General features: G+C 39.9%; 1 protein-coding gene across 1 annotated transcript; it reads right to left on the minus strand.

Annotated features, from left to right (window-relative positions):
• Positions 1–16,109: 16,109 nt before the first annotated feature.
• CEMIP2 (cell migration inducing hyaluronidase 2) lies at positions 16,110–99,586 on the minus strand. The gene is made up of 24 exons (XM_082615570.1): positions 99,063–99,586; positions 82,487–82,829; positions 78,005–78,145; positions 76,839–77,400; positions 72,057–72,226; positions 67,810–67,998; positions 65,542–65,711; positions 64,260–64,469; positions 63,745–63,950; positions 63,535–63,604; positions 60,058–60,186; positions 57,528–57,616; positions 45,767–45,898; positions 44,281–44,316; positions 42,405–42,560; positions 39,941–40,118; positions 37,506–37,721; positions 33,544–33,752; positions 30,056–30,238; positions 26,608–26,827; positions 23,804–23,902; positions 20,152–20,306; positions 18,721–18,824; positions 16,110–18,365 (listed from the first exon to the last, which is right to left on the minus strand). The coding sequence occupies exons 2-24, from the start codon at positions 82,815–82,817 to the stop codon at positions 18,169–18,171; spliced, it is 4,152 nt and encodes a 1,383-aa protein (XP_082471696.1). The 5' UTR covers positions 82,818–82,829; positions 99,063–99,586; the 3' UTR covers positions 16,110–18,168.
• Positions 99,587–144,179: the final 44,593 nt, after the last annotated feature.

Below are 144,179 nucleotides of genomic sequence, written 5' to 3' on the forward strand. Positions count from 1 at the left end.
GTGGTTGAGAGTCCACCTGCCGATGCAGGGGACACGGGTTTGTACCCCGGTCCAGGAAGATCCCACATGCCGCGGAGCGGCTGGGCCCATGAGCCATGGCCGCTGAGCCTGTGCGTCCGGAGCCTGTGCTCCGCAATGGGAGAGGCCACAACAGTGAGAGGCCCGCGTACCGCAAAAAAAAAAAAAAAAAAGATGTAGTTGAACGAATCAGTCAGCCTTGCTACCATTCAGGTTGCAATTCAATTCTTCGAGGAATTAAAAACAACTGTACTTGCCTCACAAATCAAGTCTTTACAAGAACATAAATTGCCCACCTAACCTTTTTACTAATCCCAAAACCTCCCCTATTCACTTCAAAATTCTTGTAGGTATTGCAAAATTCTGGATTTAGGAAACAAAAGTCCTTCTTGGAGGAACCTGCATTCCTTCCCTGTGCCTTTGAGATGTAAATGTTCTTATCCAGTCTTCTCTAGGAGCTGTGGAACATCTTTTTGATATGCAAATTTAAAGAGGTAATCCTTATCAGAAGGGAAAAAAAAGAAAAAATGGGGAAAGACTTTGAAAACTAGACAAATGAAAAATCTTAACGAAAGCTGAAAGATCTGTTTTCATCTGTCTGTATATTTGTGTGTGTCTGTGTACACATGTTATGGATGTGTTATATTTTTCTACCTCTGGATGGTATTGCCAAAACTAATTTATTGTTTTTGTTCTTTTAATTTTTGTTTTATATTGGAGTATCGTTGATTAACAATGTTGTATTAGTTTCAGGTGTAAAGCAAAGTGATTCAGTTATACATGTATCTATTCTTTTTCCAAGTTCTTTTCCCATCTAGGTTATTACAGAATATTGAGCAGAGTTCCCTGTGCTATACAGTAGGTCCTTGTTGGTTATCTATTTTAAATATAGCAGTGTGTACATGTCAATTCCAAACTCCCAATCTATCCCTCCCCGCAACCCTTCCCCGCTGGTAACCATAAATTCATTCTCTAAGTCTGTGAGTCTGTTTCTGTTAATTTTTAAAGAGCTCTATTTGTTAGGGAACCATCGAATGAAACTACCTGTCTCAGCCAGGTATGATAATAACCACTGGCAAGAGCTGTCTCACAAAAGAAGGTCTCAATAAGGAACACAGGGCTGCCACCGAAAACTAACCAGGAGAAATCATGAGGGACCAAAAGGAGGCAGGAGACACCAGCCCATACTATGTCCTGCCAACCTTCTAGAAACCCTCACACTAGAATCCATCTTGGCTGAGAGATGCGCGTGCCACCAGGAAGGACCCTTGAGTCAAACCAAACAAAGGCAAGATGACTGGCCAGAGACAACCCAGAAACTAACCCCATTACCATAAAACCGGAGACTGCGAGCCATGTGGCAGAACAGTTCTCCTGGGTTCCCTTACCCTACTGCTCTCTGCCAGGGCACCCCTTCCCGATAAAGCCTTTTGCTTTGTCAGTACGTGTGTTTCCTCATACAATTCATTTCCAAGTGTTAGACAAGTGCCTACTCTCGGGCCATGGAAGGGGTCCCCCTTCCTGCAACTTATTTAATTGGCTTAAAGTCAAACAAATGCTATGTAAATTAAGTATGCTCTCAGAACTATAACCACTAACCCAAAAGTTTTTCAAGTGCATGTGATCTAGGATAATCTTCAGTAAATAAAAGCTAGTTTCAGTTTGTTGCTTTAATTAAAACAAGCATGTCTTCAGAATTACCAGCATTAAATTTAATGCAGACATGCAACTTTTATCCTCCCTGGATTTACTAGTCAAATAAGTTATCTGTTACAAAATTTGCCAGCAAGAAAATAACTTTTAAAAAGATGATGGTTAGCTCTTTAACATCTGGTAGAATTTTCTTGACTAATGTAAACATGATTGTTACGAACATGTAAATCAAATAGATGTAAGTGGAGTAAAAGTTTATAAAACTTTTCAACAGTGATGAGATTTTATAAAATATGTCTACTTAAAAATAGTTTCTAAAGTCTTTTGGTAACTTGGAAGCTTAGCGTTTCACCAAGTTAAGTGATGGAAATTCACTGACTCTCTAGGTCATTTTCAAATAAGATAAAAATACTGAAACATCGATTAATCAGTATAGGTTTATCTACTTCTGGCTCCCTATAACAGAAAAAAGACTGGTTATAATTAAGTTTGAAGTTTATTTGAAAATTTGGATTACTTATTTCTGTAAAAATTTTAATTTGCATATTTCAGCAGTGCTAAGGTACACTTCTTTTTTTTCAAATTTAATACATTGAACTTGGATTTTCTTACAATCCAAGGAGTTGCATTCACAATCCCTGCCAGCCAGGCAGCGTCACAACTGAGCTGTCACTGCTGGCATATGCCCCACTGGTCACAGTTGTTTATATGAATGTCATCACCTCTGTTGAGTTATATGCAATCTGGCACTACAGTGCTGAATTTAACTGCTGTCTAAACGCTTTCAAAAATCTTTCACTACAATTCAGCATTTAAACAAAATGTTTGGAGAATGCAGAAAGGCACAGAAACACAGCAGAGGAATATAAATTTGACATCAGTGAAACAAACAGTCTATCGTGTATGCAGAAAGACATGGAAACTGAGCAGAAAATATTCCTTGTAGGAAGAATGACCACGCTTCCATATTTTCTTATAAAGGAATAACTGAGTGCTTTATAGGAACTAAGAAAAAAGATGTTTACTAGTAGATAATGTTGTATTTCATTACTGAGATGTGTGCAAAGGACTATCTATCACAAGTCAGCGAATACCAATGGAAGCAGGAGAAATTGCCAGACACTCAGAAAAGCTGAGAGACATTTCAAAGCAATAATTGGCTTCTGAACCAATTCATATGGAGTTGTTCCTTTCTTTTTTAGTAGTACATAAAATAATGGTGAGTCTTGCAATTGATGAAATCCTAAAGTTGATGAAATATATCTTCATCATGGCTGAGTATCAAGTAAACCTTGATAAGAGTTTGAAGTAATATGTTGTACTGTACTTATGCACAGAATCTCTTCCTCTTCTTCAAGACCTCCAGGCCTACAAACCCTCAGAGCCATAACACACACGTACAATCTTGCAAACCATCTGAAGGGACAGTGTGCAAAGCATATCTATGCCTAGCCAGCTACATGGGGAACTGTGTGTTGCCTTTCATGCCTCAGGCCTAGAGAGCTTCTAGAAAACAGGTTCAAGTCACCAACCAGGTTTACTTACTTAACGGAAGAGATGAACAGGAGAACATATCCACCCCATAGCATAGCCTAAAAGTCAGCCTGGAAGAGTATTAGGTGCTACAAGTGAATTCCCCAACCTCACAAATCAGATTAATCACTCTTACTCCTGTGCAGAGAGTGGCGTAACTGGAATTATTATTCTAATGCTGTTCCTTCTTGAGAAGTGGAGCACAAGTCTGCTATTAATTTTCAAGGACTACTATTAAAAATTACCACCAGTTTAGTGTCTTCAAACAACAGTAATCTGGCAGCGTGGGCTGGACAGAGGCGAGCAAGTGGCGCAGCGCCAGAGCAAGTGGCGCAGCGCCAGAGCAAGTGGAGCGCTCAGGCCCGGAGGGCAGCGAGGAGGAGGAAGCCATGTCCAGCTCTGGCTCAGGTCTCCCGCGCGCCCAGACCCAGGGCCCTTGCATCACACCAAGGCCCGGCCACCAGTGCCCAGCTCAAAGGGTCGCAGGAGGGGACAGGGGAGGGCTGCTGGGTGACCCTGGTGGACAGGGCGACCTGTACAACTGGGAGGTGGCCATTTTCGGGCCCAACACCTACCACGAAGGCAGCTACTTCAAGGCGCGCCTCAAGTTTCCCGACTACTACGTAACTCCCCCAACCACCGCCGGACTTTCGTTTCCTGACCAAGGGAACATCTGCAGCGTCGTCTACAAGACAGTGACATGCGCGTCTCCAGGCTCCACACACCGTGCCGGGTGAGGAGCCCCGGGCGGGCAGCGGCCCTCGAAACATCGGAACCCCACCTAAGCCTCAGGACCACCCCCCTGCGCGTCACCTCCCTCCTCAACAACCCGACACCTCCTCACCTGCCGTCATGATGTGCAGGAAGTGGAAAGAGAGCAAAGGCAAGGAGCCGGAGCACAGAGGCTGAATCATCCCGAAGCAGGTGTGGAGGCAGAGCGCGGCGGCACGAAAGTTCCCGTCACACGAGCGGTGAGCGGCGCGTGAAGACCAAGGCGCAGGCGCAGGCGCTGGCGCAGGCGCAGGAGGAGGTTTTGAGCTCTTAAGCCCGCCCCGCTGCTGCAAGGACTGCGAGGCCGAGGCCAGGCCCAACGCTGCTAACGGGAGGAAGAGGATGACTCCGCAACCAGGAGTCCTGACTCTGAGTCCTCCACCGAATAAACTTACAAGTTTTACCTGAAACAAACAAAACAACAAACAGAAATGTACTTTGAAAGTTCTAGAGCCCAGAAGTCCAAAATCAAGGTGTCAGCAGCATTGGCACCTTCTGGAGGCTCTGAGAGAGAATCCATTCCTTACCTTTTTTCTACTTTTTTCATGGTTGATGGCAATCCTTGGCATTCCTCAACTTGTAATTACATAACTCTAGTCCCTGCCTGCATCTTCACATGGCTTCCCCCTGTAACCCTGTGCCAAACCTCCCTCCCCTTTCTCCTATGAGGATATCAGTCATTGGATTCATAGCCTATCCTAAATCTTAGATAATCGCATCCCAAGATCTTTAATTTAATTACATCTGCAAAGATCCTATTTCAAAATAAGATCACATTCATAGGTACACATTCACAAGTCACAAAGACTTGGACAGATCTTTTGGGGGAATACTAAACAATCCTTATGAAAGCATGAGAACAAGGATTCTCCCCCTACCTCTCTTTTATTCCAGGAACTGTGCCAGGTACCAGAGATCCATAAATGAGTAAAATCAATTCAGTCCCTGTCCTCATTCTTCACCTTCCCTACTGCCAATGGCCTATTAGAATGGTCTCCTAATTTTTCTCCCAGCCTCAAGTCTAACTGATCTGGCAGATCTGAAACAAAATGAAGCAAAACAAAGAAACCCTATAATAGCAGAAACAGGCAAGATTATGCTGCAATAACCACTGTATCTCAGTGTCTTATAACAACAAAGATTTGTATCTTATTCATGTCTGTGACAAATAGCTGAGGGTTTTCTTTATGTCATTCTCACTCAAGGACAAAGATTCATGCTTCCATAAGACCTAAGGCAGGAAAAGACTCAATGGCAAATCAGATAGTGTCTCTTAAAGTTTCTGTGCAGATGTGGCATACATTAGCTTTGGTCAAAGTAAGTTATGTGGCCATGCCTAGATTCAAAGGCAGATGGGGAAGTACAATCCTAATATAGGCTTAGAAGTGGGAAGAACTGAAAATATTTGGTGAATAGCTCAAATAACTACCATAATCATCCTACCGTTTAAATATTTTTAATGGATTTATCTCACCTACCAGCTCAAATTAACACTCTTTAGCGTGGCATTCCAGGCTCTATAGAGGGATCCCAATCTCAATTTTCAGCCTCATTTCTCCCTCCTTCACTGCCACATATATATGCTCCAGCTACACTAAATTTGACTACTCACAATTCCCTGCCATGCCATGCTCTCTCTAGCCTCCAGGCATTTGTTCACACTGTTCCCTTTACCTGGAACAACCCTTGCCTTCATTCATTCTCCAAGTTTTTTCTTAAAGGTGTCTTCTTCTTTGAAGCTGTCTCCTTAGGTAGAATTAATCCCTCCATCTGCGAACACATTTCATTTTTACTTATCTCATTCCTTCACTGATTTATTTACTCAAGAAGTAAATCATGTGCCAAGCACTGTGCTGCAATAAGAGAAAAGTACATAGCTCCAGTCCTGGAACAGTTATCATGTAGTGGGGGAGAAAGAAAAGTAACAGGCAGTTACAACTCAAATTTGTACATGCCACTCTGGGAGAAGTATGAGGTGCTATGGGAACACCTGGCACAGTGGCAGTTTCCCAGAGGATAGGATGGTTAAAATGAGACCAGAGGTATTATAGTTAGCCAAGAAAAGGAGTGGGGAGGAGAAAGATCTGGGTAGAGAGAAAAGCCTGTATGAAGCTCAAGAAGAGAGAACACGTGGTGAGTTTGGAGAACTGAAAATATGTACTTAAAAAATACAGGGGAAATATGTGGCATACACTGTAAAGCAAATTGAAGACCGAACCACAGTTCCTGAATTGGAGAACAAGTGAGTGCCTATTTCCTACTTTTGTGATTCAACATGGGGATTGGTTCCTTAATTTAGCTTCCTTAACTTATCAATTTTTCTAAAAGAGATATTTCTCTTTGTCCCTTAATGCTACCTCCTATCATTATGTTTCCTTCTTTTTTCGCTATGCATTTTTTTGCTTAGTATTTTAGTAGTATTCTATTAATATTATTCAATATTAATATTGTTACATCAACTTTTTTGTATATAACTTAGTATATAATTTTCTTTTCATTTTTAATCATTCCATATCATTTTGTGTAAGGTGTACCTATAAACAGCTTATATTTTATTTTTTTAACCAGATTTTTTAATCCAGTATTAGAAAAGTGAGTTTAATCTGAGGCTATTTACTGTAATTATTGATATATTTGGATATATTCTTCTTCCAAAACCAAATCTAATCATGAGAAAGATATCAGACTCCAATGAGGGACATTCTACAAAATACCTGAACAGCAGCTCAAAACTATCAAAGTCATAAAAAAAAAAATCTGAGAAACTGCTACAACCTGGAGGAGCCTAAGGAGACATGACTAATAAATTTAACGTAGTATCCTAGATGGGATTCTAGAACAGATAAAGGAATTAGTTAAAAACTAAGATAATCTGAATAAAATATGAACTTTATTTAACATATTAGTTCATTAATTATAGCAGATATACCATACTCATAATGTAAGATGTTAATAATAGGGGAAACTAGATGTGGGATATATGGGAACTCTCTTCACAAATTTTCTATAAATCTAAACTATTCTAAAATTAAAAGTTCATTTTAGGGCTTCCCTGGTGGCGCAGTGGTTGAGAGTCCGCCTGCCGATGCAGGGGACGCGGGTTCGTGCCCCGGTCTGGGAAGATCCCACATGCCGCGGAGCAGCTGGGCCCGTGAGCCATGGCCGCTGAGCCTGCGTGTCCGGAGCCTGTGCTCTGCAACGGGAGAGGCCACAACAGTGAGAGGCCCGTGTACCACAAAAAAAAAAAAAAAAAAAAAAGTTCATTTTAAAAGATTTTTAAAAACCAATAAAAAAGGAAAAGATTGGATGAAATAATAAAGTATGAATGATAAAGCAATTTTAGCCTGAATATTCTGATACCAAAATATAAAATAAAAAATCTCCAAGGTTAGCAAGAGTAGAAAGAAAACCTCTTGTTAGAGATAGGAAATTGGATGGTGCAACTTCAACATTGTTTGTATCCATAAATATTGTTATTGTTTCATATGTATCAATTTGTACCTTGTCTACCCAGCATTAGATGTACCTATACTGATACACTAAGACACAATTCATTCATTTTGACTGGAGTATGGTAGTCCAATGTATGAGTATACTATACTGTATTGATGCAGTCCCTCAATGATGAGCATTCACGTTCTTCCCAATTTTTCACCCATATAAGTACAGCAATAAATATTTCTGCACGCCTCCTTGCACATATGAACAAGAGATTCATAGGCATATATATAATTAGGATAGCATACACACAAAGCTATTAGATACTGCCAATTTGCTCTCCAGAGTGTTTGTACCTGTTTATATCCAGCCAACATGTCCAAAAGCTTCATTTTTCTGCATATTCATGAACGCTTTGAATAGTATTTCACTTTTTAATTGTATTCCCCTTAAATAATAATAGTTAGACATCTTTTCATACATGTATTTGCCTCAGATTTCCTGTTCTATGAGTTGGATATGATTAAAAACTGCCCAGTTTTCCCTTGGTTTGCTTTTATTTTTCTTAAATGATTTAGAGAAGTTCTTAGGTTTGTGATACTAATTCTTTGCTGGTTATACTTGTTAGAAATATCCTATCTCTTTACTGCTTATGGTATATTTTGTGGTGTGTCTCTTGACTGCTTATGGTATTTTTTGTCACACAAAATTAGTAAATTGTAATCTAGTAGAATTCTTTGGTTTTTTTAATGATTTGCATTTTTCATGTATTTAAGGTCATTCCAACGTCAAAATTATATTCTTCTATATTTTATCTAAAAGTTTTATTTATTTATTTATTTTTTGGCCATGCCACACGACTTGTGGTATCGAACCCGGGCCCATGACAGTGAAAGCGCTGAGTCTCAACCACTGGACCACCAGGGAATTTCCACTCTCTAAAAGTTTTAACAGTACTATTTTCCACATTTAAATATTCAATCTACATGGACTCTTATTTTTCTTCATGGTATAAGGTAGGGATCTAACTGCATTTTTTTTCTATGTGGAAAATCAACTTTTCTCACATTATTTATTGAATAGTTTATTCTTCACTCATGGATTGTAATGCCATCTTTGTTACAAATTTATTTCTGGGTTCTGTGATACATTCCACTGGTTATGTCACTTATTTAAATGCAGACTTCTGGGTTTTAAGCAAAGATTCTAATTCAACCCATCCAGAATGGAACCCATGAATCCAGTTTTAACAGTAAACCCCGTGGTTCCGATGGAAACAGCCCACAAAATGCATTTTAAGAAGGATAATCCTGTACCTTGGGAAACAATAGAGAATGGCAGAATCCGGGACAGGGATTCCTTCCTCTTTATTTATTTATTTATTAATTAATTAATTTATTTATTTATCCCCACCCTGCTCCTTGGGTATAACTCCTCACTTTTCCTTGGTGTATTTGGAGTTGCACTCCATCCCACTCCCCTACTACAAAACTCCATTATAAAAGCCCCCTTGAATAAAGTCTGCCTTACCATCTTTAACAAGTGTCCTGAATATTTCTTCTTTAACACCACACTCACAAGTGTAATATTCTCTTTGTAGCTAGCCCTCACCAAAATAATGATATTGGTACAATGAATAAACTTTCAGACATATGAGAGCAACACACACACACACACACTAACAAGGAGGACAGGACTTGTTTAAAATAGTATTATCTCACTAAGCAAACTCAGAAATTCAATGACTAGATAGATTCTACTGGCTCTGACTTGCTAACTTAAATATGGAAATAGTTAATGTAAAGAAAGTCAGGGTGGAGTCATTCTTCTCCCTCCTCATCCTTTACTTCCAAAGTTACTAATCTTTAAGTCTTTCATTGGTTACCCTTATGCTTCATATTCATCATTTACCTTCTGTAAACAGATAAAATAAAGGACCAAATAAAATTTAAAGGAACTCTCAGGTTATTTCAATCAAATAGGAAGCAGCCATATAGGTATTAAGTTGATAAATTAGAAGTTGACTGTCTAAAATACCCAACAATTATACTTGTCAATAGATTTTAAATATAATATTTTAGATATCACATTAAAAATTTATAACTGAAATCAACAAATTAACTCATTGCAAGGAATTGGAAATAAGACACAGAAAGTATAGATCATCAGTATAATAAAATCATACTCCCACCAGCAAAAAAAAAAAATAATTTGGGGTTTGTAATTGACCTTTTTCCTCTGGATAAAACTGCACAGGAAGCCCCCCATCCTTATGATTCCTAATCTTGTTTATATATCATCTATCCACTTGGATTCTTACTTAACCTTGCTGGCATATGTTTTCAATATAAAGCTGCAACAAAGGAAAGCTATAATTACCAAATCTCTTCCTTTCAGCTATTGAAATAAGGTGATTTACAGAAATGCAGGACACCATAAACAAAAGGGATTTTCCAGTGCTCACAGAGCACAGCTTCCAGGAAGATGCTGGAACAAATACACGTTTTTTGCGGCCAAGACCCTGGGCCTGGAATCCAAATGGATTATGTTTCAGAGCCAGGTAGAGTTACTCATCTAGTCTCCATGTTCTGAGAACATTGCTTAAGCAGGAGGAAAATCACAGTATTATCCATAACCTTCCTGAAGATGGTCAAAAGGGACTCTATTCAAATACAGGTATTCATATCCTATAGATGGTAGTGACTCCATTACCCAGGGAATGATTATCCAGTTTGTTAATTTTCCAGATTCGTAACTTCCTCCAGGCTTCAATCGAATCAGCTTCATATGTAGGTGAAGTATGTAGGAGGGCAAAATTGCCTTAAAAACTAACCAAATCAGATAAACAAAACTTCCAGCAACATATTACTTTTAGCATTATGGGCACTGTGGGCAGATATTAAAGTGGCCTTGCTGCCTGAGAGGGAATATGTTTCAGACACGAGGACCAATCTAACTTTGAATTAGTTTACAAAGGGCTAGCTAAGGATGATGAGGATTGGACATGGAACACGTGAGCGATGATGGGGAATGAAAGGTACAAAGAGGGCTGGGAACATGGTCTTGCCCAGTGTGACAAGGCTGCAGCAGTGGACCCTGGGCAGTGACGAGGAGGTGGGGGTGTGACTAGAAAGAAATGGGGTGCAGAAACATAGGAAGATTTGTTGCGAAAGGCACTCATTTTCCAAGTCCTCTAACTCAGCTTCAGCTCATCATATAAACCTTCACTCTGAACCATTTCATTGCATGTTAGCATTTTTCCTACTTGGTAAGAAGGAAGAATGAAATGTGGGTAAAGTACTAAGAGAAAACCAGAAATGAGTTGTTTGCATTCCATGTTAGTTTACGCTAAAAGGGATTGGAAGAGGCAAACCATGAACTGCAGTTTTCCCTCACGAGAATGGAGAGCAGGAAACTGCACACACCAGCTGCAGAACAGGGTGCAGCCACATGTTTTCACTTCATAGTTGTCTTTCCACATTTCATAGCTTGAGTCCATACACAGCTGTTTGCTGAGTTACGGTGCTAGTGCAAGGAAGGGCCCAAATGCAAACCTCATTCTGGATGCTCAAACCAATTCACTAAACAAGCACTGCCTGGCCTGAGGGCCACTTTTCTAGATACAAACAACTTAGTACGGGAAATGTGTTAAAACTAGGAAAACTAGGGCAGGGGCTTTCATAGGTCATTCTCAGCGGTTCCCAAGTCTTGCACTATCTCTGAAGTTTGTTTAAAAGATACAGATTCCCCCCAAAAATAAAAATAAATAAATAAATAAATAAATAAATAATAAAAGATACAGATTCCCCACAGCAGAAACTAATACAACATTATAAATTACCTATAGGCCAATAAAAATTAATTAAAAAAATAGATTCCCTAATCCTTAGCCCTCAAAAAAAAAAAAAGACTAAATTAGAATACATGGTATAAGCAGATAAGGTAGGGGGTCCTGGGAGAAAGAGAACCAGGCATGGCTTTCTTGACATAAGAGAAGCAATTTTGGGCCTGTCATTTTGTGATCTGAGCCTGTCCACAAAGCTTGCCCTTGAACAGGTCTCAAAAATAATGAACTTAAGGGAACAAAAGAACTAACTGTTATCAGGCAAGAGAAGTAACAAGAGCAAAGATAACAAATCAGTTGTAAAAACTCCCAGATTTGTTTCAATGGTGAAGACTAGCCTGAAGCACTTTCTTGAGTTGTTTTGCAGGAATTAAACCCCTCTCAGGCACTCAACCTAGGTCAACTGGAACCTACAGGACGATGATGTTGACCTTCTCTGACCTTTGTGACTTCAATCAATTAAAGCTGGGGACTCTGTCAGCCACCCAAGCCTCTTCATGAATATACGTGTACCCTTAGCTTACAACTTCCCTAGTTTTGCTATTGGAGGAGACACTGCTTTGGGAAAGATCCCCGGTGTTCTCCTTACTTGACTCAAGTAATAAAGCTTCCTTCTCCCGATCTTTGGCTTGGTTGTGTCTTTTAGCTCAACACCCAGCAAGAAGCAAACCCAGTCTTCGGGTAACAAATTGTCTGGAAATCTGATTTTCTTTGTAAACAAAGCACCCAGGTTTGTTGGCTACTCTCATTTGATCCCTTTTGTAATTTTACAAAAGTATTAGTAGTCCCATTTTATATATGAGAAAGCTGAGGATCAGGAGTAGGAAACTGCTTGAAGTAACACTGCTAGTAAATAGCCTTAGGTGGCATCAGACAAAACACCCACCATACCTTCAGCAACGAACTGCATTAGACACTTCACTCTGTCTGGAATCTACTAACTACTCACTGAGCCATTTTCCTTAGAAGAAGACTGTTCACATGCACATCTTTGAAGGAAGCAACAAGTTCTGGCATGGTCTTTCCCTTGTGAGAACTCCCTCCTCCTCCCACCCATATTGGAGCTAATGATGTTCCTTTCCTCCTGAGTTTGTAGAGCTGACATTCCCCCACATCAGAAACCTATCTGGAAAAAAAAAAAAAAAAAAGAAAGAAAGAAAAGAAACCTATCTGACCAAAGCCTTCCTCCCTCAGGAACTAGGTGTTCTGATCAGTGTAAGCTGGCAGGAGAAAGTGGAAAAAGATAAACCTCCCATGCCCTCCCAGAGTGTACCACCCTCTTTCCTGGCAAGGACCAATTTCATTATCCCCCTAAAATCCACCCAACCCCCTCCCACCCCCTCCAAGAAGCTCATGTATTAAAAAGCTTTTGTGTACAAAGCAAACTGCTTACATAAAATAATTCATTCTACCTTAAAAAAAATAGACCTGCAATTGCCAATCAGTACTTCGATAAATGTGAAATAACTAGGGTGAATGCAGTTCCATCCAAAAGCAAAGAAACTTATGTTGTTAGTCTGTGCAGCCTGATTGTGGCTTATTGTACATTTTCCTTTATATTCCTTAAAATAATAAAAAGAACTCACAAGGATGGATGGGATTTCATTGTAGGAATAATTGTAGCCAAAGGAATAATTCAAACAGTGAGAATTTCAGACAGTGGAGAGACTTTATCACAGGCTCCAAACTTTTGCCCCAGAAACAGCCAGGTACTGTGTTGCACACCAGATCCACCCTGCATTAGTGACCAAAAGTTGTGGGGAAGACAGTGTAGATGGAGCTGTTCGAGTTAAAAAAAATAACATTCACATTTGTTCAGATGTATTCTCTGTTAAGGAGGGAGAGAGATAACAGGGGCTTACTATGTGCTATGGGGTTCTCAATTGTTACTGCTCATAAGAAACACCTGGGGAGCTTGTTATACAATTATATTCCCAGCTGCAATTCCCAGAGATGCCAATTCTCTGGTCTGAGTTGGGGCTTGGGATTCTGCATCAAGTACCTCAGGTGATTCTGATGGAGGTTTTTCCCTTAATTTTTTATTTTAAAAATTCTCAAGCCTTAGGAAGGTTCCAAGAACAGTACAATGAACACCAGTATACCCTTCACCAAGTTCAAGGGTCAGCAAAGTCTTTCAGTAAAGGAACACTGTTCAGGCATACATCAGAGATATTTCAGGTCTGGTTCCAGACCACTGTCATAAAGCAAATATCACAATGAAGCAAGTCACACAGATTTTTGGTTTCCCAGTACGTGTTATGTTTACACTATACTGTAATCTATTAAGTGTGGAATAGCATTGTCTAAAAAAACAATGTACATTCCTTAATTTAAAAGCTTTATTGCTAAAAAATGCTAATCAACATCTGAGCCTTCGGTGAGTAATCCTTTTGCAGTGGTAACATCAAAGATCATTGATCACAGATCATGATAACAAATATAATAAAAAAGTTAGAAATATTGCAAGAATTACCAAAATGTGAGACACAAAGTGAGTAAATGCTATTAGAAAAATGGCACCAATAGATATGCTCCATGCAGCACTGCCCCAAACCTTCTTTTTGTAAAAAAAACACCGTATCTGGGAAATGCAATAAAGTGAAGCACAATAAAACAAGATACGCCTGTAAATATTTTCAGCTTTGTAGGCCATATAGTCTCTGTGGCAACTACTTAAACCTGCCATTGCCATATGCAAGCCATAGTCAGTATGTAAGCAAATGAGCATGACTGTCCTCCAAGACTTTATTAATGGACACTGAAATTTAAATTTTACATAATTTTCTCATAACATATTACTCTTCTTTTGACTTTTTCCAATGTTTTGCATTTGAAGATGTGAAACCACTCTTAGCTCAAAATTAGTACAAAACCAGTCTGGGGGACAGGTTTGTCCTACAGGTCAGTTTGCCAATTCCTGACTTATCAATTTTGATTATAAAGCCTAAGCTTTTCTGAGGATGAATTTTAAATCTGTTATTGCTTTTCATATCCAGACTAATCACAATGTCCATCTTAGAAAAATTTTTAAATGTATCTGTGAAGTTGCCTTCTGACCCACTATTGGATTTTCAGACATAACATTTTCACATCTTGCTATGGCTGATATTTTTGAATGCCCTGTGGGGCACAGCTCCTCATTTAGAAACCATCATAGTTCAATCAGTCATTCTCTCATTTTATCACATAAAAATAAAGTGGTGTGTGCCCTTCCCTACAACACCAGTGCCTAATTAGCATCCTTTTTTCAGCTTCTCTCTCATACTGAAGATAAATATGAGTAAAAGACCCTCAATCTTCCAAATGATGCCAAGAGTCCAGCAAGATGTGAACAGCATTTTGCTCTTTGTGAACAAGGGACTGAAGATGCCTCTTCTTGATTTTTTTTCCTCCCTGAATTTTTGTTGAAAATGAGCTCCAATCCAGAGTGTGTTCATATTTCTAAAAGACTGGGTTATTACCAAGTTAAGACTAACTATAGTGATACAATCTGTTTGTTACCCAATTACTCCCATTCATGGTCTTTACTTCTAGGGGAATTTCTCAAGTTATTAAACATGATTTCATAAGTATCTGAAAGCCAAACAAGAATTCTGGAGGGTAAACTCCAACTCTGCATCATGAAATCAACAAACATTGTCACAATGGAATCTAAGTACTTACCTATTAGGGCCAAATGAAAAAAACAAACACAAATCAAGCACATTCCTGCTTATTGAAATGCCTTTCAACTGGACTTATCCAAACATTACTTCATCCCTTAAGGAATGAAAAGTTACCTGAAGCACTCAAGACTCTATCCATCACTTCATTGCCCACCCCTCCTCCCAAACCAAATACTCCATTTAATAGCATGAGGATATGTTCTCTTCTGATGGAGCCAGAGAACAGAGAAGTCATAAATACCTCCTCCCCACACCCAGGTCTAAACATCAGTTTAGCGGCTGCTTTGGAGTCATATTCTACAAGACCATGAGCCTGCCTTTCATCTTCTCACAAGCACTCTCTTCCAGCCTCTGAAGATAATATATGGCACACTGATTCAGGTGGAGAGGCAGAAATCTCACAGGAAAGACTTAAAACCCAGGTCTGTCGACATATGAGAAGGCCCTGCGTTTCTCATCAGCTGGCTGATTTGTGCATGGCCACATTTCTGGAGCTCAACCAATTGCCTCCCCTGATGGAAAATGCTTACGAACTTATAAATCATCTTTGAACATATTTTCTCAGTAGAAATAAAACAGACTGCTAGCTCCCAACTTCTGAAATGTGGCTATCAGCTTCGATAGCCAATTTAACAATTTGAGACAATTAAGGACTAAAAACTGTATTTGAAAGTTCGATTAAAAGGAGACCATAGCGAAATGCTTTGTTTAGGGCGGGGAATTCTGTAAGTAATATAGGAACCGCAAATAAAAAGAATAGATAATCTTAATTTTGTTTTCCTCACAAAAAAATTATAGACTGAAGTTAAACAGTGGGCCTATTATATGAATGCAGTGGTTCTTAAACCTGGCTACATGTTATTAGCATCACCCAGAGAGCTTTAAAAAAAATTCCAATGCCCAGGCTGCACCCCACACCAATTAAATATGAATGTAGGAGCTGGGGGGTGGGGCCCAGGACTTCACAGTTTTTAAAGCTCCCCAGGTGACTTCAATGTGCAGCCAACATTGAGAACCTCTCCATTGGCCTTATGAAGATTAGTTTTATAAAATCTACTTAGTGGAGGACAATTTCCCTTCCTTATGTCTGCCCATAGGTTCTTTACAGCTGGGATAGGGAATAAAAAATGACAGATTGACTGATTGCTGGCTAGATAAATAGAGTCACACACACATATAAAAAAATATACATGCACGCATATTTTTATTTATTTAACTTAGGTCCTGATCATTAGCATATAAATCAGAAAAACTGAGTGCCTTAGAACATACATATCCTCTCCAAATCTTTAAAGAGCCAAACTCTAAAAATCACACATAAAAGATATTGGTCATAAAACACACACACACACACACACAAACAAACTTTAATCACCTTGAGGAATGATGATTCAATAATATATTTAATAGGTAAGATTTCATTCATCGATATACAAAAAAAAAAACCACCCCAAAACCTAAACTTTAAGACATGTGCCCTTAGCAAGAGCACTTACAGTTAGAAAGGTTTATCGGTAGCACTTTGAGGTAGCATATTTTATAAAGTAATAGAAGTCACAGAGCTGCTCTGCAGTTTCTCTTGGACATAAAAGGACAGGCCATCAGCTGTTGCTCTTGGTAGAGAAAAGTGAATTTGTCTGTACTCACTGCCAAAGTCAACCTGAACATACTCCCTCCCGTCTTGCCATGGCCATCCCTTCACTATACTTCATGCATTGTGGGTTTAGGAAAAGGTAAAGGCATTACAATGCTTCTTTCCTCTTGGTGTGGTGACATCCCAGGCTGTGGCGCCAATCTTTTGCCACATGCAGTGCTCACTGGCAGGAGATGCATGCACCTAGGGGGAAGAAAAATATGGCAACACAGTGTCTTTTTTTAATTGGCTCTAACAGTTTAGTTAAGAGTAACGGATTCCTCTAAGGCTAAAAAAAGGTTTCTGAATATTCCCTCCATGATTCTGGCCCTTAAAAGGCTCTCCCTTTTTTCTCCCCCTGAGTACAATATTTTGGGGGTATCATTAAGCTTCTGCAATTGTCCTGCCAGGCTGGTGAGCAGTAAAGCTTAAAAAAAAAAAAACCCACACACAAAAACAACAACAACAAAAAACTGGGTGCAGGAGAAACTCCAAGAACAGACTTCCTTTGTGCAAGTTGAAACGACCCAAGTTTATTTTTTTTTTTTGTTTTGTTTTTTTGCGGTACGCGGGCTTCTCACTGTTGTGGCCTCTCCCGTTGCGGAGCACAGGCTCCGGACGCGCGGGCTCAGCAGCCATGGCTCACGGGCCCAGCTGCTCCGCGGCATGTGGGATCCTCCCGGACCGGGGCACGAACCTGTGTCCCCTGCATCGGCAGGCGGACTCTCAACCACTGCGCCACCAGGGAAGCCCAACCCAAGTTTATAGTTCAGGAAAATGGCCTGCTTCTTTTTTTAAAAAATGTAAATATTTAGCTCAGCTCTGCATTTTAAATACAAATATACAGTCAAAACAGGCTAAAGATTAAAGCTGCAAAAATGGTCCCACCAACATCAGACCATGGTGCAGGTCAAATTTTTGCCCAATGGTCACAGATTAAAGGGATGTCTAACTCCTAAAAGCCCTTTGTCCCAATATATTCCATACTTCTTGTTTGAAAGTTGAACCCTTAGAAGGAATCAATATACAAATGAATAAAAATAGCACATGTCCGGGCAAAAAAGGGCATGAGCTGGGCCTGAGTTGCCACTTAAAACTCTACCATTCAGTATCATACCAAATCCTCAAAGGCTGCCTGGAACCAGGGCCCAAGGCATTCCTGAACATGCCAGCCACGCAGGTCAACTGCTGACCCAAAGTCAACAACACAACTGAGCATTAGACTTCAAGTATCCAAGGTGCTACAAGAGCTGGTCCTCTCAAGGACTCAGGCTGACTCTCAGAAGCCCCCTCCCTACCCCAAGACATCCCATTGTACAAAAGGTGAAGCACTGCTTATGGTCACTACAAAACACAGGAGTGGGAGGTGAGGAATAAGAGAACTGATCTCTGAAACATACCAGCCTAACAAATACAAATAAATTCTTTAACATTTTGTACAACTAGAAGGTGCGTGAGCCCATATTCAAGCAATCACTTTAAATTCTTTCTTTTCTCCCCTTTCTGTATCAAACAGGAAAATAGTTCTGTTGGGTTAACAGTGTCATTTTAAAATGCCATAAATTAAATAAGTTAGTTCACATTTTTTCCCCCAGCTAAGTTACAGTTAGTCTCTAATGTGCTTTTGAAGTTTGCTTCAACAGCTCCAAGTCTCTTCGGCGGACCGTGCCAGCTCTGGGACAACCATATCCATCCAGCTGCAAAGGTACGAATTGTTCAAGCAGCCCAAGGCCCTCTTTAGCAGGACTAGTAAACAGCTTAGTCCATGATGGTTTAAAGTTTCCACTGAATCCCAAAAATATGGTACTCCCTTAAAAAAAAAAGACAAAGAAAAAGTTCAATTTGTACCTCTACTAGTTCCATGCAAGATAATGTGGGAGGTGAAGCGGAGGTGAGCAAAACAAAGATGGCTGTGAAACAAAAACAAAAAGAACTGTACTTCCTTACGTCAGAGAATGAACTCTTACCACCCACCTCTTGCCCCAAATAACAAGCCACGTCCCAACACACTTCCTCTAACACTGTCTCCTGATTTAGAAATTATCTTCATGATACCCACCCCAGCCAAACAAGCTCATGAAAACAGTCTGGTAGCTATACTCCACCATAAAAATGCATATGTTGCTGGCCTCCTAAGAACTCCACAGAAGAATACAAATACAAACCTTTGTTATAAAGATTGGCTGGTTTGGCTAATCCCAGAGATACTAATGAATCTGAAATATTCAACTGCTTTATCTCTCCTCTTGTGCTCAACAGGACAATTGACCTGTAAAAGTTAGAAAATCAGAGCAAATTTCAGTAATTCAGCATGTATTTATTGAGTACTGTTCTGAACTAAATACAGTATAGAAATACTAGATAAAAGCAGAACTCAAAAAACAAACAAAAAAACACCCCACATGCCTTTTCATCCTTGCTATTACAAGTGTCCCCTTCAATGTCCCACCTAGAACTTATGTTGCTATTACAAGGGGTCTATAAATGTAGGGAAAGCAAAAGTCATTTAGGTCAGTTGACCTAGTGGATGGCTTGGGACACAGCTCTGTCATGGAACAAACTATTTTAACAGAGGAGGTTAGTTTTGTTAGTTTCAGAATCTCTATATATCTACTTATGTTCTATTATCTATTTACTAAGTAAATGGATAAATGCCAATTCTAAAAAAAAATGAAATAAAATCTGTTCTCCATGGTTTGGTTTAAATTGCTACTTTTATTGTGAGTATATCAACACACACATTCAGATCTTTCTGTGGATTCTCTCTTCTGATCTCTCTATCCTCTGCCACTACTACACCAGCTTAATTACTATGGCTTTACGGCTTATTTTAATACCTTTTGTGTCTGCCCAACACAAAAAAAGAAAGATTTCTCTCCTGTGTACCTTTGTTCAGAGACTAACAAAGAAAAATGAATCAGACTAGGGCTCTTAAAAGAGAGACCACACACTCATTCACTTAAAAATCAATTTACTCCTGGGGAATTCCCTGGCGGTCCAGTGGTTGGGACTCCACGCTTTCACTGCTGAAGGCGAGGGTTCGATCCCTGGTCAGGGAAATAAGATTCCGCAAGCCATGTGGGGCAGCCAAATTAAAAAAAAAAAAAAAAAAATCAATTTACTCCTTTCCAGTCACTTCCAAGTGACCCAGGTGACAACTTCCTATACCACAGTCATAGCACAATGCTGTCTGAGGGTTCATCAGTGGGACAGATGGCTGCAAAGGTAAAATTGTCTATAAAATTATCTATAAAATTGTTTTAAAATGATAATGAGCCTTCTGAGTGCGTTGGGTACCATGTAGACTAACTTAATACTAAAAAGTGGGATAGGAATGATCCAAAATTTGGAGCCTTTCTCCTTCCAAGAGCCTTCCCATCATTTGCAAACTCTTCTAACATCCAAGTCCTCACTTATCAATGACAAGCAACTTGGATCACACAGGCATCAACCTGAGACTAGGAAGGAATGACTATCTTTCAAGAATCCTAAATACCCTAAAAGGGTAAAAGGGCAGGTAGACACACCAAAGCTCAAAGTTAACGGGATGTCATCTTAAGGTACCTTATCCCTCACACAGAGCAAGCTTCACCTACCTTGGAGGGATGCTTGTTTTTAAATACTCTTCCATGAGACTGACATCAGCAAAAGAGAAAACCTTTTTTTCCGTCAACCGGAAGGGAACACTGCAGGCATCCACAATCAGGAGGAGGACGCCCTCACTTCGGAAGGTAAAGTCAGTGCCGTTGATCTGAGAAAACAAAAACATCTGCGGTCATCACCATTTCAGCATTTCCAGGATGACTTGTCTTTCCAGCCCCTTTCCCTCTGTCTTCTAAACCCATGAATCAAATAATAATTCCCAAACTCAAACTGCATATTCCATTACTCTTCCTCTGCCAACATTTGAAATTGACCCTGTGTTCTCATAGATTTTTGCCTTGACTGGTCTTTTCTGACTGGCTAAGTTGCTACAAGCAAGGCATGGCAGCCCACACTCAGCTGAGCAGCGTGACTCTCTCTCTGCAGGCTCAGGGCCTTCATTCTTACACACGTAGTCTCTCATTGGGGTCAGAGCTTTCCAACTCAGTGATCGGGTGGCAGCCTCTATACTGCAGCTCAGATACTGTCACATTGGTTCAGGAAAAATACATGTATCTATATGAAATAGATATCTAGTCAGATAGATAGATAAATAGATAGCATGCTTTAACCCACATAACCCCCCCCATTATAGTTTAGATTTAGAACATCAGAGGAGCCAGATTGCTTCATCTCCTTTGTTCCATATATAGCTCTCCTTTAAAATCAAAATGGAAAAATGGTAATTTTACCAGGATTTAAGCCACAGGGTATTACTATATCTTGTTCACCATTACTGTGAACTGAAATTTCCAGTTGTCCTCTTTAAATTAATGGTTTGAGACCTTTTCAAGAAAATGGAATTCCAGATACATCCAAATCTCATTAATTCCTCAACCAAAAAGGAAGGAAAAAAACTTATTAGACTGAAAAATTATTTAACACTAATTTAAGCCATAGGCACTGTTTCTCTTTAAAATGTGTGAAATTATAAACTATGTTAAAAGCTAACAAAGGAGAGATGCTCTCTTCATTACACCTGTCCTTGCTTGGAGAAGTTATACTTAAATTTTATTTCTAATCACTAATGATCTCATAGGAATCCAAAATGGCTTTCTGCCTGTATTTAAATAGCCCTAGTCTAGAGAATGATTCTAGAAGTGCTTGACATAAAGTGCCATTTTATATTTAGAAAGACTGAAAGTGACTCAGTTATTTTTAAAAATCTGAATACTTAGAACTGAGACACATTTGATAAAAAATATACATAATGATCCTCAATGCACCCAAACTGTCCCCTTGAAAAGTACCCCCCCCCAAACCTGTTACTTAAAGGAAACACAAAATTTTCCGTAAAAACTAAAGCAAGGCCATGTCCAGCAAAGACTCTTCAGGTAATGCATGTGAAAAGTATTGGAGCTAAGTGTGACAAAACACAGTCCTCTGTGATCTCTTTTAGGGTCCCAGGCACCCAGTGTGCAGCAATGGAATCAAACAATGTCTACAGACGCAGAGGAATACCCTACCTGAGATTGTGTGGGCAAAACAATATCTTCTTTAATTATCTAGTGAGCTAGTAGAGCAGAGAGACTCAGCACCAACTTGCTTCCCTTTGCAACTGACACCCACCAGATTCCATGCAAGTAGGCTGGGATGGCTTCTTCATGCAGCTGACTGCATTGAGATGTTGAGCTAACAAACTTCATACCAATAAAATTACATCATGAACATACTACAAAATGAAGAAATGCTAATGTAGGGCAATAGGTATATCTACTTGAGAAATCTTTGAGTTACATAGGGATCTTTCACTCTTTCTCTCTTTCTAATTGTGGTATGAACACTAACATGAGATCCATCGTCAAACTTTTTTTTCTTTTTTTATTGTGGTACGCGGGCCTCTCACTGTTGTGGCCTCTCCCGTTGCGGAGCACAGGCTCCAGACGCGCAGGCTCAGCGGCCATGGCTCACGGGCCCAGCCACTCCACGGCATGTGGGATCATCCCGGACCGGGGCACGAACCTGTGTCCCCTGCATCGGCAGGTGGACTCTCAACCACTGCGCCACCAGGGAAGCCCCAACGTCAAACATTTTAAGTGAACAATATATTATTACTGACTACAGGGACAATGTTGTACAGCAGATTTTGAGAGTTAATGCATTTTACTCAACTGAAACTTTATGCCTTTTGATGAATAACTCCCCATTTCACATCCCCCCTTAGGTAGCAGTATTTTTAATTCAGGGTTGTTAAAAAGTTCTTAATTCAGAGTTAAGTTCTAGAGATGGATGGATAATGGTGATGGTTGCACAACAATATGAATGTATTTCACACCACTGAACTATATACTTAAAAATGGTTAGGATGGTGAATTTTATGTTATGTGTATTTTAACACAATAAAAGAGACTGGGAAAGAAAAAAAAGAGTAAGATTTAATTTTGCTCACATATATGTGGATTTGTGAATGTGCTGTCCACCACTTAAAAAAAAACCGAGCTCCTAAGGAAACCACATGAGACTGAGCCCAGACCCTAGCTGGGTATCAGCTGGACAGCTAGATACCTCCTGCCCAAAGAGCTCTTTTTTTTTTTTTTTTTTGTGGTACGAGGGCCTCTCGCTGTTGTGGCCTCTCCCGTTGCAGAGCACAGGCTCTGGACGCGCAGGCTCAGCGGCCATGGCTCACGGGCCCAGCCGCTCCGCGGCATGTGGGATCTTCCCGGACCGGGACACGAACCCGTGTCCCCTGCATCAGCAGGCGGACTCTCAACCACTGCGCCACCAGGGAAGCCCAAAGAGCTCTTTATATAGATGCACTCAGGTCAACTCGATTTTGGACAGGCCACATGCCTAGAGCTGGTTACCTTGCGGGCTAGCTTGGCTCTTAGCCCAAATTCCAGTATTGATATGAGGCTAAGGCTTTTAACTCCCATTAACCTACTTAAAAAAGACAACTAACACTTTGCATCTTCACTTTCTTCATCTGGAAAAAATGGGAACCAGGCAACTTCAAAGTAAAATGCCGAGGAAATTTTAAAACCTTCACTTCCCATATTTTAAACAAATAACTGGGGAACTTCTTTTAAGCTTCAAAATCCAAGGTTAAAATTTCTGCATATTGATTATCTATGACAATTTTTTTTTTTTTTTTTTTTTTTGTGCGGTACGCGGGCCTCTCACTGTTGTGGCCTCTCCCGTTGTGGAGCACAGGCTCCAGATGCGCAGGCCCAGCGGCCATGGCTCACGGGCCCAGCCGCTCCATAGCATGCAGGACCCTCCCGGACCAGGGCACGAACCCGCGTTCCCTGAATCGGCAGGCGGACTCTCAACCACTGCGCCACCAGGGAAACCCCATGACAATTTTTTTAGACCAAAAACGCCTTGTCTCCTACAGAAAAGAAATCTGAATAATTACCTGAATAATTTTAACATTCGCCTAAAAGTAATCAATAAACATAATTGACTGAGAAACAAATTTTAATAAATTTATTTTATTTATTTAAAACGCAAATGTTTAGGAGGTATTTATACCTCTACTGTATTGCTCACCACTAATAATCAAAATGTGATTATAAACAAGTGAATGTTGCCAGAGATAATTCATGTTACCAGGATAAAATGTAAAACTGAGAAGCGGAGGCAATGTACACACCAGATGGTACTCACAGAAATAACAGACAGGTCTCCACGCTGAGTCTCTGCTTGACTGGGTGACTGGAATTGCACAGGGAGGTAGCTTTTATGAGGATCACTTGTAAACACCACCTAGACAGGGAAGAAGTTCCATATCTATGTCAACTGCGTCTTCCTCCCAAAAGATCCTTCAAAATAAACTCAACTATACCAAAGCCAGTGAGTGGGTTTTTGTTTTTATTTCTGTTTTCTCTGAACTTTCTGTACATATTTCATGACCTGGAATTCTATCTTTTGATACAGGCTTTATACGAGAAGGGTATGTTCCTAACTTTCTGGAGCAATCTCAGTTTCAAATCATTGTAATCTTGTTAATAAAATCAGTTCTACAAAGGACTACATAAATATGTTTTATATCTAAATCTTTGTAAACATTTCATGCAAAAACAGTCACAAATCTTTTCAAAGGTCCTTTTCAGACCAGTTATTCTGAACTGGGACTCAGTCACTCCAGGACTGAGGAAAGAAGTGTAGATGACAAGGACTACCCTGTTTAAAAACGTTCAGGGGCTTGTACATCACCAGGTCTAAATTCCTCCACCAGACCTGCAAAATGTTCCACAAATAGAGGAACACACCTTATACACACAGGATCCTATTTCCCACCATTCTATCACATTCAACATGCAGGGCAGTTCCCTCACTTTCCCACAAGCGCTTTACCTCCTCTTCTGCTACCCTGCCTTTTCAGATGCTGTTCCCTTCCCAAGAACACCCTTCCCTTTTTCTTTCTACTCCAAATCACTGACAGTCTCCAAATCCCACCACCCACCTCCTCCCTAAAGGCTGTCTTTTCATTCAAAAGCACTCTTAACTCTTCACACAATTTAGCACTTAAAAGCATATGCCCTGGGGAATTCCCTGGTGGTCCAGTGGTTAGGTCCAGCGTTTTCACTACCATGGCCCAGGTTCAATCCCTGGTCAGGGAACTAAGATCCCGCAGGTCACGCAGCATGGGCAAAAAAAAAAAAAAAAAAAGTGTATGTCCTTATAAATCGATGCCAACAAGAGCAAATAATCATGGCAAGAGCAGATAATCATGATATTAAGCATTCAGAAGCTGGACATTGCTTTGAAGTCTCAGGTCTGAAGTCAAAAAATTCATGTGAATTTTCCTACTTATTTCTAATACACATGTGTTTTTGACATTCAAAACAAAAATTCCCCTCAAATTTCCAAGTAAAAGTGATGTCCCCAGATGCTTCAAATACTTCTCAACTGCCAAGTCACTAGTCGATACAGTTTTAAGAAATGAATTCTGATCGATGTTTTAAGCCCAAAGAATAAAGAATGCTAAACGTCAATGCATGGAACCATTTAATAAGATAGGCCCAGAATAGTTCTGAAGATGATTAAATTATTTTATAAATTGTAGTATTTCTTATAATAATTATAAATTATTTGAAGTCTTTTCAGTAATGAAGGACTTTCTTAACAAATTCAACTTAAGAATTAGGCTGGAAAACTTACTTCCCCACAAAGACTATCTGAAAATTTCACTTTAACAGTCAAAACATTACATAGGACAGGCAAGGATTCATATAAACATCTTCATGTACCTGGTTTATTTTTTTGTCTGTTTGTTGGTTGGTTGGTTTAGTTGAATTGGAGAATAGAGGTGGCTCAAGGGTATGAGCAACCAAGACTATGACAGTGAATTGTCATCAGAAAAATACTTATCATATATCACGATAGGAAGCATAAATCCCCCTTCCTTTCCCTGTTCTTACTGCCTCCAATGGACAGAAACAAGAAAAATTAGAAATAAAGAACCTGTGCAATGGAAGAATTTTTGTTTTCTCAAATCACTTATAATGATAAGAAATAAAAATAAGGATTTAGAGGTTTTCTCCATATTAATAGCAAGCATTTCTGTGGCAATAAGGACTTTTTAAAAACTTCTCTAGGCCGGTGAAACTAAAATGTGAACATGTATCAGAATCACCTCCAGGGCTTGCTAAAGCACAGACTGCTAAGCCCCACCCCTGAAGTTTCTGATATAGTAGAACTGGGTGGGACCCAAGATTTAGAATTTTTCATAAGTTCCCAGGTGATGCTGATGCTGCTGGCCTGGGGACCACAAGTTGAGAACCATTCTTCTTGACCCATGTTTGTTTATATAAAGGTTAAAGATCAATTAGGGCAATATTAATTCTGTATTTCTTTTTCACCTGGAATTAGTCTGACTTCCTTCGGAAACCCCATGCCTGATTTTAGCTCATACTTTGGATTTACTTTCATTGCCATGTTTTCTCAAGATCTAGAAGGAGACCATCTCATTAAGAATATGTCACAAGAAGCATTTCACTTCTAGCCAAAGTCAGTTTGTACTTTTAATTACAGGTAAACATAATAGCACATGCTTCAAATTAATGGCTTTTCATCCTGAAGGAAACAATTTTCATACGAGTGCCTTTCCTGAAGATAAATTTCACACTTCCAAGAAAACAAATTATTTTTTGATATCACTGACATGCAAACGTAATAGCGATACTGTAATGGAATCACATCTGAGAAAGAAACGATGACAACCAATAAATCCACAATCATCCAGGGCAAACTGATATATCACAGGGGGAAGGTAGTTTTATTATAAATTTGGACTGGTTTGCTTCTTATGAGCATCACATTCTAGAATGGGCCAAAATTCAGGAGAAACCATGCAATATTTATAAACTGGCAGCACAGATGTTTCAAAAAAAAAAAAAAAGTGCTGATTGCACAGAACCTTTTGACTTTTTCTCCTGGACCAGAGACCACTTTTATTCCCTGTTTACCTGATGGGTTCCGCAGCCTTGACAGAGTCCCTTGAGCATGGATGGCATCGGCTTGAGTGCCGATGGCTTTCTGTAATACTGGGGATACGCTTTGGCCATGCAGTTACTGATGTCTTTGGAGTCTGTAGCTGCCTGGATCTTGACTCTTTCGCATCCCTGAGATGAACAGTAACTGTGACCATCCCTGTGGCTTTTGGCTTTTAGATACAAAAACAGCAAGCTGCACAAAACAGAAACCAGTCCAACGGATGTTAGATTAACTTTCAAAAACCTACAAAAATTCCTCAAATAAACTAATGGCCAGAAGGGATATTCCTCCAATAAATTAAAATTTTTTTAAAGAAAAATAAACTACAAAACCAATAAAGTTGTTTCCCTTTCCTTTCTACCCTCCTAGGGTTTTAAGTCAAATGCAATACCACTTTAGAAAATATTTTGATAACCTGATTCAGTCGTTATGGGCAGTATCAAAGTCGATTTCTGGTTTGAATTAGTTCAATTGGTAATTTAGGAGGATGGAATTTGGCTTGGCTCAAAAATTCCTTGGAAAACTTTACACTTGAGTTTAGGATTTGGTAAACTAGTGTGGTTTATTCTATTTTTTTTTCTTTTGGTTTACAAATTGTTTTGGTTTAAGGCACAAAACTGGAATAATTAAAACAGCAACTGTGAGACGTGTTTGGTTAAGGCCAAGATATGGTCTCAAATCAATTCCTGTGATGTTTACTAAGAGCAGATGGGCCTGGGGTCCTTCTGTCTGTACTTTGGCCAAAATCAAGCGAAATGAACAGTCCTACCCATTCCGAATTCTCCTCCTACTGCCAAGATGAATGGAAAAGCAACTTCCAGGCAGTAGTCCAATGTCTGTCAGCAAACCTAGGCCTTCTAAACCAAAGGAAGTCAAGATTCTAAAAAGGACTTGATCAAATGCGATTGATTATTGGAGTTCAAGAGTTCACATTTATTTGTTTGTTTGTTTGTTTATTACAGTAAACATTTATTGAGGACCTTCAACATCCCAGGCCCTATGCTGAATGATTTGCATGAACTGTGTGCTCTTCAACCTCACAACAACCGTATAATATTTTTATAATTTTTTTTTTTTTTTTTTTGCGGTACGCGGGCCTCTCACCGCTGTGGCCTCTCCCGTCGCGGAGCACAGGCTCCGGACGCGCAGGCCCAGCGGCCATGGCTCACGGGCCCAGCCACTCCACGGCACGTGGGATCCTCCCGGACCGGGGCACGAACCCGCGGCCCCTGCATCGGCAGGCGGACTCCCAACCACTGCGCCACCAGGGAAGCCCTATAATATTTTTATATTATTTTTATTATAGCATTTTTATTATTCCCAAATAACAGATAAGGAAACTGGGGCACAGAAATATTCACTAAATTGCCCAAGATCACACAATTAAGTAAGGCAGAATATTATATAAAGTCAGGCAATCAACTGCAATTCTCCAATTGCAGTCATGAAGATCCTTCTATTTATAGACTCAGCTCTGCTTGGCAAAGTAAGAGCCAACAAAATAGAAGATCACCCTGGATCAGTAGAATTTCCTGGTAATACTTGCTTTCCCAGAGGGGGACCCACACTAGCTCAACTTTCAGAATTGAGGAAGGCAATGCAACATCTAAAGTGCCTGGTTTACTGAACCCTTACATGACAGCCCATAGCAGTCCTTTCTTTGGAGACGTTACTCTTCTTAAAGAGTTCACATTTTAATATGAGGTCAATGAACAACACAAAGTTGTGATGAGGTGAAAATCAGCCACTGTTCCAACATCCAGTAATTTTAACATATATATAAGGAATGACAGGGACTTGATTAGGCATGGGACTTTTGATATATAATTTAAATCATCAAAATGAATAGAATTAAAAAAGAATTTGGGGCTTCCCTGGTGGTGCAGTGGTTGAGAGTCCGCTGCCGATGCAGGGGAAACGGGTTCGTGCCCCGGTCTGGGAAGATCCCACATGCCACGGAGCGGCTGGGCCCGTGAGCCATGGCCGCTGAGTCTGCGCGTCTGGAGCCTGTGCTCCGCAATGGGAGAGGCCACAACAGTGAGAGGCCCACATACCGCAAAAAAAAAAAAAAAAAAAAAAAAGAATTTGAACCTCAAAGGCTGAAGGACTCTAGAAATATCCAGATGAAGAAATACTTCCCATCTTTTTACATATCAATCATTAATTCGTGATCACCAGACTGTCCTTACAAATTTGGGCGTTCCATTTATTTTTGTGGAAAATCAACTGAGAATGTGGCAGTTCTATTGTCTATAGAATAAAAGCCCAACTAGGTTGCTGAAGTTGAAATCAGAGATAATGATGATAAAAAAAAGACTTAAGCTGATAACACTGGCTGCTGCACCAGCCCTGAAGGGCAAATGAGTTGCATCTTATTCAAAGGTTAACAAGACACTTGACTGAACCCTAACCTCATTCCCCCACAGTCAGTCTTGCCACCCTTCTTTCCAGTAGGAAATTTTGTCTTTCCCCAAACATGCCGTGCCATGTTCTTCATGCCTCCATGCATTTATCCACACTGTCCTTGGAACACCTTCCTTGTCTCCTCCTAGTCACTCCTCAAGAGTCAGCCCCAGTGTTATCTTCTTGGGTTGTCACTGGCCACCCAAGGCTGAACCTCTGGGTTACCTCAAAAGGCACACTATAGGACTTGTAGCATTTAAACCTTTTGCCCTCTGATTACTTGCTTTACATGCCCACATCCTTCAATGGACAGTGAATTTGCAGAAGAAATGTGCCTTATTTACATTAGTATCTTTATAGTACCTAGACAATGACATAGAGTAGAAATGCCAGCTTAAGCGATGGATATTGAAGGAGCATGCTACTTTCTGGAAGAGTACAGGAGAGAGCCTACCATAACCCAAAGGCTGAGAGACTGTAACTGGATAAAAGCAGACAAAGCCAACAGGACCCCAGGTGAACAGGATTAGAACTAAAAAGTGGAAAGATGCAGGCTAGAGAAAGTTGAAAGCAAATATGCCATGGTTACACAGTGATTTTTTTAAAACTCAAGGTCAACTTGAGAGATAGTCTTAAAGGAAGAGAAAAATGAGCTTTCACTAAAATATGAACTATATCATATGGAAATAATCATCTTTAGAGTCGTTATGGAAAACATTATTTTAATTTTCAATTGGGCCTACTGGTTCTTTATTGACAAGGATAATTTCTCTTTCTATATCGCCTTAATAGGTAAACAGCAAACATCTCACTCGATTGCTACTGACAACTGTAATTATGAGTCATTCTAGTTCTCTTCTAAACCTCTAATGGTGATGAGCAGAGAATTACCCACATCAGCTGCTTTTCTAAGCAGCCGTCACATCACAATCTATTCTTAGTTACACTGAAGAACTAGTAATTTCACCACTAAAGAAAAACAGCAATAATTCTCATTCACTGGTTGCCCCGAATTACCCCGTGCTGGAGTCAAAATAGAATTTCCTCTCAGACTGTTTCCTCTGCAATTCCTCCAGCGAATGCAAGGGCTCATACTCTTCCATTTTGGATAATGAGCCATTATGCCGCTGTAGAAAGCCAAAGGTAACCTGAAAACTTGTGTTTGATGGATAGCAGAGCCCAACTCGAATCCAGTCATTCCTATAAAGGAGAGACAATAAAAACATGAATTCACATTTGAGCCAGTACATTTTGAGTATTACAGCATATGTAAATTTTAGCCATGGTCTTCTCCTCCCTAAATTTCTGCTGTGTATGGAGCCACTAACAATGAAAGCCCTGAATCCTAACACACTAATGAATCATCGACTTTTACATGTTACCCAAATTTCTCTCCTCAATATAGGTACAACAATGATATGGCTTATAAAAAATTCTTGGTTTCAACAGGACTTCAGGGAATGTGAATAGAAGCTGGATAAAATGTACTTAGATACTGCAAGCAGATAATAAAATTGAGACAGTTGGGTATATGTATACTAAAATGGAAGAAACACTAATAGCCTGATAGTGGAAGTGTACACTGGTAAAACCTTCCCAAAGAATCTTTTTATTCATAAATATATTTTTATCTTTTATAATTACATTAGGGTAAATTGTTAGTGGTAAATTTGCTAGAGATAAAGGTGTATGCATTTTTAAAGTCTTTGATGAATATTACCAAATTGCCATAGTGTTGTTTCTTACCTAATGTTCTAAGATATAAAATTAATACTTTTTGAAAACCATTAAGAATATTTTCCCCTTTTTTATCATTTCTTTTTTTGGCATTCTTTAAGTTGTGGCAAAATATAAATGTGGTAACATATAAAATTTACCATTTTAGACCTTTTTTCACTTTACAGTTTAGTGACATTAAGTACATTCACAAGGTTGTACAACCATCACCACTATCCATTTCCAGAACTTTTTAATCATTCAAAACAATTTTAAAACAATATGTAACAATGTCTTAAAATTGTTCACACAGATTTCATCCAGTAATCCCACTAAGAAATTAGAAATACAGGCCAAAAATGTATAAGAAAAGATGTTCTATCCAGTATCATTTGTAATACCAAAGGGGGGAAAGGGTCAGGAGAAAAACAATCTAAATGTTCATAGGGGAATGGAGTAGTTAAATAAATTTTGGCATATTTATATGCTCAGAGAACACTTGAGGGTGGAAAGACACGAGAACCCTATAAATATTTATAATGCCTCAATTTGATTAGAAGAATTATAGGTTATTGTAATTTTTTAAATGTTTTTCTGTATTTCCTTATTTTGTTTAATGAATAAGTACAGCTTTTATAACTTTTAAACTGTTATTTTCAAAAGTGCCACTATGACAAAATCCATGACCTCTCTATAATTATATTAAATTTGGAAAAAAAATTATCCATCTCCTCCTCTTGCCTCTGCCCATGATGTAACTTTTACAAACTTTTAGATAATTAAACAAGGAAAGCTGGACTGAATTTCAAGCCCATATAGAGTTTTGAAACTTCTGGGCTCATCCTTTTTTTCACTTTAAAATCTTTTTACTTTCTTAGTATTTATTCAAAAGTTGTGCCTTGTATGTGCAGAACCCTGCATACCATTTGATTATAATACCTCACCTCAGATTCATAACCTGCCAGATATAACTTTTTGGATTGTGGATCACTATTTCACATATCTCCTCCACCCTCTCTGACAATCGTTTGTTCCTTCATTGACTTCTAGGCAGCTCAGTGATGGGGGTGACAATATCAGATTGGCTTTTAGAACCCGCACCCTGGACACAATGTGGACCAAGGAGTGAAGGTGGAGGGAGGTGGGGAGACCGAGTAGGAGGCTGCTGCAGGGATCCAGGCAAGACAGGATAATGACCTAAACTCAGTCACAAGCAGTGACGGTGGAAAGAAGTGGAGAGATTTGAAAACATTAAGCAGATAGGATCAACAGGGCTTGGCCACTGATAGGATGGAGAAATGAGAGAAAAGAAAGAGGAAAGGATGAGTCCTGAGATTTTTTTGGCTTGGTTGACTCAGTAAGTGAAGGTGCAATTGTCCAGCAAAGGCATAGAGAAGGAGCAGCCAGTGTTACAGGAAAATAGTAATGGTTCAGTTTAGAGCATGTGCCAGAGGCCTATCATCTCAGAATAAGAGCATCTACCATGATGTTCAGCTATCCTTAGAGGGGAATTCCTACATGTTCTATGTCCATCTCTGTTCATTCCATTTGGGTATTTTAAGAGAGTTCTGACGAGTCAACCTTTATGACCAGTCAGGTGAACAAACCAATGTTTCAGGTACATATCTGAGCAGTTTCATGGAGTCCCATGGGTTAACCATCACATGTCTAGACAGTCCCAGCTCTTATTTCTAGTCTCATCTTCTGTCACTTCCCCGACTACGCTCCCATCACACTCAATCCATCAGTCCTTGAGCAGAACTAGCCCTTTCCCAACTCTGCTGCTTTTGTAACAAAACTGATCACTTGCTATCACTTCTCAGTGCAGCCTGGCCCAACTCCCTTAGGCAGAATAGTTGCTCTTATCTTTTGTCCTTTAAAAAATAGTACTGGTGGGCTTCCCTGGTGGCGCAGTGGTTGAGAGTCCGCCTGCCGATGCAGGGGACACGGGTTCGTGCCCCGGTCCAGGAAGATCCCACATGCCGCGGAGCGGCTGGGCCCATGAGCCATGGCGGCTGAGCCTGCGCGTCCAGAGCCTGTGCTCCGCAACGGGAGAGGCCGCAACAGTGAGAGGCCCGCGTACCGCAAAAGAAAAAAAAAAAAAAAAAAAAAAGTACTGGTTTATTTACTTAAATTTTGTTCCACCTGTATACTGTGAGCTCCTGAAGGGCAAGTACTCCTCTCAGTCATCTTTATATCAACTGGCACACAGTAAACACTTAAATAATTTAATGTAAAAATAGAGCCCTTGATTGAAAGTAATATTATTAGAGCAGACAACTGAGAAAACTGAGAAGGGATAGAAAGATGCTTTCACATTCTGGCAGGGATGGCAAATACCTGACATTATCCATGCCACAGTTCTTCCACTTCTTGCCCATTGCTGACATGAATAATCAGTCATACTACTCTCTTCTGTCAAGTCTAAACTTGGCCTCAAAAATCTTTTTACTTTCTAGGTAGTGCTCAGTTGGAACACCAGATAAAATTTATTCCCATCCCAGCTACAGAGAATAAAGTATTCAGCAGACAGTATTAAAACCTACCATTAAATGGCTTTCTGCCCACAATTCCTTGACCATAGAGAAAAAGACATGCTTTTAATAGGACAGAATTCAATTTATACAATCTTTTAATTCCATCAATATAACATATATAGCCTCCCCACAGGAGGAACAAAGTACATAAAGTTGGAGTTCTTTACTTGCTACAAAGGAGATAGGTTATTGTTTTTCTCCACTAAATTATTACTCGCCCAACTATTTGAAGTAACAGTAATAGAAGCATACTTGTTGAAGTTTATGAGGTATAGAAAAGCAGTCTTCGGTGCTGGCCCATTCCAATGGATGGTGTAGCCCTTCTCCAGCATGATCACAGGCTGGTACTGTGGAAAGGTGGCCTTCTGGTTAATTCCCCGGAGCACCATAGGGTAGGCTGGATACTCATCTCGTGTGATGGTCATAGTCAGATTCTGAGTGCTCCATGTCTGCACATAGACCTTCAAAAAGTAATTAAGGATTAAAGGGAAGAGAATGAAAATTTAAATAGCTAAAGAAAACATATCTAGCACAAAGTCAAATATCTCTACTTTCAAGAGAGAGATTCTATGATCCGTGCTAGACTGACTGAGTAGTAGCCAACTTCATCCTAAGCTCCACTTACAATGAAGCCTACTTAAACTGAAATAGTAAAAACAGACCATGTGTTCTGGTAGCCAGGATCTTCATCATCTCTTCCACAACAGGCCAGCTTATTCGTTAGAATATAAAACTTTGTGGTTTACATAGCCTGTCAAAGAAATCCCTCAATCTGAAGTACACACATACAAAAAATTAGTAAATTAATGTGAAAACTGATACCCTCTAGTCAAATCTGAAAGACTTTCCTCTGAAATAAGAGATGGAAATTTAAAATATCTCAGAGCTTTGGCTTTCAATTTTCCATGACCTACATCAGCCCAAGAAGTCATTTTCCACCCATTAAAAAAAAAAAGTTAGAAAGTGTTCTGCAAAAACTGGAAAAACATATTAAACTGAGGCAAATTTGAAAGCCTTGAATTTATTCCAGTGGCATTTGAGTTCCATACTGTGCCAAAACAAAATCTTCCCCAAATGCATCCTCCAAAGAACAAACCTCAGAACAATTTCCTAAAACAAATCAGTATCCTGTAACAGAATTCCCCAGAAGTATTAAAACATTTGCAGAATGTTGCATTTAATCCACGCTACTTCTCTGTTTTCTCTTTCTCTGATTTCTGCAGTTTTATCCATATTGATTCCTCAATTATAAATTCTTTGAGCCAGAAAGTCTTCTTAACTCTCATTCATGTTTGACTATAGTACTCTCTACTGACACCACTTAAAGATTAAAATAGAGATAGGAAATATATATTTTGAGACTACATTTAAATATATATGTTTAATATATTATATTTATTTATTCTTTATTTAAATGTTTATATTTGATCTGTATTTCATTATATAATAGGTTAAAATATAATAGAATACACCCTCCCCCCCCAACACACACATATATATATCCTGCCTTCTTCCAAATCCAAGAAGGATTTGAGGTGGCACATTCTCCTTATGTTCCACCTTTCTTCCCGAGCACCTTTACCCTTGGGTCAGCAAAGAGCAGACATCCCATTAAAATATATTTACAAATAGCTAAAGAATAATTATTCTATCTTGAGATCCAGTTGCTTCTATCTTTTGTTAAAAAAAATACAGTACTTGGGGAGGGTGGGAGGGAGGGAGATGCATGAGGGAAGGGATGTGGGAACAGATGTATATGTATGACTGATTCACTTTGTTATAAAGCAGAAACTAAAAAAAAAAAAAAAAAAAAAATACAGTACTATACATCATCCAAGAAATAACAAATGGCTACATATCTGGGCTCCCAGCCCAAATTCCAAATTCTCAGGAGAAAATTTCTGTCCTACCATTCCCAGAGCCACCTGGGCAGTATTAGACACTTTTTTCTTTCTTCATCTTCAAATAAAAATAGAATTACTACTTTGCTTTTTAAGACAGAAGTTATCAGGTTCACATTCTCAAATACCTTAGAAAATGCAAAGACTATATAGAGACATTTATAATAAAATATAAAGTTTTCATGAGTGAGCACATACCACTTTAAGACAGACAGATAATATGTACCTTTGAATACACATGGCTAGCAATTTAACTAAAACTGTAGCTACTAAAGAATTAAAAGCTTTTTATCTTTGTTTTAACTCTAGAATTTCTATATCTTCTTAGGCATTAATGAGTCAACTTAATTTTAGAGGGCAATTCTGGTTAAGAATAAAACGAATGGAAGAAGAAATCACATTTTCAACCACATTCTTTTCTTCTTTATTTTACTATAATTATTTCTCCATCCTTTCCTTGTCCTTCCCAGAACTTAGGCAAGTATGACTCCTCTCGCTCCCATGGGGATGAGAAATCCCACAACAAAGAAGCTGATATTCTATTAAAATAAACCAGAAAAAGCTCTCTAATCTTTACCCCTCTTAAGCCCTTTGTCTTGTCTATAAATGAGAATCTTTTTAAAGTTTTTTTTAAAATTTAAGAATCATAGCATTCTTTAACAGTCATGATTCAAAGTCTGAAGAGTAATAAAGAATTCTGCTCCAAGAAACTCCCACTATAGAAAGCTTAGATGGTAGAAACCACATACAACTCAGGGGGCTCAAGAAGTTGAAAAGCAGGAGCCACAAACACACCCTTCATGGCCAAAGTAGCCAGAGCTCAGTGAAGGGGCTCCGTCACAGAACTGGTCCTTCCCCAGGAAGAACCCACCCTGCAAATAAGAGCACTCAGCAGCACGTTAACAAGGGAGGCTTCTTTCCTGCCTTTCAGGCTATCAGAGTCCAGTCTGCCTTGGAAGATACTTTGCTCTTCCTCTAATTCTCCTCTCCATGCTCCAATTATCCTTTTCCTCTATTCTTTTTTTTTTTTTTTTTTTTTTGCGGTACGTGGGCCTCTCACTGTTGTGGTCTCTTCTGTTGCGGAGCACAAGCTCCGGACACGCAGGCTCAGCGGCCATGGCTCACGGGCCCAGCCGCTCCGCTGCATGTGGGATCCTCCCGGACCGGGGCACGAACCCGCATCCCCTGCATCGGCAGGCGGACTCTCCACCACTCTTGCCCCACCAGGGAAGTCCCCCCTCTATTCTTTTATCTCTCTTAACATCTATTATTAAATATGACCATGTAATTGTCTAAAATATGAAATAAAATTCTGCTCTCTTCAAAATTCTGGGCAACTGGTACCTCCATTCTGCAATCTTTCATCCATCAAATACCACTATTAAAATCATCTTTGCAACTTAGAGCCCTGCTCTTCAAATAATACTAATTGCAGCAAGCACTTCACTATGTGCTAGGCCACGGGTGAAATGCTTTACCAATACTCGTGCATTCTATCCTCACGACAGCCATGTATGAGAGGATCTAATATTATCCTCATTGAGCAGAGGCACAGAGCAATTAATTAACTTACCCACCTCATATTTAAGGAAATAACAAAGCCAGAATTCAAACCCGTGCAATCTGGTTCCAGCATCTGTGCTCTTAACATACTACCTCCCTAATTATTCCATCCTCTTATACCAGGCATCCAGTTAATAAATGCACACTAGCTTAATGTTTTCAAAGAAGTGTTTCCCAATCTATATCGTCCCCTTCATATTTTCATAGACATTATATCATAATATAATTTGCAGAATTTCCCTGGATTCCTTCCTTGTCCACTCATTCCAATTCCTAGCTGTTTCTGAGAACATCTCACTTTCCATGTGATCTACTGATATTCTGCCTCACAAGTCAGAGTCCCTAATTTAGAGATAAAATAGAGATAATAACCCTGAAAGCAAAGAGTGAAACACCCTCTCAGGGGACACATCTGTAGCACAGCAAAAAAACCTGGCCTAGGAACTCAGGAAATATGGGTTCTCACCCCAACTACATCCCAACCATATTTAACCAAGAGCAAGTTATCTTACTTCTCTTGGGCTCACTTTTTCACTTTTAAATTGGTTTGGAGTGGGGGAACTTTAAATAAAATTCTGTGAGTCTATGATTCCTAAAGAATTTTTTCCTTTTTTTTCCCTAAAAAAAACCCCCAAAAACCCATGCTTTGGAAAGTATCAATCATCCCGAAGAGCTGAAGAGCACTCCTCACAGAAGCAGTGCTGTCGGGAGCTGGTAAGGAATCAGGCATCACAATGTGTTCTGGCCTACCTGGGCATAGTTCCCACTGCACACCACTGCATTCCACTTGGTAACATTTACACAGCTTGGATGGCGGATCAGGTAGTTGTCAATTCTTCCCACGTAAGCATCCTTGTATCCTGTCACAGAGCCATCAATGTCATGGAATATGGAGTTCTTATCACCATCTAGCTCACAATCTTCAAACCAGGGACCAGGCTTTCCAAAGAAGACATTGAGAGACACCTGAAAGCAATGAAAAACAAGGACATCATAAAATGAGGGCTCCTGCCATGTTAGCCAGCATTCCCTGCAAGGACCCAACTTCATATCCATTACAATTACTTTAAGGTTAAAGCAGTTCTGAGTCACAGCATAACTGTCAACCAACATTTTTGATTAATTATGACATGCATGGGGAAAAAAATTTCCCAAAGCCTTGTAGAGTTCAAGCAGCAAGCGTTCAACTTCATCTTTGGTATTTTCCCTTTTTTTAACTTAAAAATTACTACCTGTTCCCCAGATAAAACTAATCCAGGGTAAGAGAAACTAGAATAGTTGTGGGAAGGGGAACTATGCAGTCATATGTATTTGTTAAAACTTATAAACTTTATACTTAAGATCTCTGCGTTTCCCTGTATGCAAACCACACCTCAATTAAATAAAAATCTATTATAAGTTCTATCTCCTGAGCTAATCATTTTATTTCACTCCAAGTGCTTTAGTTAACTTGTTAATGACTCCTCCCACCAAAAAGTAAGTACAGTTCCAAACTAAAACACAATCTAAGTGTTGCCTTGGTATGGTTGCATGACCACTGGACTCACTACAACTTGTTGGAAAGTGTCTGTTATCTTCTCTCTCCTCAACATAGACCAAGTCCAGCTCAGTAATTTTCATGTCGGGTAATGTTAATTCAATGCCCTTATCGAACACATAGTACACAGCTACAAAGCAGGCTGCAGGTTACATGCTTTATAATCTTTAGCTGCTTCTTATTAGTGGTAAGTTACTAATGTTATTCAAGCCATGCAGATACACCTTTACAATGCTTTTATTGGGAAGTTTTAAAATCAGCTGAACATCTAAATGATAAGCAGCTCAATGGAAAATCAATGGAAAATCAGTGATGTGTGGGACAAGTGGCTCTAAATTCTTAGTTCTAGGCTCTTTTCTCTTTTTCCTTATACCTCCTATGGTTAAATCTAAAAGAAGTCTAGGGCATATTGTCCCCCTTTTTAGGAATAACAAATATGACAGAGCATTCCCTCTATGAATGGTTTCAGAGCATTGCCACCTTAGAGAATTCCAGGCTGATGAAACACTAAACCTAAACAGCATGGACTCTCTTAGGCTGTTAGAACTCTAGAACTCTGCAACAAATGAAACATCTAAAAACTGTTTTTTCAGTATGACCATGTCAGTGATCACCAAATTCTGTGCATGGGGTGAGCCATGTGGGCAGTAAGCAAACATCTAACCTCTACACTGGAGAGGTAATCCAAGAACCACCTTATTTATTTACGTGGGACCCTATCCACAGTGTAGCTCTTCTTCTTCCCCTGGAGTTATGTGGCCTAGAAGAGAACCAGTCAACCAAGCTGACAACCCAGTCTGCACGTGTGCCTCTGTTCCATGCCTCAGCTATTCACGAAAACCAGATATAGACTTTGGTAAACTATCTTAAGTTCTCTTTAAACTGGGCAACCACTGAGTTTGCCTGTGGATGTGAATGAGAGAACTATGAGCCACTTTCCAATTGTGGCTGCCTGTGGCAGCAGAAAGCAATACGGTCTGAGACTCAATCTCTACACCACTGTCATCTTAGAAGTGGAAAGATGGGGAGAGGCTGGGAGTATATAATCAGATTGTCCTGTGTATTAATGGTAAAGAGGGTACTGACAAAACTACTAAGAAAACTATTTCTGTGGCCTACGGCATTGTAAACAATTATTTCTAAGTCTTCTTTGCAATCTTCATAAAAACCTTCCAATAGTTCATATAAGAAATAACCTAATTTGTTTCATATCACACCACTATTCCTCTTCTTTCCCAATCTTTTATCCTCTAGTTCCCCAGAAGAATAGACCCCAGAAAAGTAAAATACCAGGTAAAACCCAAATCTCTTCATGGATTATTATACTGAATTTCACCAAATTATATGTCCTCTTGTTCCTATGAAATTCTACAATTCCCATCCCTGTGTCATCACTTTAAGTCATTTTCCCTTTGAAGATATCAACAGAATATCAGAAATACCCCAGGTCACATGGGACGACTTCTGTTCTCACCTTGAACTCAGCAGGACAGAGTACATGGAATTAGGAGTTGCTCTTGCATAGATTTCTCCTCCCAATCATAAAAACTCAGTACGAACCCTTCGTTTGTGTTTTCATCTTTGGAAATGTGCCATCCCTCCTCTTCCCACCATACTCACTGTGTAGGAACCATGAGAACATACTTACATGTGGACCAAACTTCACAAGGGAGATGTTATTCCTGGGGGTTATCTGCCAAGAATTCTTCATGAGGAAGCCAATAGCACTGGTATGCCTATCTGGAGTTGGCACATATTGTTTGAAAGTGCACCTGGTGACATGAATGGGCCCATCATAGATCTGAAAGCCTCTAATTGGGAATGTCCTGTTGAAATACAAGATTTTGTTTAATGCATATGGGCCCATCCCTTTAACAGCACTTCACTTGCGTACTTGTTTTATAAATACTGTTGAATATCCCATATACACTAAGCACAATTCTAGGATACAGTGGTAACCAAGCAAGATCTCCAATCAAATGAAACCTACACTGTAGTGAGAAAGGCAAACAGAAAAACAATGGACAATTTCAGATAATAAGTGCTTGAAGAAAGTAAAGACATAGTAATACAATAGACTGGGTAGAAGAGAGATGCTATTTTGGATAGAATGGAGGCTTGTCTGAAAAGGTGACTTGGCTTCCTTGAATCAACTCAGTTGAGATCTTTTCTTTGATAACGCATATACTTTAGCTTTAGTTCCCAAATCTCTAGCATAAGAACAAAAGACAAATCTGTGCTTAAACAGAGAGAACCTCCTTTCAAGCCACTAAATGACAGTAGTAAGGAGAAATGATATACTTAAAAGTACAAAAGTGTAAGTCTGCAAGGCTTACTATGTCAAAGGGGATGGCTAGATTGAGAAATTCGTTTTATTCATTTTACTCCTTTCTGTTCCAACACAAACTCCTTAACCTACTAATCATATATTATTAACCAAAATTAATGTACAAAACCCATAATATTCTGGATCCCTTAGGTTTTTCCCCTATTACGTTCTTAATGGCATTGCAGAGGACCTCTATAGCAACAAATTAGTTTACAACTTGGTGGTGTTTTACAATAAAAACATAGATGCTAGCAAGCAAATCAAATAGCCTACTTAAAAATCTATGCCTCTTGATGTTTTTCCAAGGATACATTACAAAACAGTCCTCTGCCATAGAAAAGGTTGTAAACATACAGTAAAATAAAAACTGGATCCATTGAGCAACTAGGAATCTTCATTTCGAAAACTCCTCCTTGGCAAAGAAGCAATAGCATTTCGAAATAAAACTAAAGGCCAGTGTAAAATAAAAATAATGGAATTGAATTGGCCACCATTTTTACTGCAGCCCATACCCAACTAAAACAGCCTTTTTTCTTAATTTACATATTAGAAGAGGCAGCTTTAGCCTAATTGTAAAGAGCAGAGCACTGAAGCCAAAGTAACAGGGTTCGAGTCCCATCTTAGCTATTTTTACTAAGTTACTCACTTAAAAAGCAGGATGATGACAGCACCTACCTCACTGGGCTTTGCAAGGATTAACTGAATAATAAAGTACTTTAGAACAGGGCCTGATACATCATAAGCATTTAATAAATGTTTGCCATTAAAAATCCATGAAGTTCCTTTCCTAGTGGCTTCCACGGTCTAACAGGAGTTCTACACATAGCGTAGCATATAGTAAAGATGTTCAATATTTCCCCAAAACAAACACAGGCGAGAGGAGCCAAGCATAGGCTGCCCTTTGCCAGAAGCTAGTTAAGCCCTTCAGCCAACACTCATTACCTGTCCCCCAAAGCCAACTATCTGTTTGCCCCATCCCCCTGACCTGTCCTAGCCCAATATCCAGACACAGGGTATAGCTTTAAGGGAATTGATGTTTGATAAATTCTGACATTAGCTCCAACGTAAGGCCTTTAGAACACTAGTTTTTCTCTACCTGGTTTTCTTACGAGTAAAATGACAACTCCAAACTGTATCTCAGAACTGAGGTACAGATTAATTAGGTAATAGTTCCCTAAAAGTCCTGAAGAATCTTTCTAGTAGTAAGTACTATTTTAATGACTGTGATTAGTTTGGCAGAAAACATGCCAAAAGTCTACCCCCATACCCTTTCAACATCTGAAACATTGTTAATTATACAGCTATGGTTAGGTTTTGAGTCAGCTTTGGCATCTATCACCTCATTTTCTAGGACTCTTTTCAATAGGTAATTTCCTTTTTCCAGTGGCTATTTCTGAAAACTAACATCACATATTGAGGGAAAACTGACTCAATGTCCATAGTTTATGGTTTGGCAATTTTCTCAAGAAAGAAAAAAAAAAAGATTACCAGCTTATATAAGGCCTTATACAGGAAGGATAAACAAGATAGGTTCCTTCATTATAAAATTGATAATGAAATCTATAAAGTGTTTAATAGTTAATGCTCCAGAATTCCAGAGCATACTACACACGATAGTAATAGCAATAATAACAACAAGAATAATAGTTTTAATAATAATAAGATGGGAAAAGTGTCACAGTGGGAACCAATCGATACAGGATTATTACAGAAACTTTTTTAAGGGGGTTAGGTTTTCATTTATCGTTTAAATTTAACACTCCTCTGATAAAGCAATGCTTACCTGTTCCTGGGTAACGTCCGAGGCTTCTGGTCTATTCCTCCAGTGCCTACATACTTGTTCTGACCACCCTGAAATCCGTAATTCCTGCTCTCCCCAATAAAGAGAGATTCAGATACCTCTTGGCTGGAACCTTCATCACTTGGGAAGCTTCCGTCACTGTTAAAATGAGAATAATCATTAACCACACATCACTAGGAAATTTAAATTGAGCCTCAAATGAAGGCAAGCTATAACTTTAAAAACCTAAAAATTTTCAAAGTAGCCAGTAGCTTTTTCTGATACATATTAGTGAGTTATTAAAAGGTGCCTCAAAATTGAACATACCTCTTATAAATTAATATGTGCTTGGCAAATTAGATTTAAACAAATGAGATTTAATTTACATTAACAACTAATTATTTCAGTCCCAAGCAACAATACTGCAAATGAGGAGAATAAACTTGCCTTGGACAATAATTAGAGGACAAGCATGTTTAAGACAGCAATGAGAATAACTGCTATTTGGAGAAAAATATATAACATAAAAAGTTTAGTTCTAAAAGACCACTGTGAAATTAGACCAACTTCTAAGAAAGAAAATATTTAATCTGCTCCCAACTTTTACTCCCTTCCTCTTTTTTTATCTTTATTTTATTTTTTTTGCTTTATAACAAATTTAATCAGTTATACATATACATATGTTCCCATATCCCCTCCCTTTTGCATCTCCCTCCCACCCTCCCTATCCCACCCCTCCAGGCGGTCACAAAGCACCGAGCTGATCTCCCTGTGCTATGCGGCTGCTTCCCACTAGCTATCTACCTTACGTTTGGTAGTGTATATATGTCCATGCCGCTCTTTCACTTTGTCACAGCTTACCCCTCCCCCTCCCCATATCCTCAAGTCCATTCTCTAGTAGGTCTGTGTCTTTATTCCTGTCTTACCCCTATGTTCTTCATGACATTTTTTTTTCTTAAATTCCATATTTATGTGTCAGCATACAGTATTTGTCTTTCTCTTTCTGACTTACTTCACTCTGTATGACAGGCTCTAGGTCCATCCACCTCATTACAAATAGCTCAATTTCATTTCTTTTTATGGCTGAGTAATATTCCATTGTATATATGTGCCACATCTTCTTTACCCATTCATCCGATGATGGACACTTAGGTTGTTTCCATTTCCGGGCTATTGTAAATAGGGCTGCTATGAACATTTTGGTACATGTCTCTTTTTTTTTTTTTTTTTTTTTTTCTTTTTGCTGTACGCGGGCCTCTCACCGCTGTGGCCTCTCCCGTTGCGGAGCACAGGCTCCGGACGCACAGGCCCAGCGGCCATGGCTCACGGGCCCAGCCGCTCCGCGGCATATGGGATCCTCCCAGACCGGGGCACGAACCCGTATCCCCTGCATCGGCAGGCGGACTCTCAACCACTGCGCCACCAGGGAGGCCCTACATGTCTCTTTTTGAATTATGGTTTTCTCAGGGTATATGCCCAGTAGTGGGATTGCTGGGTCGTATGGTAGTTCTATTTGTAGTTTTTTAAGGAACCTCCATACCGTTCTCCATAGTGGCTGTACCAATTCCCTTCCTCTTTATTCCCCTACTTTTTTAAGATCTTTAATCTAAAGCTCAAGTGTTTTCTTTTAAGCAAAAAATATGGTGGGCCTACCCTTCTGTGTAATTCCAGCTAGATTCATCTCCTACTTTGGTATAAATTCAATTAATCAATAAAAATGTATTTTTGGCCCTCAAGTGGCATCAGGAAGTGAGTGCTAATTTTTTTAATGTTAATAAATGATATAACATTCCTGTGTTATCAAAAAATATATATCAAGGTTATTTTACCTTACAGCTTTAAAATAATCAGATAAGTATTTTTAAAAGTAATTACAAACCTGGCAAAGGTCAGTCCTATTCCATTATCTGAAAATCTATAAGAAAAAAGAGAATGAGGGAACATTTTAATTTATCACATCATATAAGAAGAGGTAATTCTCTCAAAATATTTAATTGTCATAAAATCCAGGAAGTTCCAGTAATGTTTACTGTCCAAGACTACACAAAAATTTCACTTTCCAATAATGAAGAGCATAGCCTCTACAGTGAAGGCAACTGGTTCCAATCTCAGCTTTGCCAATTACTAGCTGTGTGACCTTGGACAAGTTATTCAACCTGTTTGCCCCTCAGTTTTCTCACCTAAAGGTTGAAATAATAATATAAGCTTCCTCATAGGATACTTGAAAGCATTAAAATGTTAATTAGGGTCAACTATTTAGAACAGTGTCTGGCACAGAGTAAGCAGCAGGTATTAGCTATAATTATAATTTTTATCATTATACTTGGTCCCCATATCTGTGGGTTCTGCACCCACAGATTCAACCAACTGTGGATCAGAAATATTTTTTAAAAAATTCTGGAAAATTCCAAAAAGCAAAACTTACATTTGTCCAGTGCTGGCAACTATTTACATAGCGTTTACATTGCATTTACAACTATTTAGATAGCATTTACATTGTCTTGGATATAATAGGTTATAGAGATGATTTAAAGTATACAGGAGGATGTGTGTAGGTTATACGCAAATACTATGCCGTTTTACATAAGGAAGTTGAGCATCAGGATTTTGGTACCCGTAGGGAGTCCTGGAACCAATCCCCCAAGGATACCAAGGAATGACTAATTTTTAACAATTAGATCATGGTATTCTCTTCAAAACTTTTCAACATTAATACCCAAGCTATTTCTACAGATTGTATACAATATCCTTTTTTTTTGCATGATAAAAGTCAGAGATGATGGTAAAATGCCAAGCAGCTAATGTCAGTACCAGCCAGAAAAAAACATGTTTCTAGACTCCTGAACACCAAATCTTACCTCAACATACATCAGACTTCTCCTAAAATTATACAAATGGAAAAGAAGTGAGATGCTTACTGCTTCAAGTCATGTTAAGACATAAGTCAACAGACTTATTAAGGGAGAATTCAAAACTTTTGTTTTGAATGGCAGTGGAAGAGCATCAGGAAACTGAGTTTCCAAAAGGAAGGAAAAAAATGCAGGTAGTTTCAAAATCTTTATTTAGCTCTCTGACATAGACCATGTTTGTTACATAAAGTTAAAGTCCCAGTTTCTGTTTAATCTCATCAAAAATATCTCATGTCACCAGACAAGTTCAGTTCCAATAAAAGCAGCAGAATAAGACGATTCCAAACATTTGCAGTCAGTTAATGCTGGCATATTTCCTCAGAGCCTGTTCTATTAGTAATGATACTATGATTCCAGAAACCACCACTGTACTTTCAGTCTACTGGGTTTTTAAAAAACCCTTAAAAAATAAATACATTAGTGTCATCAGATAATAATTTCACAGAGAATACCCACGCTGAATTCTGAACGACAATGTCTCCCCCTCTGACCCAAGCTCCGTTATCATTATTTTTAAAAGCAATGAGCCTGTCAATTAAAGCAGCAACACGTGGCTTTTCAGGGTCTGCATCCTGATGAGGCCGAAACCTTGGGGTTAGGAGAAGGAAAAAAAAAAAAAAAAGGACTTTTAAAAAGAGTAATGAAAAGGCAATGTAAATAAGCTCTTTACGATTATAAGCTTAAGTGTCAAAAAGCAGTATTTAACTTTGAACAAAACAAAACTAAAAAAAACCTCCTTAAGATACAACTTAATTATTTGCATTTCAAATATTGAAAAAAATACAAATTTGCAGAGAACTACTTTCATATTTCATAGTTTATTTTTAATCAATTTATAGTATAAAAGGGACATTACAGAACACTCTAAGCACTGAAACCATTTGAAAAATAAACAGAAAAACCTCAGACCAGGAAATATAGTATGTTTCCACAAATTCGCAAGCTACATGATATTAATATAAACTTACTGAGTAAATTAATCATATATTTCAACATACATATATGTGAACCAGAGTATTATTTGAGTTGTGTGCTGGTGAAATGCTTTAGATAGAGAGAAAACTGGATTCAATATCTTTAAAAAGCCTAAATTTAAAATAGATTATATTTATGGAATATTACTCAGCCATAAAAGGAATGTAATTCTGCCATTTGCAACATGGATGGCCCTAAAGGGTATTCTACTTAGTGAAATAAGTCAGACAGAGAAAGACAAATATTCTATATTATCACTTACAAGTGTAACCTAAAAAATAAAACAAACAAATGAATATAACAAAACAGAAACAGACTCACAGACACAGAGAACAAACTAGTAGTTACCAGTGAGGAGAGAGTAGATGGGGGAGCAACATAAGGGTATGGGATTAAGACATACAAACTACTATGTATGAAATAAATAAGCAACAAGGATATATTATACAGCACAGGGAAATCTAGCTATTCTTTTATAATAATTTAAAAAGGAGTATAATCTATAAAAATATTGAATCACTATGTTGTACACCTGAAACTAATATTGTAAATCTACTATAATATAAAGAAAAAAAGTATCAGCACTTAAAAAAAGATTGTATCTCATTGACTTATTAATCATAAAGACTGAATGTTACTTTTGCTTTCTTGTCCCTGTAAAACATTTAGAAGGACCTTAATGAAAAGGCCAAAAAATATCGGTATCAAAAACTGTTAACCAGGGGCTTCCCTGGTGGCGCAGTGGTTGGAGTCCGCCTGACGATGCAGGGGACACGGGTTCGTGGCCCTGTCTGGGAAGATCCCACATGCCGCGGAGCGGCTCAGCCCATGAGCCATGGCTGCTGAGCCTGCGCGTCCGGAGCCTGTGCTCCGCAACGGGAGAGGCCACAACAGTGAGAGGCCCGCGTACAGCAAAACAAAAAACAAAAAACAAAAAACTATTAACCAGGAAGATTGGTTCAAGGTGGCAGAAGAGAAGGATGTGCGCTCACTCCCTCCTGTGAGAGCAACGGAATCACAACTAACTGCTGAACAATCAATGACAGAAAGACAATGGAACTCACCAAAAAAGATACCCCACGTCCAAAGACAAACGAGAGGCCACAATGAGACAGCAGGAGGGGCTCAATCACAAGAAAATCAAATCCTATAACTGCTGGGTGGTTGACTCAAAAACTGGAGTACACTTATACCACAGAAGTCCACCCACTGGAGTGAAGGTTCTGAGTCCCACGTCATGCTTCCCAAGCTGGGGGTCTGGCAACGGGAGGAGGAATTCCTAGAGAATCAGACTTTGAGGTCTAGCGAGATTTGACTACAGAACTTCGACAGGACTGGGAGAAACAGAGACTCCACTCGTGGCGGGCACACACAAAGTAGTGTGCACATCGGGACCCAGGAGAAGGAGCAGTGACCCCATAGGAGACTGAACCAGACCTACCTGCTAGGGTTGGAGGGTCTCCTGCAGAGGCAGGGGGTGGCTGTGGCTCACCGTGGGGACAAGGACACTGGCAGCAGAAGTTCTGGGAGGTACTCTTTGGCGTGAGCCCTCCCAGAGTCTGCCATTAGCCCCAGTAAAGTCCGGGTAGGGTTCAGTGTTGGGTCACCTCAGGCCAAACAATGAACAGGGAGGGAACCCAGCTCCACCCATCAGCAGACAAGCAGATTAAAGTTTTACTGAGCTCTGCCCACCAGAGCAACACCCAGCTCTACCCACCACCAGTCCCTCACATCAGGAAACTTGCACAAGCCTCTTAGATAGCCTCATCCACCAGAGGGCAGATAGCAGAAGCAAGAAGAGCTATAATTCTGCAGCCTGTGGAAGGAAAACCACATTAACAGAAACAGGGACGAAATGAAAAGGCAGAGGACTGTGTATCAGATGAAGGAAGAAGATAAAACCCCAGAAAACAACTAAATGAAGTGGAGATAGGCAACCTTCCAGAAAAAGAATTCAGGGCTTCCCTGGTGGTGCAGTGGTTGAGAGTCCACCTGCCGATGCAGGGGACATGGGTTCGTGCCCCGGTCCGGGAAGATCCCACATGCCGCGGAGTGGCTGGGCCTGGGAGCCATGGCCGCTGAGCCTGCGCATCCGGAGCCTGTGCTCCGCAACGGGAGAGGCCCCAACAGTGAGAGGCCCGTGTACTGGAACAAAAAAAAAAAAAAAAAAAAAAGGCAAAATAAAAAGAATTCAGAATAATGATAGTGAAGATGATCCAGGACCTTGGAAAAAGAATGGAGGTAAAGATAGAGAAGATGCAACAAATGTTTAACAAAGACCTAGAAGAATTAAAGAACAAACAACTAGAAGAATTAAAGAACAAACAAACAGAGATGAACAATACAATAACTGAAATGAAAAATACACTAGAAGGAATCAATAGCAGAATAACTGAGGCAGAAGAACGCATAAGTGACCTGGAAAACAGAATGGTGGAATTCACTGCCACAGAACAGAATAAACAAAAAAGAATGAAAAGAAATGAAGACAGCCTAAGAGACCTCTGGGACAACATTAAACGCAACAACATTCACATAATACGGGTCCCAACAGGGCAAGACAGTGAGAAAGGACGTGAGAAAATATTTGAAGAGATTATAGTTGAAAACTTCCCTAACATGGGAAATCAAATAGCCACCCAAGTCCAGGAAACGCAGAGAATCCCACGCAGGATAAACCCAAGGAGAAACACATTGAGACACATAGTAATCAAATTCACAAAAATTAAATACAAAGAAAAATAATTGAAAGCAACAAGGGAGAAACAACAAATAACATACAAGGGAACTCCCATAAGGTTAACAGCTCATTTCTCAGCAGAAACTCTACAAGTCAGAAGGGAGTGGCATGATACATTTAAAGTGATGAAAGGGAAGAAACTACAACCAAGATTACTCTACCCGGCGAGGATCTCATTCAGATTCGACGGAGAAATCAAAAGCTTTACAGACAAGCAAAAGCTAAGAGAATTCAGCAATACCAAACCAGCTCTACAACAAATGCTAAAGGAACTTCTCTAAGTGGGAAACACAAGAGAAGAAAAGGACCTACAAAAACAAACCCAAAACAATTAGGAAAATGCTAATAGGAACATACATATCGATAATTACCTTAAACGTGACTGGATTAAATGTTCCAACCAAAAGACATAGGCTCGCTGAATGGATACAAAAACAAGACCCATATATATGCTGTCTACAAGAGACCCACTTCAGACCTAGGGTCACATACAGACTGAAAGTGAGGGGATGGAGGAAGATATTCCATGCAAATGGAAATCAAAAGAAAGCTGGAGTAGCAATACTCATATCAGATAAAATAGATTTTAAAATAAAGAATGTTGGGGCCTCCCTGGTGGCGCAGTGGTTGAGAGTCCGCCTGCCGATGCAGGGGATACGGGTTCGTGCCCCGGTCCGGGAGGATCCCATATGCCACGGAGCAGCTGGGCCCGTGAGCCATGGCCGCTGAGCCTGGGCATCCGGAGCCTGTGCTCCGCAACGGGAGAGGCCACAACAGTGAGAGGCCCGCGTACCACAAAAAAAATAAATACATAAAATAAAATAAAATAAAATAAAATAAAATAAAATAAAGAATGTTACAAGAGACAAGGAAGGACACTACATAATGATCAAGGGATCAATCCAAGAAGAAGATATAACAATTATAAATATATATGCACCCAACATAGGAGCGCCTCAATACATAAGGCAACTGCTAACAGCTATAAAAGAGGAAATCGACAGTAACACAATAATAGTGGGGGACATTAACACCTCACTTACACCAATGGATGGATCATCCAAACAGAAAATTAATAAGGAGACAGAAGCTTTAAATGACACAATAGACCAGATAGATTTAATTGATATTTATAGGACATTCCATCCAAAAACAACAGATCACACTTTCAAGTGCACACGGAATGTTCTCCAGGATAGATCACACCTTGGGTCACAAATCAAGCCTCAGTAAATTTAAGAAAACTGAAATCATATCAAGCACCTTTTCTGACCACAACACTATGAGATTAGAAATCAATTACAGGGAAAAAAATGTAAAAAACACAAACACATGGAGGCTAAACAATACGTTACTAAATAACCAAGAGATCACTGAAGAAATCAAAGAGGAAATTTAAAAATGCCTATAGACAAACTACAATGAAAACACGATGATCCAAAACTTATGGAATGCAGAAAAAGCAGTTCTAAGAGCGATGTTTATAGCAATACAAGCCTACCTCAAGAAACAAGAAAAATCTCAAATAAACAATCTAACCTTACACCTAAAGGAACTAGAGAGAGAAGAACAAACAAAACCCAAAGTTTGTGGAAGGAAAGAAATCATAAAGATCAGAGCAGAAATAAATGAAATAGAAAAAAAGAAAACAATAGCAAGGATCAATAAAACTAGAACGTGGTTCTTTGAGAAGATAAACAAAATTGATAAAGCATTAGCCAGACTCATCAAGAAAAAGAGGGAGAGGGCTCAAGTTAAAAAGTTTAGAAATGAAAAAGGAGAAGTTACAACAGACATCACAGAAATACAAAGCATCCTAAGAGACTACTACAAGCAACTCTATGCCAATAAAATGGATAACCTGGAAGAAATGGACAAATTCTTAGAAAAGTATAACCTTCCAAGAATGAACCAGGAAGAAATAGAAAATATGAACAGACCAATCACAAGTAATGAAATTGAAACTGTGATTAAAAATCTTCCAAAAAAAAAAATCTTCCAACAAACAAAAGTCCAGGACCAGATGGCTTCTTCACAGGTGAATTCTATCAAACATTTAGAGAAGACATAACACCCATTCTTCTCAAACTCTTTCAAGAAATTGCAGAGGAAGGAACACTCCCAAACTCATTCTATGAGGCCACCATCACCCTGATACCAAAACCAGACAAAGATACTACAAGAAAAGAAAATGACAGACCAATATCACTGATGAATATAGATGCAAAAATCGTCAACAAAATACTAGCAAAGAGAATCCAATAACACATTAAAAGGATCATGCACCACGATCAACTGGGGTTTATCCCAGGGATGCGAGGATTCTTCAATATACGCAAATCAATCAATGTGATATACCATATTAACAAATTGAAGAATAAAAACCATATGATCATCTCAATAGATACAGAAAAAGCTTTTGACAAAATTCAGCACCCATTTATAATAAAAATTCTCCAGAAAGTGGGCATAGAGGGAACCTACCTCAACTAATAAAGGCCATATACGACAAACCCACGGCAAACATCATTCTCAATGGTGAAAAACTGAAAGCATCTCCTCTAAGATCAGGAACAAGACAAGGATGTCCACTCTCACCACTATTATTCAAAATAGCATGGTAATCAGAGAAGAAAAAGAAATAAAAGGAATATAATATGGAAAAGAAGAAGTAAAACTGTCACTGTTTGCAGATGACATGATACTATACATAGAGAATCCTAAAGATGCTAGCAGAAAACTACTAGAGCTAATCAATGAATTTGGTAAAGTAGCAGGATACAAAATTAATGCAGAAATCTCTTGCCTTCCTATACACTAATGATGAAAAATCTGAAAGAGAAATTAAGGAAACACTCCCATTTACCATTGCAACAAAAAGAATAAAATACCGAGGAATAAACCTACCTAGGGAGACAAAAGACCTGTATGCAGAAACTATAAGTCACTGATGAAAAAAATTAAAGACGATACAAACAGATGAAGAGATATACCATGTTCTTGGATTGGAAGAATCAATATTGTGAAAATGACTATACTACTCAAAGCAATCTACAGATTCAATGCAATCCCTATCAAATTATCAATGGCATTTTTTTTTTTTTGCGGTACGCGGGCCTCTCACTATTGTGGCCTCTCCCGTTGCGGAGCACAGGCTCAGCAGCCATCATGGGCCCAGCTGCTCCGCGGCATGTGGGATCTTCCCGGACCGGGGCACGAACCTGCGTCCTCTGCATCGGCAGGCGGACTCTCAACCACTGCACCACCAGGGAAGCCCATCAATGGCATTTTTTTTTACAGAGCTAGAACAAAAAATCTTAAAATTTGTATGGAGACACAAAAGACCCCGAACAGCCATAGCAGTTTTGAGGGGAAAAAATGGAGCTGGAGGAATCAGACTCTCTGATTTCAGACTATACTACAAAGCTACAGTAATCAAGACAATATGGTACTGGCACAAAAACAGAAATACAGATCAATGGAACAGGATAGAAAGCCCAAAGATAAACCCACACACCTATGGTCAACTAATCTATGACAAAGGAGTCAAGGATATACAATGGAGAAAAGACAGTCTCTTTCCTGGGAAAATTGGACAGCTACATGTAAAAGAATGAAATTAGAATACTCCCTAACACCATACACAAAAATAAACTCAAAATGGATTAGAGACCTAAATGTAAGACTAGACACTATAAAACTCTTATTAGAGAAAAACATAGGAAGAACACTCTGACGTAAATCACAGCAATATCTTTTTTGATCCACCTCCTAGAGTAATGGAAATAAAAACAAAAATAAACAAATTGGACCTAATGAAACTTAAAAGCTTTTGCAAAGCAAAGGAAACTACATACAAGACGAAAAGACAACCTTTAGAATGGGAGAAAATATTTGCAAATGAATCTCCAAAGGATTAATCTCCAAAATATATAAACAGCTCATACAGCTCAATATTAAAAAAACAAACAACCCAAGCAAGAAATGGGCAGAAGACGTAAATAGACATTTCTCCAAAGAAGACATACAGGGCCTCCCTGGTGGCGCAGTGGTTGAGAGTCCGCCTGCCGATGCAGGGGATACGGGTTCGTGCCCCGGTCTGGGAGGATCCCATGTGCCGCGGAGCGGCTGGGCCCGTGAGCCATGGCCGCTGGGCCTGCGCATCCGGAGCCTGTGCTCCGCAACGGGAGAGGCCACAACAGTGAGAGGCCCGCATACCGCAAAAAAAAAAAAAAAAAAAAAAAAAAGAAGACATACAGATGGCCAAGAAGCACATGAAAGACTGCTCAACATCACTATTAGAGAAATGCAAATGAAAACTACAATGAGGTATCACCTCACACCAGTTAGAATGGGCATCATCAGAAAATCTACAAACAACAAACGCTGGAGACGGTGTGGAGAAAAGGGAACCCTCTTGCACTGTTGGTGGGAATGTAAATTGATACAGCCACTGTGGAGAACAGTATGGAGGTTCCTTAAAAAACTAAAAATAGAATTACCATATGGCCCAGCAATCCCACTACTGGACATACACCCAGAGAAAACCATAATTCAAAAAGACACATGCACCCCAATGTTCATCACAGCACTATTTACAATAGCCAGGTCATGGAAGCAACCTAAAAGCCCATCAACAGACGAATGGATAAAGAAGATGTGGTACATATATACAATGGAATATTACTCAGCCACAAAAAGGAATGAAATTGGGTCATTTGTAGAGAGGTGGATGGATCTAGAGACTGTCATACAGAGTGAAGTGAGTCAGAAAGAGAAAAACAAATATTGTATATTAACGCATACATGTGGAACCTAGAAAAATGGTACAGGTGAACCGGTTTGCAGGGTAGAAACTGAGACACAGATGTAGAGAACAAACGTATGGACACCAAGGGGGAAAAGCAGTGGTGGGGGGTGGGGGTGGTGTGATGAATTGGGAGATTGGAATTGACATGTATACACTGATGTGCATAAAATGGATAACTAATAAGAACCTGCTGTATAAAAAAATAAATAAAATAAAATTCAAATTTTCAAAAAAATTTTTTTTCTTAAAAAAAGAACAACAAAAACCCTGTTTACCGGAATTCCCTGGCGGTTCAGTGGTTAGCACTCCGCACTTCCACTGCAGGGGGCACAGGTTCGATCCCTGGTCGGGGAAGTAAGATCCCACATGTTATGCAGCATGGTCCCCCAACCAAAAAAAAAATTAAAAAAACCTCTGTCAACTGTAACAACTCAAATAATTCCATAAGGCCACCTAATTTTAAAAAAGATCATTTCCATCATAATCTTACAAAGCTGGGCAGGTGGGGAGAGAAAAACTACACAGCTTTACAAAAACCAATTCAGCAGGTTGAGATTTTCAATCATACGTTAAAGAAACATCATTTGTACAAATGTCACTATGAAAGTTACTGGCACATGGTAGGTGCACATCAAATATGTATGATTTGAGAAGCAGCTATGCCCAGAAAACAGCAAGTGCAAAGGCCCTTAGGCATGAGTGAGCTTGGCATATTCAAGGACCAATAAGCAGATTGGCTGGTAAGTAAGAACCAAGAGGGAGAGGATAGACAGGAAGGCATGTGCCAGGCAAGGGTGTGGTTCTTTATTCTAAATGCAAAGGTAAAAGTAGAATGGTGGTTGCCAGGGGCTGGAGGGAGGAGGAAATGGGGAAGTGACAGTCAAAGGGCACAAAAGCTTTAGTTATGTAAGATAAATAAATTCTAGAGATCTACTCTACAGCATAGTGCCTATAGCTAAAAATACTGTATTGTATATTTAAAATTTGCTAAGAGAGTAGATCTTCAGGTAAGTGATCTTTCCACAAAAAATTTAATTTTTTTTAATTAAAAAAATAATGACCATAAAGGAGGTAGAAGGAAACTTTGGCAGGTGATAGATAAGTCTATGCCCTTGATAGTTCATGGGTGTGTACTTATCTCCAAACTTACCGAGTTCTATACATTATACATGCACGACTTTTTACATGTCAATCACACCTCAATAAAGCAGGTGGATAAATAAATAAGTGTGATGGAAAGTCATCAGAAACATGGAGTCAGGGCAGTGATATAACGGGATTTCACTTTTTAACTGGTCACTAGCTGCTACTTGGTGAAAGGATAATGGAGAACGGATGGTAAGGAGACCAATCTAGAAAGCGCTACATCCACCCTTAGATTGTGTACATAAGCCCTTACACTAAATGGCTCTGACCTAAGGGGTAAAAAAGTCTGACTCTGAGCCATCACCCACTCTTCTGGCATTGTAGTTGCTGCTAAACAGCTTTGCAGTCATCACATAATATCAAGCAGATGGAAGAGTTCTGGTAAGGAAACTACACAGTGTTCTAAAAGAAAGCCAAAAAGAAAAAAAAATACAGTAAAGCAACATCTGATTTTCTGCTGTAGCTGTCTCATTTTTTCTGAAATTTCTATCCATATAAATCACTGACCACTTGCTCGGATAACCTATATTTTTCATCCTCTTTCCCACTTGGTATGTAGAAAATGCAGTTAATTTTCTATCACCTTCATGTATAAGCCTTCAACACACTTCCCAACTCTCCCTTAACTGTCCTCTGCTTTAAATGCACTAGTTGGTTCTCATGCTCTTTTACCCTTTTAGATGAAATTTCCCTATCTTAAACTGGGAGCTTTCTGGATTTAAAATATCCCATCTCTGGATTCCTGTAATCTCATATCTTGAAGACACAAGGAAAGGCTCATCTGATTAACTATTAGGTCAACTTCCCCTTTGATGAACAGACTAAATATCTTCTGGATCCCATGAGTCTGATGTTTAATTCATGGCCTGGCTTATTACTCATTTGTGTTTGAGTTTTATCATTTTTACTCATGTCTGAACTGCATGAATGCATGAGGGCATATCTTATACATTAGTTTATGCAAAATTAAATGTATATACTAGCTCCCAAATGTCTTGTTACTCCTCTCCTATCATCAGTTCTTTTCAATAACAACTTCCAAATGGAGTCTAATTCCTTACCAATATGTATGTACTTATAAACTAGTAATAAAAGTAATAGAGAGCAGAGGAAAGAATACCATTATCATAATCTCACACACGGTAAAGAACTTCTTAGGCCACTACGAACAAGTTGTTTTATTGTCAAGTATAATTAAAATATCAATAGATTCTGAAATATATTTTCTCATCCATCCATTTATACACACACATGTAATTTTTTAAGGCAGATAAGAGAGTCAATTGTGCTGTGTATAAAGATTTTTCTGTTAACACTAACTTAGCAAAGTACACATTATTAGTTCTACCAGTAATAACAAACTCTTTTAAAAAAGCAGAAGCAATCTTCTAGCAAAGATTTCTTTATTTTGTCAGTTAATATTCTCTTTTTGGTTCATAATTTGTTGTCATCTGTATGCTCCTTTTTCATCTCAAGTTTATCTCCTCTTTTTCCATGTCATATCTTGCTCAGCTATTAGGTGTCCAGTACCTTCCTTGTGTTTTATTTAAACAATGCCCACAATTTCTCCACTTCTCAAATGTTTTCTGATCATTGCTTTAATATATTTCAGGCTCAAGTTGACCTTTAACAATGATTAATTTTACCAACTTATTTGCCCAGTTTTCTCCTGACCTTTATTACTGTGTCACAAGGATTCTGCTTTACCAACCTCCAGTGTGACTCCTACTTTATTCCCTTGTGAACAATAGCGCCTGTCATCCTTTTCTTAAATAACTGTCAACAGAGCCTATTAAATCTAGCACCCTTTCAGATCCTTTAGTTGGTCATTCAACTCGAAGTATAGAAAAATAACATGTACACAGCTTCTACTGAATATGAGCTTAAGTTGCCATTTTTTCCAGAAAATTTTGTTTCCATTGGAGACATTTTATTTATTTTGGCTCATATACAGCATGTAAAAAAAAAACTTTGTTGAAATGCTGATCCATATCCTAACCACATTTTGTGGTTGTAAAAGAGAGTAACACATAGCCCAGCTATGATATGAATCTGAGACTACGAACAACTGAACCAGAACTAGCTTAATCATCAAGTTTGAGACTTTTCCCTTTGAAATAGATTTAACGCAACATTCCACTTTGACCACTAACAATAAATTATATATGCCTTGGTTTTCAGGGATTATATTAAAACATCTTAGCTTAACTTGTTCTTCAATGAATCATATTCTACTTTTGGCCAAATTTTGAACCCTTTTTCAACATATCTCTCTTCTTTTTCTTTCTCTTTCTGCAACTCTCTCTAACATCAATTTACAACTGTCAAAAAGAGAAAAAGCATCAATTTCTTTGGCATCTCAATAAGATGAAAAGCCCAGCCACAGGACCTAGAACAGCAAAATAAATGTTTTTCCAAAACCCTCCTACAAACCCTGAAAACTTCAGTTTAAATATGTTACTGGAGAAAGAGCACAACAGCTTAACTCAGAAAGTTCTACTTTGGCAAGATATGGCTTGAGTGTGATTTAAAAGGACCAGTTCTACCTTGCACTGTTATCCAAACAGAGGTACTCCCTTGGGTCAGCAGCACTAGCATTGGTTGTTTTGACACCTTTGTCAATAAATAAGCCAGCCTGGAAAATATAATAATGGACTGAAATGAATATGAATCCCAAGTTATAACTATATATATAACGATTCATGAAATAAGTTTTAGCTTATCACATCTACCAAAAAAGGAGGGAGAAGGGAATAAACAGCAAAGCAAAGGTATTACAAAAAGAGTTACTTTACTGTATTTTTTAAATACTTTTACTCATTTGGTCATTCAGCAAACATTTATTTAGTGCCCACCTTAGGGTAGGCACCAAGCATTATACGTCAACCAGAAAACTATGGTCTTTGCTGTTACTGACACATAAACTAGCAGGAAGACATGCAATTAAATAAACAATTACCATCCAATATGATAAGCATATAACAAAGGAAGTAGATGACGCTCTGGCAGCACATAAGAAAAGCACCAAGGGCTTCCCTGGTGGCGCAGTGGTTGAGAGTCCGCCTGCCGATGCAGCGGACACGGGTTCATGCCTGGGTCTGGGGAGATCCCACATGCCGCGGAGCAGCTAGGCCAGTGAGCCATGGCTGCTGAGCCTGCGCTTCCGGAGCCTGTGCTCCGCAACGGGAGAGACCACAACAGTGAGAGGCCCGCGTACCGCCCCCCCCCCAAAAAAAAGAAAAGCACCAAGATAAGACCTTTTGTGAAGGTAAGAGAGAGAGAATTCAGGGAATGTCTCCAAAAAGAAGTGACATCCTAAAGCTGAAACTTGAAGGAACTAACCACACAGAACAGGTCAGGGATGAAGGGCAGGGAGTGGGTGGGAAACAGCTGAAGAACCCAGAGGAAAGTACTCAAGGGAATCATTTGTACAAAATGTCTGGGGATGAGAGAAAGCATGGCACATCTGAGGGAAAAATATCTTAGCTGGACTAACAGGAAATGTATGGAGGGAGGAAAGGTAAGGAAGAAGACTAAAGAGAAGCAAATGCCAGATGGTGCAGAGTTGATACGCTAAAGAATCAAGACAGTGGGACGTTTAATAAAGGCAATGCAATCAAGTGCATTTTAAGAAAGAATACTGTGGCTACAAGATGGATAATGAATTAGAAAGGGGCAAACAGAGAGATAAGAGAAAAAAATAGGAGCTGACTACAGTAATCCAGAAGAGAAATAAAGGCGATCTAGACTTGCGACAGTAGTAACAGGTAAAATAGAGTGAGAATTCTTTACTAGGTAGAAGTGATACCGTTTAGTAATTAATAAAATGTCTAAGGATAAGGGAAAGGAAACAAACAATAAAGGTTCATATATCTCTAGTCTGGGCAATTAAGTGGCTAATGGTTTCATTCACTGAAACAGATACAGAAATGGGTCTGGGGACAAAAATAAGGATTTTCCTATTGAACACATTTTATTTATGTGTCCCTGAGACATCCAGGCAGGCTGGATGTCTGATATCACTCTGGATAGTCAGTCCCAAATTTAACAAGTTAGAACCTAATAATCCATTCATTATTTAGATCTAATACTTTTTATTTTAAATTGATACAGTAGATTACTACATGTCCTCATGGTATATGATATTTAAAAAATTAATTAGAATAAGGTGTTTTTTGTAATACCACTTATAATTAGAAAATTTTCAGGATTTCTGCTTTGAAGTGCTGCTTTCAACAATTACTAGCCTTAATCAACTATTCAGTTCATAAAAACCACAATTCTTTCTAAGCTTTTTCCTCTCTCAAGTCTTCGTCAAGTGATTCTAAGCTCTTCAAATTATATCACACTCAGGTTTTTAAAGGATCCTCTGCATATCATAAATGGAAAGTATTAATTCAACTTTGATGGGCACATCAGAGTAAAGAATCTGGGCATTGTATCACACGATGAAAATATCAAGATGCCTTGCGAGCATAAAATGAACCAGATGCATTTATCACCAGGGAGGTGGGGACAAGTGCCAAATATCATGAAAGTTAGAATACCTGAATGGCCTTTCGTCTCCTTGACGAAATCATTCGAAATCAATCATATATATCATTTTAAATTAGGTCAAATATTCTTAAACAATATTTCACTATTTACATAACTAGTATTAAATGTCCAATAGGACACCCTATTAGCACTGAGAGAAGAGAGAAAATACGCTTAAGCTCCAGAAGCAGATAATACACTAATGTGTACATCCTTAGAAACATGTAATGATATTAAAGATTGGAAAGAAGGCAAGGGGAGGGAAGGAAGAGGATGAGGGTTCATAGGTCAAGTCCATTATTATAATTATTCAGATTGCAGGTACATGTGTGCCGTAGCATATATTCCTATGTGTGTATAAACAGAAAACTGGCTATACATCCTGAATGTGGCAAGGTTAGGAGTCTGCTTATTTAATCACAAATTACTTTCTCTGATGACAAGTTCTACCTAATATTAACATTTCTCAGTTGTAATCACAGTAGTCCATCCTTTACCCTGCAAATCGTATGTACTGATTGTTAAAATTTAGGAACCTACCTTAAAACTTGAATGGACCCTGTTGTTATAAAATATTCCCAATGGAGTGAGTTCTGGTTTTGCTAAGAGCTGCAATCCACTGGATTCCCCCGTAGGCTCCTTGTGGAATAAATACCATATTCCAGCATCCTATAATTAAAAGGGCAAGATTATTAAAAAGCCTCCTTTTATAAAGCTACTCTATGAAATGCTCTCACATAACCTAAGCACTTCACAAACAAGTTTCATCTTTTTAACACTAATTATTCATTGGTTCAGGTTCAGAATTGACTCTAAAGAGTTGTGCACTCATCTAGCACCCTCAAAGCAGTATATCAGGCTTTAAGAAAAAAGCATATTTAATTTTGCTTGTAAGATGGGACGAAAGATAGAATTGGTTGAGACCAAAATTTATTTTCGAAGTAACTTTCCCATCATTATCTACTTTAAAAACTCATGCAGCCAGGACATGGAAGCAACCTAAACCTAAATGTCCATCAACAGAGGAATGAATAAAGAAGATGTGGTGTGTGTGTGTGTGTGTGTACACACACACACACACACACACACACACAATGGAATATTACTCAACAATGAAAAAGAACAAAATAATGCCATTTGTAGCAAGATAGCTGGACCTAGAGTTTGTTATACTGAGTGAAGTTAAGTCAGACACAGAAAGACAAATATCATATGATATCACTTATATGTGGAACCTAAAAAAAAGGGTACAAATGAAGTTATTTACAAAACTGAAGTAGAGTCACGGACGTATTTGGTTGGCCAAAAAGTTCATTTGGCCAATCCAATAGAAAAGAAACTTTTGGTTACCAGGGGATAGCGTGGGGTGGAGTGGAAGGGAGGGATAAACTGGGAGACTGGGACTGATACATATACACTACTATATGCAAAATAGATAACAAATAAGAACCTGCTGTATATCACAGGGAACTCTACTCAGTTCTCTGTAATGGCCTATATGGGAAAAGAATCTAAAAAAAAAAGAGTGGTTATATGTACATGTATAACTGATTCACCTGAAATTAACAAAACATTGTAAATCAACTATACTCCAATAAAAAATTTTTTTAAATCAAAGTATTAAATAACATCTGGGGAAAAAAAAAAAAGAGTCATACAGAACTAGAACCAAACAATCCTCCCTTCCCTTCCATGTGACCAGGACAGCACAGCCTTTTAGCAATATGGGTTTTTTTCTGTTTACCTTCAAACCTGATCAATAGATGAGTCATGCCTATTAAACAACTATCCACCAACATGCAGAGATCACTGACTTCTTTCAAACAACTCCAGTGCCCTTCTTGTCCCGAGGCAAATCTTTGCCAAACAGAAAAAACCACCACACACATGAATCAGGATGCTGTCTCAGGCTGGGTCCTGCCTGTTCAACTTCAGTGTTACTTACCATAACCAAAGCAGAACAGTGTGAAAATTTCTGACACTCAAAATGAGATATAAAAATCAAAATGAAATGTTCTTAATCTCTGTGATAATTTTTTATTTTACAATTTAATTAAAAATCAGCCCAATGTGAAGGACAACTTCACATTAAGGAACTTTGATTAAACAGATTGTTAAAACTCAAATATATAGTCCAAAAGTATGGTATCAATTCAAATTTAGCAAATATTTATTTAGTGCCAGGTCTCAAAGAATTCATACTTTAATGGGAAATACAGAGAGAACTAAAATATAATATATGTAATAAGTACTATATTAGTTGTAACGAAGTCCTTTAGGAGCATAGAGAGATGAATTGTGGAAAACATATCACCAAAACGAATGTAATATGTGGCATTTTTCCATGATAAAACTTTACAGATGGGTCTTAGTAAAACAAACTACTCTGAAAAATGTGTTTGCCACCTCTATTCTTTTGGGCACAAAACAGACTTGGAGGGCTGTGACGAAGGCTCCATACCATAGCCCTATAAACTGAGGGCAGAGTAAACCCTCCCAGGATGCAATGGAGTTTCAGGTTGGGGGATAGAAAAAGGGGGAAAAGGAGGTAGCAGCTGTTTCCTGTTAAAACTCTGTGGTGTCAAAACAGGTAAAGGGAGCTTTGTAAAAGGCAGTGGAAAGGTACCAAGAAGAAAGGTTTTGATTTACTTTGGGAAGAAAACCCTTGCCAAAACATGAGCTTTACCGGAACAATTTTTCTAGAGAGAAAAAAAGAACTCACAGAATGAAAAGGACGAAGAACATACGGGAGATGGAAAAGATAGAGACCTGCTTTCTTCTCTTCTCACATGAGGCCTAGTAAGGATGTCTGGCAACCTCACCTTACATTTTTCATGGACTTTTTGCAATTTGCTTTGATCTTCAACCCATGACTTCTGAAAACAGCTGAAAGGAAGCTCTGCTCTGACTGTTGATTTGTAATGTAACAGATCAGAAGATGATCCTGGGGTAAGACTGCACATCAAACCCTTGGTCACCTTTACCCAAAATCTCATCTTCCAATCAGAAACTCTCAACACAAATCCCATATGGGCTCAACAAATATTTGATGAAAAATGAATGAATAGAAGCCTGAAATGATTGAATGTCCAGGTCTCTGCTCTGTCAAATAAGAATTTTATGTTTTATGTTTTTAAGAAAAATCACAGATGTGAGTTCCACCATCACCCAGTGATACCTGTTTTCTGGTTATCTTGAAGAAATACTCCCTTCAACTAATTTTTTATTTCATCCTGGAAAACAATGCTAGGTATTTCTTTCCTTTTTAAAATGTTAATAGCCATGATGTATATATATGAATATTCAGGTTTTGCTGCAAAGCTCATATTTCTGTGCTATAGTTTTCAGCACAGATATACTCATAATAGTATCATGTCTTAAAGATTCATTTTTGTTATAAATTAGCAGCTCTAAAAACACACAATTACAAATGTAAATTTCTCCAAGCTTATCCAGGAGACATTTCTGTCATCCAAAAACAATTCATATATTCTCTTAAGTTATCCCTGTGTATGTGTATGTGAAACAATTTAAGGCACACAATTGAGTCCTTGCTTTACCAAGCAGATGAAATCCCTAAGTGTATACAATCCCTGTATTTAACCAAAGGATGTGCCCCTTTGACCAGAATGACCACTGTCATAATAGTCTACAGAATAATCCACTCTCATAAGGCTTCCTTTGCTCACTAACATATGACTGAAATAGGGAAGCCAGAAAGACCGTACATAATACACTAAAAATACACTCTGGAGATGGCATGATAACCCTAGATATGAGTCCACCTCTTTTCTGGCATTTAGCGCCTGTCTTACTACACTCATAAACACTAACTGGCACAAATGATTTAGAAGAAATAGAAGAACCGACTCAACTATAGCCTGCTCTCAGTGAAATAAGCTGTACCAGAAAGCAAGGTGCTTGAGTTAGATTACCACAAACTACACTGCATATATATAAACCAGAATACTTACAAACTTAAATACAAAAAAACTGAAGCACTTTAATATTATTTACCTGTGAGCCTGCAGCTGCATTATTAATCAGATTATTGTTGGGATGAGCAATCCAGAAAGTTGAAACAGCCCTGAAAGGCATTGTTTAAGGTGATTTAAACATTCATCAGGAAAAATCCCACCTATTAAAAACCTCCCCCAAAACATCTTCCCCAAAAGCCAACAGCCCTTGACCATCACAAGTGAGTTTTTCACTCTGCCAATTACTCACATACAGTCAGTGGCAGGCACGGGGATGTAATTTCCAAACACTTTTTCCCGCATGGTGGTACACATGGAGTTATTCCTATCGGTGGGAAGTAGGGTGCCTGGTTTGGTGAGGAGTCCCAGATTGTGGAACAAAGTGTTTCTCTGTTCAATACCATCTTCCAAAAAGAAACAATGACCTAGTGTGTCAAATCCGATGGTGTCTTTTATCTGCAGAAATACAAGTGTATGATATCATTGGTAACAAGAGTGACTGCGGTTTAAGCGACAAGTGCTATTCATGAGGCATGCTCAGTACAAAAGCAAAAAGAAGTTTTCATCTTAGCTGATGGGGCAAAGTCAAATGTCAGGGTTCACTGATCTCTTAAAAGAACAGAGAAAAACAGCAAAACTCTCAGTAAAGCAGGATAGAGTAAGACGTGGTATAACAGCTTACTTATATAAAATTGAGAAGTCATGAGAATGAAGGAGAGTTAACTGTTTCCATAATATGCATCAACATAATGTGAGGCTACTTACCAGCAAGCCATTTGTCCCATGCACAGTGATGCACCTTGAGAAGCTGTGATGAATAGATAGGCCGTCCACAAATGTTGCATGTCTGTACCCTCCTTTATAATCCACGTCTCCACACAGGTGAAAATGAACAGGATACCGCCCCGCGTGCTGCTGACCCATGTGCTTCAATTCCACATGAGAAAGATGGACTGAAGTAAAATTTTTCTTTATCTGTAAGACAAGATAACCAAAATCAAACTAATACGTAAGCAAAGTACCTTCAGCAAAGTAGCTCAGAATAGCAAAGTAGCAAAAAATATTGTTTTAATAGAAAATATCTGAAGCAGACTAGACTAGACTTTTTCTGGATCATAATTTAGCAAATGCTTCTTTACATAAGTGAATGCTTTAAAGAGAAATAAAAATAGCCTCTCATTAGGAATAAAGGAAATGTAACAAGGAAAATTACAGAAATGGTTTCTGTATATATGTTTGGGTTTGTTCAAATATTTTGGCCATTTCCAGTCTTATCTTCTTCTTTCATTTCTATAATCTCCACCAGAGTTTGATAAATAATTATTTCTAAATCCTCCCTCAACGGTTTAGTTAGCACATACTGTTGTTTACTTGAGTCCTTTTTAAAAACACCTCTGTTGATCCACCACTTGAGTGACCTCAATATTCACAAACACTGGATTTTTTATCACACTACTAAAAACAAAGAAATGACACCAACCAACATTTTAGAAATCAGTGCAATAGAAACGTAGCCAACAATAATAGCCTACTCAATGCACAAAAACTGATTTTAAGACACATGTAGCCAAAATGCAGCCCAGAAGTCCAATACATTAGTACATAGAGCAATGCTTAGCACACAGTAAGTGTTCAGTACTTTTACAGAATAAAAATCTACATACAAAAAATATCTTTACAGAAATATATTTTGAATGTGTACTGCTTACCGTTTCATAATATGTTTTTTTAAAAAAAACAACTGATTCTTTCAGAGATTGCATGCATGATACTGAGATTGTTTCTTTGTCTGTATAATTGGTACTTCCCAATGTAAATTGATTTAATCCTTCATAGGACAATTCTTAAATGGTTTAACTATAGGTCCAGATCAACTAAATAAAGATATAACCTTATCTTTTAATCATCTAAAATCTCATTGTTATTGGATAAAGAAATAAAATATGATTTCAATAGCCATAAAGATCTCATTCCAAAACTTGAAAGTTTTTTCAATATGCACTTAGCAGCCAGGGTTTCAAAGAGTTCATTAAATCCTTTTGCCTACCATGACATGTCCCCCAAAGGTATCATAATCAAAGAATTGGCACTGGTTTTCAGCGTAGCATGAGTCTTCCATTTCTCCTCGGATTACAATATTCTGGGTAAGAATTCCAACCTCAGCTCTCATGTCTACACCATCTATAATCTCACCCATGTGCAGGAACTGAGGCGTTTCTGGTTGATGAGAGCAAAGCAAAAATAACATTAGAGCAATGAAAACATAAAACTTATGTCAAAAAGATAGTCCTCTTTATTCTGTAACTCCAAGACATTATTAAAATTTATTGTTTTCTTCCATTCTTCAATACCTCAGAACCACAGAATCCCAGAAAGTAAAGATTTTAAGGATTATCTAGTCTAATCCCCCACTCAACGCCTTAACCCTCACTACCAACTATCAAACCCACACACAGAGAGTTTACTCCTCCCTGAATAATTCAGTCCTCTCTTGAACAGCAATAATAATCCAGAATCTAACTAAGAATCCATACTGTCTCTCTCTCTCTCTCTGCTTCCTGTCCATGTGCTCTTGTTCTACTCCCTTGAGGACACATGAAGACCCAGATGCATGTTGGATCTAGGAAAACGAATGGTTTTGTACATGTTGATAACAGAGTGTCAAGTTGTTTTTGCTTCTACTTCAAAGCTAAAGTAATCTGCATTTGGACATTAACAGTACAGAAATAACCATCTTTCCTTTCCCACTTCTTTTTTTTTTTTTAATTTTTATTTTTTTTGCTTTATAACAAATTTAATCAGTTATACATATACATATGTTCCCATATCCCCTCCCTCTTGCGTCTCCCTCCCACCCTCCCTATCCCACCCCTCCAGGCGGTCACAAAGCACCGAGCTGATCTCCCTGTGCTATGCGGCTGCTTCCCACTAGCTATCTACCTTACATTTGGTAGTGTATATATGTCCATGCCGCTCTTTCACTTTGTCACAGCTTACCCTTCCCCCTCCCCATGTCCTCAAGTCCATTCTCTAGTAGGTCTGTGTCTTTATTCCTGTCTTACTCCTATGTTCTTCATGACATTTTTTTTCTTAAATTCCATATATATGTGTCAGCATACAGTATTTGTCTTTCTCTTTCTGACTTACTTCACTCTGTATGACAGACTCTCTTTCCCACTTCTTAATGTAATATTATTATGCACTTTTAAATTCCCACCTTTATTGGAAGCTTAGAAACACTTTTTATAATGAGCTTTTATCTGATCTTTACTATATAAACTCAGGAAGGAAAAATACAAATAAATCAAGGAGTTGAGATTATGGAGACTCATTATCATGTAGACTTGTTAACAAGAGTGGGAATTTCCAAATGAAATTAATGCCAGATCGTATCATGGTTTTTTAGCTTTTTGTTTTCTGCTTATGCCCTGTATTGTCAAGAAAAGTACAACACTGAATGAAACAAGAAAAAACTGCTAAGTGGGCCAGTTCCATTTTTTTCTAAAGCAAAAAATTTTCCTTTGACCTTCAAAGCTCTAAATTACCCATTGAGTACTTATTAAATAGTTACTATAAATTATTTTGTTTTGTTTTTATTTTGTTTTGTGTCATAAATGTATAATTTTTATTACAGAAGCAAGGAAATATAATGAGTGAAATGCACAATGAATCCCATAATTGAGGCAATGAAGGAAGAAGCTTTGCCTATTACCAGGCTCAAAATAAGTACCTGGTAAATGTCAGTCATCCTTTATAAACACAGATTACAGTAAGAATCTTACTGTACATTGCTCTTTCTCAAAAAAAATATTATTCAAGATTATGATAGGAAATGTAGTTTTATGAAAACACCTTTTTGGTTCCATTTTAAACATATTAGTGAGATCTACTTTTTGCCAAGAAAGTAGACACTCAAAAACCACAAGTTTCATTTTTTTAATTAAAAAAATTAATTATCTATTAAAAAATGAATCTGGTTTACTATTATTTAATAGTGGAAAATTAATAAGAAAGAAGTTGGAAAGGATCTTGAAAAAAAATCAATCCATCTAGTCTGCATTTTTTTTTTTAACATAGAAACTGGCACAAAAACACCGATTTGCCTATAACACATCATTAACAGCAACATCATTGCTCAATGACTACTTTTATCTAACATCCTCTGGGACTCTAGTGTTCAAAGCACCCCACTACTAAGAACTTCAATATTGATTAAGATGATGATGATGATGACGACTGAAAGAAAAACAAAGAATTCCAGGAGTCATATCTCAAAAAGAGTGCTTCCCAAGAAGCCTTCTGAGCAGTCTGATACCTTTGACTTTGACCTGGAAGCGGTTGCACTTGGGACAGGGGAGAAGAGTGAACTCCTCTGCTTGGTACATGGAATAGTCCGTGCTTGCGACCACAATCTGATCTCCAGGTTTCCAGCTACTAACGTCATCCAGCAGATGAAGTTTCACTCCATCCACAATCTCTACCCGGAAACCTGAAAGAGAAACACCTAAACCAAAAAGCAAGAAAGAAAGTGATTTTTTTTTTTCTAAAATCAACCCCCTCACTGATTCACAAATCAAAAGTTAAAATAAACACAAGCCAGCAATGCTTCAATTTGATCCGTGCACAGGATGAAACAGGACATTAGCACACACATAATCTTAATATTAAGAATAAAAGCTTGCCTTAGGCAACCTCTCATTTCTGTGCCTTTGCTCATCCTTTAGTCTTTATCTACAGTGTCCTTCCACTCTTAATTCATCAACCAAGATACTATTCATCTGATAAAGTTCAGGTGAACCTTTAAGTACTTCCCAAACATCCTTGCTGGAAGTAACCTTTATCTCCAGTATTCTCATTCTGATATTCTCTCTGGTATGATTCATATCATTCCAATGGGAAGACAGCTCACCTCCTTGGAAGCTACATCAGTAAAGGCAGAAAAGTACATGCATCTGTGTATTCACTGCTCTGTCTCATAGTGCAGACTCATAAATGTCTACTGAAGGGATGAGTATTCCCTATATTATCTGCAATGTGACCTGAAGGCCACATGATAGTGCCCCAGTCCAACTCAGCTCCTTCCCTGGGATAATGTCAGGCTTGCAATCCAGGGACTACTAATTACTGATCTCTCCTAATACCTCCTTTTGAAATTCAGAGTTGGTTCCCAACTAGGCAGATGAAAACTGAAAAGTTGATCCAGCATCTCCATTAATTTATACTCTTTAACATGGAACCAAGTGTAGAAGTGTTTCCTGCTTCTAAACTGTCCATGATATAATCTGTCATGGTTTAAAAACTGATTTAATGCAAATGAATATGGAATAAATGGAAGCTATGAAAAATATGGAAATGTGGGAAAACACCACATTTCAAAGATATCTGTTTACTAACTGTACTTCACTATCATCCTTCTAATTAACTGGCAAACTACTCTGGGGCTACTTTAAGACACTGACTCTAAAAGTCGATGATAGGAGTAAAAAAAAGTCATTTACTCAAGTTAGGGAAATAAAAAAGAGGGAAATTTAGGCAAGACACAAAGAGTAACACAAATATCCTTACAGTCTTGAGGATATCCTGATAAACCCTAACCTGAGCAAGTCTTGAATTCTGCTCCTTTAGACTCTGATCCACCATGTTTTCCTGTTTCTACAAAGCAACAAAAAAAAAAAAAAAAAGAAAAAAAAAAAAAGAACCTAATAAATGTAAAGTGTTTTCTTTTTTTATATGTTTCTTGCATATAAATACTAAAGCCTATAATGGAATTTTGTCTAAATAATAATAATAACTCTAACAATAACGATAGCTAACAGTTGTGGGATTTCACATACATAATAACTTTTCATCAAAACAACTTTGAGATATAGGAACTATTATATGCATTAAAAATAAAGAAAGCAAAGGTCAAGGAGTCTGACTGACAGCTGAAAAATGATAGAGCCCACAAATGAATGCTAATTTAATTCCAGAGTCCAATTTCCTAAAGTCTATATCATTCTGCCTTCCCAAGAATCAAAACAGGCAAGTTAAAAGCAAAGGTAAACAAAAACCTCATGGTAGCAATGACAATCACTACCCAAAATTTCATATTTTACCAAACAGAATTATCTAAAAAAAGAGCAACTAAGAAACATTAATTTTTTCATATAAAATTTCGATAATGCTTTTACAAAAAGATTTCTAGGGCTTCCCTGGTGGCACAGTGGTTGAGAGTCCGCCTGCCGATGCAGGGGACGCGGGTTCGTGCCCCAGTCCGGGAAGATCCCACATGCCGTGGAGCGGCTGGGCCCGTGAGCCATGGCCGCTGAGCCTGCACGTCCGGAGCCTGTGCTCCGCAACAGGAGAGGCCACAACAGTAAGAGGCCCGCGTACCGCAAAAAAAAAAAAAAAAAAAAAAAAAAAGATAAATAAATTTTGGCTTAAAAGACCATCAGAATTTGTTTCTGTTTAAAAAAAAAAAAAAAACTAGGTTACATGGAAAAAATCTGTATTGTTCGATTATTCCTCACTTTTTTCTGGCTGTAGAAGAAAATCCTACCTGAGATATCTCCTATTAGCACTACTGAATTGGAAGTATGAAAGGATGTAAGTTTTATCCTCCTTGCTTCCTGGAGAGAATTTCTACCTCTTCCAGAAAATAGGAGCCACTGAGAACATAGAACACAAACAATATCCTACAGTAGATAGCTAGAATGTACCCTCTTCCAGAAGAGAGGAGTCATTGGCAATGTGGAAATGAAAGCAAAATTTCCCACAAAGGAAATGTTGACTCAAGGTTTGTCAGTGTTATCCCCTGCCTGGAGTCTTCCTGGAAGCAGTTCCACTAAACTCTTCATGCAGGTCCAAATTCCTGCTTAGAAATACTCCTCACCTACCTATGCTTTTTTTTTTTTTTTTTTTTTTTTTTTTTTTTTTTGCTGTACGCGGGCCTCTCACTGCTGTGGCCTCTCCCGTTGCGGAGCACAGGCTCCGGACACACAGGCTCCGCGGCCATGGCTCGCGGGCCCAGCCGCTCCACGGCATGTGGGATCTTCCGGGATCGGGGCACGAACCCGTGTCCCCTGCATCGGCAGGCGGACTCTCAACCACTGCGCCACCAGGGAAGCCCCTACCTATGCTTTTTGCCAGAGGCAACCATGACGTGGTCAAAAGAGCAGTAGTCTTGGAGGCAGAAAGCTGAGGCTTGATTCCAGCTTCCTTATCCGTAATAGAAACCATCTGCTCACCTCAGACTCAGAAGGCTGCTTAGATGGAACATGTGAAAGTCCCTGTTACATACCAGGAACTCTGTCTTAAAGCAAAAGATTTTCTCTCTTTAATTACAAGGACACAAAATACACCCAGGTCATGTTTGCATTATTGTTAAAATAGCTAACCTTTATTTAGTGCTTACTATATACACTGTGCTAAAAAACTTCATATTCTTCACATTTGATACTCCAGCAGCTCTATGTGGTAGTTTCCATTATTATCCCCATTTTTCAGATGAGGAAACTGAGGGGTAGGAAGTTAAAGTCACATGCCCGTCATCATATAGTAAGTAAAAGAGCTGGGATATGAACCCAGGCATTCTGTCTCCAGAAATCCATTTCAGTAAATACTTTGCTACAATGCTGCTCAAAACAGAGTTATAAGGTCAGTCTAAACTAAACCTTTCTGGCTAATTACAGATGTAAGAAAGCAATTTTAAATGACTCATTTCACATTAATTTTGGTATAATATTGGGTTGGAAAAGAAAGCTGGTGGGTAAGCACAGACAGAAGGCTGCCTATCTACCTGGAGCCAAAAAAATCGAGCAGCAAAGTCGGTAAGTACAGAAATTCTGCAGTGAACATCCTTAAGAGAAAAAATCAGAGCATCAGTGCTAGACATGATAGTTCTTCTGAAAGATGGATTATAATTTTTAAAATATGCTGAAGAAAAAGTAAAGACCTAAGGTAACTTTACAATACATTATTTAAGGAGAGGAAAGCAGGTTAAAATAAAATGAACACTAGGGGAGGCAACATAGATTGAAGAGTGCTAATTAACTCTGAATGATAGGGTTAAACATTAATTTTAACTGTACTTTTCTGTGTTTTCCAATTTGTCCATAAGATAAATGTAGTAGCTGGTTTATCAAGGAAAAATTGCTAAGAAAATGAGTAATTTGTTTATACAGCATGTGTTCAAAGGCAATATTTGCCGACACGTCTATATAACGAGAAAATCTAAAGTACAAGATCATTTCACTGTCACAGAACATAACTAAAGACAGCTCACCTGATCACATCCAGATTTGTTCAATTGGTACCAAATCCAGGAAGCAAATCCATTAACTACACCATATGACTCAAGAATGAAGAACAAAAGTCCAGTTGGGGGGTGCCTAAACTAGATCATTTTCTAGTCCAGAAAAAACTCTTGAGTCTAAAAGATTATGTACAGTAGGGAAACTACAGGTTTCATCTTTAACCAGTTGAGAAATCTAAACAGACTGTCATTTGAATACACTTAAAAAAAAAATCTGTCACAATACTTACCAATGTCTTACAAGAATATAAACTGTACTCGCCTACCTTCAATCCATTCACTATAAGCTGTCACAGAGAACTTCTGACCATCCACAGTATAAAATTCTCTTTGGGCAAGAGCCTTTCCTCCACTACTATGATTCTCATAGTTTCTCACAGATTCATTGCAAGAAGTACTTCCACCATCAATGACACCAACCAAAGCCCAAGCTTGCCTAGAAGGAAAATAAGCAGGTGCATTTGATTATTTGTCATGGTACTGACCCAAAGCCCTGACACAGATGTTATGACAGGTGCTGTTAATTCATTTTTTCACTTTTGTCAATCCCTCCACCTCATTTTCCATATGTGGTTGCAAGTCCAAACTTGACTGAAATAACTGACATCACAGAAGAAAATGCACCTGAATTTTAAATCCTTGTTTGTCCAGCTCTGTAACAGGTGAAACACTGATGACTATGACTTCAATTAATCACTGACTTCCTTCCTCAATGCATACCCACTTCATTCCTATATCTTTCTGGGCACAAACCCATTTCTTTTTAAATGATTATTACCTGCACTCTTTTCCGCTTTCCTCTCTGCTATGTTCTGAAATCTAGCTGCATAATAGAATTACATGGAGCTTTAGGAATATATCCATGCTTAGACCCAGCCCACACTGATCCAAACAACATCTCTACAGGTGGGGCCTGGCATTAGTCTGTTTTTAAAGTTCCCCAGATGCCACGATTGTGCAGCCACACTGGAGAACCACTGAGTTAGAGCAGTGGTTCTCAAACTTTGTAGGCATCAGAATCATCTGGAGGGCTTGTTAAATCAGATTGCTGGGCCCCACCTTCTGACTGTTTGAGGTGGGGGCCATAGAATTTGCATTTATGACAAGTTCCCAAGTGATGCTGATGCTTCTGGTCTGGGAACCACACTGAGAACCTCTGAGTCACAGGTCAGAGGTTAGAGCCGTAGGTATCAACCTTAACTGCACAAATTGCAGGGGGGCGTGTCCTAGCCTTCAGAGATCCTGAGGTAAATCATGTAGGGTGGGCCCTGGGCGTGGGATTTTTTTTAAGATCTCATGTATGCAAACAAGGCTGAGCACCACTGTATTATTGGTTTCTTAATATTCTTAAATTAAAACTGTAGAATCACTATCCAATAGATTTAAAATTTTACATGCTTTATATCTATTTGTTGAAAGCAGTATGTTTGAAAAACACCATTTTGGGCTTCCCTGGTGGCACAGTGGTTGAGAATCTGCCTGCTAATGCAGGGGACACGGGTTCGAGACCTGGTTCAGGAAGATCCCACTGCCGCGGAGCAACTAGGCCCGTGAGCCATGGCAGCTGAGCCTGCGCGTCTGGAGCCTGTGCTCCGCAACAAGAGAGGCCACGATAGTGAGAGGCCCGCGCACCGCGATGAAGAGTGACCCCCGCTTGCCACAACTAGAGAAAGCCCTTGCACAGAAACGTAGACCCAACACAGCCCTAAATAAATAAATAAATAAATAAATAAAATTTTTTAAAAAAGAAAAACACCATTTTATTTCTGTGATACTGTGATAAACATCCCAGGGACTTTGTTCAAGCTTGTGGCAAAATCAATCAAAAAAAAAAAAAGAAAGAACAAAGATAAAAAGTCAGAAAATTTGGGGCTTCCCTGGTGGCGCAGTGGTTGAGAGTCCGCCTGCCGATGCAGGGGACACGGGTTTGTGCCCCGATCCCGGAAGATCCCACGTGCCGCGGAGCGGCTGGGCCCGCGAGCCATGGCCGCGGAGCCTGTGTGTCCGGAGCCTGTGCTCCGCAACGGGAGAGGCCACAGCAGTGAGAGGCCCGCGTACAGCAAAAAAAAAAAAAAAAAAAAAAAAAAAAAAAAAAAAAGTCAGAAAATTTGCCTTAAGACTCCTGGTTTAAAACATGAAAAGAAAAATGTCAACTTCCTACTGTAGAAAAAAAAAATGCCAAATGTAATCTATGCTAGACAGATGGCTGGATATTCACGGATGAAAGTTAATCAAAGCATGCCTACAACCTTACAAATTCTACACCCACCCCTGCGTGGATTAGCTACTCTTTGGCTGACTGTGCTTTATAGCTCTATTTATATTCCTTGATACAGCAGAAAGAATCAAATGAAGAATGTCTCAATTTATTATCTCCTGTGTGAGAGGGAAGAGGAAGAATATCAGAGGCTTCCTTTATTTACCAGAACTGCCTCAGCAACTATAAAACAATGTTCTATTCTATTGATATTATCTCCAAAACACTCCTACTTCCCTCCTCCACTTGAGGAAAATTTCAGCGTGCCAGAACATTATCTTCAAAGGGGCATGTTTATGTACCCTGGAGATAATGTCAATGCAATGGAATGTTGGCAAAGGATCACAACTCTAATTCCTCCATCAAATCAGCAGCAATATTTCTAAATTCTAAAGGAAATTTAGAAACAGTAGGGAGAGGAACCCAAAAATAGTCAAACAAAATATTCATAGCTAATGAACACACAAAACCTAGAACAATAATGACAAAAAGAAACAAAAGTTGTAATCTCCGGTATTACTGGATAGTGAAACAAAGTAGGTGTCTGACTTTGAACAGACCACACTTCCATTCATAGGTCTATAAATTATAGAAATATGTCCACATGAGCATGAAGAAATGGATAAAAGAACACTCAGAGAAACACATTTTATGAGAGGTCTGAACTGGACAACCACCCAGATGTCCAGCAGTAAATACACTGTGCTATAGTCATACAATAGAAAATAAACAACGATGAAAATAAGCCACCCTGCATGCACCAACATAAACGACACAATAACGAGGTTGAGCAAAGAAGCCAGACACAAAATATAACATATTGTCTGCTTCCATTTATATGAAGTTCAAAGACAGCCAAAACTGGGGCTTCCCTGGTGGCACAGTGGTTGAGAGTCCGCCTGCCAATGCTAGGGGACACGGGTTCGTGCCCCGGTCCAGGAAGATCCCACATGCCGCGGAGTGGCTGGTCCCGTGAGCCATGGCCGCTGAGCCTGTGCATCCGGAGCCTGTGCTCCGCAACGGGAGAGGCCACAGCAGTGAGAGGCCCGTGTACCACAAAAAAAAAAAAAAAAAAGACAGGCAAACCTGAACTTTAGTGTTATCCACAAATCCAGGGGAGTGGTTTACCTTTGGTGAACAGAGGGAGTGGTCAGTGAACAGGATGGGATAGGATGGGGGTTTCCAGGACACTGGCAACATTCTCTTTCGTGATCTGGGTGGTCACTACGCCAATATCACATGGTGATAAGTCATTAAACTCTGTATTATTGTTTTTAGCACTTTTCTGTATATGTATAATATTTAATTAAACAAACCACCACCACCACCCCAAAAAATAAACCACCTCTAAGCCCTCCTTCTCTACAGCCTACACAGTATACTCCTAAACTTCCCTTGGGCTTCTCACCTTTGGGAAGCCTCTACTGATTCCCCAAGGCTCCTTCTATTTGCACTCCCATCATACCCTGTAGCTGCACTAAGTGTCTCATTGTATGATCCCCTTCTACTTAGGTCTCTGTTTATGCACCAGATTAAAAGAGGACTCTGAGACAGTGTCCTTTCACCTAAGCATCTATGGGTACCCAGCGCTTAGAATCCCCTAAATATTCCCTGGGTGAGTAAAAAGCATTTTAGGAACATTACAGATGCTTTTTCTTCACTAATTTTTGTCTTCTTAACTTTCTCTACAATTCCTATAGCTAATATTCCATTCCAACACTGACCAAAGAAAAAATAATAACTAGATCATTTCAACATGGGAGTTTTGAAGTCCTCTTACATTTTTTTTGTTTTGTTTTTTTTTGCTGTAGGCGGGCCTCTCACTGTTGTGGCCTCTCCCGTTGCAGAGCACAGGCTCCGGACGCACAGGTCCAGCGGCCATGGCTCACGGGTCCAGCCGCTCCGCAGCATGTGGGATCCTCCTGAACCGGGTCATGAACCTGCGTCCCCTGCATTGGCAGGCAGACTCTCAACCACTGCGCCACCAGGGAAGCCTGTCCTCTTACTTTTCACTGCAGATATTCCCTGACTTTATTGTGAACAGTAAGCAGAATTAAAACTTATTTTTCTTTTTTTTTTTAAATTAAATGTTGAGCCAGCTGCTTCCCCAGAACCCAGAACTGCATTAGGAAATCATGATTAACTAGACTATGGCACAAAAACACAAGAATAAATTGTAGGAATGAATCCTACTATCTGGATGAACCTCGTAGCCCTCCAACTTGTGCTTCCTCACATGTGCCAGGGCCCCACAGGCCTGTGCCAATCAAACAAGCAGATTCAAATTAAAGGATTCAAAAAAAAAAAAAGAAAGAAAGAAAGAAAGAAAAAGAAAAAGAAAAAGAAAATTGTGCATGTTCCACCCCTCCTCAATCTTTTCAGACAACTTTTACACCTTAGCACGGAATTGGGCCCTAACCTTTCAACTCATAAGGCACCTCAATTAGCCTGAGTTTCATATGATCTTCAGAAGATAATAAAAGAAGGAAGTCAATCTCCTTAAACTGCCTGATTGCTTTCAGTACGTTTCTGTTCTTAATTTTTCACAAGCCCAATGCTGAGGTTCACAAAGTGCTTCCTAAACCAAAGCCAAGAAAAGAACTTTGTAAACAGTCTTCTGTCCTCCAGTTCAAAGCAAGAGGCAACGAGACTTCCGAATGGTAGTGGCCATTCTGGCCCCTGAAGTCAGACTGTGAAGTGTTTTGTTTCTTTCTCCATCCCGCTCTCCTCTCACACAGACACAGACGCTAATACATAGCAGGAAGGAAAGTAAAGAGATATGTATGCCCACCTGTAGCCCAGTCCTTGGATCAGCTTACTTCCCAGCCGGTCCTGGATCATTTGTATGGTTCCTTGTAAGAGGCTTTTGACTGCTGAATCTCCAACAGCTATGGCAACAATCCGTCCTGGATCCTGGTCTCTCAGGAATTTCTGAAGTCGCCTACTTTCATTGTGGTATTCGTGGGTATCAAACCTCTCAATTTCCAAAATTTTGGCTGTGTCTTGGTCAATGACCCTCACATTGAGGCCCCTGGAAAAGTCCTTTTCAAAGGCATGGGAGCCAAAGGTCAAGCCTGAGGAATTCAGAGTTCTCACCAACAGCGTCCACGATGCCTTCTGTGCCCCATGTAATTCCAGTGTCCCGCCGGCTTCCACACCAATAAATTTTTTGCCAAATGTTGGCATACTTTCACCTTCATCCGACTTGCCATACAAGGCAATTGTCGCTTTGGATTTATAGCGGCAATTTTCTGCTCCAATATGAAGCGCCCCACCATCCTTGATCAGGATATAACGAGTCCTCAAAGTAATATTTCTGGATCCATCTTTATCGTCCCCAAATACAAGCAGTCCTGCAGGGAATAACACTAAGTAAGCCAACTTCTGAAACATCTTTCTGAGGTACAGAGAAATAAATTTCATCTTAAGAGGGGGAAAAAAAGCACTTCCGCAGTTAAGCTGGGAAAAAGAATTTACTAGAAGTCTGCTTAGAAAATTGAACCTGTTTTCAAAACATATTAAAGGAAGAAATGGAGAGTTCATATCTCAACACCCTAAAGATGCCCATGTGTATGAATTTCAATCCATTCACTTTAAAGATACATCATTTCTAGAAAAATATCTAAGACTCTACAAATCTGAATCTCATTTTCACATATGTTAACCCATATTAACTCTCGCATCACTGCCCATAGTTGTAACAAAGATTTAGCTATGAGAGATGACCTTCTGGAACTATTTCCTATTCTATAAATCAAGGGTCTTGACTTGAGTGATTTCTAAGGCCCTTCCAGCTCTTGAATTCTACTGTTCTACCTTAGGAACTTTTCCTGTCTCCATGGTTAGAGTGACACCACATCCTAAAAGCTAAGAATAGTTTTCTACTAAAGAACATCAAATGTTGCCCTGTAGTAAAGAGCAACCTTGCTGTTCCCATAGACAGGGACCACTACTTACCTCCATCCTTAATGATTATAGAGTTCACCGTGGCATCTGAGGTCAGGCGTAACATATCTCCCTCCTTGATAACAACTTGTTTTGCAGAATCTTGTCCTGGATCCCAGTTCCTGAGACGGGGGTTTTGATCTGGGCAATTCTCTATAAAACAATACGTCGATATCCCATTAATCAACAATATGCAGAAATACCTTTAGCCAAATCCAAGTACTACCATCATTTATTGCAACCTGCAAGTAATGGGCTGACATATTTTAATTTCCTTCCATAAGGATGGAAGTCCCATCCATCCCACCAAGCAGAGATGTGTCAAATCCTTTACTTCCTCAACGCATAAAAAAGGTTTCACCACAAAACCAAGTCGCTATCCTCTCGTTTGGGTCAGAGTCCACAAGGTGAAAACAGAGTTCGCCTGAACTATCTACTCTGGAAATAAATCAACAGTAAGAGGCAAAACTCTGAATTGTTCTTGGACCCACTCTAGAAAGCCGTTATAGAAAAGAAACTATGTTCACAACATACTGATAAATAAAAAATAGAAATTGCTAACCAATATGTATATTAGGTATTCCCAGGTTCCTTCCTATGCACAGTGAATCATAAAGTAGGTGATAATAGCACTTCTTTCATTCCAAAGGCAGCCGCTGATAAACATCACTATCTTCAGACATGTACACTTTCCCAACAAAGCTGTAAGAGGCAAATGGCCAAAGACATGACTTCTCATTTTCAGAGACGAGGAAACGGCAGATTAGAGAAGCCAAACCCTAGATTACTCAGCAAGTTGAGTGATATGGAAGTTCCCCTTTAAGAAATGAGGTTTACTTTCCTTGTAGCGTTTCTTTACTAGAATTAGAATTTTCCTCTTGAGGGACTTCCCTGGTTGTATAGTGGGTAACACTTCGTGCTCCCAATGCAGGGGGACCGGGTTCGATCCCTGGTAGGGAAACTAGATCCCACACGTGTGCCGCAACTTAAGAAGTCCGCATGCAACTAAGACCTGGCGCAGCCGAAATAAATAAATAAATAAATAAATATTTTTTTAAAAAAGATGTGTATAGTGTACATAATATGTTAGTAACGTGTAAGATATGTTAAAAAAAAAAAAAAGGACTTCCCTGGTGGCGCAGTGGTTAAGAATCCACCTGCCAATGTAGGGGACACAGGTTTGAGCCCTGGTCCAGGAAGATCCCACATGCCACGGAGCAACTAAGCCCGTGTGCCACAACTACTGAGCCTGCGCTCTAGAGCCTGTGAGCCACAACTACTGAGCCCATGCACCACAACTACTGAAGCTCGTGTGCTGCAACTACTGAAGCCCGCACGCCTAGAGACCGTGCTCCACAATAAAAGAAGCCACCGCAACGAGAAGCCTGCGCACCCCAACAAAGAGTGGCCCCGACTCGCCACAGCTAGAGAAAGCCCACATGCAGCAACAAAGACCCAACGCAGCCAAAAATAAATTAATGAATTAATTTTTAAAAATAAAATAAAGAATAAATGGAGTATTTAAAAAAAAGAATTTGCCTCTTGAATAGATGATGATGAAAACATAAAAGTATTTTGCATTGCCACAGCTATTTAATGCATGAGACATTTAGTTTCTGCTATAATTTGGAAGAAAAGAGAGGAAAAAAATCACACCAATTTTGACCAACTAATGACCAGGTAGTTACTGAGGATCAATTTGTCCACTCTGGACTAGAAAGTGTAAGATTTATAAAGTATATAATTTATAAAATTTAGAATGAGCTCACAGCCCTCAGAGCATATAACCTAGCTTGGGAGAAAAAGCCGCCATGTATGAAATAATACTGAAAAATGTGGTAATTACTTTAGATGCAAAAGAGCTCAGAGAAAGGAGGGGTGGGGCTAGAGTAACTGAGGCAGCTTCAATGGAGCAGATGACACTAGACATAGATCCCCAAAGGGTGGATAGTATTTAAATAAGAGGAGCATGAAGGGGAGATAAGAATACTAGTGATGCAAATATCCCTTACTATCCAAGTCCATTTGGTTGCTCATTTAGAATAGCAAGATACAGCCTACATTTAAACTAAGCAAAGATAAGAATGGACAGGATATGCTTGCAAATCATACGAAGGTGGAAGGTATATGTTGGGGGATAATATGAGAAAAAGTAGAGACACTGGGTACATCACAAAGATATAATTTTTTATAGGAAGAAAATTGTGATTCCTCATTTTGAACTTGCACACCACTAATGCAAGCATCTATTTCTAAGCATTCATGTTGGCTCACGCTTTCTCTTTGAGGTGATAATAACCACTACAGTTAAAATTAGTCCCACTAGTTAAGACCCTGGCAATTATTTCATGGAATTAGTTTTTCTCCTAGCAGTTTCATAATCATTGATATTTAATTCTGATAAATCAATGATCATCACTATTATACTAAGAATAAACCTTAAACTTTTATTCCCATCGAAGAAACAAAAAACGTCTTGAATTCATTCTGACTTAATACTGAGGATTTCTTGAGCTTTTCTTCTACCTCCCTCTCTACCCATAAAACATTCAGCTGGAATGCTCCATGATATCATAAGCAAATGTAGGCCCCAGGTAACAAGCGCTGTACCCAGGTACAGAAGGAAATCCAGAAGGAATCTAAGTCTCAAAAGATCTAGAGCCTACTATAATAGTTACATAATTCCTCTTAATTGTTTATAATTATTCCCCAGGAAAGCAAGCTTCATTAGAAATTTTTTATCACCAAAAATTCCAGTCTGTTTTTTCCAGTAAAGTACACTTAATGAGAAAATATATAGTCTGCAGAAAGCATCAAAAAAATAGCTTAGCTAGCCCCACCTTCTCAGCTACCCATTTGTTGAGCAGTGGATGCATTATCAAAGTTACGTAACAGGGGCTTCCCTGGTGGCGCAGTGGTTGAGAGTCTGCCTGCCGATGCAGGGGACACGAGTTCGTGCCCTGGTCCGGGAAGATCCCACATGCCGCGGAGCGGCTGGGCCCGTGAGCCATGGCCGCTGAGCCTGCGCGTCCGGAGCCTGTGCCCGGCAACGAGAGAGGCCACAGCAGTGAGAGGCCCGCATACCAAAAAAAAAAAAAAAAAAAAAAAAGTTACGTAACAGCAATAACCACAGTGAGGCTGATCCTGAAATATTTCAGCATACCAGATCTTTCCACTGATATTCTGCCCTTATACTGCCAAAATGTGAAACTAAATGATGTTGATTCAAGGAACCACATCAGCAATTCAATGTCTTAGCTGGAATATGAAAACATCAATTAAAGCCACAGATTTCAGCTCTGATTTTCCATAATCTAGCAACCCTTTACTGCAGATTACTTGGAAAGAATGAATCAACAGCAGTGAATTTGGTTATTCATCTGGAGAAAAGGGGAAAGAAAGTCAATGCTATGTGCAATGGAAAGCAATGCTGCAAGTTCTTTACGTGCTCTACTGGCTTGGCCAACAAAGATGTTGAATGAACATCTCTCTTACTTTAGGTCTATTTTCTTAGAAGTATTGACATTACCTCCTCCCAAAACCTTAAAGTCTATAAGATCCCTAAATCACCCATTAAAACTAAATAAACTAATATTTCTAAGTCTTATAACTGGTAAAATGCTTCTCAGACATTATACCCATTTAAGGAGGCACTAATTCAACAAAAATCTGTTGCAGACTATAAAAAAAAAATGCAGACCAGTATGGTACCAATCCATTGGCCTGGTCTGCTTTTTCCACAGTGCTGAACCCTTTGATTTTCAGAGAGACGGATAGGTATTATGAGGCCATTCTTCACTGGTATTATATTGAGGCTGACTGACAATAAACTTTTCAAAATCATTCAAAGTACTGCTATATTACCAACTTGAAAAGCAAAGGTCATTTAAGAAATTAAAATCTCCCTAAATGATGTTTAACTATGAAGACAAGTGTATCAGAACTTATACCTACTAATGGATGTTTTTCTTTAAGGATATGCCTTGTTCCTCAAAAATATTGGAAGCTTCTCTTTTGGAACTGTCTCCCCAACTGGTTTCAAATGGCAGAACACAAATCTTATCACTTTCACTTTTTTTTTCAATTAAATATACTTTATCACTGCATTTAGTAATTTTTATTACTAAAAACTTGTGTCGGTCTGAAAATCATACCTATCACAAAAGATGAAATTGCGCTACCACAGGATTTCAAAAAAGACTCTTAAACTTACTATTTTGAAAAGAAATGCTCCAAGAAAGTCTTGAGCCCTGGGACAAAGTGGGAAAATGGAAAGGAAGAGCAATCCTTTAATTTTATCATTTCCAGTGGATTCCTTTAACAATTGCTCTCATTCATAAGAAGATACACCTCATATTATCTAATTATATATTAGTAAGCTAGAGCCAAGTTAAAATAACAAAAGATTTTTCAGAATTTATTCTACTATTTCCTTCCCTTCTTTCTTCTCCTAGAATGGGTTCTGTATGCACACATGCACACATACGCACTTACCATCTGGAGCATATTTTGAGGATATTCCTAAAATGACTGCAAGTGCAACAAAAAATGAAAAACTAGTAATAGCAAAGCAAATGAAAGTATTTTTGTGCCTCTTCTGCTTTCGGCTTTCTCTCTGGGCTTGTTGTTCCTCAGATGAGAAAGCAAAGGTGGCCCGGGCTTCCGGTCTGGTAGAGGTAAATTTGGCTGATGCTTGGCTCTTTGGAGGAGGAGGGGGACGCAGTGGGACAACCTTCCCTGGAACATAGCCAGATGAGCGATGGCTGTTTCCATTCTGAGGTTGCAGGAAAGCAGGGGAGTGGCCCCTGGAATTAGTGGCATGCATGATATACTGTCACTGTGGAAAGAAAAGAAAATTAAGGCTCAGAAATGTGAGAATTGTAATGGCTTTTTTTTAGTATTGTGGTAAAATATACATAACATGAAGCTTACCATTTTAACCATTTTTAAACGTAAAATCAGTGGCATTAAGCACATTCACAATGTTGTACAACCATTACAACCATCCATTTCCACAACATTTGCATCATCACAAACAGAAACTCTATAGCCATTAAGCAATAACATTCTCCCCTTCGCCCCAGTCCCTAGTAACCACTGTAATGACTTTTTGAAAATATCAAGTCAGCTTACATCCTGGTATAATAAACTATGTCAACAATCACCTTCACTAATCGTCTTCTAATGCCATGGCTCTTAAACCCTGCACATTATAATCACCCACTAACGTTGATGCCCAGTGCCACACTCTCAAAATTAAGTCAGGAGCCAAGCATCTGTATCTTTTAAATGCACCCCCAAGTGACACTAATGAGCATCTAGTTTGAGAGCCACTGTTCTGTGGCAACTGTTCTCAATTGTGCATAAGAATCACCAGGGAATCTTGTTAAAAATGTAGATTCCCAGGCTTTCCACCCCAGTGATTCTGGCTCAGTTGGTGGGAAGAGTGCCCTGGAGTTCACATTTTTAAAATGTACCTTGGTGACACTGAAGCAGGTGGTCACACCTTGAGTATCATTACTGTAAATCACTTCAAATTGAAGTTAGAGTCCATGTGTCATATGAGGACCATAAGGTGGCCCTAACAAGTTCCAGTAGGCAAGCATACATGTTTAGGTGTCTAATTTTTCCACAAAATTTATCTCCTTGTAAAGCAACTGAACTATTTTTAACCATGTTATCACTTAACAGACTGTGAATTCATTTAATGAGAAAGTCTATATTATTTCTTTAAATCCTCAAATTTTGTTTAAAAAATAGTAGCATTCAAAGGTTATGGTTAAGATGATTTTTAAAAATAGCTAACATTCATAGAGCACTTACTGCCAGGCCCTGTTCTAAACACCTTACGTGTGTTAACTCATCTAATACATTTAATTTGTCATATTCATCTAACACGACAAATCTATGAGTAGGTGCCATTATCCCCATTTTACATATGAGAAAACTGAGGACTAGAAAAGTTGATTCGCTAGTTTACAGAGAACCAGGACTTCAACCAAAGAATTTTGAATCTAGAGTTCAGGCTCTTAACAGTTAACACTCATATGTCTTCCAAAACAATTGAGAGACAATAATTTCAAAGAATCAATTCTGCAAAGGTATAACTAGAACTGTGTTGAGTCTGAAAGGGCACCTTAATATTCTCAGAACTTCTTCATGCAGAAGTTTACTAGACTCTACATGATTCTTTCTTATCTAAGAGAAGCTGACATACACACAAAACGGCAGTCCTTTTTACTTTCTATATTCTTTATAGTAAGCATTTACCAGTTTTCGAATAAAAGAATGTTTTGAATGAAACCTTACTCTGTAACTTTGCCAAATTAAAGAAAGAGAGGGAGGCTAGGAGGTAGGGAGGGAGAAAAAGAGAAAGAATGGAAGGAGGGAAGGAAGGAAGGAAGGAAGGAAGGGAGGGAGGGAGGGAAGGAGGGAGAGAGGGAGGGAGGGAAAGAAGAGCTGTCATTTAATATTCTTATTGCAGCAACTGTGGATAAATAAGAAACATGATGTTCATTACTTCCCTTCCTTAACTGCAGCATCTCAGAGTCACCTGACTTCATTCAATACTCTTATAATTAATCCCCCTCACCTTCTGCCAAAACAACAAAAAAGGGTACTTCCAAACTACTCTAAATTACAGCAAATCCATTAAGCACAAAATGTGGCCATTAAAGAAGCCACAAATAAGTGTTCCCAGGACCCAAACGACCTGGAAATTAATGGGGACAGAAAGGGAATCTAATCAGGAATTGATGCTGATTTTACATGGGGCAAAGAACATTCTCAGAGTGTGTCTGTCAAAAACACTTGCTTTGTGGGGTTTGATTTCTGAACAAAAGCAATTATTTAGATGAAGCTTAAGCTCTATGACAAAGGGAGAACAACATGATCGAAGGTGCTGTTGAAGAAACTGCTGTATGTGTCAAGCAGCCGACCAAAATAATAGATACATCCTGCTGGAACAAATGAGAGAGTATGACAAAGACCCCTTTATGATCATCTATTAAGGAAGAAAGGACTAAACTAGATACTCTTGAGTGCCAGGCTCACCAGGGTGAGAGGGGAATCAGAATATAATCTCCTCTGAAAGGGAGTGGAAATCTTTTGTTTGAAGCTGAAATCACTTGATACTTCATTGTTTCAGGGTGAGAAAGGTTGTTATTGCTTAACAGCCTGGAGGCCCCTTTTGTGGGAGATAATGTCTCCAGATGTACCCAAAACAACAGAAAAGGCAGTGAGAGCCTAAATGAAGTCACCAGCCCACTGGGAAAAATATTTGTCTTCACATTCACAAAATGGTATCCTAACATGAAAATTCAGATGGTGTCTGCCACAAACTAACATGATCAATAAATCAAAAATAATCATGGTATGTTTTCCGCAGGACCCTTCTGCAAAACTGTATATATTTTTTTCTATATATTATGAGTCCATTAGCTCTATTTTACTGGAAAACATGTAAATACATAAGCAACAAACACAATCATTATTTTCCTAAGTAACACATTATTGAAACTATGTTAGAATAAATTTACAAGAAAATAATAATATGCAGATTTTCCTCGCAATTTATTACAATTTTTTATAAGACACAAATACATTGCTTTAGGATTTCACTTTACATTTAAGAGCTTGCTTTAGTAGTATTATAAATCAATTACTTTAAAATATATTGATTGCTAGCTAGATTTCAATTATTCATGGGGAAAAACTGTCATTTCACTCATTCAATAAGCAATTGCGAGCTCTTACTGTCATTAGAGAATTGTGGTAGGGACTATGGGGGATAAAGATAAAAGATATACAGCATCCCCAAGAAATGCAATTCCTAAATTCAATTTTATTATTTATTTATTTTTAATTATTCCAAGTATTTATTTAACAGTATTTGTGTCAATGAAATAGTATAAAAAGTTAAACAATACTATACATAGAGTCCTAAATTCAATTTTAAATCACTTGCTTGAAGGAAAAGTGAAATTGACCAAGGAAGTATCATGAAATACTGTGATAGGTTCCCAAGCTGTTCAGTCCATAAGGTTGTTATTACTGGTAGCATTAGTTTGAACATTAGTTTATGTTCCCAAGAACAACAGAGAAACCTAATAGAGGAAAGAGGATGAAGAGTTTCCCCTGGCTTTCAAGCTTTATTCAAGGCTAGCATTAGGTGTCATTTTAAAATTTTTACTACAGATGGAAGTTTTTACTTAATATACTGTTAATTTGTTTATATCACCTGTCATTTTTAAAAGGGCTGTACTTCTAGTGGAAAGCACATAGTATATAGAAGGAACACACCAGTATTTTAAGATATATTTTAAGAGTTATTTTAGACTGTGCTAAACCCCTAAACACAGACAAACGATCCAAAATGAGGAATAACCCAAGTCATTCATATCAAATTTGGAAATACATTCTACAAAGCTTTTGGAGCATAATTTTTGGTATTTAGATGTTCCTTAGAAGAATTATCTTGTGAGTATTTATTTTCTGGATGATTAAAAACCTAGTAGCCCAAAAGGCTTGGTAATAATTAATTTGAAAATAAAATCACACAATTAAAAATTTGCACCAGGAATTTAGGCAAAATTTAAAGTAGATAATGAAAGAAATAACTAAAAGTACGAAAAAATCATAACAACTTAAAGATATGCAGATACCGAAAAAAGGGGTAGCATTCAAAACCTAGTACTTTTGTCAAATTCTCAGTTGCCCTCACAAAAAAAAAAATACCTTAAAAATTTGCGGTTATTTTAAATAAAATTCTTCTCTTGGATAAAAAGAGTGTATAAACTCAAACAGTAACTGTGGGAGAGGCTTACAGTTGGTAAGAGTATTCAACTAATTAATTTGATTATAAATTACAATAATCACAGAAAGTAATTTATTTTGAAATTTCAACAACATTAAAGGAGATCACAGTTGGGGTTTTTTGACCTATTAAAAAGGGGCATGATTTTAAGAAAACTGAGATAGTCTCCTATAAAGTTTTCAAATACTGTGCTATTTTATCCATGAAGGCTTCTCAGGATTCCACAATAAGTTCCCTGCCTGTTCTTCCCTGTACTCTGTTTAAAACTCTTATTGAATCACCTTGCTCTCTGCCTTATGTTTTAGTTAATGTAAGTACGTGTCCATCTCCTGCAGTTGACCAAAAGCCTCTTGAGAGCAGGGACAACACCTTACTCTTCTTGGTATTCTCACAGGAACTTACACCCAGTAGGAATTCAGTAAGTGCTTACTGAACTTAGAACATACTGTTTTCCTCTCTCTCTCTCTCTCTCTCTCTCTCTCTCTCTCTCTGTCACACACACACACACACACACACACACACACACACACACACACACACACAGATTGGAATTTCCCATTTACTCCTTTTTCAACATCCTTGAGGCTCTGGGAAATTTGTCTAATTTCTATATTAGCTACCTTAATTTGGGAAAAATTGAGAACATTTACTACTTCAAGCAAAAAAGTCAACACAGGGCCTCCCTGGTGGCGCAGTGGTTGAGAGTCCGCCTGCCGATGCAGGGGATACGGGTTCGTGCCCCGGTCTGGGAGGATCCCATATGCTGCGGAGCGGCTGGGCCCGTGAGCCATGGCCGCTGAGCCTGCGCGTCCGGAGCCTGTGCTCCGCAACGGGAGAGGCCACAACAGTGAGAGGCCCGCGTACGGAAAAAAAAAAAAAAAAAAAAAAAAAAAAAAGTCAACACATTAATTTTTACAAAATGCTAATATGCAATCTAGTGGGTGACTAAAAGGTATTAACAACTACAAAAAGAAATTCTAAAGATAAAGAACAGCAAACCATCTAGACAAGCTCAACTTTTCACAATATTTGTAAGTTTTAACCACACACCATGAAATGCAGTACATACTTAGGAAAAAGGAGATGTTCCATTCCACTTTATATTGTTATGCTGACAGCAAATAAATGCTATGATCAAAGGAAAAGTCTTCTCAATACAGAGATAGCGGCAAATTAATTCAAAACTCCTAAGAACCCTTTAAAAGGGTTGAGTTTTCATTTTCTTTCTACTGCTGAGCTACTAATACAGAAGGCCAATTGCCTACCACAAGTGTTTATCACTTACACAGTGGTTGAGGACACTTGCCCTATAGTGCAAAATCATCCAGCCCCTCCAACCCAACGTAGGGGTGTTCCACAGCCCATTGCTATGCCATGCATATTGGCCCCATCATACTGACCACCTAATGAAAATGCAATACTTTTGACTCATTTAAGCTCTTTTAAATCCTGCCTACACTTGGTTTAAAAACTTATTTTTGAATGGAAAATTCAGGCTTGTAGGAACAGTCAAGAAACTGGCATGATCTCCTCAAGTTTATCTTTCTTTGATCAAGGACATAATTCTTGAAACAGTATCCAACCTAAAGGTCAGTTCTATAAATTAGTCTACTTTCTGAGAGTTTCAGTACAACTGGCCAAAACCTGACTAAGGAAACTTTTCCTTTTATTAAGATCTTAGTAGTTCTTTGTAACACACGGACTGGTATGCTCAGTCACAGCAAAAATAAAAGTAAATTATGCCAGGAAAGAGAGGTGTTCGCGAATTATCATGAAAACAAATGATAATTTTGTTTATAATTACTAGTAATCATGACCTAACAAAATTCTTAACTAGCTCCTAATGGCCTTGAACTTTCAATTAATGGTTCTAACTTCCAATCTCCTATTTTTAAGAGAAGGACAAGAGAGAATAACAACAAGGTGATTTTCAGGTTTGGGTATTTTTTGTTGGGGCGGGGGAGTAGGAGGTAGGATGTTTCATCTAGTTTTGTTTTAGATTCAGATTATGTCTGTAGTTGATAAACAATGAGCTCAACAACTCAATCATACAAAACTATTCAGTAAAAAACAAACTTAGCAAAGTTGACTTTTAGGATCTTCAATTTCACAAACTGTCAAATATTTAAGTGCCATCAATATTCTCATATAAAGATTTTCAAATGCAAAGGATAAAACAAAGAGAGTTTCAGAGAGGGGGAATTCTCTTATACATAGTTCAGCAGAATATACTTTATTACATATTCTATTCCCAGACCAAACAAGATAAAACACATTTTTCTACAACAATGACTGCAAAGGAATTCAGCATAAATGCTAGATCTATTCCTATAGCTATTTGAGAGAAAATAGACAGATGGTGGGGGAAAAAATAAGTTCACTTTCATTCAGAGATATGCTTGGTTTTGTTTAAGCAGACTCCCAAAGAAATGAATACCCTGAGACTTCTAAACAGGACAGTGCCTTCACACTGTCACATTCACACATTCTCCAGTATTACCCAGCACTTGTCATAGCCTTTCTGTCTTTGTCCTTCAACTCTCCACATCGGGATGAGTCACCAGCACCTGCAATTGTCTGGCACATTCCCAAGAAATAAGACACTTCGCATAGTTAGTTACCTGCATTGATTCCTGCTCATTTCACTAAGCTGATCACACCGAGGCCAATGTTCAGAAACAGAAGGGGAATGCACCAACCTTGAACCATAAACAGTTCCCTATGAAGTGAAAGGATAAGGTACTGAGACACTTTAATTCTAATCTCCTACCTTCTTTTCTCCACTTGGTCAATTTAGACACATATGATGAATGATATACTCAAAAGTTAACCTACTATTATATATAAATGCCAATATGCACCTGACTTCCAGTTTGGTACCATATATTGTTCACATTATCTCCCCCCTCAAAAGGAAATAATTCTCTCAATACACACTAACTCTAATTCAACCACAATACCAAGAAATCACAAGGAATATTTCAAACATATAGTCCTAAAAAGACTAAATTTACTAGAAAGAAATTTTTTCCCACTAAGCATTTGACTTGGAATAATTATTATTTAAAGTTAGAAGACATTTTTTTCCCTTAGAAATTCACTTTTCATTTAATCTATACTCTCTTTGCTAGAAAACTATAGTCAGGAAACAGTAAATCCCTGGAAAACAAAAATTAACTACAAATACCAAGAGTTTGCTTTCGTGGAAAACAACGAAACAATATATGCTCATGGGTCTGTATTTAAGGATTTCAGATTAGCAAATTAGCTACAATTTCACTAAAGTGTATATATCCTTGGCAAATTCTATTGGAATCTCCTGTTAAAATATAGTCCCTCAAAACAGAGTCTTTATCTATAATATCTAATGCCCAAAGTAAACCCAGTGAACACTTTCCCACTTTAAAGTTAAGTAAGTGACCTTTAAGAAATAGTTTAATTCATTATTTTACTCCCCTCACTTAGGAGGCAGATGTCTGATTTTTCTGCCACCAAATATACTCATTAATCCTGTCTTTTTTCAGATCCATCCGTGAAAAGCAATGCTTGACCCTAAAGCCAAGATGGCTGATAGAGCGAAAAGGCTGGAGAACATTATCCCGGGAAACAAAAGAGAAACAAAAGGGGCAAAAATACAGATCTACAGACCAAGGCGGGTAGAAAGGGTGACAACTGAACAATATCTCACATTCCTCGTCCAATCAAAAATAAAATTTTTTAAAAAGAGCAAAGTACGTAGGCCTCTGGGTAGAAGTAAAGAACTAAAGGATAAGCAAAACTAGAGCATGATTGTTCTTCAACTTGGAAAATTGGAGAGAGAAGGAGAGGGTCATTTTACCTACCAGTTCTCTGCTCTTCGCTTCTGTTTCCTTTCTTCCGACTATTATTACTCAGATTCCTTTTTCTCCTTAATTCTTTCTACTGAAAGCTGTTCTTTTTTCTCCCCTCCCTCTCAAGGGTCTTTAGACCATCCCCCCTCGCCCTTTTTCCCCACTGGCTGGGAGGACACAGCAGAGAGACTCCCAACCTGCTGACAGTGATGGATGGCTGTGCAGAGGCACACAATGGCAGACGCAGGCATGTCATCAGCCTTGCAGCTGGCCTTCGAAAGAAAGAACCAAAGCCTAAGTCTGACCTGAGGAAGGCTGATTTAATTAAGGTCATAGCAAAGGGCAGAGCTGCCTGTGGGCTGCATTCTCTGCCGAGTGCCAGGGACAAAGCTTTAAGATGCTTCTCCAGAAGAAAAATTCAAGAAAGTCATGTTGGTAGAATGTTGAAAGGTGGGGAAAAAAGAAAAGACAACAGAGATGTGTTTGATAAATAAGTACAGGTGTACCAAAAGTTTATGATCCAGTGATATACAGACATCAAAATGCAATGACAGTAGGAAACATATACCAAGTATGTTTTGACATGCCTTTCAAACTAAGAAATATTCCAGATGAATAATGAGATGCCCAGACTGAAGTGATCCAGGCTACTCAATACAACATCAAAGCAAAGTTTCTATTAATGGCAGGTGCAGGATCAGAATCCAAATGTATATATATTTTTTAACCTACAACACATAGCCTATTTTTCATACAGTATATTTAAGAGACAAGCCTTACCAAACAGGGAATGCGTTCAGGTTTGGGGATTGCTTATGAGACAGGATTTTGCTAGATGATTGGGACCCAGTGGTGCAAAAAATATACATGATCTCTACCTTCAAGAAGCGCATAGCCTAGCGTTTGCGGGGGGTGGGTGTCAGACGATGACACAGGTAAACAAGTAATTACAATATATGTTGAGGCAAAGACACTAGGCTGGTGTGTCTAAAGGGGTGATAGCCTGATTTTATTAAATCCCAAACTTACTTACCCAAATGTATACCATCAGACTACTACTAATACCTTCCTTTGCATGTGTGAACTAAAATCTACCACTGAACTCTGCCACTAAAATGACAACACACTGGGCTTCCCTGGTGGCGCAGTGGTTGAGAGTCCGCCTGCCGATGCAGGGGACGCGGGTTCGTGCCCCAGTCCAGGAAGATCCCACATGCCGTGGAGCGGCTGGGCCCGTGAGCCATGGCCGCTGAGCCTGCACGTCCGGAGCCTGTGCTCCGCAACAGGAGAGGCCACAACAGTAAGAGGCCCGCGTACCGCAAAAAAAAAAAAAAAAAAAAAAAAAAAAATGACAACACACTGTCCAACAATAAGCAATATAGGGAGAAAACAACAAACTCATGATGTCTTTCGTGTGCTCCAGAAGGCTGGCTGGCAGGTGTCACCTGCAGATGAGTTCCTGAGTTCCTGGCCAAAATACAAAAAAATCACAGTCCCTGTCCTCCTAAGGCTTGTGAAACCTAGGCCTACCATAGGGACCATATTACACCCCTTCCACAGTCTCCTTGACATTTGTCAAATTCAGGGGTACCAGACAGTCAAAAGGCAGGACCCCCAGTGAACGAGCAATTACTCAGCACCAGAGCAGAGGCTGGACTTTGCATGGCTGAACAGGGATAGAATACTGCCAGCAGTAGCAGGACAGGTAAACAGGAGCTGAGTAATGAGCTCAAGTGATGAGGACAAGCACAAGCAGGGAGCAAGAAGAAATACTTTAAGGCTAAAGCCAAGTTCAGACAACATGGTAACCAGGCAGCTGGGGAAGGTTATCCATGAACTGACCATATTGTGAAGGGGGGCCATATGGTAAGGACAGGCACTTGGGCAAGCAGCAACTAATATCCATCAAAAGATGTCATTAATCATGCGGATAAGACGATTTATCTCTCATTTGGCCTTTTCACCTATACCTTCATACACAGCCCACTTGCTACCAAACTGCTAGCTTCTCAACATTACCAGCACTTCATTCTGTCTGAGTATATGGCATTGGATGGTTGGGGAATGGCTATCACCAAGCATCTATTGAACAATTAAAGCCATATCTTTTGCATTAATGAAGTATAATATTTTTTAAATCCTCATACAACGTTGACTTTATAGTGGTGGCACTGGTGGTATTAAAAACAATGAATGGGGGCTTCCCTGGTGGCGCAGTGGTTGAGAGTCTGCCTGCCGATGCAGGGGACATGGGTTCGTGCCCCGGTCTGGGAGGAGCCCACATGCCGCGGAGCAGCTGGGCCCGTGAGCCATGGCCGCTGAGCCTGCGCGTCTGGAGCCTGTGCTCCGCAACGGGAGAGGCCACGACAGTGAGAGGCCTGCGTACCGCAAAAAAAAAATTAAAATAAAAAATAAAAACAATGAATGGTATGTGTGGGGGGGTTTTTTGAGCCACAATTTTTAAAAAATGACTCATTTTTCTCATTTCTTCTGTAACCGGAATCAGGCATTTGTCCTTGTGCTAAACTTAATCTTTCCAATCTCTTAAATGTTAATAATGAATTTTCCAACCTCATTGTGTTAAAAAACAAAAAAACAAACAAAAAACCTCACTCATTCTTCAGGGAAGTGAGTTACCATTAGCAGAGACCATTATGATAAGAGAAGGCTTGCAGTCTCCAAGCACAAACCAGTAATTAGGCAAGAGCCCCCAAATCAATAATAATTTCACTCTTCGGAGAGACTTAGAAATCAGGCATGACATCTAGTTTGTGGTGAATATGCATATGTTTTAAGATACTAACATCAAACTCAGAGTCAATGAGGACAATTCTTTTCTCAGTTGCTCAATATGGATTGTCTTAAGCTGCAACCTTTTCAGGCAAAAACAATGTTCCAGTCGCACTTCTATGCAATGTTAAAGTCATTTTTTAAATACATTAAAGCTAAGACCGCCACAAGCTCTCCTAGGCAAACTTTTCATAATATAAAATCTCATCGAACGCTGCCAAAGTTTTACTTATTGTCCAAACTAAGATGAAGCCCTGATAAAGTAAATAAAGTGAAAGGTTTATCACTTGTCACCATGTAATGAAAATAAATATCTTGTTACAAGTCTGGTTAGTCTAATAATAACAATTTCAGAGCAGATTTGCCTACTAGATCAAAGGACTGATTTGCTGGGAGATAGCAATTCTGAGTTTTAAATCATACACAGCTTTGAGTCTGTTTCACTTTTTGCAAAGAGACATTTTAATAAAGACCCTATGCCTCACACATCTTTGTATCATTCACAGCAACTTGCACAGTGCCTTGCACATCTTGGGAATGTAACAAAATATTTGCTGGGCATAGTTTCTAACAACCAGCATTAAAGGCTTCCCAAAGCAAGTACAGGAAAAACAAAAGAACATGCAAACCTATTTCTAGTATGCTTTTATCATATGTTTCACAACACAAATCTGAGTAATGTTTCTTAGAAGAAGAACTTGCTTCTTTTAAAAAATGTGCACTTTGACAATACTTTAAATTAGTAGACTATTTATAGAAAATGCAAGTAAAGTTAACGTTACTTTTACACTTAGTTCCTTATCTGACAAATTTATTACAAGTAGCTTCACCCCACTCTGTGCACCATATCATATCTAGCTTCTCCCAAACAAAACAGAAGGTATAGTGTCTGCCTTAAACTTGGGCACAGTAGATTTCTAAGCCAGAATGCAAATTATTTCACTATTAAAACATTAAAATAACTAAATTGCTAACAAAACCAAAGAGTAACAAATTAGAGTATATTGTAGAAAAAAATATGCTGGCTGGAAATAGGGACAAAGGGGTTCTTGTCCCTGCTCAGCCATTAATTTACTACATGACCTTACCTAATTAGTTAGCCTCTCTGGGTCTCAACTTCCTCATTTTAATATTATTTTTGAGGCCCATTCAAACTGCATGCTAAGATTCAGCACGTGTAACTGTCCTGCGAACTGATTTATAGTCATACCACCCTTCCCCCAAAAAGTCACATTTAATATGGCAGTTTTAAATATCTGAGTATGGATTTCTATCAAAGGCAATTTATTAAAATGTCAGATGAGCTTAAGTCCATTTCAAGCGGAGAATTAAGGCAAGTATATTAAAGCAAGTACTGCTTACAGATTCAAGTTTCACCTAGACAGCAGCTGTTGCTACTGAAAGCACAGCCTTTCTTTAATAGTGTAGTTGAAAATTACACCTCTATACAAATGGAGAAAACTACTAAGGGTGATTTTCATGGTCTCAAAAATGTAGATGTATAGTTTTTCTTGTCCTTTCTTTTTCCTTTTCTATATTCATTTTGTTAGGATCAAGACAAACAGAAGGACTAGCCTAACTTGGGAGGGAGGGAGAAGAGTACGGAAGTTACAGTACAGACCCAGACAAGCCCCTCTCAACTGATGTACTGTACTAGACAGCCCATCCTTCTAATTAGTGTTCACAATCCAAACGCGATGAAAAGATTTCCTATGGCTGAGATGAAGATGCCTGAACAAGTGAGACTCACCATATGACAACAGCTGAAGACTTGCACTCAGGATGGGATTCAGCACACTCAGGCAAGGGCCAATAAAATAGAAATCTGTGACTGAGACCAATTAGACTAAGTTATAAACTGTATCTATTTACAGCTTTTAAAAAGAACATATTTTGAAAGTACCAAACAGCATGAGCTTGTATGGTATACAAGCTTGTATACACAAGCTATATGGTATATAGCTTGTATACACAGCAAATTAAATCAAAGTTAATCCTCAAAGAATTCCATAAAGTTATTCTACAGATGAAGAAACAATATGTGAAGAATTTGGGGATCTGCCCAATAAGTAAATGGTTAACAATTGTCAGAGCTTTGTTTTAAACTCAATTCTGACTTCAAGTCCTCCAATCTTTACATTTCAAAATGGTACCTCTAACACCAGTTTTCAGCCCCTACTATTATGTCTGATTTAGTAAATTTTATTTTTCACTAAATTGCTTCCCCCTCCCATTCCCAATCTGATCCTCCTCTGGGTTCTTAAAGCATTCTATGCATAATTCTCCAAACACTTATTGGGCTTTCTAATTGTTCATTTCCTTTTGTACCTGATAGACTCATTTCTTCAACAGCAAAGATTGTTTTATCTTTCTTTATAGATGGAAGCCACCAGGTTATCTTTGCTCCTTGTTTTTTGTGGGGTTTTTGTTTTTGGCCTCGAGGCATGTGGGACCTTAGTTCCCCGACCAGGGATTGAACTGGAGCCCCCAGCACTGGCAGCGAGGAGTCTTAACCACTGGACACCCAGGGAAGTCCCTATCTTTGCTCCTTGTGACCTCTCGAATTTCAACCAATTCATCCAACTCCCTCTCCCTACCAAAAAGAACACTCCACAAAGAGAGTGGGCAATCAGATTGCTTCCAGAAAGCCTGACACACAATAGGTGATTAATAATTGTTAGCTGAAGGGATGGTGGGTGGGTGGACGATGCAATACTCATAAATGTTTTACAGCAGTTTACAAGGTACACATTTACATACAGCATCTCATGTGAGTCTAAAACTGTTAATTTGACAATGATAATTTAAATTTTCTCTTTCTGACATGTGGTTCATCATTCTCAATTTCAGAAACTTGCCCAGAGGCACATAGCTAGTAAGTAGTAACTTTTCAAATTCAGAAATGGCCCACAAGACTACCTTACTCTCTGCTTTGTTTCCTCTTCATTTCCAAGATAGCTGTTTGAGAACAGGCTTGATTATGTCTATTAGAACATGAATGAGGCGTTGCCCCATTCTGGTTTCCTGTTGTGAAAGTTTCCTGACTTTTGAAAATTTGAGGGATTATAGGCCAAATCAAGAAAAGAGACTTTATGGGACTTCCCTGGTGGTGCAGTGGTTAAGAATCTGCCTACCAATGCAGGGGACACGGGTTCGAGCCCTGGTCCAGGAAGATCCCACATGCCGCAGAGCAACTAAGCCCGTGCGCCACAACTACTGAGCCTGTGCTCTAGAGCAACTAAGCCCGTGCGCCACAACTACTGAGCCTGCGCTCTAGAGCCCACAAGCCACAACTACTGAGCTTGTGTTCTGTAACTACTGAAGCCTGAGCACCTAGAGCCCATGCTCCACAGCAAGAGAAGCCACCACAATGAGAAGCCCGTGCACCATAACGAAGAATAGCCCCCACTCACCTAGACCCCACTCGCCGCAACTAGAGAAAGCCCGCGTGCAGCAACCAAGACCCAATGCAGCCAAAATAAATAAATAAATAAACAAAAAAACCCCCAATAATCCTTAAAAAAAAAAGAGAGACTTTTACTCAATTAGCTGTGACAAAGGAAATCTAAACAAGTACCATGTAAGAATTCACTGATTCAATTTTCCTGTCCACACACACACACACAGTGCCCAGTCCTCACCTTGCTTGCTCATTCAGACTGTTAAAGGGAAACAGGTGATGACTCAGAATTCACTTCTAACCTACTTTTCTGGGCCTGTAAACACATTCAGATAAGACAGCATCAGATGGAATGAACTGAAAACCACAAGACTTCCAGTTACACACACACACAGATCCTGTAGTGAAGGTACACAGAAAATTGAGAGGAGTGGTTTTAATGTAAAGGATAAAGCACCAAAAGGTGCTACCCAATGTTTACTAAGCAGAGGAAGTGAACTATCTTCTGCTTTGCCCAGAAATGCAAACTCAAAAGAACGCTTTGCATAGCTAATCGAAGACACAACCAAAGTATGATGCCCAGACCAATTGTGAAAATAGCAAGTTTCCTCCAAGGGTCAAACAAACATTAACAGCTCCTTTCTAGACAACCAAAGAACCATAAGGCTAAATATTTTAAATGTATTTGTTTTTATTTTATTTTTTAACATCTTTATTGGAGTATAATTGCTTTACAATGCTGTGTTAGTTTCTACTGTATAACAAAGTGAATCAGCTATATGTATACATATATCCCCATATCCCCTCCCTCTTGCGTCTCCCTCCCAACCTCCCTATCCCACCCTTCTAGGTGGTCACAAAGCACCGAGCTGATCTCCCAGTGCGAGGCAACGGCTTCCCACTAGCTATCTATTTTACATTTGGTAGCGTATATATGTCAATTCTACTCTCTCACTTCGTCCCAGCTTACCCTTCCCCCTCCCGGTGTCCTCAAGTGCATTCTCTACGTCTGCGTCTTTATTCCTGTCCTGCCCATAGGTTCATCAGAACCTAAATGTATTTGCTTTTAAAACAGAGACATTTCCAACAGGTAAGCCTGGCTTCTTTGAGGACTCAGTCCTCACTCAGCTCAGGTGAAACCTCCCTCCATCCCCCTTGCTCTAAATTCTTCTCACTTTGTACTGGGAAGAGCTCACGAAGATAGTATCTGCACACCCTCAACACGCGCAATTATGCAACATCGCATCACAGTCACACTGAAACAAGGGGAGTGAACACAAGCCAGTGAGTGGCTCCTGTGCGGAATGAAAGTTCTTAAAATTATTAAGCACTCTATCTTTAACCCTTACTGCTGATGAAAGGAGACATATATCAAAGTCTGTTTTCCTAACTTAATGCGGAGAATTTAAGTGAGCGGCTTCCGCTCCACGGGAAATCTGGGGACACAAATCAACCCTCAGCAGACAGCATCCAGGGACGTCAGAACCTTGGTTTTATTACAAGGGGTGTAGCAACCAGCATTAACCGCAGCACTTAGGGGTCCTCACAGAGCCGGACGCCCTTCCTTTGCCAAGACCTCCCAACTTTGCAGAGGAAAGCTGGAAGTGGGGGCCAGTGCTAAGCCTTTCCCCAGCTTTAAAGAAAGCTGCAGGAGATCTTAAAGAGTCGCCTTACCTTAACTAAAAGAAACTGGGGTAGGAGACGTGGGGGGGGGGCACCAACCCAAGGTAATAAAGAGACAAAGATTACCACAAACGCGTACGCGCGCGCTCACTGAAGCCGAAACTCTGCAATGCACATTCCACCAACCTTTCACTGTAGTCGGCTTCCTGTGGGGTTTATTCCCCCAAGCCAGCCCTCTCCAGAAAGTTTAAGACTGTTCACACAGACTTTCAAAGGTCCATTGTTTGCTTCCCCGTAAAAGCAATGAAAAGAGCGAGGGAGAGAAAGAAATCAAGATGTGGTTCCCAAAGACCCTTTCTTATGGACAGGACTTACTCGGGGGAGTCTTGTTACTCCTAATCCAAAGAGGAGAAAGGCGGCGCGCGGGGGGAGGGCGGGAGGGTGCTGTGGGAGGCGGGAGGATTTTGCCGTTTCAATAGAAATGCCCCAATGCCTGACTGCCGGGAGCCGGGAAGGAGCGGAGGACCATGGTCCGCGTCCTGGCAGTGGCCCCCAGCGGGCAGCAAGGGAGGCAGGGCGGAGGGGGGGGCTGGTGACCCCGTTGCTTCTTACCTTCCCCTCCCCCGCTTAACGTCGGCTAATTCAGGTGCCTACACAGCAGTCCAAAGAGACAGAGCCGAGCTCCTGGCGTCCCAGGGTCTGGATCTTCCCTCCATTGCCAGGGAGCCCCTCCAGCCCCGGTCCGCCGCCGCTGCCGCTTTTACGCAACTGGCAGCCGCAGCCTCTGCCAGGAGGTGAAACACTCTCCTCTCGGGAATGACGCGCACTTCCCTCCGCCTCCGCCTCCTTCTCCTCCAGTCCCGAGCCTCAGGGGCAAGGGCCTCGGCTTGCTCTCTCCGGAGCAGCTACTCCGCCGTCTCCGTTCCTTCCCCTCCGGGAGGAAGAGGAGGAGAATCGTGGCCCGGGCGGCTCGGGCCGAAGCGTCCGCGCGACAATGAAGCGGGGGCGGCCGCGCTGAGCAAAGCGGGGTTCCGGGAGTCCCGCCTGTCCCTGGTCGGCGGGCGCCGCGGCTAGCTTGGGTCGCGCTCAGCCTCCGCCGCCCAGACAAGCAACCCGGCTCTGCGGGGCCGAGGGCTGTTGATTGGGCGCTCGGGCAGGCGAGACGAAGAAGGCGGGGGGAGAGGAGGAGCCTGTGGCCGGAGGAGGCGGTGACCGCGCAGGGCTCCTCCCGCTGCCCCAGCTCAGGGCGAGCTGCGAACGCCGGCGCTCAGCGCCTCTCGCTGCAGCGCCCAGGAACAGCACCTGACCGCCCGGTTGCCGGAGCAGGCCCCCCAAGCAGCGCCCCACGCTGCGGCACCCATCAACTCCAGGTTGAGCCTAACCCAGAGCCCCCATAACCTCCCAGCTGAGCTTGACTCTGCACCTTCATCACTTCCCGGCTGAGTCTGAGACTGCGCCCCCCATCACTCCAAGGCTGACCTGGACATTATACCCTTGTCACCTCCCGGGGGAGCCTGACTTTGCGCCCCAACATCTCACGGCTGAGCTGGACATGCCCCTTCATCGCTCCTGGCTGAGCCAAACTGCGCCCCATCAACCCCGAAGGGACTTCCACAACTCCCGAAATTTTTCTGTGCGTTCGGCCACCGCACCACGGCTGCCCCCACCTGGCCAATGACCGGCGCTGGTTTCTTAGCCTTTTCGGGAGAACAGTCTGCTCTCGACTCAGGACGGCTCCTCCGGCAGCGTAGAGCTGTCCCAGCATCCCGCTCTCACGCCAGAATAAATATACCTACGTCTCCCCACGCCCCCTGCCCGCGCCACTCTGGAGTGGCTGCCACTTGCAGGAGTGGCGCTGCAGGCCACTCCCCCGCCCACCCCAACTCCGACGTACCTCTCTATGGACACCCACACTAGGGCTGGAATAGCCTGGCCGCCACCACAGCTGGAGCTGCTCTCACCGAGGGAAAGCTTGGCTCCCGCTGAGGGCGCGGCCGGGGCTTTATCACTCAGACCTACGAGGTCCCAGGCTAGTGACAGCAGCAGGACTGCCGAATCCAGGCTGTCGCCATCCGCCACTTAATCCGGAATTGGAAGTTTTTCCGCTAGGGAACTCTTTCACGGAATACTGTACAGATAGATTGTTCAGTTTTCAGGGTTGCTCTTTTCTTTTTTCTCCACCCTTTAAAAAAAAAAAAAAACTCAGTCATGTAACCATGACACACCCAGCAGGTGGGAAGGGGAATTCCCTATTTCGAGGGTTTTGGTTCAGGACTTTGCTGGAATCAATGTTTCTAAATCTTGGCTGATAAAATTCCTGTGGAGCACTTTGAAAATTTTAGATTCCCAAACCTCGCACCACCTACGGAATTAGAGGTGCTGGGAATATGCAAGTTTGAGAAACAGTGCTAGAGTGCATCCCGGAATTAAATAAAACCTTGGAAAGATGCCTCTAAAATAGCAACACGGTCTAGTGCTGAGACCTTAAAGACACCACCCAACTCTGGGAGCCACTGTCCCCTCTGGGAGAGGGAGGAATGTTCTTAAATAAGGCAGATGGTTTTGAACCACAAACTGGGGGGAACAAAGGACTATTTTAGTCATCTAAAGGTGAAGTGTCCAGGACCATGCCTTGTAAGGACAGGACAGGAACTGTGGGACCCTGTGTGGTAGGCTAAAAAATAGTCCCCCTAAGATATCAGATCTTCATCACTAGAACGTGGAAATGTCCCCTATGGGCCTATGCAGATTAAATTAAGGATCTTGAGTTGAGGAGATTTTCCTGGGTTTTCAGGGTGGCCCTAGCTGCAATCACATGTACCCTTATAAAAGGAAGGCAGAGAGGAAAAGGCAATGTGTCCAGGAAGGCAGGGATTGGAGTGATGCAGTCAAGGAATGCCAGCAGCCACCAGAAGCTGGAAGAGGCAAGAAAAGATTCTCCCCTAGAGCCTCCAGAGGGACAGCAGCCCTGCTCACACCTTGATTTCAGACTTCTGGCCTCCAGGAGCCTCAGAGAATAAATTTCTCTTGTCTTAAGCCACCAAGTCTGTGGTAATGTGTTAGAGCAGCCACAGGAAACAAATATACCCTGTGACCTGTGCAGTGCCAACTTTATGTTAAAATGCCCATTTTCTGAAGCTTTATTTTGTGCCAGGCACTTTGCTTAGAGCTGGGACATCTCATTTAATCCTCCCAATAATTACTATTCCAATTTTAGAGATGAGGATACTGGGACTCAAAGTTTAAGGAGCCTGCCAAGTTCACACAGCAAGAGCCTACTGGAATAAAGTCAGCCAACAACTCAAACATCAAAAATAACAATGAAAAGTTCACATAAACTATTTTAATGAAAGTTTTGGTTTTAAAGACGTCTTACTTCCATAACCTATATCTATTGCCAAAACCAAAGCAAATGGATGTTGCTAGTAGGGGAGACTGTGCATGTGGGAGAAGGGCAGGGGATATAGGGGAACTCTCTGCACCTTCTGCTTTTTGTTGTGAACCTAACACAGCTCTAAATAAATTCAATTAACAACAACAATAACAATAAAACAGTGGCGGAGGGAGATTGAATCTTTGGGTAAGCTACCTTTGAGAATTTTAAAACTTCTGTTCTTAGATATTTATCTGGAACATGGAAAATCAAAGGTCCTTTAAAAAAAAAAAAGGCACATGGTTTTGAAACTAACAGGAAAGGAAGTTACAAAGGAGACAAAGTGAGAGGTCACAGAATGGAATTGATGTTGTCACCAATTGGGTCCCCAGGGAAGCAGGCTCTGAGACAGAGTGGTGGGATGGTCATTAAGGAATGTCAACCCATGGGGTTGACACCTGCGGAGGGAGGGACAGGAAGCAGGATGGGACAGAAGGAGAAGTGGAGCTTCAGTGTAAACCCAACAACAGGCTCAGCAGACCTCCCCTAGAGGCCCTGCAGCTAGCCTGACTCATCAGAGTTTTGGGCCTACATGGCTGGACCTTTATATCGCTTCCTGAATTAGTCATTGGATGTGGTACATCCTGGGAAGTAGTACGACCTTGGGAAGGTGACTCAGCAACTGAGGCAGTCCCTGAGAGGGCCAGCTGTCGACAGCACTCAGAGCTGAGTAGCATGTCCTCCCTTGAAGGCAGACCTGGCTGGTGAACTCCATGTCACCCACTTACACCGTAGGTGACACCCTCACCCTCACCATTGTGCCATCTTTTCCATATGAGGAGGGAAAGCCCCAGGCTGGGTGGGATGCTCATAGGATACTTTTTGATTCCTGGTGGTGGGAGTGCTCACACTTTTGAGGCAGGATAGCACACTGACTAAGACCTGAGTCCCTTCGGTCAGATTTCCTGGGTTAGAAGCAGGGTGCATAGCTCACTTGCCATATAACTTCAAACAAGATGCCTCTAAGCCTTAGTCGTTTTATTTAAAAATGGGAATAATAATAGTACCTAGCCCACAGAGTCATTATGAGAATTAAATACGGTAATGCTGTAAGGCAGGGGTCCCCAACCCCAGGTCCACGGCTTGGTGGGAACCGGGCCGCACAGCAGGAGGTGGGTGGCAGGCTAGCGAGCGAAGCTTCACCTGCCGCTCTGCGCTGCTCCCGACCCCTCGCCTTACCGCGTGAACCATCCCCCCACACCGCCACCCCCCACTCCACTCTACCCACCTTGCCTGGAAAACTCGCCTTCCATGAAACCGGTCCCTGGTGCCGAAAACGTTGGGGACCACTGCTCTAAGGCCTTAGCTGCACACCTCATAAGTGTTCAGCAAATTGTGTTACGGGTGCTTCAGGTCATTTCTTCTTTAGCCCTCCATAATTCACTAAATTGGAAAATATATCAGGTTACACTCACAACCTGGGGACAGGAAACTGAATACTCTTTGGATCCAGGTTGGAGGTGAAGGCCATGAGATACATACAATGAGCATTACCTAAAGGAAACTAGAATTTTCTTTTTAATGGTGAGAAACAACAGCCAGACTCCAAACATGTCTTATTCTTGCAAACCTCTCTGGTTCTGTATGTGCTTCCCTTTCCCAATCTCTCTGAAATGCCAGTTCTCCCATTCTGTACCTTGGCTGGCCCAACACTTTACCACACTTGCCACTGTCCTTTTCGTCCCCTGAGCTATATCAAATGTCACCCTCTCTGTGAACGTTCTAGGGTCACCATTTGGGGCTTCCCCTCAGCTTCAATGGCTCTGCACACACATCTGCTACAACCATTACCACACAGCACTGTGATTATTAAACAGGTCTTACCCCCAGCTATTCCCATCCTGCCCACTCCCTCACAGCTGATGAATTGGGGACCTGAAGATTCAGAGATTCATTCATTAAAAGTGAACTTCATTCATTTTTAAATCCTCAGGGCCTAGCACTGTTGTTGAGTGACACTGCTTACTGACTGGATGACAAAGGAGTTCACAGAGCCCTTCGAGAGAGGGCAGAGGACAAAATACCATGATTTGGAAAGAGTTTGTGCACCTCCGTGCTCAGCATTTTAGTGCCTCTGCTTGCTTTGCATTTTCCAGCTCCCCCTTTTAAGACAGAACCTTGCTTGACTATCACCCACTCTTTCCCTTCTGTTTTCCCCCAGGCTGTAGAAAGTAATTCCTACGGTATTTCATTCTATGAGGGTCTGAACAGATCACTTTTAAATCATGTTTTTCTATTCATACTTGCTCCCGGTTACATTTGGTAGAGGGTGTGGAAATGAGTCTCCAGGTGATTAATGCTTCACCAGGAAGGTGTTGATATACTGTTTGCCATCCTCACATTAATTAAAAGTCTTAGAGGAACCTTCCCCCCAGTGACCCAGTGCAATAACATTACAGAATGTTAGTGTGAACTTTCTCTGCTGTGGTACAGCTGAGTGTCTACAAAACCATCTTTTCTTTCTTTATGTCCTTCCATCCAGCTAACCTCATTCTCACACTTCATCAGCTTGTTATGAGGACTGTACATATTTCCAGTTCAACTCTCTAGATACTTGCTTTAAAGTATGATGTAAGCAATTCTGATATAGCTAAAATTCTGACACAGTCATTTCAGAGAAAGGAAAAAAAATATTATTTTATTTTAAGCCTCTAAATTCTGTTAATTAAGTAGGAATTCATTGTCTTTTCTTTTTCCTGTTAAATAACTTGACATTTTACTCTGAAAAAAGTGATATCCCATCCTGATTTCTACCTTCAAATTTTGTACAAAACCCTCTTAAGTTATATACCCTTAGTATTTTTCTGTTTTAAGGACCTTTACAGGCATCTTTATTTTTTTTGTGGTACGTGGGCCTCTCACTGTTGTGGCCTCTCCCGTTGCGGAGCACAGGCTCCGGACACGCAGGCTCAGTGGCCATGGCTCACGGGCCTAGCTGCTCCGCGGCATGTGGGAGCTTCCCGGACCGGAGCACGAACCCATGACGCCTGCATCGGCAGGCGGACTCTCAACCTGCGCCACCAGGGAAGCCCGACAGGCATCTTTATTTAAGTTATATTGCTTTGCTGCTGGCACCCAAACCCAAGAACTAGAAGTCGTCTTATTTCACGATTGAGGACACTGTTCCTAATGTTCCTAAGAAGAGAAATGAGTAGCCTGAGGTCACTCAGCTAGAATGAAGTTGCTACTACAAGACTTGCTACTGTCGGTTTTGATTAAGATTTTCTTATATTATGCCTAAGATATATACAATATTGCCACCACTATCTTATATTTGCTGTATGGGGATTGCAAAATATATGTAAACTGAAAAAACACATATGAGAAATGCAGCATCTTTTAATTATATTCACACATAGATGTGTACTGATAGATTTTAAAGAGTGAATTTGCATAAGAATTGAGAAAGCTGGTTAGGTACATAGATTTTAATTTGAAATAATGCCAGTATCCTGATATCATGCGTTATCTCCTGGGTTTTATCCCTTCTTTCCTGTTCCTTCCTTCCAGACAACCAGCAAAGAAGCATAAACCCACTCTATTTTGAAAGATTAAGAATCCTGTGAACTCTTCAAAGGAGCATAATTAGAAAGAAAAAGCAAGATCAGGAGCACCTTATCTGAATAAATTTATAGCTGCCAAATTCCCCAAAGTATATTGCATAAAAGCTCTCTGCATTTTCCATAGTTATTATTAAAGACTAAGTAAACTACAAGAAAAAAAAAATCCCTGTAGTCTCAGGGCCACCTGGATGACAAAAGACCTCTTCAGGAAACTTGAAATCACCAGTGATTTGAAAATCCACAGTTAACAACTTACCAGAAGTTACCATCAGTCCAGCTCAATTCCACAAATCCCTTTTGTAACATTTCTACATTCGTCACTAAAGAAATGAATGAGACTATTTCGAAAGATAATCAAGATTACTTGAGGGCTTCCCTGGTGGCGCAGTGGTTAAGAATCTGCCTGCCAATGCTGGGGACACGAGTTTGAGCCCTGGTCTGGGAAGATCCCACATGCTGAGGAGCAACTAAGCCCGTGCGCCACCACTACTGAGCCTGCGCTCTAGAGCCCACAAGCCACAACTACTGAGCCCACGTGTCACAACTACTGAAGCCCGCGCGCCTAGAGCCCATGCTCCACAACAAGAGAAGCCACCGCAATGAGAAGCCCACGCACCGCAATGAAGAGGGGTCCCCGCTTGATGCAACTAAAGTAAAGCCCGCGTGCAGAAACAAAGACCTAACGCAGCCAAAAATTAATTAATTTTAAAAGATTACTTGAAATAGTATAAAGTAACAAAAGTCATCAAATATACCCCAAGTTTCTAAGAATACAATGGAAAAATGATGAAAATGACAGAAGTAGAAAAATCTGATTTTATGTTCCATTCAGATGTAAGAATTTACCACACTTAAAGGTGTGTCAGTTTAAAGACTGAGGCATTGTCTTCAGAAAACCACTGTTATAATGTACAAGGTGCTTAAAAATGGAGGAAGGAATTTCAACCCACTCCCTGGTCACATCACCACAGGGTCTTTTGTAAAATGAGCTAAACATAGCTTAGAAAACTCAGAGCTCAGTTATTTATTCAACAAATACTTATTATTGGCCTGTGTGCCAAACACTGACAGATTCTGGAAGTGAACAAGGTATCAGACACCAATGCAATTCAGTACATATTCCTCTCACTAACAGAAGGAAACAGACAAGTAAATCAATAAGCAAATGGTAATATAGGTTATGATAAACTCTCTAAAGGAGATAAACAAAATTATGAATAATGAGTGGTATAGAAGTTACATTGAAAGTCCTCAATGAACCACACCTCCCAGTATTCATGTCCTTGGAGGTCCCCTCGCATGATGACTCTGAACTTGGCCATGTGACTTGCTTTGGCCAACGCAACAATGGAAAAGTGATGTCAGAAGGGGCTTCAAAAGTGCTTCACAAGTTGTTGGAGGTGGGGTAGGGGAGGAGGCATTTAAGATAATACAGTCACAGAATACAGTGAACCTTGGAACGACACAGGTTTAAACTGCGTGGATCCAGTTATAGGTGGATTTTTTTTCAATAAATACATACTGCAGTACTACATGATCCAAGATTGGCTGAATCTACGGATGTGGAACCTTGGCATACTGAGGGTCAACTGCAAAGTTATACCAGAATTTTCAACTGTATGTAGGGTGAGCACCCCTAACCTCCAAATTGTTCAAGGGTCAACTGAACACAGGAAGTGATAGTTAAACTGAGATCTAAAGGATGTTAACCCTAAGAACAGAAATTTCAGAAGGAAGATGACTTATAATGGTGAAAAACGAAGGACCAGGACAGGCTTAGCCTTAAGGAGCAGGGAATCTAGGCTTGGAATATGATGGACTCAGGAGAGGCCAATGGCAAACATTTTGCATAATTTCTCCTTGGACTGGCCTTATCCAGATACGAAATAAATCAAAAGTAGTCATTAAGGGGCTTCCCTGGTGGCGCAGTGGTTGGAAGTCCGCCTGCCGATGCAGGGGACACGGGTTCATGCCCCGGTCCGGGAGGATCCCACATGCCGCGGAGCGGCTGGGCCCGTGAGCCATGGCCACTGAGCCTGTGCATCCGGAGCCTGTGCTCCGCAACATGACAGGCCACAACAGTGAGAGGCCCGCGTACCACACACACACAAAAAAAGTAGTCATTAAGGTCCAAGAATTTTCTGGACAGATTCTTCACTTTATATAGAAATGCAGAAAACTGCTTAGCTGAACATAAGCAACAGTTTTAAGAAGGCCTGGCAGCTTTCACTTTTGTGTCCTTGGTATCCCTGAGCTGCCAAGTAAAAATCTGTCTACCCTGCTGGAGAAACCACATAGAGAGTGTTGTACCTTCACCTTCTCTTTACACCGAGAGACCACGTGTAGGGAAAGAGGACCAGAGATGATCTTAGAGAGAGAAGAGCCAGCCACCTCAGTATCCCAGCTGAGGTCAGCCCCACCTGCCACACCAAATACATGCAGCCATATGAGCGACCACTGGCAAGAACAGCAGAGGAACTGCCCAGCTGAGCGCAATCCAGATCTCAGAATCATGAGCAAATCAAATAGTTGTTGTTTTAAGCCATTAAGTTTGTTGTTATGCAGTAATAAGAAAACCCTCAACCAGTGGTTCTTGACTAAGGGGAATTTTGTCCCCCACAGATATTTGGCAAAGTCTGGAAGCAATTTTGGTTGCCACACTGGAGGGAGAAGTACTACAGGCATCCCGTGGGTAGAGGCCAGGCCTGCTGCTGAACATCCTGCAATGCACAGAGTAAGAATTATCTGGCCCAACATGTCAATAATGCCCAAGTTGAGAAACTGTGACCTAAACAAGGGTACATGCACTTATGATTTTGATAGGTAATTGTCAAACAGTATTTCATAGAAGCTATGCCAAGAGCAATGTATGAGAATACCTATTTTCCTATGACCCCACCAGCAATATATATTACCAGATATATGTAGATATAAATATAGACATAGACAGAAATATGTACCCATCTTTACCACAGGAAAAATGTCATAACTTTAACATATATTTACCTAATAATAACCAAGGATTAATACACACATACAAGAGCCATTTGTAGTTCCTTTTCTGCAACTTCTCTGTTCATATCCTTTGCTCATTTTTCTCCTGGGCTGTTTTCCTTATTCTCATTAATTTGTAAAAGCTCTATAAGTATTAAGGAAATTATCCTTTTGTTTGTTATTTTTAGTTGAAACTATGGTTTCCCAGTTTAGCAGACTGATTTAGAAATGGTATATAGCTAAAAACCAAGCTATACCAAAAAAACACACTTAAGAGAAAAAGTACATTTGTAAGTTTCAATTTGAACCAGTGCAAGAAACTAACAAATGATGTGTTGAGGAAAGAAAAGTACCATTTGCTGCCAAGAACCACACAATGGGGTACAGAGGGAACCAGCACACGTGAGTAGGGGGCTGAATGGATGGATTGCTGCAATCAGGGAAGAAGGGAGCCTCCTTTGAGGCTAGACTGTGAACCCGAGGGACTGAATTTCAAACTGTAGGCAATTATTTAAAATACTAGATGATACCACAGGTCAAAAATCAGGCTCCAAGTTCAGTCTCAGCTCCACTTCACCTTCTGGACCATTCGACTCTTGTCCCTCTCTCAGTCCCTCCTGATATAAAAATGGCTACCAACCAGGGAGCCTTAAACAAGGGTCTGGAGTCACACTGTTCCAGATCCTTAGCAATATCACTTACTTGCTGTTTGACTTTGGACAAGTTACTTAAGCTCTCTCTGCCTGTTTCCTTATCTGTAAAATAGGAATAATCTCCTACCCACCCACCACAGAGCTGTTATGACAGTAAATGAGATAACAAATGTGAGGCATTTAGAAGAGTACCTGGTACATATAGGCATACAGTTAAAGTTATTTAATGCTATTAATACACACTAATACACACACATACTTACTCTATTTCAATAAGTAACACAATATCTCAAAATTTCAGTCACCTGCATTTCTCCAGAGAAGACATACAGATTGACAACAAACATGAAAGGATGCTCAACATCACCAATCATTAGAGAAATGCAAATCAAAACTACAATGAGGGGGCTTCCCTGGTGGCGCAGTGGTTGGGAGTCCACCTGCCGATGCAGGGGACACGGGTTTGTTCCCCGGTCCGGGAGGATCCCACATGCCGCGGGGCGGCTGGGCCTGTGAGCCATGGCCGCTGAGCCTGCGCGTCCAGAGCCTGTGCTCCGCAACGGGAGAGGCCACAGCAGTGGGAGGCCCGCATACCACACACACACACACAAAAAACTACAATGAGGTATCACCTCACACCGGTCAGAATGGCCATCATCAAAAAAACCTACAAACGATAAACGCTGGAGACGGTGTGGAGAAAAGGGAACCTTCTTGCACTGTTGGTGGGAATGTAAATTGATACAGCCACTATGGAGAACAGTATGGAGGTTCCTTAAAAAACTAAATATAGAGTTACCATATGATCCAGCAATCCCACTACTGGGCATATATCCTGAGAAAACCATAATTCAAAAAGAGTCATGTGGGCTTCTCTGGTGGCGCAGTGGTTAAGAATCTGCCTGCCAACTCAGGTGACACGGGTTCGAGCCCTGGTCCGGGAAAATCTCACATGCTGAGGCGCAACTAAGCCCGTGCGCCACAACTACTGAGCCTGAGCTCTAGAGCCCGCGAGCCACAACTACTGAGCCCATGTGCCACAACTACTTAAGCCCACGCACCTAGGGCCTATGCTCTGAAACAAGAGAAGCCACCGCAATTAGAAGCCCATGCACTTCAACAAAGAGTAGCCCCCGCTCGCCACAACTAGAGAGAAAGCCCACATGCAGCAACAAAGACCCAATGCAGCCAAAAATAAAGAAATAAATAAAAATTTGAAAAAAAACCAAGAGTCATGTACCACAATGTTCATTGCAGCTCTATTCACAATACCCAGGACATGGAACAACCTAAGTGTCCATCGAAAGATGAATGGATAAAGAAGATGTGGCACATATATACAATGGATTATTACTCAGCCATAAAAAGAAACGAAATTGAGTTATTTGTAATAAGGTGGATGGACCTGGAGGCTGTCATACAGAGTGAAGTAAGTCAGAAAGAGAAAAACAAATACCATATGCCAACATATATATATGGAATCTAAAAAAAAAAATGGTTCTGAAGAACCTAGGGGCAAGACAGAAATAAAGACGCAGATGTAGAGAATGGACTTGAGGACACGGGGAGTGGGAAGGGTAAGCTGGGATGACGTGAGAGAGTGGCATGGACACATATACACTACCAAATGTAAAATAGATAGCTAGTGGGAAGCAGCCACATAGCACAGGGAGATCAGCTCAGTGCTTTGTGACCACCTAGAGGGCTGGGATAGGGAGGGTGGGAGGCAGGCGCAAGAGGGAGGGGATATGGGGATATATGTATATGTACAGCTGATTCACTTTGTTATAAAGCAGAAACTAACACACCATTGTAAAGCAATTATACTCCAATAAAGATGTTAAAAATAAATAAATAAATACTTTTAAAAAATTTCAGTCACCTGTTGTGGATATATTATCTTCATTTCACAAATAAGGAAACTGAGGCTAGGAGAAAGTAAATGAGACCCACTTTTTTCATCACCTTTAGGTCACCTGCCAATATTAAAGAAAGTAGTATCTTTACAAAGAAAGCTTGGAGAAAAAAATCTTAGTTACACAGGCAACTGGAAAACCATCTTCAGGTATATGAAGTATTACTGTGAGGACCAGAAATTAACTTTGTTCTGTTACTCCAGAGGGTAGAAGTGATATATCAATAGGTAGAAAGTCAAGGGATGCAGAATATGGTCCAGTCTTATAAAGAAATTGCTGTTTTTACTTTCCATTGTATCCCTAGTCCCTAGCTCAGTGGTTGGCAACAGCTCTCAGCTCTCAATAAGTATTTGTTGAATAAATAAATGAATTAAATAATAAGAGTTATCCAAAATGAAACAGGCTGCCTCAGGAGCACTCCATCCTGGCCATGTGTAAGAAGAGGCTACAGCTAAGCAGCTGATGGAGAGTTAGAATAAATGCCTATTGGTACCTAATTATTCTAGCTGAGTCTTCAGGAAGAAAAATGACCCTAGTGAAAATGCAGAAAGAGAAGTTCTTCTCAGAACTACTAGGGGACTGACTTCTGACCTTAAAACTTTCTGTACTACAGGAGAAACTAACTTGAAAAGGGATTCTTGTCAAGTATTTCTCTACCTGGTGAGTCACTGTCTTTGTGAACGCAGGTGACTGGGGCAAGACTATGCTACTGATATTTTATACAGGTAAAACCTAGTAAAGAAGAATGTTGTAAGCAGCCTACCTCAGCAAGGAAAAAAAAAAGAGGGAAAGAATGGTTCAAACATATAAAGTATTAATAGAAATTAACAATAATAATCCCTATCATTTGAGAACTTACTATGTGCCAACCACTGTGAAAAACCAAACTCTCAAAGGGAAAAGGGCAGTTACCTTCCAATAATTAAACATATTGGAGCCTAAGAGGCCCAAGTTCAAATTCTGACAGGATCATTTAATCATTGTTTGACTCTGGGCAAATTTCTCAAATCCTCTGTGCTTCAGTTCTGTCACATGTCAATCAATAAAATGAGAATAAATAATACCACAGGGTAACAACACAATATATGCAAAAAATCTACCACAGGACCCAGTATATTTTTGGCACTCCCTTTCTCTTCCTCCTCCCACAATATAAGGAGCTTGTACATGATAGTTGGAATAGACCAATGATTAAATGGCTTGCTTCATGAGCTAGGGAGTTCTCCATCCCTGGAGCTGTTTATGCAGAGGCTGGACAGGTACATGAAAATTGCGACACATATAATGCTTCCTATGAGCCAGGAACTGCTGTGTGTGTTTTACGGATATAGATAGATATAGATAGATATAGATATAGATATAGATATAGATATAGATATAGAAATACGAAGACAGATATATAGATATAGATACATTCTGCTGATCTTCATACAAGAACCCTGGGTAAATACTATTATTATCCACACTTTATAGATGAGGGAACTAAGACAGAGCAGCTAAGTAATTTGTATGAGATTATACAACTAGTAAGTGCCAGGAGTTTGAACCCAGGGAGTCTTGCTCTTAGCCACTTCACTGAGTGTACATAAGCAATAGTATGAAGGACATTTGACTATTAACTGAGTGGGTGCTGGCATCGATGACCTTGACGTTCCTTCCAGCACAGAGATCCCAAGAGCTCCTAATCTTAGTACGGTGTGAACAGCTAAAGGGATTCAACCTGGATAGACAGAAGAGACAAATTTAAAACAGGAAGCAGTATATGCCCACACGTGGTGCGGCCAAAGGCAGCCTCTATCTCCCAAGCTCGGAAGAGCACTTCATTCACTCTGGCTCAAGCCTAAGAAACACTTGGCTTTACAAGGCAGGACAGTGAACCAAGGATGTTTCCTAAAGCCAGACCCTAGGTGCTACCCGTGTGACAGGATGACCAGTCATCCTTGCATCCTTTTGCACTTTCATTCACACAGGAAATAACACTGTCAGCATTGCTGTGGTTCCGGCTTGCGCTTAGGGGCGCTGACGCACGCAGGGCGGAAAGAGAGTAGGTGAGAAGGTGAGAGAGGAGGTGATTTGTGCCCACACGTTTCAGCTGGTCATGGAGCTCTGCCTGCCCCGGGCCTCGGGCCTTTCTTCCGGCCCCGGGCCTCGTCTGCTGGCTGCTTATACAAGGCTCAGGCTGTTTGGAGGGGGGCATATTTGAAACTATGGTTTGAAAAGTTATTTCCATGGACTTAGGTTTGGGGTTTGGATTCTGAAGGGAACAGGAGGATTAACTGGTCGTAAGAGAACTTTTCTCCCTTTGTTCCCCTCTGCCTGTGGCAGCGTTTAGACTTATGTCTCATGCTAACTCTCAAGTTAAAAAGCCATTCTTCTGGAGAAAATGATAGTAATAATGCTGACTTACATGTGCATGCTAGTAGAAAGAATGCTTTCACAAACTCAATCTTGTTTGATCCTCATGACACACCTATGGAACAGACATGACAAGGATTATCATCCCCATTATATAGATGAGAAAAGTGAGGTTCAAGGAGCCTGTAAATACTACTCAAAACAGTATTCAGTTTGTCTCTAAGAAATAAAAACATCACCTATTTTTTTTTAATTAAATATTTCTGGGGACTTCCTGGTGGTCCAGTGGGTAAGACTCCACGCTCCCAGGGCAGGGGGCCCAGGTTTGATCCCTGGTGGGGGAACTAGGTCCCACATGCATGCAGCAACTGAGAGTCCACATGCCACAACTAAGACCCAGCGCAGCCTAAATTAATTAATTAATTAATTAATTAATTAAATATTTTTAAAAATCCAATACTTTGGTATGATTAGCCCATATTGTATACAAAGACTCAGCCTTATTCAAACTCCTTATTTAACACCCCGCCCAAAGATTATATTTGCTGGACACAAGAGGAAAAAAGTAACAACCCAGAGCAAGGAGGGAAACAGTTATAGATTAAAAGAGACTTAAAATACACAATAAGCAAGTATAATGTGTGGTCCTTGCTTGGATTCTGATTTGAACGAATCAGTGAAAGACACATCTGGGAGTAAATGGGAAAATTTGAATATGGACTAGAAATTAGGTGACATTTATTGCTAATTTTCTTAGGTGTGTTAATGGTGTTGTAGTTATAAAGAACATTTTTCTTATTTTTAGAGCTTCCCACTGAAGGATCAGGCATGAAATGTCATGACATCTTTCAAAAGTTAACAAAAAATAATAATGAAGCATATGTGACAGTATATTGACAACTGTCACTCTAGGTTATGGATTTATAGGTGTTTATCTCACTAATTCTATTTTTCTATGGACTTAAATTTTCACAGTAAGTTAAAGAAAAACTGTTGAGGAAAACAATGACTCATTCTTCCTTTTACATGTAAACATCTTTGTTTTTTAATTTTTTTTTTGTATTTTTACCTTTTCCTTGGCTCCCTTTCAGTGTATAAAAAATTTTGTGACACATAAATGGAGGAAGAGGCCTGATCTCACATTTGACTGAAATTTTACTGTCTTTGGTCACATTCCACCCTGCATCACTCCAGATTACAAATGGGAGCCCAATACATAGACTGTGAAAAAGACTTCTCAGAAAAGAAAAAAGAAAAGATGCTCTAAAGTTTTTTTTTTTTTTTTTTTTTGCTTTTTGCTTTTCATTTTGAAATCATTTCAAACTTACAGGAGTTGCAAGAATATTAGGAACTCCTGTGTATTCTTCACTTACGTTCATCAACTGTTAACACTTTCCCACATTTGCTCATCTCTCTATCTACACAGTTAAATGTATTTTCTCTGAATCATTTGAAAATAAAGGAGACCTTCAAGATGGTGGAAGAGTAAGAAGTGGAGATCACCTTCCTCGCCACAAATACATCAAAAATACATCTACATGTGGAACAACTCCTACAGAACACCTACTGAACGCTGGCAGAAGACCTCAGACCTCCCAAAAGGCAAGAATATCCCCACATACCTGGGTAGGGCAAAAGAAAAAAGAAAAAACAGAGAAAAAAGAATAGGACTAGGACCTGCACCTCTGGGAGGGAGCTGTGATGGAGGAAAAGTTTCCACACACTAGGAAGCCCCTTCACTGGTGGAGACAGGGTGTGGGCCAGAGGGAAGCTTTGGAGCCATGGAGGAAAGCGCAGCAACAGGGTGCAGAGGGCAAAGCAGAGAGATTCCCGCACAGAAGATTGGTGCTGACCTGCACTCACCAGCCGGAGAGGCTTTTCTGCTCACCCGACGGGGCGGGCGGGGGCTGGGAGCTGAGGCTCGGGCTTCGGTTGGATCCCAGGGAGAGGACTGGGGTTGGCAGCGTGAACACAGCCTGAAGGGGGCTAGTGTGCCACACCTACCCGGGAGGAAGTCCAGGAAAAAGTCTGGACCTGCGTAAGAGTCAAGAGACCACTGTTTTGGGGTGCGCGAGGAGAGGGGATTCCTTTCCTGTGTGCCCACAGAAGGCAGAGCATCACCTAAGCAAGCTCCAGAGACAGGCGCAGGCCGTGCCTATCAGCTTGGACCCCAGGGACGGGCATGAAACGTTAACGCTGCTGCCGCTGCCACCAAGAATCCTGTGTGCAAGCACAGGTCACTATCCGCACGCACACACACACACACACACACACACACACACACACACACACACACACACACACACACACACACACACACACACACACACACACACACACACACACACACACACACACACACACACACACACACACACCCTCCAGGAGCCTGTGCAGCCTGTCACTGCCAGGGTCCGGAGATCCAGGGACAACTTCCCCAGGAGAACACACGGTGTGCCTCAGGCTGTTACAATGTCACATCAGCCTCTGCCATCACAGGCTCACCCCACATTCCAATTATGACTACCGTACCCTTCCCTCTCCCCGGCCTGAATGAGCAAGAGAGCCCAAATCAGCTGCTGCTTTAACCCCTTCCTGTCTGGGCAGGGAACAGACACCTGAGGGCAACCTACACGCAGAGGTGGGGCCAAAACCAAAGCTGAACCCCAGGAGCTGTGTGAACAAAGAAGAGAAACGGAAATCTCTCCCAGCAGCCTCAGAAGCAGTGGATTAAATCTCCACAATCAACGTGATGTACCCTGCATCTGTGGAATACCTGAATAGACAACGAATGCTCCCAAAATTGGGGCAGTGGATGTTGGGAGCAACTGTTGGGGTTTGCTTTCTGCATCGGATTTGTTTCTGAGTTTTATGTTTATCTTAGTTTAGTTTTTACTGTTTGTTATCATTGGTGGATTTGTTTATTGGTTTGGTTGCTCTCTTCCTTTTTATTTTATTTTTTTTATTATTATTTATTTATTTATTTTTAATTTTTAATTTTTTTTTCCTTTTTTCTCTTTTTGTGAGCGTGTATCTTTCTTTACGTGATTTTGTCTGTTTAGCTTTGCTTTTACCATTTGTCCAAGGTTCTGTTTTTTTGTTTGTTTTCTTTTTATGAGTGTGTGTGTGTATGTTTCTTTGTGTGATTTTGTCTGTTTAGTTTTGCTTTTACCATTTGGTTTGGGGTTCTATCCATTCTTTTTTTTTTTTTTTTTTCTTCCTTTTCTTCCGAGCCATGTGGCTGGCAGGGACTCTGTGCTCCAGTCCCAGCTGGAGGCTCAGGCCTGAGCCTCTTATGTGGGAGAACCAAGTCCATTGGTACACCAGACAACTCCTGGCCCCACGTAATATCAATCAGCAAGAGCTCTCCCAGAGATCTCCTTCTCAACACTAAGACCCAGCTCCACCCAACGGCCAGTAAGCTCTAATGCTGAATGCCCCATGCCAAATAACTAGCAAGACAGGAACACAACCCCACCCATTAGCAGAGAGGCTGCCTAAAGTCATACTAAGTTCACAGACACCTCAAAACATACCACAGGATGCAGCCCTGCCCACCAGAAGGACAAGATCCAGCTCCACCCACCAGAACACAGGCACCAGTCCCCTCCACCAGGAAGCCTACACAAGCCACTGAACTAACCTCACCTACTGGGGGCAGACACCAAAAACAACAGGAACTATGAACCTGCAGCCTGTGAAAAGCAGACCCCAAACACAGTAAATTAAACAAAGTGAGAACACAGAGAAATATGCACCAGATGAAGGACCAAGGTAAAAACTCACCAGACCAAACAAATGAATAGGAAATAGGGAGTCTCCCTGAAAAATAATTCAGAGTAATGATAGTAAAGATGATCCAAAATCTTGGAAATAGAATGGAGAAAATACAAGAAACATTCAACAAGGACCTAGAAGAACTAAAGAGCAAACAAACAATGATGAGCAACACAATAAATGAAATTTAAAATTCTCTAGAAGGAATCAATAGCAGAATAACTGAGGCAGAAGAACGGATAAGTGACCTGAAAGATAAAATAGTGGAAATAATTGCGGCAGAGCAGAATAAAAAAAAAAAAAAGAGTGAAAAGAATTGAGGACAGTCTCAGAGACCTCTGGGAAAACACTAAACGCACCAACATTAAAATTATAGGGGTCCCAGAAGAAGAAAAGGAAAGGGTTTGAGAAAATATTTGAAGAGATTATAGTTGAAAACTTCCCTAACATGGGAAAGAAAATAGTCAATCAAGTCCAGGAAGCCCAGAGAGTTCCATATAGGATAAATCCAAGGAGAAACATGCCAAGACACATATTAATCAAACCATCAAAAATTAAATACAAAGAAAAAATATAAAAAGGAGCAATGGAAGAGCAACAAATAACACACACCGGAGTCCCCATAAAGTTAACAGGTAATCTTTCAGCAGAAACTCTGCAGGCCAGAAGGCAGTGGCAGGGCATATTTAAAGTGATGAAAGGGAAAAACCTACAACCAAGATTACTCTATGCAGCAAAGATTTCATTCAGATTCGATGAAGAACTTAAAAACTTTACAGCCAAGCAAAAGTTAAGAAAATCCAGCACCGTGAAACCAGCTTTACAACAAATGCTAAAGGAACTTTTCTAGGCAGGAAAAACAAGAGAAGGAAAAGATCTACAAAAACAAACACAAAACAATTAAGAAAATGGTAATAGGAACATACATATCGATAATTATCTTAAATGTAAACGGATTAAATGCTCCAGCCAAAAGACACAGAATGGCTGAACGGATACAAAAACAAGACCTGTATATATGCTGCCTACAAGAGACCCACGTCAGACCTAGGGACATATACAGACTGAAAGTGAGGGGATGGAAAAAGATATTCCATGCAAATGGAAATCAAAAGAAAGCTGGAGTAGCAATATTCATATCAGACAAAAGAGACTTTAAAACAAAGACTGTTACAAGAGACAAGGACACTACATAATGATCAACGCATCAGTTCAAGAAGAAGATATAACAGGGCTTCCCTGGTGGCGCAGTGGTTAAGAATCTGCCTGCCAATGCAGGGGACACAGGTTCGAGCCCTGCTCCAGGAAGATTCCACATGCCATGGAGCAACTGGGCCCGTGCACCACAACTACTGAGCCTGTGCTCTTGAGTCCACGAGCCACAACTACTGAGCTCTTGCACTGCAACTACTGAAGCCCGTGAGCCCTACAGCCCATGCTCTGCAACAAGAGAAGCCACTGCATGGAGAGGTCCGTGCACTGAAACAAGGAGTGGCCGCCACTTGCCTCAACTAGAGAAAGGCAATGCAGAGCAATGAAGACCCAGTGCAGCTAAAAATTAATTAATTAATTAATTAATTAATTTTTAAAAAAAGAAGATATAATAATTGTAAATATTTATGCACCCCACATAGGAGCACCTCAATATACAAGGCAAATGCTAACAGCCATAAAAGTGGGAATTGATGGTAACACAATCATAGTACGGGACTTTAACACCTCACTTTCACCAATGGACAGGTCATCCAAAATGAAAATAAATAAGGAAACACAAGCTTTAAATGATACATTAAACAAGATGAACTTAATTGATATTTAAAGGACAGTCCATCCATAAACAACAGAATACACTTTCTTCTCAAGCGCTCATGGAACATTCTCCAGAGTAGATCATAATGTGGGTCACAAATCAAGCCTTGGTAAATTTAAGAAAATTGAAATCATATCAAGTATCTTTTCTGACCACAACACTATGAGACCAGAAATCAATTACAGGAAAAAAACCTGTAAAATATACAAACACAAGGAAGCTAAACAATACGCTACTAAATAACCAAGAGATCACTGAAGAAATCAAAGAGGAAATCAAAAAATACCTAGAAACAAATGACAATGAAAACATGACGGCCCAAAACCTATGGGATGCAGCAAAAGCAGTTCTAAGAGGGAAGTTTATAGCAATACAATCCTACCTCATGAAACAAGAAAAATCTCAAATAAACAACCTAACCTTTCACCTAAAGCAATTAGAGAAAGAATAACAAAAAAACCCCAAAGTTAGCAGAAGGAAAGAAATCATAAAGATCAGATCAGAAATAAGTGAAAAAGAAATGAAGCAAATGATAGCAAAGATCAATAAAACTAAAATCTGGTTTCTGAGAAGATAAACAAAATTGATAAACCATTCGAAAGACTCATTAAAAAAAAAATGGAGAAGACTCAAATCAACAGAATTAGAAATGAAAAAGGAAAAGTAACAACGGACACTGCAGAAATACAAAGGATCATGAGAGATTACTATAAGCAACTATATGCCAATAAAATGAATAGCCTGGAAGAAATGGACAAATTCTTAGAAATGTACAACCTTCCAAGACTGAACCAGGAAGAAATAGAAAATATGAACAGACCAATCACAGGTAATGAAATTGAAACTGTGATTAAAAATCTTCCGGGCTTCCCTGGTGGCGCAGTGGTTGGGGTCCGCCTGCTGATGCAGGGGACATGGGTTCGTGCCCTAGTCCAGGAGGATCCCACATGCCGCGGAGCGGCTGGGCCCGTGAGCCATGGCCGCTGGGCCTGCACGTCCGGAGCCTGTGCTCCGCAACGGGAGAGGCCGCAGCGGTGAGAGGCCTGTGTACCTCAAAAAAATAAAAAATAAATAAAAATCTTCCAACAGACAAAAGCCCAGGATCAGATGGCTTCACAGGTGAATTCTATCAAACATTTAGAGAAGAGCTAACACCTACCCTTCTCAAACTCTTCCAAAATATAGCAGAGGGAGGAACACTCCCAAACTCATTCTATGAGGCCACCATCACCCTGATACCAAAATCAGACAAAGATGCCACAAAGAAAGAAAACTACAGGACAATATCACTGATGAACATAGATACAAAAATCCTCAACAAAATACTAGCAAACAGAATCCAACACACATTAAAAGGATCTTACACCATGATCAAGTGGGGTTTATCCCACGAATGCAAAGAATCTTCAATATACACAAATCAATCAATGTGATACACCATATTAACAAGTTGAAGGATAAAAAACCATATGATAATCTCAATAGATGCAGAAAATAGATGTTTTGACAAAATTCAACACCCATTTATGATAAAAACTCTCCAGAAAGTAGGCATAGAGGGAACCTACCTCAACATAATAAAGGCCATATATGACACACCTACAGCCAACATCGTTCTCAATGGTGAAAAACTGAAAGCATTTCCTCTAAGATCAGGCACAAGACAAGGTTGCCCACTCTCACCACTGTTATTCAACATAGTTTTGGAAGTTTTAGCCTCAGCAGTCAGAGAAGAAAAAGAAATAAAAGGAATCCAAATCGGAAAAGAAGAAGTAAAACTGTCACTGTTTGCAGAAGACATGACAGTATATATAGAGAATCCTAAAGATGCTACCAGAAAACTACTAGAGCTAATCAATGAATTTGGTAAAGTCACAGGGCACAAAATTAACACACAGAAATCTCTCACATTCCTATGCACTACTGATGAAGCATCTGAAAGAGAAATTAAGGAAACACTCCCATTCACCATTCCAACAAAAAGAATAAAATACCTAGGAATAAACCTACCTAAGGAGACAAAAGACCTGTATGCAGAAAACTATAAGACACTGATGAAAGAATTTAAAGATGATACAAACAGATGAAGAGATATACCATGTTCTTGGATTGGAAGAATCAACGTTGTGAAAATGACTATACTACCCAAAGCAATCTACAGATTCAATGCAATCCCTATCAAACTACAAATCCCATTTTTCACAGAACTAGAACAAAAAATTTCACAATTTGTATGGAAACACAAAAGACCATGAATAGCCCAAGCAATCTTGGGAAAGAAAAACAGAGCTGGAGGAATCAGGCTCCCTGACTTCAAACTATACTACAAAGCTACAGTAATCAAGACAGTATGGTACTGGCACAAAAATAGAAATACAGATCCATGTGAACAGGATAGAAAGCCCAGAGGTAAACCCACGCACATATGGTCACCTTATCTTTGATAAAGGATGCAAGAATATATAGTGGAGAAAAGACAGCCACTTCAATAAGTGGTGCTGGGAAAACTGGACAGCTACATGTAAAAGAATGAAATTAGAACACTTCCTAACACCATACATAAAAATCAACTCAAAACGGATTAAAGACCTAAATGTAAGGCCAGACACTATAAAACTCTTAGAGGAAAACACAGGCATAACACTCCAAGACATAAATCACAGCAAGATCCTTTTTGACCCATCTCCTAGAGAAATGGAAATAAAAATAAACAAATGGGACCTAATGAAACTTAAAAGCTTTTGCACAGCAAAGGAAACCATAAACAAGATGAAAAGACAACCCTCAGAATGGAAGAAAGTATTTGCAAATGCAGCAACTGACAAAGGATTAATCTCCAAAATTTATAAGCAGCTCATGCAGCTCAATATCAAGAAAACAAACAACCCAATCCAGAAATGGGCAGAAGACCTAAATAAACATTTCTCCAAAGAAGATATACAGATTGCCAACAAACACACGAAAGGATGCTCAACATCACTAATCATTAGAGAAATGCAAAGCAAAACCACAATGCGGTATCACCTCACACTTGTCAGAACGCCCATCATCAAAATATCTACAAACAATAAATGCTGGAGAGGGCGTGGAGAGAAGGGGACCCTCTTGCACTGTTGGTGGGAATGTAAATTGATACAGCCACTATGGAAAACAGTATGGAAGTTCCTTAAAAAACTAAAAATAGAGCTACCATATGACCCAGCAATCCCACTACTGGGCATATACCCTGAGAAAACCATAATTCAAAAAGAGTCATGTACCAAAATGTTCATTGCAGCTCTATTTACAATAGCCAGGAGATGGAAACAACCTAAGTGTCCATTGACAGATGAATGGATAAAGAAGATGTGGCATGTATATACAATGGAATATTACTCAGCCATAAAAAAGGAACGAAATTGAGTTATTTGTAGTGAGGTGGACGGACCTAGAGTCTGTCATACACAGTGAAGTATGTCAGAAAGAGAAAAACAAATACCATATGCTAACACATATATATGGAATCTAAAAAAAATGGTTCTGATGAACCTAGGGGCAGGACAGGAATAAAGACGCAGATGTAGAGAATGGAATTGAGGACACGGGGAGGGGGAAGGGTAAGCTGGGACTAAGTGAGAGAGTGGCATGGACATACATACACTACCAAATGTAAAACAGCTAGTGGGATGCAGCTGCATAGTACAGGGAGATCAGCTCAGCACTTTGTGACCACCTAGAGGGCTGGGATAGGGAGGGTGAGAGGGAGGCACAAGAGGGAGGGGATATGGGGATATATGTATACACATAGCTGATTCACTTTGTTATACTGCAGAAACTAATACAACATTGTAAAGCAATTATAGTCCAATAGAGATGTTTTAAAAAAAAAGAAATGGCAGACATCATTCCCTTTTACTCCTATCTACTTCATTGTGTATTTCATGGAAACAGAGACTTTTTTTTCATAACAACAACATAATGATCAAATTCAGAAATTTTAGCATACACAGTCTGTATTCTAACTTTGCCAGTTAGCCAAACAATGTCACGTACAGAATTTCCCCCCATCGGAATCCAGGATCCAAGCTAGGATCATCCATAGCCTTTGCTTGCCATGTTTCTTTAGTTTCTCCCATTCTGGAGCAGTCCCTTGCCTTTTTCTCTCTTTCAGGACGTGAACAATGAAGAGTATAAGCGAATTGTTTTGTATAATCTCCCTTTATTTAGGCAAAAAAAGTAATAACTCTCTTTAACTATAATAATGAGTATTTTATCAATTCAACCTCTCTCTTCCCCAAGAAAAGTTAGAATTATATTTACCGAAGAGAAAGTTTTAACTGTTAAACCTTGAAAGTATGTATAATGAGCATTATTCGCCAGGAGAAGGTTCAGAAGACTCCACTGGTGAATAAGATTAGTTAAATAAATTTACATGGCAATATCAGGTTTAAACTAGGCCAAAAGATACCTGGTGACTGTAACAATTCAGCACTAAAACACACTACTAAGTGAATCTCTAGTGATCTCTAAAGGTGTTTCTTTTCTTTTAATTGAATTAATTTTAATTGTTTTACTTTTAAAAATACCATAAATATTTCCTTATCTGGGATGTGTAAGAAATGTTTATAGAAAAGCAAGAAATCAAATTATAACTTAAGATAATCTTTCAGAATTTGAATTCTTAGAACCTTAGAGATCTTCAACTTCTTGTTTTACAGAAAAAGAGACCAAAACCCAAACTATATCCTACAGAAATAATAAGATAAGTGTATGTGGGTGTTTTACAAGGATGTTCACCCAGCACTGTTTTGAATAAGGAGAATGGGGAAAAGGAAATGATCTAAATGTCCATCAATAGGAGGTCATTTTTTAAAATTGTTTAGGCAATACATTAGATTCTCTGTAGCCATTAAATAATAATGGAAACATATATTTGATGAAAGATGGCCATCATATATGAAATGGAAAAGCAAACTGTAAAATAACATGTGTAGTATAATCTATTTTTGTAAAAGTAAACGTGTATATGTGTGTGTGAGAGTTGAAAAAGTCTGGAAATAAATACACCAGAATATCACTAGCAATAGCCTCTAGGCAAGACTAGAATTGATTTCAACTGACTTTTTCATACTTAGTAAAGTGTGAATTTTGTATCAATTATTACTTCACTAAACAGGAAAAATAAAGTTATTTTCATTGCAGGAGAAAGCAGGTATGTTTTTTTGATTTTCAGTTTTACTGGTGAACATTAACCACCCCCAAAAGTGTGTTGAACAATGTTATGAAATTGTTATTGGAGGCATTATTCTTAATGTCCAAGATCAGAATTGCAGTAAAGATAGCAGGGAAGAAAGCCATACCAACAGTGTATTTGAAAATGGAATTATGTCACTAGGTTCGAATCTGAAGAGAAAACAGAATGTATTTCTCTCATTTGAGAATGACATGCTGTGGGGAATTTTTTGGAGGGATGGATAGAAGGAAGGAAGGATGGATGGATAGATGGAAGGATGATGGTTGGACGGACTTCAATATGTATAAATGTGCATGACCCATCATTCCATTAAAAACTGGGGGTGTCTGGGAGGAGAGATGGACTGCTAGATTTGATCTTAGGCTTTCATCCTTTAGTATTTACAGCCAACTTTTACAGTAACTATATTTTTTGTGTGTTATTATACTCTCTTATGGAAGAAAAGGGAGAAATTCAGGCCTCTGCTACTCCTCAAGCCCCTGCCCAATCAATAGTCCTATATTGGCAACAAAGGTGGATGAAGACACAGTGAATGGTGATAACTGTCATGATTTGAGGAGTTCTTAACCTCTGTAGGAGGTGTTGGGTCTCCTTTAAAATCCAGAAAAATGCACACATAATTCTGACTCAACTTCAGGAGATTCTTGAGTCCCCAGAATCTCATCCATTAACTTCATTGAGGCTCAGCAACTCCATATTAAGAACCACTGAACTAAGTTGTAGCAAGAGATGACTAGACCTGATGATGACAGGCAGAACTGACTGTAAAAGCTTTGGAGGTCAAGCCCATGTGTTTCTATTTGGAATCTTGGCTGCTTTAAATGTAGCCAAAGCAACTGGAACTTAAAATTAAAAAGGAAGAAAATGGAAGTTTATATATTGTTTCTAACTAATATTTTGAGTTCAAACAATGGCTTTCAGAATAAATAATTCACCATAGTCCCAAGTGGTGAATTAAGGACAAGAGTTCATGATTCCTTACAAAGAAAAAGAAAGAAAGAAAACTGAGGATGCATTCATTTATTCAACAAATCTATATTGAGTTCCCACTATATGCCAGGCCTTGTTCCAGGAGCTGGAGACATAGCAAAATAGACAAAGTGCCTGCCACGTGGACTAACTTTCTTGTTGAGGTGGGGGAGGGAGACAATAAACAAGCAAACAAATAATTACATGCTATAATGTCATACTGTAATAAGTGCCAGAAAGAAAAATGCAGCAAAAGAAAGCAAGCAATGGGGAGGCTGTTTGGCAGAGGGCAGTGAGGGAAGGCTGAGAAAGACACTTGAACAGGTGCCAGAATGGAGTGAAGGAGTGAGCCATGCAAGCATCTGGGGAGTTTTCCAGGAAAACAGAACAGGAAATGCAAAGGCCCTGAAGAAGGAATGTGCTCCATGTGTTTGAGAAACAGCTATGAGGCCACTGTAGTTGGAGGGAGGTGAAGAAGGGAGAGAGTGGTGGGAGGTTCGGGAGGCATCCTGGAGTCTGAGGCCACAGGAGGGACTCTGAGTTGTCTTCTAAGAATTGTGGGAAGCCACCAGAAGGTTTTCAGGAGGGCAGTATCATACCTGACTTATAGTTTATGATGGGTCATTCCAGCTGCTATGTGGAAAAAGACAGTAGGAGGATGAGTGTGAAAGCAGAGAAGAGGGAAGAGAATGCTTTCATTCCATTCCCACATGGTACCCAGCGTTTTTTGTTGGCCCTGGAAAGAGAACATAGATACAAAGATTATCAGTATCAAACTGCAGCCTTTATACCAGTTCATTCTACCCAGTATGTCACCAGCATCCAGTTGGTGGGTCCTGGAAATGAGACAGCAATCACCTACCTAACATAGCTGTGATATTGAGACTTATAATAAGAAATAAATATTTGGTCTTTGTCCAGTTCCTGGCATAGGATTCCTAAAAACCCTTAGAATTTCGTAAGTGATGAGAATGAGTGTCTTTTTTTATGTTAATGGCTTTGGGGTAAAAAACCTAAGGGTGGGGGCTGCTAGCCTGGAGAACCAACCATGTGATTTAGAGGATTGAAACTTTAAATCCCACCCTCCCTGACTTGGGGAAGGGAAGAGGGGCTGCAGTTTGAATCAATCATCAATGGCCAATGCTTTAATCAACCAGGTCTATGGAATGAAGCCTCCATAAAAACAGACAGGGTTCAGAGAGCTTCCAGGTTGGTGAACATATGGAGATATGGAGAGAGTGGTGAGCTCAGGGGAGAGCATAGCAGCTCCTCACACTTTCCCCACACCTCCCCTATGCATTCCTTCCATCTGGCTGCTCCTGACATATCCTTGTTTATAATAAACTAGTAACCTAGTAAAATGTTTCTCTGAGTTCTGTGAACCCCTCTAGCAAATTAATCCAAACTAAGATGGGGGTTGTGGGAACCTTCGATCTATAGCTGGCCGGTCAGAAGCCCAGATGGCAAACTGGAGTTGCCAGCAGTTTGAAGTGGGGTGTCAGGGGCAGTCTTGTAGGACTGAGCCCTTAACCTGTGGGATATGACAGTATCTATAGGTAGATAGTGTCAGCATGAGTTGAATTGCAGGGTGCCCATGTCAGCACATCTGAAAAGTGCTTGGTGATATGTGGGAAACCACTCCCTGACACTGGTTTCCAGAATTGGTACCAGAATACTATTAGCGCTTATCTTCTTTATGCAAATAATTGCTTGTCTTTTCCTCAGTCTTCCCACTGGGAGGTAGATACGGTAGCTAAGACATAGTAGCCAAAGCCCCGGACTTGGGATCAAAAGACCTGGGTCCAACACTCCATAGGACCTGTATAGATTGGGTAAGTCACATAACCTCTCTAGCCCTCAGATTCTTCATCTGTAAGATGAGGATGATGCTAGCTTCTTCACAGAGTGGTTATGAGAAGTAAAATTCAAAAATGTTTTTGAAAGGGCTTTGTGACTCCTATGCAAATATAAGGAATTATTTTTAAAAACTTACTCCCCTCCAATTCAATCTTAACCCAGCTCAGACCTAGCAGCCACTAAAAGAAGGAAGTGACAAAACAAAGAAATGGTTCTCCCACTACTCTCTTGGACTCATCTCTTGGAGATGGGGGATGGGGTGGGGGAGGGGGTGTTGGAGGGCAGGCTAGGATTTTGCAGAGTAAGGACAAAGAGAGGAGAAAAGAGAAGTGAATGGAAGAGAGAGGGGTTTGGAGGCAGTGCATGAAGAAAAGTGAGTCTGTGTAGTAGACAAGCACTGCCCAAATCCTCCTTCAAGTCTTGCAATCAGCAGACAGCATCCAACTATCAGTCCCTCAGGGTCTGCCTTAGCTGCAGAGAGCCACCTCATCCAAGGGGTTCCTGGGGCAGCTTGCATCTGGTGACTGATAGACAAGTGTTATAAAGGCCTACCCATTTTGGCCCACTGATGGAAAAATATGACAGGCAAATTCACACCAACATTGCCAGCTGAGCTGCTGGAAACATTGTCAGGCCTACATCACAGATAAATTTCTCCCACTGCTTCTCCTTCCTTACAAAAGTGTTGACTCCAACAAATACCTTGCATCCCAAACTCTATCTCAGCATCTGCTTCTGGAGGACCTGGACTGCACCAGGACGGGTCTGAAAGAGCAGATGATAAGATTGGGTTTACAGCCAGATCACTCTGCCCAGACTGGAAATAAGGACTCCATCAGTGAAGCACAGATAATCTCTGTCATAAACTTTCACTGGTGGTGAATTGAGAAAATGGATCTGTGAAAGGGAATGCACTAGCAGGTGTGATGAATCAGGCATTTGAGACATACGGAGAAAATAGAAGCTATAAGGAAAACAATATTAGATAGCTATTGCTAAGGACCACTGTTGTGCTACAGAAAGACAAGGAATAACTGAAGGTAAGAAACAAGGAATTGAAAGCCAGATGTGAAAGGAGGAGGGTCTTGGTCTCTTTGGTTGCAGAGAAGTTCTCATCTCCTGCAGCTGGAAAATAGAAAAAGTCAAGGTCCAAGCCTAGGTCTTAATGGAATGGCTGAACTTCAGAGACGATTAAAAGCCTCATCAAGGAAACTCTGTTATGCTAAGGTCAGAGCCCTGTTTGGGGAACTAGGGACTCAGACACATGGGCTGGGACATCTGGGCAAACACCCCCAAAGATTTTGATTCCTTAGATTTCTTTGAACTTTCTGAGGCTGCAGATGTTGTCCATATCTCCTTATTAAGAAACAAACAATATTGCATCTTAGGACCTAAAGGATTTAGGGATTGTGGTCCTTATCACATCTTCATTAATTCACTGGTCTGTCACCTGCAGAATGGATCTAGTAGGATGATTGTAGACTACTGATAGTAGTCTAATCACAGATGCCAGGCCAGATGTGATATTTTTGATAGAGGAGATTAATATGGCCTCAGGAATACAGACTGAAGAGGACCTATCAATAGATTTTGGTAGACACTTCTGTTGGACACATGTACCAAGCAACAACAGTTGTAAGCATAAATGATGATCTAGCTTGACTTCTGAGACAAGTCTTGACCTTTGAGGTCTAAACCAATAAAAACCCCACTTTGGGATAGTAACTGAGCCAGCAGCTGAAGTCTCTTTCTTCCTCCAGTCTGGAAGAATATCAAAATATCTTTGCATGGATCAAGCTTGTGTGCTTGATCGTTTTTATATTACTTTCATAAATACTCCTGTCTGCATTCTACTTCACATTTGGCTGTGGTTACCAAGTATCTGTAACTCTTAAATTTCTAGACAGTATCGTACTTTCCCTAGAAAGCCATATTCCAGCAAACTTGCTATAGTGTGTACCACCTGTACCTACGTTGTATAGGCTATGTGTAAATATCCCCACAAAAACCCACTATTTTTAAGCACTTAGGAAACATTTCTATGTAAATTATTGTAAACTTTTTCAATAATTGGGACAATGGCAATTCAAAAATTGGCTTTGATTTTGCAAATATGTTCTTTTCTCTCAATCAGAAAAGATGAACCAGAAACAGTTTGAGTTCACATGTAGTAGACAAAAATATATATTTTCAGTTTCCCCCCATGGATATATTAATTCTCCTTCTGTCACAGTATAGTCCAAAGAGATCTGGACCACCCGGACATCCCAAGAAACATCACATTGATCCATTACACTGGTAGCAATGTGTTGATTGGACTGGATGAGCAAGAAATGGCTAGCACTTCAGAGGCCTTGCTAAGATACATGTGTTCCAGGGAATGAAAGAGAAACCCTGTGAAGATTCAGGGCTTGCCATATCTATAAAATTTAAAGGAGCCCAATAGAAAGGGGTATGCTAGGATACCCCTCCAAAGTAAAAGATTAATTATTGTGGGACTTCTCTGGTGGTCCAGTGGTAAAGAATCTGCCTCCCAATGCAGGGGACGTGGGTTTGATCCCTGGTCAGGGAACTAAGATCCCACATACTGTGGGGCAACTAAGCCCACACACCACAACTACTGAGCTCGTGCGCCTCAACTAGAGAGAGAAAACCCATACACCACAACTAGAGAGGAACATGGTGCTGCAACAAAGATCCCGCATGCCACAACTAAGACCCAACTCAGCCAAAATTAAAATTAAAATTAAAAAAATATTAATAATTGCATATTATCTCCTACCATGAAGAAGGCAGCACAATGCCTGCTGGGCCTCTTTGGGTTCTGAAGGCAACACATTCCACACCTAGAGGTATGGCTTTGGCCCATGTATAGGGTGACCCAATAGGCTGCCAGCCCTGAGTGAGGCCCAGAGCAGGAAAAAGCTCTGCATCAAATCTGAGCGGTGGTGCTAGCAACCCTACTGCTGGGCCATGTGATTCATCAGACCCTAGGGTGTCAAAAATACAGGGATGAGTTTAGAGCAAGTCCCAGTGAAGAATCCCAGCACAGGCTATCCTCACAGAGTACAGAGTACAGTGCTGTGAAGCTGGTTGTCAAGCTGCGCCTTCAGCAGGCTATTCCAACACTGCCTCAGCGTAGCAGCTTCTGAGTGGCATGGTATGAGATAGGACGATGGTCAGGGACCCACTCCCACATCTCCTCTGCTATAACGTGAGTCCCTGGTCTGATAAAAAGTTACGTGCGATCCCATACCGGTGAGTTAAACACTTTGAAAGCCCTCAGAGAGTGGTTCTATCTGAGGCCCAGAATGAAGGAAAAGGCAAACCCATACCCAGAATATGTGTCTACTCCTGAGGATGAACTGCTGGCCCTTCCAGGATAAAAGGGGCCCAATATAGTCAATTTCTTCTTCAGTCTCTGTTGCTAGCAGGTGGACATTCAGCAGTGGCAGTCTTGGTAAATGGGAATCAACAATGCTTGTTCCCTACATGGTTTCCATCCCCACTACTACAGCCACTTGATTCATGTATCCATTATGGCAGCACTGAGGTAGCTGATGACAGGGGCTGGCTGTCAGTCAATTGGCCAGGTCATTTTGTCTATTTGGTTGTTTAGTGTCTCTTCTGTAGATTTTCTCTGGTAGATGTTAACATTTGATGCATTTCATGCCCACTCCTGTGTGTCTATCCACATGCCTCTACTCCAGACCTCCTTGTCTACAAACTTCCAATCTTATTTAACCTTCCATCCAGACCACTGGCCAACTGGCCATGCTATTTGCCACTGCCCATGAATTCATATATATTCTAAATTCAGGTTACTTCTCTTTCCATACAGAATGGATGACCAAGTGCACTACTCAACACTCTACACACTGGAGGATCTTCTGTTTCCATTGTCTTTCAAGGCCACCTCTGAGGGGACTGTAGAGAAGCCACTGTCCATTTCCAGCTTGCATTTGCATTCAGAATGGACCCATCTGCAAAGCAAACCCAGACTATTTTCTCCTCCTTCAGTTGGTCATGCACAATACCCCATACAGCTATGTGTGTGAGCTGAGGAGGGGCACTGGAGCGACAGTGGGAGGTACCATGTGTCTGGGGTACTGTTCATGCAGCTTAGTTGTGTCCTCTGGTCCTGCTTATGCTCAGTCCTGGATGTAGCACCTTTTAAAATCATGGATTGCTTATCTTATGACTTGGTTGATCGGCCGCAGCTCATGATGGGATGTTTCACTGCCTGGTCACTTGGTGACCACTGACAGGCTTTCTGTCTCTACTAGAGCCTTAAAGCATGGCAGGAGTATTTTTTCAAAGGGATGTGATTCTCTACTGCAGATAGCATGGCCTTGCTACCAATTCCCAAGGCCCTGAATTATGATTCTCACACTGGGACTTGCCACAAAAACCATACAGCATCTTTTCTCACCACTGATACCTCCAACACCATGGGGTCTGCAGGATCATATGGCCCAAGTGACAGGGTTGCTCACACCTCAGCCTGGACCTGCTGTAAAGCGCTTTCTTGCACAAGGCCCCACACACACCTGGCAGTCTTTCATGTCACTGAGCATATGAGCTGCAGCAGTAACCAAAACATACATATGGCTTCAAGCTTTTATCTATTTTTGATAAACATGAGAGTAAAGGTGGTTGAAAGCCGGGGGACCCAGCAGAAGAACTTCAATTTGCATGTAGGGACCTAGCCAGAGTAAGTAAAAACTACAGAATACAACCCCAAAGCCACCTAGGACCTTTTCTTCCTGAGGCATGCAAAAATCAAACTTTCTAGTTGATTAGCCAGGTGTGAGAGTTCTACCTTGACAAGAAAAAAGTACATCCTGTTGTCTTCATTTCTTGATCTCAAATGGGCTCTTGTCACACACTAATACATTACAATCCTTTAAACAGGGAAGTGGCTAGGACAAATTATTTTCTCAAAGGCTCAGAATGGTATAATGCTGTTCCTCCCCACTCCCCTTCCCCCAACACACAAAAGATATCTGAGAATATACCTGGTTGTTATGTGTAAGTTTTCATTGACTCAAGTCTAGTAGAAGGGCCTAAGCAGTATATAGCATTGTTCTATTATAAATAAAAGCTCAGTACTTATTTTTAATTATTTTAAGGGAATTCACTTTGAAAAGTGTTCAGAAAGTTCAAGCGTAGTTAGTGCCATTTTTCTGTCCCATGTCCTTTAGCATAAGACTCAAATCTACCAGGTTATCACAAGATAAATAATACTCCTAGCTATCATTTATTAGTATTTATTATTTATTACCATAATATTATGTTAAGTATAATTACATTTAATAATTGGAAAAATCTAGTAAAGGAGGATGTGTGAAGGGTTCACAAGGCCACTCCCAATTTCAGCAATTTGCTAGCAGGATTCACAAACTCAGCTTATAGTCATATTCATGGCTATGACTGATTATAGTAAAGAGATACAAGGAAAAATCAGCAAGGGAATAGGTGCTTGGGGTGAAGTTTGGAGGAAACCACAAGCTTTCAAGAGTTCTCTCCTAGTAGAGTCACACAGGACTCCGGAATGAGCTGTGACAACACATGTAAGATGGTATACCAGGGCAGCTCATTAGAGACTTGGTGCCCAGAATTTTTACTGGGGCTATTCATACAGGCACTCTCTGCCCAGCATGTATTAAAATTCCAGACTCTGGAAGGAAAACAGGTGTCCAGCATAAACCATATCATTTGCACAAACAGTTAAAGCAAAGTGAGCCACTGTTGGAAGAGAATGGTGGAAGCACCCTCCCCAAATCCAATTTCCCAGGTACCAACCAAGGGCCAGCCTTGCAAGCAGGCCTTTCAAAGGATAGATTTCTTGGGACTGCTATGTCTTTCTACACTACGCCTTTTAACTCTTTTCTCTATACCGGCACTGTTATCTTTTTTTTTTTTTCTTTTCTTTTTTTCTTTTTGGCCACACCACACGGCACAAGGGATCTTAGTTCTGACCAGGGATTGAACCCACACCCCCTGCAGTGGAAGTGTGGAGTCTTAACCACTGGACCGCCAGGGAAGTCCCTATTATCCTTTTTAAAATATATTTTGTATTTTCAAACTTTATATTTTTATATGCTATTTTACTTATATATTTATTTAAAATATTTATATTTTATTTTATACTTATATATATTATCCATTTTTTAAAAGAATGCAAAACAAACTCAAATAGGTTAAATATCTTGCTCAAGACCATATAGGTCACATATGGCAAAGCCAATATTCAAACCACAGTATGTCTGCCTCCAAAAGCCATACAGTTCACTAGGTTGTAATATCTCAAATCATAGCATCCAACACGTAAACTGTGTGTCTTTTTACATAGTAAGATTAACTTACATACATACAGATTCTTCTATGAATAAATTCTTTTTTTAAATTAATTACTTTATTTATTTTTGGCTGCATTGGGTCCTCGCCGCTGCGCATGGGCCCTCTCCAGTTGCGGTGAAAGGGGGCCACCCTTCCCCGGTGGACGGGCTTCTCATTGCAGTGGCCTCTCCAGCCGCGGAGCACGGACTCTAGGCGTGCGGGCCCCAGCAGCCGTGGCTCGCGGGCTCCAGAGCTCAGGCTCAGCACCCGTGGCGCATGGGCCCAGCTGCTCCGCGGCACGCAGAATCCTCCCGGACCAGGGCTCAAAGCCACGTCCCCTGAACTGGCAGGCGGACTCCCAACCACTGCGCCATCAGGGAAGCCCCTAATAAATTCTTTCACTGATAATTATGGCTGCTACAAATTTATAGGTGGAAAGAAGAAAGGAAACAGGTTTTAATATCAGTATTTCTCATTTCTAAAAGATGTATGGGGACTTCTGGTTTCAGGTCCTGCACGTAAGAAGCCTGTTAGTTGCTACTCTATCTTAACAAGTAAAAAAGCTAAACAAACTGTAAATCAACAACTCTTCTCAGATTCATTAGAGAAGTGAAGCCACAGGGCAAACCACTGCCTCCCAAATTGTAGAGACCAATAGGTGGATACAAAGAATTATAACTTACCAGAGCAGAAACCTCCGTGGGAACCAGTGCCAGGGTAGGGAAACCTGAACAGTAATTGACAAATTGCTGGAAGCTCAATGTGGACAAGTCTGAGAGATAAAAACTCCAGAGAACCTAGTCATCAGGAGGACACCACACTTTTATAAGTTTTACCTACTGGAACTCTACCAGGGTCTCCACTGGCAGGGGAGGGGAAAGGAACCCATTTTGAAATATACCACATCACTGTGTTCTTCTTAACAGGTCTGCCTTCAGGAGTGACTCTTTGACCAGACCCTAATCTCCTGGGATTTTATCAGAATAGAGGGCCCAGAAATAAACCCATATTAATCTATTGGGAAGGCCAAAAAGTTCATTCATTTAGTGAATACGTTGCTCAATAAAGTTCTTCATGAAAATGAAAAATGTCTTTTATTTTTACTTAAAAATCAAACAAACTTTTTGGCCAACCCAATAGTCATGGAACTATAAGGGATTAGCAGATACAAACTACTATGTATAAAATAGATAAATAACAAGGTCCGATTGTATAGCACAGGGAACTATATTCAATATCCTGTAATAAAGCATAATGGAAAAGACTATGAAAAAGAATATATATACATATGTATAACTGAATCATTTTGCTGTACACCAGAAACTAACACAACATTGTAAATCAACTATACTTCAATTAAAAAAAAATATATATATATACACACACACATATAGCTCACGGATTTTTGACAAAGGGGCAAAAGCAGTACAATGGAGCAAAGATAGGCTTTTCAACAAATGGTGCTGAAAAAACCAGACATCCACATGCAAAAAAGTGAATCCAGATACAGACTTTATACCCATCACAAAAATAAACTCAAAATGGATCACAGACCTAAATGTAAAACACAAAACTATAAAACTCCTAGAAGATAACATAGGAGAAAACCTAGATGACCATGGATTTGGCAATGACTTTTTAATGCACATCAAAGACATGAATCATGAAAGAAATAATTGGTAAACTGGATTTCATTAAATTAAAAACTTCTGCTCTGTGAAAGATTCTATCAAGAGAATGAAGAGACAAGCCACAGACTGGGAGAAAATATTTGCAAAATATATATCTGATAAAGGACTATTATCCAAAATATACAAAGAATTCTTAAAGCTTAACAATAAATAATAAACCAATTAAAAAATGAGCCAAAGACCTTAACAAATACCTCACCAAAGAAAATATACAGATGGAAAATTAGAAAAAAAAGATCATATATCATCAGGGAAATGCAAATTAAAACAACAACAATGAGATACCACTACATACCTATTAGAATGGCCAAAATCCAGAACACTGACAACACCAAATGCTGGGAAGGGTGCAGAGCAACAGGAACTCTCATTCATTGCTGGTGGGAATGAAAAATGGTGCAGCCACTTTGGAAGACAGTTTGATGGTTTTTTACAAAACTAAACATACTCTTACTATATGGTCCAGCAATTGTGTTACTTGGTATTTACCCAAAGGAGATGAAAATTTATGTCCACACAAAACCTACACTTGAATGTTCAGAGCAGCTTTACTTAGAATTGCCAAAGCTTGGAAGCAACCAAGATATCATTCAGTAGGTGGCTGGATAATTAAAACTGGTACATCCATATAATGGAACATTATTCAGTGATAAAAAGAAATGAGCTATCAAACCATAAAAAAATGGGGAAATCTTAAATGTATATTACTAAGTGGAAGAAGCCAATCTGAAACAGCTACATAGGTACGACTCCAATTATATGACATTCTGGAAAAGGCAAAACTATGGAAATAGTAAAAAGATTAGTGGTTGCCAGAGGTTGAGGGGTAGGAAGGGACGAATAGGCAGAGCACGTAGAATTTTTATGGCAGCGAAACTAATATGTACGATAATAAAAGGTGGATGGGTGTCATTATACATTTGTCTAGACTCATAGAATGTAAAGCAACAAGAGTGAACTCTAGTGTAAACCATGGACTTTGAGTGATAATGATGTATCAGTGTAGGTTCATCAATTGTAACAAACTCTGGTTGGGGATGTTGATAATGCTGGAGGCTATGAATGTGTGGGGCAGAGGGTGTATCAGAAATCCAGGTACCTTCCACTCAATTTGGTTGTGAACCTAAAACTGCTCTAAAAAATAAGGTCTATTATACATTCTAAAGAAAAGTCTGTGAGTGAACATATACTTAATGAATATGTTGTATCAATAAACTAATTTTAAATTTTAAAAATGATATATGGGGGCTTCCCTGGTGGCGCAGTGGTTGGGAGTCTGCCTGCCAATGCAGGGGACACGGGTTCGAGCCCTGGTCTGGGAAGATCCCACATGCCGTGGAGCGACTGGGCCCGTGGGCCACAACTGCTGAGCCTGCGCATCTGGAGCCTGTGCTCCACAGCAAGAGAGGCCGCGACAGTGAGAGGCCCGCGCACCGTGATGAAGAGTGGACCCCGCTTGCCACAACTAGAGAAAGCCCTCGCACAGAAACGAAGACCCAACACAGCCAAAAATAAAATAAATAAATAAATATTTTTTAAAAAAATGATATATGAAGGAAAGGTAAGGAAATTCAGCTATGTAGTTTTGTTTATTAGTTTCTTTGTTTGATTATTTGTTTTATCTTCTATGAAAAAAAGCACCAAATAGAGGTACCCAAAAGCAAGTTCCCAGATTGGGTATCCTTTACTACTTTTCAGAAAACTGTCTTTGCTACTTTACAGCAGAGGAATAAGAGAGAGAGGTAATGCATCAAAGCTTGTGTGTGAGAGGCAACTCTTCCTTTTTCAATTTCTTCACAGGACTGGAGGATTCTCCCTCTGAGTCATAGCCCACTAAGTGTCTACAGGACCAACAGCTATTTCAACTTCAGTAGCTTCACATGGGAAAAATCCCTGACACAGCTCTCAAGTTGAAAGGAATGCAGAAATAATGTGTATTTGTGAGCCTTTTAGACACAAAAATAAGGCCACCTATGAAAACTGTTTCATGGGTATTAAAGCACAAATACAAAAGGATAAACATATTATCTAAAAAAAAAAAAACCTCAATGTACTCTTACCTGCTTTTACAGTGCAAAGAAGCTACTTTGTAGCATGGTCTAAACTGCATGTTTGTCCTGAAAGCTTCTTGCATTTGACTTGCATGGCAGATAAAGATGTTCTCATAGGGCATTATTTATATAACAGCACAACAAATATTTGATCTACCCAATCCTAATAAAATTAGGGCCCATTCATGATTCATCTCAGTCTCACTTGTTTCCCATCAAATCACAGAAGCTTTATATAAATGAAATCAGGTTTAGGTTTAAGGAAGTCAGTGGTTATTTCAACCACCCCTTGGCCCATATGTCCTTCCTTTTGTCTCCCCAAACGATGCTTTTATAACCAATATCCTGCTCTAAGTCTAGGTGAAAATTTCAGCTCCTTAATTTACAAGTGAAGTGAGTTTTGGCAAGCTACTTTAACTTTCTGGGACTTAAGTTTCTTCATCTGTAAAATGGGGATAAGAGTAATACTTATTTCATGACATGGCTCTAAGGATTAAATAATATAATACATGATAAGCTCTTAGCACACTCCCTGGCACATAAAAAATGCTCAATAAATTTTGTTTTTCATTATTACCATAAGGGCCATTCAGTGATAAATAGCAATCCTTTCTGAGCTGTGTGTAATCTATTATGACAGAAATATTTTCCTTTACTTTTTTTTTTTTACCAGTAGCATTTATGCAATATTAGCATCATTCTTATCTATGGGGGCTGGATATTGAGAAAGTCACGAAAAAATCCATGTGAGACCTTTGTGCCAAATGTTGGGAGTATGAGGATCCATCTGGGACTTTTCCAGTGCTCATTGGTGAAAGCTGAATGTCACACGATGCCAGGAAGCAAAGAGATTGAGCACCAGCTGAGATCCTGGAAATAATTTTGGAACTAGGAATGGAGGTTCCATTTGCTGGCACTTTCTTGTAAGCTTTCCTGATAAACTTTTGCTTATTTGTCATGTGGGGTTTCTATGGTGATGGGATGATGGGAAGGAATTGTACAACAGATGGTCCTAATCTATTTAAACTTTACTACAGTTTACTCCTTTGAGGTAAAACTGTGACAGCACATACCTAGCTGCCAAGATTCCAGTGAGCATCATGAGTTTAGACTTGCCTCTGTCTTTCCTTCTTTTCCTTGTGACCCAGGAAGGCCACCACTCAGGCCCAGTAGTAGGGTTTGGTGAGGGGTGAAGGGTACTGGCAGCAATAAGAGTTTGCTTATGAAAGACTCTAGCTTTTTATTGTGGGGATCATTTCATAATGTATACAAATATCAAATCATTATGTTATATGACTGAAGCTAATGTATGTTAATTATACCTCAATTTAAAAAAAGGAATCTAGGGCATTCCCTGGTAGTCCAGTGGTTAGGACTCCACGATTTCACTGCTGTGGCCCAGGTTCAATCCCTGGTCTGGGAACTAAGATCCCACAGGCTGCACAGCATGGCCCCAAAAAGAAGAAAAAGAAAAAAAAAAGGAATCTAGAACGTTTTACTCTAAGGTTATAAAAAGAGCTTGAGATTCACAAAATTAGGAGTTCAAAGTTTGCCTCTACCTCTTAATAGCTCTGTATCCTTACATATGTTAGTTTACCTCTGGAATCTTATAAAACAGGACAATTATGTCTATTTTCACTACTTTAGGGCTTTTAAGAGAATCAAATGAATTAACAAATGTGGAAACGTATTATAAACTGTCACACATTATAACAATATTACAGCACTATCTAAATGATAGCCTTGGAGTGAAGTTTCCTGCAGTCTTTTCGGAGAAAGGAGCTTCCTGCCTCCCAGAATGAGCTGAGTGAACTGAGTTAGAAGGTGACACTCCCCAACAATCCACAATTTAATGAGTACCCCAAATGAGAACTTTGGAAAAGTACTACATTCAGTATAATTTCTTTTAAACCTGTTATATACCTTCTATCAAAAGTTTCTAGTAGGAAACACTACATTCGGAATTAAAACTCTAGAAATTAAAAGTTCACCTGATGTTTAAAATTATTCACAGCGTGCTCATTTATTTATTAAAAAAAAAAAGAGAGATGGAAATGAGTACAGGTCCCTTCATACCTTACCTAAACAGAAAGAACCAAGCTGTGAAATTTAGTGACAGTTCGAAATAGGATTCGTAGGAATAACGGTATGATATGTAAGCCACTTAGGCTTCCCTCTATGAAAGGGAAGTATGGGTAAGGTTACTAAGTATTTTTCAAGCTGAATTTTAAAAAAAGTTTGACAGGCTATGCCTCAGTTTCCTTGCAGTAGGTATTCCAACTTGTTACCAGACAAAGCTCAAGATTTTTGTACTTGGGCTTTCAAATTTTAATAACATGCCTCCAGTTTTGATATTTTCTTCAAATGAGGATATTAAGACAGAGACTTTTATTTTTATTAATATTATTAATGGTTTGTCTTTGAATATTTATTTGACCATGTGAGATATATAAATGTTGTGAGGGCTTAAATTTGCCTGAGCCCTTTAACAAGAGCAGAGCAAGCCAAATTTCAGCATATGTGATGTTTGTAGTTGCCTCAGATCATTTTTTTAAACATATGCTTCCATTTTCTATCTGTTCTATCTTTGAAGATGTCACATTCTTTGTAAAGAGCATGAATAAAATATAAAGTGTGGCATACTTCCATCATTGTAGAATATTTTTTACTTCATTGAAACCTAATACATAGACTTCTAAAATTATTAGTTTCTATATTGTTTTAATCCTTTTAAAATTGTTTTTCTCATTGAAAAGAAAACAATTTTTTTATTATATGCGGTATTTTACAAGGTTTGAAACATTTTATTTATTAAAAATGTTTTTTGGGGATCAAACCATTTTATTGAGGTGCTTTGGGGGAGGGTTGAAGGACTGGGAGAGCAGTGAGATCTGAAAATGAGGACAATGAGATCCAAAAACCACAACAACATTTTTAAATGAATTTTCTTGTCAGCATGAATAGTCCTTTTTCTTCTTAACTATGCAGTACATAGAACTATGCAAAAGAAGCCATTGGTTTAAAAATACATGGCAGGGCTTCCCTTGTGGCGCAGTGGTTGGGAGTCTGCCTGCCGATGCAGGGGACACGGGTTCGTGCCCCAGTCTGGGAGGATCCCACATGCCGCGGAGCGGCTGGGCCCGTGAGCCATGGCCGCTGAGCCTGTGCGTCCGGAGCCTGTGCTCCGCAACGGGAGAGGCCACAACAGTGAGAGGCCCACGTACCGCAAAAGACAAACAAACAAACAAAAAAAACCATGGCAATATAAAAGCCTTTTGCTTTCTTTTGCTTTAAGGAAATTCAATATAGTGTTTCACCAAGGTTGGCAGGTGTGCCAACAGAGAGAAAAGGAGGTCCTCTTGCCACAGTTCCAAGTGTTTGAAACCAAACTTGCTTTCTAGGCCATCTATTATTTGTGGCAGGTAGGCCCCCTTTTTTAAAAAATAAATTTATTTATTCATTTATTTCTGGCTGCATTGGGTCTTCGTTGCTGCGCGCAGGCTTTCTCTAGTTGCAGCGAGCGGAGGCTACTCTTCATTGCGGTGCGAGGGCTTCTCATTGTGGTGGCTTCTCTTGTTGCGGAGCACTGGCTCTAGGCGCGCAGGCTTCAGTAGCTGTGGTACGTGGGCTCAGTAGTTGTGGTGCACGGGCTTAGTTGCTCTGTGGCATGTGGGATCTTCCCAGTCCAGGGCTCGAACCCGTGTCCCCTGCATTGGCAGGCGGATTCTTTTTTTTTTTTTTTTTTTTTTTGCGGTACGCGGGCCTCTCACTGTTGTGGCCTCTCCCGTTGTGGAGCACAGGCTCCGGACGCGCAGGCTCAGCAGCCATGGCTCACGGGCCTAGTCGCTCCGCGGCATATGGGATCTTCCGAGACCAGGCCACGAGCCCGTGTCCCCTGCATCGGCAGGCAGACTCTCAACCACTGCACCACCAGGGAAACCCCAGGAGGATTCTTAACCACTGAGCCACCAGGGAAGCCCAGTGGCAGGTAGGCCCTTGAATTAGAATATTTTACATAGATAAAGAGAGCCCTTTTTCAAGGAAGTGTTTCATGACATGTATGGGAAATAAAAATAAGATGGAAGCAATTTGTACCACACAGTGATGTCAGGCTGCTTGTGGCAAACTCTTCATGTCTCAGAATGCCATAGTCCTCAGAGGCAGGCTGTGGGATGATGTTAGGCTTCTACTGGCAATGACACTATGAAAGGAAAATACAAAGTGAGTATCGTTATTTTGCTGCACTCTAGTAATAAATGGCATGCAGACTGCCTCTCCAAATCTGGTTCATTGTCAAATGAGTCCTCATCTTTGGCTATTATGATAATACATGTCTATACCAGCACAAAAGAGCTAGGTACTCATGATTAAGAAGAACAGAATAATTTAATTAAAAAAAAAAAAGGAAAGTGGCATCTATTTCTTTGTATAGAATGGAGTTTGGGATGTTGCATCTAAATTTGTAGCATCCCTCAAGCTACTCTGTGAATAATTGCAAGTTCAGAAGCTAGTGTTGTATATGTGGTCAACTAATAACTCAAGATAAAACAGGGGACTTTTCTCTCTGAAAGAGTTAGCTGGTGTTCCTATTGCTCCAGCATCAGAAGAGTCTGTCAGTCCACTGGGTGTACTAATATATATCATCAGTATTGTTGGGGAGGAAACTTTCCTCTCCCCTTCTAGGTTCTTCTGGCTGGTTTAAGAATTAATTAAATTGACATGAGACAGATTAACAGGAGAAAATAAAATTTAGTTTTGTACATATGGGAATCCCACATACATGAGAGGGTCAGAGACCTCACATACATGAGAGGTTTCAAGACAGAAAAGTAAAATGAGGTATATATGCCATCTTGAGCTAAGGAATGGAATAGGGGCCTGGGGCTTCCAAAGACAGGAGGATCATTCACAGGATGATAAAAAGAGCAGATGTTTGGTAATTAGCTGTTCACCCTGCCATATAGATGGGGCCACTTAGATAAAATGTATCTCTGGTAATGACTCTTTTTCTGGGAAAAATCCCCAATTAAATTAATCTAGGTAGTTAAGGGAGGGGCAGTAGTTTCTCTTGAGTTCACAGAGTCTTCATTGCTTTTCGCTCAAAATAATCCATATGCCAAGGTGGCACATCCTGGGGAGGCCTATTCCAAATGCCTACAAGTATCTTATAAAAAATCTAATAGAACATCACAAGAATGAAGACCTTTTTTTCAAATATGTAAAGATATCTAACATACACGAAAGTATAGAATTTCCCAGCAATCATCCCAAAAGCTACCATTCTTTCTTTTTTTCTTTTTCTTTCTTTTTTTTTTTTTGGCCGCATGGCATGCAGGACCTTAGGTCCCTGACCAGGGATCAAATCCAGGCCCCCTGCAGTGGAAGCATGGAGTCCGAACCACTGGAGTGCCAGGGAATTCCCCTGAAAGCTACCATTCTTACATGTGGAGTAACTTTTTTAAACACATTGACATAGATCTTAAGAATACTCATATCTTTGATGGGAATGCTGCAGACTTACAAACAGAATGTGATGCATTTGAAAAGAAAATATAAATAAGCTGGAGGAATAGATCTATATTTTGGAGGTAATGATCCTCCTAACAGACACACACGAGGCATTTGTCCTGCACAAGGCAATGGAGGAAGGAGTCTGGCACATGTGGATGGTTTCCCCTTTCCATCAGCATCCCTGAACTACTTTTGTGTATGATGAAGATGCTATTTTAGAACTAAGAATTAAAACTGTGAACTGCTTAAAGGTTTAATGTATGTACCCAATAAACTTGTGGATCCACTATACACTATGATAGAATTTGAAGCAAAATTTTGCTTGAATAAACAGAATACTTTTTATAAGATGTAGATGAATTTCAGCTATGCAGTATGATGAAACATGGGGGATTTCTAAGATTGTCATTTTTAAAAGTCCAATTATCTATATGTTAAGCACTCCATATTTAGAGTGTATCTATTTTACACTAGGACTTAGGAGTTAGCTTTCATGACTGATCAGCTTTTTATTATAAATAAATATCTTAATTACAAGTAAACATTATTATACGTAGTCAGCCTATAAAACAACACAGAAGTGAAATATCTGCCAGTGTAATAAATTTTAAAAGTCACTTTAAAGGTGGAAATTCTGTACATCAAGTACTATTCAGGATGTAACTCCAGTGGCATAATATACATAGCTGTATATTTTTAAATTATACGAAGGCACTACAAGCCTTTCAGGTATCAACTATCATTGCAAACCTTAATTTTGGAATGATATTTTTATATTTCCTCTGCATTATACACAAACTTTTTTCTACATAATTGCCTTAGTCATCTGCCTACAGTGGCATCTGGACATAGAATATATTGTTGGTAAAGGAAAGCTGAAGAGAAGACAGTACCTAAAAGTACAGTTTATGTCCTTTTGAAAAGTATGTATAGTGCATATATTTGGTGCACCTTCTCCTTTAGCATCTTTTTTTTTTTTTTTTACGGTATGCAGGCCTCACTGTTGTGGCCTCTCCCATTGCGGAGCACAGGCTCCGGACGCACAGGCTCAGCGGCCATGGCTCACGGGCCCAGCCGCTCCGCGGCATGTGGGAACTTCCCAGACCGGGGCACGAACCCGTGTCCCCTGCATCGGCAGGCGGACTCTCAACCACTGCGCCACCAGGGAAGCCCTCTTTAGTAGCTTTTTAAGAAACGTACTTTTATTTTTATTTAATGACTTGGGATCATGCCCTTAATATAAATAGCTTGGCTATTTTGAGCTCTATACTAATAGCACACTAAGGAAATTCTTTTGATGAAAAATTTCTGATTGTTGTTAAACTTCATAAATGATTAATTTTATTCCTTATATACTGAAAAATGTCTAAAAGAATAATATCATGAAGTATACATAAAAGGAATTACTGTAAACTACTTTCGACTGCCATAGCAATTTGCATTTTAAATTGCAAATATATTGTTTTGTACCTTTAACTCAAAGCTAATAATAAATAAAGAGCTAGCTGGAAGATCTTAGGGTGTGCTATAAAATGATTTATTCCAGTACCCAAAGCCATCAGCAGTCAGATTCT

The sequence above is a fragment of the Mesoplodon mirus genome (genome assembly GCF_964341445.2).
Source record: "Mesoplodon mirus genome assembly, chromosome: 1".
NCBI lineage: Eukaryota > Metazoa > Chordata > Mammalia > Artiodactyla > Ziphiidae > Mesoplodon > Mesoplodon mirus.

What these genes read in the sequence shown, in the direction of transcription:
- CEMIP2 (XM_082615570.1), bottom strand. Translation starts at nt 82,817, where the DNA reads ATGCATGCCACTAATTCCAGGGGCCACTCCCCTGCTTTCCTGCAACCT. An exon ending in TTATAGTGAATGGATTGAAG is followed by an intron (nt 67,999 to 72,056) that starts GTAGGCGAGTAC and finishes TTTTTGGTTTAG; the next exon opens with GTGTTTCTCTTTCAGGTTTC. An exon ending in CCTTTGGGGGACATGTCATG is followed by an intron (nt 64,470 to 65,541) that starts GTAGGCAAAAGG and finishes CTTGTCTTACAG; the next exon opens with ATAAAGAAAAATTTTACTTC.